Source organism: Ursus americanus, chromosome 3, assembly GCF_024610735.1.
Source record: "Ursus americanus isolate L20-20 chromosome 3, mUrsAme1.1.p, whole genome shotgun sequence".
Classification (NCBI taxonomy): Eukaryota; Metazoa; Chordata; class Mammalia; order Carnivora; family Ursidae; genus Ursus; species Ursus americanus.
The window spans coordinates 41241611-41351409 of NC_142129.1; the positions used below are offsets into that span (position 1 = coordinate 41241611).

At 35.8% G+C, this 109799-nt stretch overlaps 1 protein-coding gene across 1 annotated transcript; it reads left to right on the top strand.

Annotated features, from left to right (window-relative positions):
- Positions 1 to 15224: 15224 nt before the first annotated feature.
- Positions 15225 to 98478, top strand: DPY19L2 (dpy-19 like 2). The gene is made up of 22 exons (XM_045792876.2): positions 15225 to 15703; positions 19897 to 19921; positions 21271 to 21358; positions 23189 to 23326; positions 34753 to 34873; positions 37682 to 37775; positions 40923 to 40980; positions 42583 to 42674; positions 43866 to 43965; positions 50753 to 50830; positions 51598 to 51684; positions 57517 to 57576; positions 62642 to 62722; positions 64929 to 65030; positions 66319 to 66390; positions 68446 to 68492; positions 78253 to 78277; positions 84212 to 84331; positions 85288 to 85462; positions 88368 to 88467; positions 90384 to 90509; positions 96392 to 98478. The coding sequence occupies exons 1-22, from the start codon at positions 15328 to 15330 to the stop codon at positions 96540 to 96542; spliced, it is 2316 nt and encodes a 771-aa protein (XP_045648832.1). The 5' UTR covers positions 15225 to 15327; the 3' UTR covers positions 96543 to 98478.
- Positions 98479 to 109799: the final 11321 nt, after the last annotated feature.

The following is a 109799-nucleotide window of genomic DNA, read 5'->3' on the forward strand; positions in this document are numbered from 1 at the left end:
AACATACCAACCATAATGCATAATGACTAACTTAAGTCCATTTCTCCCTGTAGAAAATGAGAGCCGATAGAGAAATATTTGTAGTGCTGTAGCTTAAGCATGTTTCGTTTTCCTTCGTATTAGTTTGCTGGGGAAGGGCCTGAGATAATGCTGAAGCATCCTATTTTGTGGATGAATAGGCGGTAATGAATTTACAAAGTTCTTTTTGTAATACTGAGGGGCCAGTACCTGACAAGCTTTTTTCCAGTCTTGTCTTTCTTCCTAATTCTCTTTCTTGCAATTACTTGCCATTTATGTAGGAAAAATCTTCTATATACAATTCTGAAGTAAGAGGCTCTATGTGTTACATTTTACAATGTAAAAACTGAGGTTTTATTTTTCTGGTCTCCATCCTAAGTGCACTACTGACTTCTAAAGCCTCTACATGATGACCCGTGAGACTTTCTCTCAGTCTGCAATAACAGGACGGTTGCCGTTCTGAAGGGAATTCTCTGCCATGGGTACCAAAGGCCCCTTCATTTTTACTTCAGCTTTGGGAGACCTTTTGGATGGCAAAATGCACTGGGCCAAATTCTCATTTTTGGTAAATCTGCTTTGTTAATTAGATTAACTGTGACCACTGACTGACAGGGATTTGTCAGTGACCCTTCTGAATGCCCATATACCCACCATTTAACCTATGCTTACAAGGAATTATGTGTCCATATATCTGGTTTGTCCTACTTTCTTACTGTTCCATTCAGTGACTCTTTTACCATTTTTCTAGTCCATTATATGAAATCGTATGTCAACCCAACAACCCCCTGACTTAAACACTGGCAGCACTCGTAAATCAATCTAAAGCTTTTATCCTCTTTTTTTTTGCATTCTTAATGTCTTCTTAAGCCTTCCTTCAGTGTTTAGTAATTAATTATATTTTAACTATATGTAATCACTGTATTTGGGGAGCAACATATATCTAAGCATTTACAGTCAGGGTAGTATATTTGGCATTTTGCAACAGTTTGTTTACCTTCAACAGAAATTTAGTAAAGTTTATAGTCCTTCAACTTTAGATATAATACATTCTAGCTATGAGATATAACCTGTCTTCTTTAGAATGTTCCCTAAAACTCCATTTAACATAATTTAAATTTTGTATCTACTTTCTTCTGACTGTAAAAGTATTGAATCTGTTAAAAGAGATGGGAAATATCACTGCTGAGAGTAGAGGTGGAAGTAAATGCAATATACTTACCACATCAGACTGCATGGGATTTCATTTGGTTGTTCTATTAGGCTTTTCCATATCAAATGCTTTTCTGGGGGCATTTCTATTCTATAATGGTGTAGCCTATCTATGTGATGCCATTATTGTTGGACTTTGCAATTGATTTTCTCCACCATGTCCCGTAGTTTACTTATAGAGAAGCATGGACTGTGCTAACCAAGCATCTCAAAGTCCTACAGCAGACACCGTAGGCTAATTTCTAACTTCTTGCATGTTATGCTATAGTACCCACAGGTAGTTTGTTTTCAGAAACAGAATAAATAATGCGTTTCTTTAAAAAAGCAGCTATGAGTAATGTTTAAATATCCTTAGAGCTTAGGACAGGGATTTGACACTTAATAGCTGGCCTGTCGCCAGTGCTCCTTTTAATACACAGTACTGCCACTTACGGCAGGAATAACAAAACTAGATGCTGTTTAACATGATGCTACATGATACTCTGGTAAATTACTGGTCTGCTAAAATGAATCTGTATCTGAAATTTCTTTTTGGTGAGAATGAAAGGATCATTTTAATACTATTTAGACATTTTTCCCAATGACGTGTCTTAAAGTAGGTTTGTATGTTTTTGTTAAATACGGTTTTACCCCAGTATTTCCGGACTTCATAGCTTGATTTTGTAATTAAGCAATATAAGGCTAAAAATAAGTAGAGTGCTTAGAGAAAAGCAAAGACTAAGATACCAAAGCATGCTCTTCAGAAATAATATCTGAAATTCTAAATTGGATATATTCTTGAAGTATCTGGCATTAATTGAACCAGAAATAAAAAGCACAATGTACACGGAGCTTAACCTGATCAAAGTCACCCTAGCCATGAGAACCAAGGGTAGAAATTTATTACAACCTGGATCTTTCTAGGCTTTTCTGGTTGTTGATTCTTAATTCTTTGGGTATTTTAAGATTTTAAAGTCTAAAGTCTACCCTACCAAAAGTAATTGCAAGAACTAGATAGTTAGTGGGAAAGCCAATTGAGTCATTAAGAGCATGAGTTACAGTTTATTTGGAATAAATTCAGGGCTTCCCCCCAAAGTATATTACAGTATCAAAATGCATGGCTAACGTGCAGTGCTGCTAAGAGAGGCCCTTCCAGAACTGGTTTATCTTACCTGAAGGGATTGATTCATATCTTAGTAGTCTGCAGACCTGATTTGTTTTTAAAACAAATATATTATCAATAATGCTAAGTTCGGTTATTTCTTTTCCGGCTTTTTCAAATCTTCCCCTCCTCTGTCCGCTCTCAACAATATATAGTAAAGTATTTCCATCTTGTGTCTAATATGTCACAAATTATTAGATTATAAGTCTATATTAATGAATTTAGGTTACACTGCTGGTCCTTTTGAGTTTATAAAAAAAGTTTGTTGTTATTCCTAGCAGATGGGCACGAAATGGGAGGTATTAAAAAAATACTAAGAAAAACCCTGTGTAGAGCTATACTATAGGAGTTACGTTAACTTCTGGGATATTCCAGGATCTCCCCTCCCTCACTCTCATCCACGTCTCTGTTATTACACTTCTCCAGCCACAACATCCCCAGCCCCCCGTGCAAAAAAAGAAAAAGGACACCTTCCAAAAGCCCAAGAAAAAAGTATTTTTAGAAGAAAAGTATCCCCATTCCCATACTGCCTGTGAATTTTTTAGAGAGACGTTAAGATATTTAACCCATTTCTAAATTTCATGTTAGCTTTTCAGGCTGTCTTGTTAATATTTAAGCTGAATTATATTGACAAAAATGAGCTTCAAATAAAGTGGACAGAATGACTTTATCACCCCATTAAATATGCAGTCAAGCTCAGCCATGACTCAGCAACTAAAGTTCAAAAAATTCAGTTATGTAATGTGCCAGGGTCACATATTGCAAGAAAAACAATATTTTTACTCAGTCTTCCATTGAGTAAGTTAAGGAAACTATTTACATTATTAAACATGTATGGAATTGATAATTATTACAAACAAAACAGTATTATACCCAAATCTAGACTAGAAAGAAAGCAAGCACTGGACAGAAAAGATTTTCAGCTGGCTCCTTTAGACAGCTTGAGTGGAGGAATGGATTTTACATGTTTTTATATTATTTCAGAATGCAAGGATTTTATGTAAACAAGCAAAGGGAAGGATACAAATTCTTAAATCTTTAGAAAGCCATAAAATAATTTCTTCACTAATATTCCATGCCAGTATAAAATATTCTAATATTTATCTTTCTTCAGCATGCTTAAATATGCAAGGTTCATTTATAAATATTTGATAGGCAAATAATCCGTAAGTATTTTCTGGCCCTTCTTTCTCTGTCCCTTCCTCAATTCTAATCCCCTCCCCTGATAATAAGAAAATAAAAACATTGGTAAAATAACACATTTGGACAAAAAATACAATTTGTTGTATTTTACTTTTGATACATTAAAATGTGTATTCAGTTTTTTTTCCCTTATTTTCAAAAACCAAGAAGAACGTTTTTTATTTCCTAAAGGATAACATTGGATATAGCCTCTTTAGTAGACTCTATCACAGTTCTATCGTTTGCTGTGTTCATTTGCTTAATGAATTGCGTGAGAACAGTCACTGTAATGAAGTGTGTGTGTTGGGGGTGGGGGGAAGGGCATGGGAAATGTTTTATGAAAAAAGAAGTTATAAGCCTAATACTATGAAGTAACATCTAATGAAGTTCTTTTTAAGTGCAATATATTTATTTCTGCTAGAAATGTATTATCAACATTATGTAATATTTGAAGCATTACATGTTATTTGTAAACAGCTTAAAATTATATATTACCCAAAATTGTACAGAAGTACAAATGTGTGGATATTAATTTCTTTCATTAAAAATGGTGTGTTTTGATATATATGCACACATTTACACCTTTCATTATCTTACACACTTGCTTCCTGACTTTTGGTACCTGTTTGCTCACCTGGAAAAAAAAAAAGAAAGGATTAGGTAAGACTAGGGGTCATAGCTGGCCACTCCCAGGCCAGACACAGCCAATGGGATTACTATACAGAGTTTGTTTTTTGTTTTTAATTGTATTTGGAAGCCTATAGAGAAGACATTGCTCTCAAGTCCCCACTGGTTCCCATTTTCTTTCACCTAATCCCCTTCACTCATCTGCTCCACCTGATGAACTCTTAGAATCATGGGACTTTGCACCTCTCTGTACAGAATGATACTGAAGACTCCATAAAGCTTAAAGAACTACCTCTCATTCCAGCCATGAACTCTTGGTTGTGCTGTAATGCTTTTACACAAAGCAGGCTGATACAAAATAAGATCAGCCAAACTCAGAGCCTTAATTCTTCCACATGACAGTCTTTCAGAATATTTGACGTTATCATACCTTCTGCTTTCAGAAGTCAGCTCTATTATCCTTAATTTTTTGTGCATGCCAAACACCAACCTTTTAAAAATCTTTTATTTGGAATGATTCCAAGCTGAAAGAAAAGTCACAAGGATAGTATAAAGAAACACTGTATACTCTTTACCCAGATTCACCCATTGTGAACTTTTTTGCCCCATTTGATTGATCATATTTGCATTCACACCGAGGAGTAGTACATGTACCACTCCCCGACACACACGTAACATATACAAATTGTTTATCTCCATTTGAGAGTAAGCTTCACATATCATGCCTCACTATCCCTAAGTAATTCAAAGTGCACGTCCTAAAACCAAGATGATGCCATTAAATAGCCACAGGAAGTTAGCAATTTGGGGAAATTTAACAGTGATAAAATGCTGTGATCTACCATCTGTATTCCAATTTGTCAAATGACACAGTGATGTCCTTTGTGGCATATTCCTTCAATGCAGATCCAGTGAACGAGCTTGTCTTGCATGTACTTATCATGCTGCTCCAGTCATTTAAGTTGCTACAGTTCTTCGGCCTTTCTGTCTCAACCATGGCAAAAGAATTCCTGTTCTTCAATGTTTTATAATTTATTACCATTCTTAGTTATCTTAATGCTCAAATCACCCTGGATTTGGTCATCAGAAGCCCCTTAAGTTGGCTCCTGTATAATTGATTTTTTTTTTTTTTTGTACTTCAGTTTCTGGAATTAGACACTGAGGCTCATCTTGTACCTTTTCTGGAACTAGCCATTTCTCCAAGGAATCCAGATTCCTTTTAGTTGAGGAACTATATTAGAAACCAAAATCTGGGTGCCAGATGTGCTCATTGGGGCATGTTTGTGTCTAGGCCCTCTCAGCCAACAGAATTGGGAATATATATGTATATAAGCACACACACACACACACAAATGTGTGTGTGTGTGTGTGTGTGTGTGTGTGTGTGTGTGTGTACAGGGTGTATAAGACCTCCCGAGTTTATGCTGCTATCTCCAATTGCAGTGCACTCTCATAGGGGACTTTTTTCCCTTGCTTTGCCCCGTTCCATATCTGTACGTGTCTTTTTCCACAGTGAGAACCCTGGCTCCCAACATCAACATGTTTACTCAATTCGATCGTATACCCCATATAATTTCATACTGCTTCACTCACAAAACTGCAATAAACAAACCTTCTAAAAAGAGTTCAGATTCTGTTTGTAGTTATTTCCTGCTGTCCCACCCCCGACTAAGGGAATACAGTCAAATCATATGTTTAGTAGCTACTTAGATTAGTTTCTTTTTTCCTCCTGTACTGGTTTTTTTTTAAGATTTTATTTTTATTTATTTGACAGAGATAGAGACAGCCAGCAAGAGAGGGAACACAAGCAGGTGGAGTGGGAGAGGAAGAAGCAGGCTCCCAGCGGAGGAGCCTGATGTGGGGCTCGATCCCAGAACGCCGGGATCACGCCCTGAGCCGAAGGCAGACGCTTAACCGCTGTGCCACCCAGGTGCCCCCTTGTACTGGTTTTTTAACTCATTCACAATACAACTGGGTTCACTTGCTCAGTTTCTTACAGGCTTTGTCTTTGTTTTAGTTTTTTTAAAAAATAGTAAGTAAGTATAAGCTCTACACCCAACATGGGGCTTGAACTCATGGCCACAGGATTAAGAGTCACATGCTCTACCAACCAAGCCAGCCAGCTGCTTACAATTTTAAGGATTTTTTTTCCTTTTCATTCTTACTTATTTTTAAAAAAAACATAGAACATTAACATGCTTCCAACAAAAACCTCATAGAACTAATAAGAAATTATATCAAGGTTGTGGAATGCAAGATTAATATAAATAAGTAAATTGCTTTCCCATATATCAGCAATGAACAATTGAAATTTGAAATTAAAAACATAACAGCATTTATATCAGCACCCAAAAAGGGAAAAGAAAATCCTGAGTTATAAATATAATACGTACAAGAACTATATGAGGAAAACTATAAAACCGTTGAAAGAAATCAAAGAAGATCTAAATAAGTAGATACTCCATGTTTGTGGGTAGGTAGACTCAATATTGTCAAGATGTCAGTTCTTTTCCACTTGATCTATAGATTCAACATAATCCCAATCAAAATCCCAGCAACTTTTGTGGCTATCAACAAGCTGACTCTATATGGAAAGGCAAGAGACCCAGAATCACCAACAAAATACTGATGAAGAACAAAGTTGGAGGGTGACAATACCTGACTTCGGAGCCTACTATAAAGCTAAAGCAATAAGGGCAGCATGGTATTGGTGAAATAATAGACAAGTAGATTAACAAACAATAGAGAGTCCAGAAAATAAACATTGTGCCTTGGTGTTGGGAAAACGGTACACCGCTTTGGAAAACAGCCTGGCAGTTCATCAACAGGTTAAACGTAGAGTGACCATATGGCCAAGGAATTCCACTGCTAGGTATACACCTAGGAGAAATGAGAAGATATGTCCACACAGAAACTTGTACATGAATAGTCATGGCAGCATTTTTCATAATAGCCAAAAAGTGGAAACAACTCAAACATTCATCAACTGGTGAATGGATAACATTTGGCATATCTATACAATGAAATATTTAGGTAGAGAAAGACATGAAGTACTGATAAATATTACAACACGAATCTTCAAAACCTGGTAAAAGAAGCCAGACACAAAGAACCACGTATTGTATGATTCCATTTGTATGAAATATCTAGCATAGGTATAGTCATAGAGATAGAAGGCAGATTACTAGTTACCAGAGGCTGGAAGGAAGGAGGAATGAGAATTACTGCCAATGGATATGGGGGTCTCTTTTGGGGGTAGTGAAAACATGAAACTAGTAGTGATGGTTGCACAACCTTGTGAATATACTAAAGTCACTGAATTCTTTTTTTTTTTTTTAAAGATTTTATTTATTTATTGGACAGAGATAGACAGCCAGTGAGAGAGGGAACAGAAGCAGGCTCATAGCGGAGGAGCCCGATGTGGGACTCGATCCCGGTACGCTGGGATCACGCCCTGAGCCGAAGGCAGACGCTTTAACGACTGCGCTACCCAGGCGCCCCTAAAGTCACTGAATTCTATACTTTAAAAGAATGTCTTCTATGGTATGTGAATTATAGCTGTTATTTTAAAACATAAAAGAAAAAGCTATGAGCAAATCTTTTATTTCCATTTTTAGTGCCCAACTTGTCAATGTTGAGGATTTCCAGGGGAGTAAATCTTACATACTTGTGAGTTGAGTGGGCATTCTAGAATCTTCTCCCTGCCTCATTTATTTTTGTAATCGGTAAAAGGAAGATAATACTGCCTATTTTATAGCATTGTATGGCCTTGGGCCCTCCATTTATATTAATTTATTTTTATTCCCTCCTAGTTTTTTTCCTAGAAAGAATCGTAACTAGTTCTTTGGACTCCCTAGGGGGGAAAAAGATGATATAAATAATTCCCTCTCTACCCTGAGCCTTGATATGGCATTAATTGCTACCTTTTATAGAACATTTGCTATATCTATGCACTTTATATACATTATCTTATTTAATCTATGCAACAGCTCTCTGAGGTAGGAGCTAGTATTATTTCCATTTGAGTATGAAAAAGCTAAGGTGTAGAGAAAATTAGTGCTCAGAACCTAGATTGGTGAGATAGCCAGGATTCAAATCCTGCCTGTACTCCTAACTGAGATATTGTGCTAACCCCTGAAATATTTCTAAATTTTTAAGAGATTTTTTTGAAAGTCTACATTGCCTCTACTGAACCCATGTAAACAACCTTAATCAAGAAATATAAAAGCTGCATAACCCAACAAATTTTCTCTTAGTAGATTGTCACTGGTAAATGTCTCAAGAAGAGTTTTAGATTATGGCAAAGAACAGGAGGAAATTTATCTTTTGGGGATGGGTCAATATCTATGGGAAAGCAGGACTCTGCCGTCCAAAGCAAGAGTCTGGTGGTCTTGATGTAAACGCTTATTACTCATTTAGGGATATTTTTCCTTCTCCCTTATACTCTGGTTCCAACTTAGTTCTGCTAGAGCATAGAAGTAATTAGAAAATAGGAACAATGAAGCCGACTACACTAAAAGACTGGGCAGCAAGTAAAGTCAGGGAGGAACCAGAACAGAGACCAGGGATGGAGTGGAGGCCAGGCTGGAGAGAGACTTAGCTTAGCTCATCTGGATTGCCAGTGAAGTGTAGCAACTGGAGTACAGGATGGGGATAAACTGTGGGGTAGACTGCAGAGAGGAAGACCCTCAGGGTGGAATCCAAATGCAGCTGGTTGCAGATAAGGAGAGAAGGGAAGCAGTGGTAAGAAGGGAGTTGGGTACCGGGCACTGTATGACTCAAGAGGCATATTTTTCTTGCTACTTACGTATATGTACAAATACTAATCAGAATCAAATAAAAGGCTTGAATAAGGCCATGTAGTCCAAAGTCTTTATTCCATAGTCAGGGAAATAAAAGCTAGAGAAGTTAAATGCCCAAAATATACTGGGCCCAGTATAGTGATATTTCTAGACTACTATGTCATAATCAAAGCTAAATCTTAAATCAGTCTAAGATATTATGGGATGTAAAACAGCACACAGATGCCTTATGTATCATTGCTGTTTTGCTATGTTTTGCATTTAATCTGCCTACACATAGTCTACAATTCACTCTTTAATATATTCTAAGACTTTGTTTATTAATATTGAATGTAGTAATTCTTGTAATTGTTACTTTGGTGGTAAATAAAACTAATCTTGGTAATTTTGGGTTTGTACATGGAACTATCATCATTGGTTTCATGGAAAAATAGATTTTGGGGGTGTGGTATACGTATATATGTATGTGGTTGTGTATATATTGCTTTAAGTTGCTTAACGATTACTGAATACCTTTCTGCTCAAATTAGTGTGTATGTACTATGCAATTAGGCAGTCTCCCCGTGTGGTGTGGGAGGTGGGTGAAGGAATTTTCTCAATTAACTCGTGGATTATCCCCTTCCCTTTTTTTTTTTTTTTTTAAGATTTTATTTATTTATTTGACAGAGAGACAGCCAGCGAGAGAGGGAACACAACAGGAGAGTGGGAGAGGAAGAAGCAGGCTTCCAGTGGAGGAGCCCGATGTGGGACTGATCCCTGAACGGTGGGATCACGCCCTGAGCCGAAGGCAGATGCTTAATGACTGCGCCACCCAGGCTCCCCTATCTCCTTCCTTTGAATCAACTATGCCTACATAAAGCTATCAACGGCAAAAAGATCTCATTTCATCTAGTATAGGCTTGGGTAACAACTGACCAGAGTATGGGTGGCGGAAGGAGCTCCAATTTTAAAATAAGCTCTTTATGGACACAGAAAGTAGACCAGAACTCCTAGAAATTCCAGCTTACCATAGGTACCTTTCTTATGTGGATGAAAAGGCAGCCTCATGCAAAGCACTACATACAGGTGCATTTACGTTCAAGCTGTATGCTTCGCCACAACCTGGTGACTTTCCATTTTCTCCTATGAATAAGCACCTGCATCCAAATAGAATTAAAGCAGAATCTATAAAGTAATTCAATAGCAGCAAATATACTATTTAAAAATGAATCAATCCAAGGTGTGTAATGATTTTAGACTGAAGTATGTTTTATAAAATACACATGTGCAAAAACATTTCTTTTAGTGGAGGCAAGTTGCGGAAGAAGAATTTTAAAAGATCTTTTAACATATAGAAACAGACAATTAGAAAACACATAGTCACCAAGAAGCACATACCTAAAGTTATCCTATTTTTTGGAGACAAAAACAGAGATACATGATTAAATAAAAAAGTTTTTTCATCTTTGCAAATTTATAGGAAGTCCTACAAAAGTATTAAAAATGAGTCCCATTTGGTTCACCCTTTTAAAACTTCTTAATTGAAATGAAGAAAATCACGAAATAAAATGGTTCTAAAAGAATCTTGGATATGCAGTTCAATTACAGTTGACATAATTATGAGATCCTAAAAACTTTGCTACCATCTTTGGAACTATCTAACGGTGACAGGCTAGAGGTACACCCTGTGATGTCAATTCCAACTCCTTGTACCATCGAAGGGAAAAAAAGTACCTTAATGTATAAGAAACAGCACAGATAAAAAACCATCTTTTTATGCAGAAGAGTATCAATGAAAGTGAAATTAATATGTTAAGTTGTCAAATTATAGTGGAAAATTTAACCTTTTCAAAATGATGTTCACTGAACTACCTCTCTTTTCTGATCCACATAACCAAGCTAGATGTAGTTGTAACTTAATATATCCACTTCAATCTATATCTATTTGTGTAAAGTTAAAACATTTAAATTTAATAAAAAAATTACTTGAATCAATTTAAGCAGTTCTTATTTCGAAAACTGAATGTTGGCCAAGAGTATCTTAGTTACCTGATACGTGAAATATGCAACATGATTATTTTTATGTGGGATTAAACTTGGAGTTTCCCTACATGTCATATTTAGTAAACTGATTTATAACAAGAACAGTGATTTTTTTTCTTTTTAAAAATAAATTTTAAACTGCCTGAATGTTTGATTCTGATTTACAAGTCATTATTGCCATCTGCTGGTTATTTTGTTTTACTGCATTTTTTTGGGTAAAAATTACCAATTGCTTTACTAAGAGAAAGAGAAAACAGATCAGTTTTAGATCCAGACTGAATTAGAAATCTCTATGTAAGAGAAATAATTTGCTAAATCACGAGGCATATTCACTTTAAATAGGATACACTATGCAAGAATATATTATATCAAATTACAATGTATTATTTTAAATGTCAGTTCATTATAGAATAAGTATCAAGCATACTGGTTTAAGTTGTCATTAATAAGCATGTAGCTAAGATACAACTCAAATAACTGTTCAAAATAACTAAGTAAAATAAGTGACTGCTGTTGGAAGTTATAGAAAGATGAAAATGTGCCATGATTCTATTCAGCTGAATAAAACTAAGTTCCATGTTTTCCCTCACATGTACAAATCTATTCCTCTTCTTAGTAAGAAAATGCATAATTATTTATGCAACTATCTCTAGTTTTTTTAAGTTAACTAATGAACCTAGAACTCATATTATTGTCTAATAGTAGAACTATATAGAAATATAATTTAATGAAAAAATCCAGGTTAGCAAAATATTAATTGTAAGTAATACTGACCAATATACTTTTATATGGTCAATCTAGAGTGAGAGATAGGAACGTTTTTTTAAATTAAGCATGTATTTTTTTTTAGGTACTTTAGCATTTTTCAGATGAGAAATAGTAGAGTGGCAAGTTACTAGCTCAAGTTCACACCACAGTAATCTTCCATGTATGAGTCCATTATGTGAAAGGTTTAAAAGGGAACCTGGCATATAGTTAATTATGTGTTTACTATATGCCTGAATCATATACATCCTGCTTCATATACCTTAAATACTATACCATGAGTATTCTATATTATTAAATGTTCATTCAAATGACTTTAGTCAATTTAGGGATGCTTCACTGCATGAGTGTTCTATAATTTATTATTTGATGTTGAGATTATTTGCAGTTTTCACCAATAGAAATAATACAATGGGGGCGCCTGGGGTGGCACAGCAGTTAAAGCGTCTGCCTTCGGCTCAGGGTGTGATCCCGGCGTTATGGGATCGAGCCCCACATCAGGCTCCTCCGCTATGAGCCTGCTTCTTCCTCTCCCACTCCCCCTGCTTGTGTTCCCTCTCTCGCTGGCTGTCTCTATCTCTGTCAAATAAATAAATAAAATCTTAAAAAAAAAAGAAAGAATACAATGAACATTCTTATAAAAATTATTTTTTAAATGGAAAAAGTGACCAGATTAGCACTTTCAAGGGCTAAACCAAGGGTAAGAATATACTTTATTCTGTCAGTACATTGCGAGATTTAAGAGGTGACTGGAAATTCCAGGAAACAAACAAATTGACCAAAAACTGTAACATAGGAAATAGGCAAACTAAACTGAAGGGTAGGACACTAAAATCAGAAAGTTCAGTTCAGAACTGTACAGGAAAATGGCACTGAAAATGACGTCTGGTCAACATTTCAGTAGCAGCCACTCCTTCCTTCCCACAAAAATGCCCACCCCTCATGAAAAAAATATAAAGTGTATAAAATCACTTAAATGAATAATCTTATAATAAGGACCCTCAGATTATCTTAAAAATAGTCAACAACATACAGCTTAAAAGAAACACATCTATCAAAATCACAGAGAGCTGAAGGATAAACAGCTCCATCAGGCAATCATTATTTTTTTTTTAAAAAAGCACCCATAGCCATATTAATCTCAGGTAGAGTAGGGTGTAGAATTCAGCCAACTTGAGATGTCTATGGGAAAATATAATTTTCCCAAATTGACCCCAGAAGCGGTAAACAATGTAAATAGACCAATAATCATGAAGGAAACTAAAAGATTAAAGAAAAATAAAGGCTCCCAAACCGGATATTCTAATACAAAAAGGTGCAAATCTACCCAGTTCATTTTATGAATCTAATATAATTCTAATAAAAAATAATAGCATTCCACTTACTGTTCTCAAAATACCTTATTTTGAGTCTGCATATTTATTCAATAACATGTTTTTATCAACTACCCATAAATACCTTTCATTTTAAACTCACTATTGGACAATTTATTAGCTGTTAAAACTTGGGCAAATTACTATAGTCCTGATCCTCAGTTTTCTAATTTGTACAAAATTATTCTACGAATTAAATGAGAAAATATTTTAAGTACCAAACACAGTGCCAGGAATGTAGAAATGCTCCTTGAAAAAAACTGAAGAAACAACATGTTAATAACAATACTTACTGAATTTAAGTAAGTGACAAGATAAATAGGATGGTCAATAGTTAGACCTTTGGAGAAGGGGGAATTGAGGTAGACTGGGGCTTGGAAGGTGAAAGAATTCAGATGGGCAGGGAGAAATGAATGAAAAAGCTAGGGGACTAGGGAATAGTTTTCTGGTATGAGTAAAGGGATATAAGTTATGGAGTCTCACGCTCTGGACCTCACTCAAAATTACTGGAAGATCTCTGTTCAGAGAAGTGGAAAATCGACGTTGAAAAGGTAGATTGGGGCAGATTATTGAAGGCACTGATAAGCAAGCCAAGGAGTTTACATTTCATTTGTGGGCTATGGGACCATGAACATTTTTGAGGGATGTCGTATCAGGAAAATTAATCTGACCATAATGAGCCATGGATTATTAGATGGGGGAGGTGGGGATTAGGGAATTCAAAACAAATGGGAAGTGAACCAGTGTTTACTCCAGCGGTGCCAGAGGACATGGAAAATGTCAACGAACCCTGTCCGTCTTTGCCAGCTGCGATGGCGTCATGTTTGTCTATGTAGTGACTATGGGGCTGGGTAGGGTCTGGTTTAGGAAAGTGAGAGCACTGAGCACAATGATTCTATGCCCAAGGAGTTCTGTTTTCGCAACATTGTTGGGACACATACTTTCACTTGTGAAAACTAATAAAGGGAACATCATTTCAAATGGAGTCTATAGGCCAGAAGGGGGAGCTCCCTCACTGTACCGCTGGTCGTGAATTACAGACACCCCCCTCCCCCACGGAAGACTTCTCAACTACAAAGAACCATGAATTACCAGCCCTAACAGAAAAAGACGTACATTTTATCTTCCACAAGAACTTCGCTAAGCCAGCAACTCCGCCAATGAGAAATCCTCATCACCCTGCACTCCTAAAGTTCTCCAGTGGATTTTTGTTCAAAATAACCCCTCCCAAATGTCTGCTTCTCGTGTAAGTTCCTCTCCTTTGTTTGTTGTATTTGCCTATCGTTTTGCCCATAGCTTGCTTGTCCTGAATTGCATTTCTCTGCTATTCCTTAATAAACACATTTTTTTTCTGATAACATAACTTTCAATTTCAAGATGTTCCTCTTGCACCTTAAATAAAGCAAAATTGCATATACTTCAAGAATGGATTTATAAATGCCGCCCTCCCGGCGGAAAAAGGCGGTATCAGTCAACTCTAGTGCCAACCTGAGAGGCCTTGAGGTTAGACTCACCTGGCTCAGCCTGCTCTGCCACATGTTGCCTATGGCCTTGGGCCAATCCTCTATGTAGGAGACACTTAATGTCCAATGCAAGGTGTTCATAAGAGGGGCGAGAAATGCTCCCCAAGTGGGAGGCGCACCTTTCTTCCCTCGTTCTCTTTCTATGGTTCTTTCAACTAAGATCTCTTTCTCTTTTAATTACTTGCAGACACGTGCAATTTTGGGTAAAAATAACAAAACTAAGCCTGAACTCGAAAAAAAGAAGTAAATCAGAGAGAGTTCCTCGAACTTCCACGCCAGCCGGACCACGGAGCCCAACGGGGCACAATGCGGCGGGCGTGCGAGGAAGCGCGTGAGGTTTGCGTGGGGCAGTGCGCCGGCGCTGCGCGGGAGACGATGCGCCTGGGGGGATGCCCGTGATGCAGAGCGCTGGAGCGCTGCGCGTGGGCTGCACGCTGAGACGGTGCGCGGTGCGCGTGGAGGACGCACGAGCAGAGCAGGGCGGCCTGGACCTCACGCCCCGCCCTCCAGGTTTCCCGGTCGTCATGACGACCGGGCGGCTCGCAACGGCGGCGGGGACGAGTCGTTGAGGCTGTGAGCCGAGTTAGGCCCCTGCGGACCCCGCCCGACCGGGCTGGGCTGGCGCCAGAGAGACCCAGCTCCATTCGAACAGGGACTATGAGAAAATGGTCGGGCAAACGAGGAGTAAGCTCAAAGAAGCGGCTTCAGAGCCGGCGCACTCCTCCCGCTCCATGCCGTCCAGGCGGCGGCGCCGGGCCACCGGAGCCGGGGAGCCGGAGATGGAGGAGCCGCAGGCGGAGGTGGAAAAGCCGCAGCCTCCTTTGCCCGTAGGCGGGGGGAACCTGCCAGGGGGCGCCCGGGACTACTCGCCGCGGAGGACCCGAAATCTGAACGCGCAGAAATGCATGCAAATGGAGGTGGTCTCAAAGACCCTTCTTCTCGGCCGCTTCCAGTTCCTCAACTGTTTGCTGGAGCAGCTCCGCGACAAGGTGCAGCAGTTGCGGAGACGTCAGGTCAACAGCAGGACCTCCTTTGGCATAGGTGAGCAGAACAGCCCGGGAGAGCCCGAGGCAAGGCCGGAAGATGCGCTCTGAGCCTCGGGTTTCAAGTGGTTTGGGTGAGTTTTAAAGATCAGTTTAACAAATGAGCTTAGCAGTCCTAATGACAAGGTCCCGGCTCGGGAAAATCGCCAAGAGTGCCAGCCCCCTTCGTTCTTGTTTTAAAACATTTTCTAGGGTTTTGGGGCATAGTGATCACCCCTGTGTCAGCAAAAAAATGTCATTTTAATCAGGGCAGCCATTTATCGCAGGTTGTAAAAATGATAGGCTAGTTCTTCGGGGGCAGAGATGTTCCTCTTGCACCTTAAATAAAGCAAAAATAAAGTGTTGGTTTAATTAGTTGAGAATCTTTAATAGGGGAAATAAGATCAAATTAGACAATACATTGCTTCGTGTCAGTACTCATTTACTTTCATTTTGCTGTGGAACTTCACTGCCTTGATTTGGGGAATTTTCTTCTAACTTAAGCACTTGAAAGAGTTTTTCTTTATTTACGATCTTTGTTTTCTGTTGCTTAAGAGTTAATTTAAATGTTGTTGCTGTTTCGTTAGAATCGGATTTGAGCCTAGTCCTTGGTGGGACTGGTTGAAACGTAGAGAAATGTCTGCTAATGTAAGTTGTGATTTCTTTTCATCGCAAGTTGACTGCTGATGTTAAAGAATGAAGCTCCGCATTCGGGGTGTTACAAGTACTAGAGGATAATAGATGGGAATTCACATTTACATTTTATCAGATGTCTAATTGTGGCAACAGATAACATCCCACATCCAGAATCAGAATGGTCTTGAATACCGGGCGTTTTGCTGTCCCAAACACAAGCTCCTGAGCACCCATGTCTGGCACACCCAAGGCACTCAGTGAGTGCTGGGTGAAATAATGACTGAGTATATTAAGTGCTAAGAGAGTTCAGAAGAGCAAACTAATACTTCAGGATGGGAGGTGGGAAATGAAATCAGAGAAGACTTTTAGGAAAAGGTGGGATTAGAATTGTTGACATTATGGATAACATTTGGATGTGTGAGGCAGAGGAGAAGTATTAGAGGCCAGTAGAACGGTGTAATTGAAGTCAAAGAAGTGAGAAAACATGAAGGTAAAGTAAGGTGGAAAGGAAGGATACCTAAGGAAGAGGAAGTGGAAAGTAAGTTCAAAAGGTTGGTTGGGACCAGCAGTGGAGAGTCTAATTCAAAACTTGGTTTAAGGAATTTGAATTTCATTCTGTAGAAGGCACTGATTGATTCTTTAATAAAAAAAAATTTAAGGAGTTGAAATGCACATCATATAAAATTAACCATTTTAAAGTGAATAATTTTGTGGCATTTAGTACATTCACAATGTTAGCATTGAATAGTTTTTAAATCGAGTGACATCATTAACCAAACAGTGGTTTGTAAAATAGACTGGAGATGGATGGAAAAAAGAGGCAGAAAAAAATAATTGAATACCGGAATCTAGGCAATAGTGGTCTTAGTGAGGGTAGCAACAACAGGAATAGAGAAGAGAGGACAAAAGTGAGAGTCAATGGAAGCATCTCGTGAGGGTTGGGTAGGTGGTGAGGTGGAAGGACAGGGACAGAGAAAGTTTAGCAATGAGGACTGTAAATTTGGGAATTATCCATGTAGAAGTGAGTTGAAACTTGAAGATTGAGACTCGCAATGAGAGAAAAGTGGGCAAAGCAGAAATATTTTGGAACACCCCTTATACTTAGTTTTAAGAGATTAGCGGAAAAGGAAAAGCCAGAAAAAGCATATAAAAACAGGTCAGAAGCTTAGAAGAACTGGAAGTGTTGGTGTGATGAAAGATGAAGACATTCAAGAATCTGCTCAGATGCTAGAAAGGTTTGAAAACCATAAGAATTTAAAGAGGCTATTGATGTTGCTAACTAAGATGTTGGTCGTTTTTTTTGTTTGTTTGTTTTTTAAGTTATAGGAACTTAGAAGAAAGAAATTGGCTAAGAATCTTGTCAGCAAATGGGGTTATGGGTGAGGGGAGAGAATATGTCAAAGTTTGAAGGGCTTTTAGATCAGTGGAAATGTTTTAAGGCCGAGGAGAATTGAAGGCTGTAGAGAAAGATCTTGGGAAGAGGGTGAGATTCAGGTTCCAAGAGAGGAAATAGTTGATGGAGCAAAGTCTTGGAATATTTGAGAAGGGTGGAATTAGAGGCACAAATTTGAGAAGCTAACTGAAAAAGAGAAGAGATACTTCCTTTGCTGAGATGGTAGGGAATAGAAAAACGAGGATTAGTATGTAGAGAAATATTAAAGTGGATATAAGAGAAGTTGGGAGTGCTTGCATCAAATGATCTCTGTTTCAGTGAACTATGAGACTAGGTCACTTTCAGAGGTGAGATTGACAGGATACAGGGGTCCGGAGACATGCGTTTTAGTACATCTTTGGAAGAGGCTGTGATAAGCACTTTGTGCATTTAGAATATTGGAATCGTTACACTTTATCATTTTTTTCCGGCGTGGAGTGTGGGGTCGGGGAGTGAATGAAAGACACAAGAGTATTTTGAGGATTTTGGAAGGCTAGATGATTTAGTAGGATATTTAATCTTTTCCCTTTCCTTAAACATCATTTTTAAGAGTTTTTGCCAGTGCATGTAATTGTCTAGAGAGTAAGAAAGAGAGTAGAAATATGGTTGAAATAGGATAGCATATGTGTCTTAAAGCTAATGAAGCCTTATCAAAGGGGCATCTGTTTCAAGTTGAGAAAGAAGGTATAGGTTTAATTTCAAAGTGGTTCAGAGTATATTACATATTAGAAAGAGCTAACATATGTAGTGAGTATGTACTTTTTCTATAAACAGCCAGGTAGTAAATATTTTAGGCTTCACAGGACACATACGGTTTCTATTGTTTATTCTTCTTCTCCCATATTTGTACAACCCATTAAAAATGTGACAAGCATTTTTAGCTTGTGGACAGTACAGAAACGGGCCATGGGTGTAGTTTGCTGATCATGGTATAAAACAAGCAAATCTTCTGAGAAGTATTGAAGAGTGGTAGGAATGAGCCCAGGATGGTTAGAATATGGAGAACAAGAGCTGGAGAAGCATGATTGGGAATTTTTTTTTTTCAAAATTATAATTTATTATTAATTTCTTTATCGATTTACATTTATTTTGCTAGTCAAGGTAATTTCTTGAATTTTTAAGAGGCTAAAGTTGGTGGTTTGTTAAAATGACTTGCCAAGTATATTTGGGACAACCATAAGATGTACGTACGATTATAAAATCTTGGGGGGGGAGGCAGGACTTTAGGAATAGCTGAGTAAATTCACTCCTCTGTGATAGTGACAAAAATACTTGGAAAATTGTCAGAATCAACTTTTCAAAACTTTGTAAATTAACGAAACGTTTACAACACTCTAAAGAGCGTGTATTCAGAACACTACTGCAATTGTGTAAGAAGAGCAGGGTTTGTGGCGTTTTAATTTGGCCGCATCCTGTGCCCCTTCCCCAGTTTTACGGTATTTTTGTAAACAAGCAGCATCCCAGCCACCAGAGCAGACAGTGTTTGGAGCTCCTCAGAAAGACCCATACCCACAGTAGTGTTCCTGTTTGACCCGTCTCCACAACCTCTGATAAAGCCTCACGCATAGGGTGCAGACTGGGCGACTAGATGAATCTCCCAAGCCAGTAGTCTGGGAGCAATCAAAATTCCATAAATAGGGGCTTTCAGGTGTGCTGCTGAGGAAGCGATTTCCTGCATTTAATAGTTCCTGACGAGCACGGGGAAGGTGGTTTAGAGTGGCTCCTGCAGGCTAGAGTCACTTCTGAAAGGATTGAGCTGAGCACCGTGTATGTATGAGCCTGTTTTAAAAAAAATTACGTAAAGAAATAGAGAATAAGAGGGAGAAGAGAGAGTAAACTGAAAATCCCCAAAAAGGTCAAAGTCATTAATAATTTCATGACTTTTTTTGCAAGTTATGTAATCTTCCAAGCTTCCCTTTGCTCCTTGAACCCGTCCCCCCGCCCCTGCAGAGGTAAGTACTATTCACAATTTGTTTTATGTCCGTTTGTAAATTTTTCCTATTTTATATAGACAGAATTAGCTAGCCATCTTCCTTGTGTGTGCTCTCTCTTTAGGCATATAGGGGAATGCATTTGAAATGGTTGTTTTAAAGGTATGTTATAATAAAGCAGCTTTTAATGACTTTTTGTTTTTGTTTTTCCAGCTGCCTTTGTGGGAGTTTTGCACTGGTAAGATTTGTTTCAGTTTTAAATAAATAAAAACATTTGGATTAAAAGTTGACCTTGCTGTTTGGGTACAATAAAACAATAGCCACTCGCTGTATGTATAGAATGTGTGCGCCAGTTTGCACATACAATTTTTTAAAAAACCATATGTGAAGCAGAATTTACAAAATGGATGTGTTAGAGGAATAGTACTTAGGAATTCAAATATTTTTGTGTTACCAAAGGATTCACCACTTTATTTTGTAAATTGCTAGCTTTTCTAGTGTACTTTGCATGTTTATTTCATCTTAAACTCTTACTGTAATTGTGTGGTCTTAGTGACATAAGCTTAGAGATAAAGTTTTAGTAACACCTGTCAATTAGAAATCAGGTAGAAATGAAAATAAAGATTCTGCTGTAGTAATGCAGATTAAATGAACCTTTCAGTGTGTGTGTACACGTACCTTACTTTACACAAGTCCTTTATATGTAAAAATTATAAGTAAAATAATATTTTTCCTCTGATGTATTTTCATTTCTACCTGAGATCAGAAATTTTTACTTTTGGGAAGAGTGGGATGATATCCTTTTGGGACAGTGCTATTCTGGCCATTTAGTCTGCAGGAAGATTTTTATTTTAGAACTAAGGCTGTACTGGGAAGAAACATTTCCTATAGCTGTTGGTACCCTGACATGTATCTCACATGGGAATCGAGGTGTGTGGAAGACAAGGTTGATATTTGGAATTTTGCTTGCTAATTATTTGGAAAACATCTACTGTGTAAATTAAGGGTAGCATAATTGCTGACTAATTTTACTTAACACATATGCTCCCATTTTCACTGCCGACAGCTGTGTTCTTGAGTTGCACTAATCAGGTATCTTGAAATACAGTTCTGTGTTCTTTGGCACTCGCAAGCTGGTCCCTTATATGGTATTCTGTTATTTTTAAACTGCTTTAATTGGAAGTAATTTTATTTAAAATTATATTCCAAATGCTTTCAGCAGTCACAGAGGCATTTCTCCAACCTGTTAAAATAGAATCACTTGGGAAACTTAAACAGAAACTTGCCTCTGTTCTGATTTAGAGGCATGGAGAGGAAGGGGGCAGAGAAACCAACCACAGGAGTTTTAGATAAACAATTATGATTAAGAACCAAGGAGTTAAGGAATTTCAGCTGTGTACTACACTAAATTATAAGTGCCTAAAAATATACAAAGTACTAAGCAAATTATAAAATTATCTCATTTATTATAAAATTTATTCTTTTTCCTTTTATGGTTTTTGTACTTTAATACTTAGTTAACTATTTCAGTACCGGTTTTGAAATGTTCTTATTCTTAGAATATGGTGCTTCATTTTTTTTTTCTAGGATACATTTAGTAACACTTTTTGAAAATGATCGTCATTTTTCCCACCTATCATCTTTAGAACGGGAGATGACTTTTCGAACTGAAATGGTTAGTTTCTTATAATAAATTAATTTGTAGTTTAAGTATAGTAAGACTATAAGATAGACATTTATTAGAAACTGAAATGAATTTTTGTTCAACTGCACTGTTTCTCAAGCTATAACCTAGGTTTATTATGTAAATAGAAAATGTATTAGGAATCTTTTACTTACCTCATTACCCTACTTTTCTAATGCAGACTTCTTTTAAGTATAAAAAAGATCCATCAGAATAACTGGGGAAGAAGGAGAACAAATATAACATTTATATAGGGGCACCGAATGTTATCAGAAACTGCTTGTCCTCACCACCATTCATCTCCAGAACTTTTTTATTATCCCGAACAGAAACTATACCCATTAAACATCAACTCCCCATGCCACTCTCCCCAGCCCCTTGTAACCTCTGTTCTACTTTCTGTCTCTGCAGATTTGTCTAATGGAGGTACCTCACCCACTGCTTTTTAAATCTCACCCTAATATCCCACTTAATCCTTTGGAAAATTGGATACGTTAGCATTTGCATGACATTTAAATTTTTAGAATTTTGTAGGTATTATTTCCGAAGAAAGGATGTAAGATATTCTTAAATAAATTGTGTAGCTGTGGCAGAGTCTGGGCTTGGATGACAGACGACTGGATTCAGATAGCAGGTCTGTGCTTCCTCGTGTGATGGCTAGTCAGTTAACCTCTCTGATTCCCAGTAATCTCATCTGTGGCCTAGAAATAAGGCCAGCTTTACAGGATTTTATTGACTATGAAGGGAGGTAATGAATGAAGCACATTAACACAGTACCTGGCACAAAAACAGTAGATGCTATTAATAAAAAGAGTATTTGTGTAATTTCCTATTTTTCTAAATACAGACATACATACTCAATATCCTTTCACTGTAGTAGTGTCTTGTCCTTCTAAGCAGAAAGGAACAATCCTTATGTGAACTCATATTTTACCAATCAAAACTATGAGGAAATGCTGACATCAGACATCAGCTAAAGCAGAACTTCAGTGTAGTAGCCACTGGCGTTGCTTCATCTGTTAATAACGAAGTAGTTGTATAGGCATGCATGAGGGTAGAGTTGAAGATTATTTCTAATGTTTTTGGGAGCATGTATTAACAATGTGGCCCTTTATTTGCTTTTAGATTTTAGGAAGAAGAGCAGGAAATTGATGAAGAAAGTAATATGAAACAACAGGCTCTTGTTAATCTCTGAATTTTAACTAAACAGCACTTGTGATGGCCTAATGAAGTCATTATTTCCTGTGCTGGAATAATACACTAAGTTAATCCCTTTTTCAGGACTGCATCTGTGTCATGAACAATAGTAGTCAATTGACATTTATTTTGACATAACATTTGACATGTGCAGAGCTGTTAGATGGAGCTAGGGAGAAAGTTGCAAGTGTTAAGTTCTGTCTCATTTTTGCTTATGATCATTGCATGTTATTTCTTAAGAGGTGGAAAAAAAGTAATTATCTATTTGCAAAGTTGTACAAGGACATGAAGGCATCTCTGTTTATGCCAGAATCCATTAGATCTCAACTCTAGGCATTTTGTAATGTGGCAAAATCAGTCATGCTGGAATTAAAAATATATTGTATTCATCTGTTAAGCCATGGTCAGAAAAACTCCTTGAAACATTTAACCACCCCTCTCACGCTTTTTCAAATGTACAGAATATATGAAAGAATAGCGCAGTGATAACGTGAAAAGGCATGCCTTTTTTTGAGCCCAAGAATGCAGTAGCAAGTCTTATTATTGACCTTTTCCTTTTATTCAGAAGAAATTGTTCTAAAATTTTTCATATTTAATTACATCAACAATTTGTGCATTTTTAAGGGACTTTATTATTCCTACTTCAAGACCATTATCGAAGCACCTTCGTTTTTGGAAGGACTGTGGATGATAATGAATGACAGGCTCACTGAATATCCCCTTGTAATTAATACAGTGAAACGCTTCCATCTTTATCCAGAGGTGAGTACTATTTGGGGGAAAATATTTGTAGAATGATCCTTTTTTATCAGATAAAAAGAGTAAGTACAATGATGTTATAAAAAGGATGGAACCTTTAAGGCTTATCGATCGTATGTGTCCTTATAGTTGAGCAGAGTATCAAAAATTCCTCTCCTAAATTTTAAAGACCCCGGAAACTATACTTACATAAAGTCAAAGAAACGAATCTTAGTGTGGAAGTAATGACCAGCATAATTAGAGGAGCCAAATGGGAACAAGCAAGATGTGTTCTAAATGGAGATGGTCTGTTGGCTTTGGAGACCCTGTGAATGGGCACACTGGTCTCATGAAGGAACACTGAAAGTTATGAGCAGAACAGTGACCTTGGAGTTACATTAATAGAGCAAGATTTATTTAGTCACATACTCAGAGGTCTATGAATATCTACCAATGCTTAGCCTAAAAGAGTATGGATTTTATGGTAGTTTGCAGATTCTAGAAATTGGAACAATGACAACAAAAAAAATTAGTAAGTTCAATCTTTGAACTGTTAAGATGAATGCTAATTTGATGTCATGGTATGTACTAGTTTTGAGTTATCTCAGAATCCAGCACATTTGTTAAAAATTAGTGCTGCTTAGACATTTCTTCATATTTTATAGCTTTAAAAATTACCTTTTTTTTTGATTTTGAAATGTTGAAAATTACAAAAACTTAGAGAAAATAGGCAAAGGTGTGATCAACCACTTAGAATAAATAAATGCTACTCTTGTCATTTTTGCTTCAGGTATCTTAAAGCATCATATATACAGTCAGAGTCATCTTTGTTCTGCTTCCCAGTTGAATTTTCTCCTTTCCCATTCCCACAAGTATCATCATAATGAATGTAATGTGTTTCTATTGTTCCTTATTTTCAAGGATTGTTTTATGTGTTTTGGTAAATCCACATAAATGCTCCCATACTGAATAAAGCACCCCATAGCTTTTTCCTCAGCGTTACATTTTTGAACGCTGTGTATGTGTGTATTTTTTTCTTTAATTTAACCATTTTATGAATTCCAAGATTATTCATACATTACCCTCCTCGTGGATTTTGTTTCCAGTCTTTATAAATAGTTCCAAAATATATGTTCTTGTATGTGTTTTCTAATTGTATATATGTGCAAGATGTTTTGTAGGATATTCTAAAACTAGAATTTTTGTGTTATAGAGTATATATTTTGCTGACTTTATCAGATATTGCTAAATTGCTCTCTGAAGCAAATGTAGCCATTCACACTGCTGTGTAGGAGTGTTTACTTTTCCTCATAACCTTATTAGATTTCAGTTTATCAAAATTTCTGGTTTTGCTCTTCTAATGGGTGTGATTTACTATTTAGTTTAATTTGTACTTCCTTATTTGTGGAGCTAAGAATATTTTTATGTTTAATAGTCATTTGGATTTTTCTTCTATCAATAAACTGTATAAATCTTTATCACCACTTGGTAGTTGTTTTCTTATTGATTTGTTGGCAAAATGTATGTATTTTGTAGAGTAATCCTTAGTAATATGTGCTGAACATATCTTGTCTCTGGCTCCTTTTTGTTTATTTAATTTCTGTTGAGGTATAGCTTACATGCAATAAAATAGACCTGTTTTGAATGTACAGTTCTTTGAGTTTGACACATGTGTAAACCTGCATAACCACAACAATTGAGTTATACAACATTTTCATAATTCTGAGAAGTTTCCATGTGCTCCTTTGTGGTAACTAGCCTGTCCTCCATTGAGCTGTTTCATCACGGGTGTGGTGAGGTGGGATATCCTTGCTTTGTTCCTGATCTTAGTGGGAAAGCTTCAAGTTTCTCATCATTAAGTATGATTTTAGCTGCAAGTTTTTTGTAGATAGTCTTTATCAAGTTAAGGAAGTTCCCTGTGTTCATGGTTTAGTGAGAGTTTTTTTAAGATCTTGAATAGGTGTTAAATTTCGTCAATTGCTTTTTCTGCGTCTGTTGATATGATCTTGTAATTTTTCTTCTTTAGGCTGTTGATATGATGATTATATTAATTGATTTTCAAATTTTGAACCTGCTTTACATACCTGCAGTAAATCCCACTTGGTCAGGGTGTATAATTTTTATACGCTGTTGGATTTGATTCGCTAATTTTTTTGAAGATCTATGTTCATGAAAGATATTGTGTGTAGTTTTCTTAAAATATCTTTACCTTGTTCAGTATTAGCATAATGCTGGCCTCAACAAATGAGTTTGTAAGTGTTCCCTCTGCTGTATGTTCTGGAAAAGATTCTAGAGAACTGGTATACTTTCTTTGGTACAATTCCCTGGTGACCCCATCTGGGCCTGGTGCTTTCTGAATGGAAGGTTATTAATTATTGATTAAATTTATTTAATAGAGATAACCCTATTCAGATTGTTTCTTTTTATGTGAGTTTTGGCAAGAATGTGTCCTTCAAGGCATTGGGTCATCAAATTGTGAAATTTATGGACAAAGGGTTTTTCGTTATTCCCTTATTATCTGCTTAATGTCCATGGGATCTGTAGTGATGTCCTGTCTTTCATTTCTGGTATTAGTAATTCATGTCCTCTCTCTCTTTCCCTCAGGCTGGCTATAGAGATTTATCAATTTTATTGATGTTTTGTTGTTAGCTGCATGCATGCATATTAAGGATTATGTCATGTAGAATTGACCCCTTTATTATTATGTAATACCACTCTCTACTCTTGATAACTTTTCTTACTGTAAAGTCTGCTCTGTTTGGAATTAGTATAGCTGCTCCCACTTTCTTTTAATTAGTTTTAATATAGTATATCTTTCTCCATTCATTTACTTTTAATGTATATGTGTCTTTATTTTTAAAGTTGGTTTCTTTTAGATAACATGTGGTTGGGTCTTGTTTTCTGATCCACTCTAATGATTTCTGTCTGTTGATTGGTACATTCAGATCATTAACTTCCAAAGTGATAATTGATAAAGTTGGTTGATATCTACTATATTTGTTACTAATTTCTATTTGTTGCCTTTGTTCTTTTTACTATTTTGACTTCCATTCTTTCTATGCCTTTTGTGGTTTTAATTGAGCTTTTATATTATTGCATTTTCTTTCCTTTTTTAGGGTATCAATTATAATTCTTTTTTACACTTTGTGGTTGCCCTAGAGTTTACAATATACATTTATGACTAATCCAAAACCTCTTTCAAATAACATTAAACCGCTTCCTGGGTAGTGTCAGTACCTTATGATAACAAAATAATTGTAATTCCTCCATCCCAACCCCTGAATCCTTTTTGTTATTCATGTCACCTATACACAAGCATACACACATTCATAATTATACATACTTGAATACGTTGTTGCTATTACCGTTTTGAACAAAGCTTATATGTTAGATCAGTTAAGAATAATAAAAAGGGAAGTTTTTATTTTATCTTCGCTTTCCTTTTTTGATGCTCTTTTTTCTTTATGTAGATTCAAGCTTCTGATCTGTATCTTTTTTTATCCCCTCTAAAGAACTTTTTTACAAAGTCCCTCAATTTTTGTTTGAGAAAATCTTTATTAATCCTTCACTGTTAAAGGATAATTTCATGTGATACAGAATTCGAAGTTGGTTTTTTCTCTCAGCACTTTAAATATAGCAGCCCAGTTTCTTCCTCTTTGAATGGTTTCTGAGGAGAAGTCAGATGTAATTCTTATTTTTACTCCCATATAAGTAAGGTGTCTCTTTTTTTTCTGGCTTCTTTCAGAATTTTTTTTTTTTTTAATCTTTGATTTTCTGTAGTTTGACATGCTTTGGTGTTATTTTTTGGCGTTTATCATGCTTGGTGTTCTCTGAGCTTCCTGGATCTGCTGGATCTGTGTTGGGTATCTGACATCAATTTGAGGGACTCCTGAGTCCTTTCAAATATTTCTTCTGTCCCTTTCTTCCTTCTCCTTCTGGTATTCCCATTATGTGTATGGTACATCTTTAATTGTCCCATGGTTCTTGCATATTCTGGGGGTTTTTTGTTGTTATTGTTTATTTGTTTTTAAAGATTTTATTTATTTGTCTGAGAGAGAGAGCACGTGCATGAGCATGAGGTGGGGGAGGGGCAGAGGGCGAGGGTGAAGCTGACTCCCCGCTGAGCAGGGAGCCAAAACCCAGGCTTGATCCCAGGACCCTGGGATCATGACCTGAGCCAAAGGCAGATGTTTAACTGACTGAGCCACCCGGGCACCCCGTGTTATTGTTGTTTTTTTGTTTTGTCTTTTTTATTTTGGCTTTTTGGTTTTAGAGGTTTCTGTTGAAGTATACTCAGGCTCAGGGCTTTTTCTTCAGTTATGCCCGGTCTACTAATAAGTCCATCAAAGGCATTCTTGATTTCTGTTACAGTGTTTTTGATCTCTAGCAATTCTTTTTGGTACTTTTTAAGAATTTCTCTCTGCTTACGTTACCTCTCTGTTCTTACATGCTATTTACTTTATCCATTGCAATTTTTAACATATTAATCATAGTTGTTCTAAATTCCCAATTTGATAATTCCAACATCCCTGCCATGTCTGGGTTTTGATGCTTGTTCTATTTCTTCAACTGTGTTTTTGGCTTTTAGTATGTCTTGTAATTGTTTCATAATAGTTGGACCTCATGTCCTAAGTAATAAGATCTGCTATAAATAGGCTTTAGTAGTGTGGTGAGAAGAAGCATTCTATAATGCTCTTACTAGATTTCAGTCTTTTATGAACCTGTGCCTCTGGGCTGTGAACTTCACAATTCTTCTCAGGTTTCTTCTCCTGCTTAGGTGCAGCAGGATGGCTAGAAGGGGCTGGAATTGGGTATTTCCCTGCTTCGCTTTCTGTTAGGCTCTGATAAAACCTTAATAGGTTAGGCTCTAGTAAAATAATTTCCCCTGACACAGGCTTTATTAAGAAGAGAGTGCTCTGGTGTATTTCAAAATGGTCCTTTTTCTACTACCACCTGCCAAAAGCAGATTTTTCTCTGATACTCACTGTAAGACATGCTTGGTGAGCTCCTAGAAGTAAAACTCATAAATGTGCTGGCATTTCCTCTATTACTGGGTCTCCCTGGAATTTTTGACTCTCAGACTTGTCTACCCTCTGCCTCCAGCAACTTATCAATTATAGCTTAGCTTTTCCCCTACTCTCCAACTACTTCCCATGGAAGTTTTTGCTTATGGGTTTCTATTCCACTAAGTTGTGATTCTCTCAGTTTACCTGTCAATCTCCAATATGGGGAGCAGGAGTTTGCCCTGTGACCTCACTTTTCTTATGAATCTAAGAAGAGCTGATGATTTTTCAGGAACGCTTTTTACTTGTTAGGATGGAGTTGCAACTAATAAGCTTCTTAAGATGCTGGACTTGAAAACTTTGTATTTCATTTATATTCAATTTAGTGTATATATTTTTATTTCCCTTGAGATTTTCTATTTGATCTATGGATTTTTAAAAAACTTAAAAAAAAGTTTTTTTAAGTAATCTCTACACCCAATGTGGGGCTTGAACTCACAACCCCAAGATCAAGAGTCCCATGCTCTACCAACTGAGTCAGCTTGGTGCCTCTTGCTCCATGGATTTTTAAAAGTGGGTTTTTTAGTTTCCAAGTATTGGGAGATTTCCTTTTTATCTTTCTTTTTTTTAAATATTTTTTTTATTATGTTAGTCACCATACAGTACATCACTGGTTTTTGATGTAAAGTTCGATGATTCATTAGTTGCGTATAACACCCGGTGCACCATGCAATACGTGCCCTCCTTACTACCCATCACCAACCTATCCTATTCCCCCACCCCCCTCCCCTCTGAAGCCCTCACTTTGTTTCTCAGAGTCCATCTTTCTGTTACTAATTTATGGCTTAAATTCATTGTGTTTAGAGAACATACTTTGTATCATTTTGATTCTTTTAAATTTGTTGAGGTTTGTTTTATGGCCCATCTTGACATATTCTGTGAGCACTTGAAAAAACTATGTATTATGTTGTTATTGGGTAAAATATTTTATAAATGTTGATTCGATCCTGCACAATGATAGTGGTAGTGATATTTTCTCAATCCTGATTTTCTGTCTAGTTCATCCATCCATTGTTGAGAGAGGGATACTGAAGTCTCCAACTATAATTGTGGATTCATCTATTTCTCCTTTTAGGTCTGTCAGTTATTCTTCATATATTTTATAGCAGTGTGTTTAGTACATATGCATTTAGGATTGCTACATCCTCTTGTTGGATTTTTATCATTATATAATAACCCTACCCCCTTTGCTTATAATTTTGTTTTCCTTGAAGTCTTTTTTCTGATGTTAACATAGTTACTACTTTCTTTTGATTAATGTGTACATGATATATCTTTTTTATCCTTCTATTTTCAGCCTGCCTTTATCATTATATTTGATATATCATTATATTTGATATATTCATTATATTTGAAGTATGTTTCTTGTAGTTATGTTTTTTAATCTGTCTATATCACATTTTTAATTGTATTTTACCATTTACATTTAATGTAATAATCTGTTTCAGCTTGACTCTTCTATTTTTTCTGTTTGTCTTTCATTTTTCATTTCTCTCTTTTCTTTTCTCTGCCTTTCTGTGGGTTATTTGACGATTCTTAAATTCTATTTTATCTATACTTTTTGAATATGTCTCTTATTTAGCATTGCTTTGGTTGTTATAGCTATATATTATGTATATTACCTATACATAACTACAGTTTACTGCTGTTATCATTTTACTAGTTCAAATGAGGTGCAGAAACCTTACCTCTCTTTAGATCTCTTTACCCTTCTCTCTTTATAACATCATCACTTAAGTACTTCCTTTACATCTGTTTAAAACCGTATCAGACAGTATGATGATGTTTCTTTTAGCCTTCAAACTAATTTTGAAATAATTCGAGAAGTGAAGTTTATTTTATCCATTTTTTAAATTTCTTCCTTATGTTCTAAGATCCCTTCTTTTTCTGTTTAGAGAGTTTTCTCTAGCCATTCTTTTAGGGTAAGTATGCTAGCAACATACTTTACTAGATTTGTTTCATCCTTCATGTCAAATTTCCTTTAATTCTTGAAGGCTATTTTTTTTTTTGCTGGATATAGGATTCTAGGTTGACAGTTTTTTCTTTCAGCATTTGATAAAGGTGCTACTTCATTCTGGCCTTTCATGGTTTGAATTGTTTTTCTCCTTTAGGTAAGATTTTTTTTCTTCCTTGTTGCTCTTTATCTATTTATCTATCTTTTTTTTTTTTTTAATTTTCACAAGTGTTCAGAAGTATGATGTTTGAAAGTTTTCAAAAGTGTGATGTGTCTTGGTGTGGATTTCTTTTGTTTTATCCTATTTTTGTTTTGTTTATCTTTGGTTTCTTCTTTCTTTTCTCTTTCCAAGACTTCAGTGATAACAAATGTTAGATCTTATAGTCCTAGAGGTTCCCTAGGAAAAGTTCTTTTTTTTTTTTTTTAGATCTGTTTTTTCTCTGTTGCCCAGATTGAGCAATTTCTATTTCTTTGCGAGTTCATGGATTATTTTCCTCTATCCCTTCATTCAGCTGTTAAGCTCATCCATTGAGTTTTAGTTTTGGTTATTGTATTTTTCAGTTCTGAAGTTTTTGTTTGTTTCTTTCATAGCGTCTGTTTCTTTCCTGAGACTTTCTGGGTTTTTATTTGTTCCTAGCACATTCATAATTTCTCATTGGAGCAATTATTCTAATATTCTTGTCATCTCATTGTTGAAATCTCTTGTTTTTTTTCATTCAGTCTGAGATCCTTATGGTTCTTGATATGATGAGAGAGTTTCATCATATTGGACATCAGTGTCCATTAGTGGATGGACATTTGAACATTATTTTATGAAACTGGATCTTATTTAAACATTAATTTTAGCTGGCTTTCTTTCGCATCACTCCAGCAAAGGAATGAGGACATCTGCCATCTTATTATTGCCAGATGGGTGTCAAGTGCAGGTTTCTCTCCTGGCCTCTTTTGACCTCAAGGTAGAAGTATTCCTCATTACCTTTGAGTGGGATCAGAGTTCTGACCAGCTCTGATTTCTGCAGACACCATGGTGTGGCTAGCCTTGTTACCCCTGGGTGGCAGAGAAAGGCCTGACTCCTCACTAGGCCTCCTCTGACATTACCACACTGGGGAGGGGGAAGAATGACTTATTGCTGGTTGGGGTAGATGTCCAGGCTCTTCACATGGTCTATACTGACACCATGGGGAGAGAGAGCTTCCTACTTGGCTTTCTCTTACAACATCTTAGTGGGTGAGTTGAGATGACTTGTTAAAAGCTTAGGGAAGGTTGAAGTCTAGGTTCCCAATTTGACCTTTGTTGGTGGGGATGGGACCTATCTGTTTTTGTTGTTGCTGTTGTTTTCTGTGGTATTTGGGTGAGGAGAGAGATTATTGTTTATAAAATTTTTATGTTTTCCTAGGCTGCCACTTTCCTGACCCTTTAGCTAGAGAGAACAGGCTTTTAGTCTTTTTTTGTGTCTGCAGCCAATGGTGTTTCTGGTTGTCAGGCTTTTTAACTCCAAGTCTGAGAAAATGAGACAAAATGAAAGTCCAGGAAGTTCATCACCATGTTGTTCCTTGGGTCCTAAGATCCCTAGGTAGTTTGCCTTCTCTCTACCTTTCAGGGTCTTCTTATGTTTGATTTATATAATTCCCAGGAGAAATAGCAGAAAATACATCTACTCCATCTTCCCCAAAGCAGAAATTCATTTTATTTAACTATTTATATATTGTTTTTCATTTTTGTTCTGTTCGAGTTATTTTCTGATTTCCCACGTCATTTTTCTCTTTGATCTATTGGATATTTGGTATTCTGTTTAATTTCCAAGTAGTTGGGGGTTTCCCAGATGTTTTTTCCTTTTTTTTAGAGAGGGGAAAAAAGAGGTGGGGGGAAGAGGCGAGAGGGAGAGAGAACATCTTAAGCAGGCTCTGCGCCCAATGTGGAGCCTGATGCGGGGCTTGATCTCATGACCCTGAGTTCATGATCTGAGCCGAAATCAAGAGTCAGATGCATAAACGACTGAGCCACTGAGGTTCCCCCCCTTTTTTTATTTCTGTAAGTATTTTTCAATGTAATTTTCAGTAGTAATAATTGTATAGTATAGACCTAAGATCTAAGATGGAAGAAACTGTTTTCTGCATCCCAGCTTACATCCCAGCTTACTCTTCAGAAACACTCTTCTGTTCTTATTTCTTCTGATGATTATCTCTATGACTAGTGTAAGTGCAAAAATTAAAAGACAACAGATTTCTTGAATCTTCAATTTTAGTTAATGTTGACTTACTCTGTGCATATAAGATGAGGATTTAGCTTATTACACTAGTTTTAGGGTTATTTTTAGAACTTTAGTAAAATTACTGTTTCTTGTTCCATTAATTTCTAATAGTATGTTCTCTAAGACATTAGCTAATTTTTTCTTTTTACTTATTCAAAGATATTGAATAATCAGCAGTTTTCAGTCTCCTTGATGTTATGAAAAAGTAATCATGATAATGTAGATAGTATCATAAAGGATGAGGCAACAAGGAATCATTCAGTCTTATTTCACATTGCATAGATACAGTACGGAGAAGATCTAGATATGCTTGCAACCTTATATGGTACTTCAATGTTGAAATGAATGTCCATACCTTTTGTATTCATAAGAAGATTAATTTCTCACACAAAGCTAAAAATGTTAAGCTTGGAATAATATATTTTGAAAAGGCAAAGCATTTAATGCTTAACTATATGCCAGCATGTAAGCTCTAATTCCCCATCACTCCCGCAAGATGGTTATTATTAACATCATTTTAGAGATGAGATGGCCAAGGTTCAGAGGCTGAAGGATTTACTTCGGGATATCAAACCATAACTTGCAGAATCAGAATTTAAGTTCAATTCTGACTTTAAAGCAGTGCTTTCTTACTATATCAAGCTATCTCCCAGAAAGGAATATAATTCTAGATTTAGCACATACATTTAATATGGTAAGTTCTTGTACGTGGATGATAAATACACGAGAATATATATTACAATTTTTTTGTATAAGGTCAGGTTTATAAAGTAAGTGATAAAATAATAAAATAATTTATACTTTTTGTATATGGAAAGATGTTTATGATGTTTGGTGATGTGTATTACATTAACATCTTATATAATATTATAGAATACTGGATCTAGCTACATGTTTTTATATACCAAGGGGGAGACTAGAGGGATGATCACCAGAATATTTTTTTTTATTTTTTAAAAAATTTTTTATTATGTTAGTCACCATACAGTACATCATTAGTTTTTGATGTAGTGTTCCATGCTTCATTGTTTGTGTATAACACCCAGTGCTCCATGCAATATGTGCCCTCCTTAATACCCGTAACCGGCCTATCCCATTCCCCCACCCCACTCCCATCTGAAGCCTTCAGTTTGTTTCCCATAGTCCATAGTCTCTCGTGGTTCATTCCCCCTTCTGTTAGCCCCGCTTCATTCTTCCCTTCCTTCTCCTACCGATCTCCCTGCTATTTCTTATGTTCCATAAATGAGTGAAACCATATGATAATGATGACCAGAATATTAAAAATAGTTAGCTCTGGGTGGTTTTCACTTTCACTTTGAACTCTTTATCTTTTTATTCCTTTCCCAATGATCTTGCATTGTTTTTCCCAAATCTATAAATTATTTTTAAAAAAAAAATCTCCCAGGCATGAGCATTTTGTTTGTAGTTTTCTATGGTGGTTCTTTCCCCTTGTCTCTAAACTTCACAAATTGGGGCACCTGGGTGGCGCGGTCGTTAAGCGTCTGCCTTCAGCTCAGGGCATGATCCTGGCGTTATTGGATCGAGCCCCACATCAGGCTCCTCTGCTATGAGCCTGCTTCTTCCTCTCCCACTCCCCCTGCTGTGTTCCCTCTCTCGCTGGCTGTCTCTATCTCTGTTAAATAAATAAATAAAATCTTTTAAAAAAAATAAACTTCACAAATTGGTTGCAGAATGGGAAGAATTGGTTGATTAAACCTGCTTGGTCAAAGTTTTAATGAGCACAGGAGCTACTATTCCATATGCAGTTGGTTTTATATTTTTTAGGCTATGAAGCAAATAAATTCAGTAAATGAAATGTTATGAAATATTCCTGTAAATCATTGTATTTTCCAATTAATCACCATAGTATTTTATATGCTATTTACTTATTTTATTGCTACTGTTATTTATGTTGTAGAATTGATCTCAGGAACATATTACAGAGATGGTGATCATAACAAATTTTGTTATGTAGATGTTTGCTAATTAGTAATAGATAACTTTAGTTTATTGTGTATATATGTATAATTTTAAAATGACTGTTTTCCAAGTGAAATTATTTAAATTTATCAAAGTTTATAATGTCAAAGGAAACCATCATAAAATAGTATTTTGGAAAAATTATTATTATGAAAATAGGATATTTTCTTCCATCATCTCTTTTTGTTTTTGTCTTTGTAGGTGATTATAGCCTTCTGGTATCGCACATTTGTGGGAATAATGAATTTATTTGGGCTAGAAGCTAAGACCTGCTGGAACGTCACCAGAGTAGAACCTTTAAATGAAGTTCAAAGTTGTGAAGGCATGTTTCTTTCTAAAATGCTGCTGTGTTGTCATTAATTGTATATATGTGCATATAGGATATTCATTAAGTTGTCACGAAGTGATAGGTTAGTATTTGCTCTTGGGATCAAGATGACCCAGGTAGACACGAACCTCACTCTCACAGAGTTTACACATAAAAAGGGCATTAGTAGTTAACAATTGCGATGGATATTACAAATAAGAAAATGAGGTTGCTAAGGTTAAGAGTAAGGGAGAAGTGTTTCAAAAATAGGAACCAGAATATTCAGAAGTCCCAAGGCGAGAGAAAACTGAAAGCAGGCTAGACTTCTGTGTGCAGAGAGAGAAAGAGGGAAAAATGGTGTGAAACGATGCTAGGAATGTAAGCAAGAGTCAGAAAACAAAAGGCCACTTTCTGGCTAAGGATTTTATACTTTATTCATTGAAGAATTCTAGCAAGTTAGCATTTTAAGAACATTATTTTGCCAGTTATATGGAAAAAATATTAGTAAAGGACAAAAGTGGGTTCAGTGATGCCAGAGAAGAGACTTATGCTCTCAGCCCTTGATTGCAGGACAGATAACTGGGAAATGCAGATATTTGGGAGATTTTGGAAACAGAATTGACAAGATTTGGTAATCGATTGATGGGATAGGGGAAGGAGAGTGAAGTTATGTAACACTGGTTTCTGGCTTAAGTAATTGAGTTTCTTTGAATGGTAAATACATTTTAAAAGTATCAGGTTTGCATTGCTACAGTAGTTTGAAGTACCTCGGAGACCTCAAAGTGGAGATGTCAAGTGGCTACCTGCCTGGATACATATAGGAAGAAGAAAGTTCTGGTCTGAATATAAACTTGGAGTCATCTATATATAGATGATCATTGGAGCTTGGAAGTGTAAGAATTTTCTTAAGGATTCCTGTATGAGATCTAGCAGTTTTTGGGTGGAGTCTTTTGGGTTTTCCACATAAAGTACCGTGTCATCTGCAAAGAGAGAGAGTTTTACTTCTTCTTTGCTGATTCGGATCCCTTTTATTTCTTCTGTTGTCTGATTGCTGAGGCTAGGACTTCTAGTACTATATTGAACAGCAGTGGTGAGAGTGGACATCCCTATCGTGTTCCTGACCCTGGGGGAAAAGTTCTCAGTTTTTCCCCATTGAGAATGATATACACTGTGGGCTTTTCGTATATGGCTTTTATGGTATTGAGTTATGTTCCCGCTATCCCTACACTGTGGAGAGTGGTTAAAATTAACAAGTCAGGAAACAACAAATGTTGACGAGGATATGGAGAAAGGGGAACCCTCTTACGCTGCTCGTGGGAATGAAAACTGGTACCGCCACTCTGGAAGATAGTATGGATGTTCCTCAAGAAGTTAAAAATAGAGCTACCCTATGACCAGCAATTGCACTACTAAATATTTACCCAAAGGATACAAACGTCGTGATCCGAAGGGACACCTGCACCCCAATGTTTATAGCAGCAATGTCCACAATAGCCAAACTATGGAAAGAGCCCAGATGTCCATCAACAGATGAATGGATAAAGAAGATGTGGTATATATATATACATACATATATATGTGTATATATATACATACACACACATGTATGGTGGAATATTACTCAGCTATCAAAAGGATGAAATCTTCCATTTACATCAACATGGATGGAACTGGAGGGTATTATGCTGAGCGAAATAAGTCAATTGGAGAAAAACAATTATCGTATGTAGAATTTAAGAAACAAAACCTGATCTGAGGATCAGAGGGAAGGGAGGGAAAAATAAAATAAGACAAAATCAGAGAGGGAGACAAACCAAACATAAAAGACTCTTAAATACAGGAAACTAACTGAGGGTTTCTGGGGGAGGGATGGGGTACTTCGGTGATGGACGTTAGTGAAGGCGCATGATGTAATAAACACTGGGTGTTATATGCAACTGATGAATTACTGAACTCTACATCTGAAATTAATGACACACTATGTGTTAACTAATTGAATTTAAATAAATAAGTAAAAATATTAAAAGAAAGAATTTCCTTACGGAGAATATGCAGACTGAGAAAGGAAGAGGGCCTATGACAGAACCTAAGGTGATCCAACAGTGAAGAGGGGTGGTGTATAACGGAGGAAGTTATTACAACAGACTGAGAAGGAATGGTCATAGAAGTAGAAGGAATCAGAAAAGCCAGCCTTCAGATCTTGGCTCCATCAGTTATAGCTAAATAACTTTTGGCAAGCTATTTAAGTTTTCTATGTTCTGTTAGTAATGAGAGTATTTTCTTACTAATTTCATGGATCTGAGAATTATATGTGATGATTGTACAGCGCCTGATAGACTATATGTGTGCTTATATACACACACACACACACACACACACATTGTTTATATATGGGATATATTAAGAATTAAGGTTTTGTCTATACATAGTAATGGATCAAATAACTAGGTCATCTCGTATAAACTAAAGGTGCTGCTTGAAGTCAAGGGCCATGTCTTACTCATCCTAGAGCCTAGCAAAGGATAAAACCAATGCAGTGGTTTTTCTCCTGTAATGCATGCAGTGACTCCACAGAGAGTTCTAGATACTGAACAATAGCAGCATCACCTAAACAAAGTGAAGCACCAGCTAATCATTGCAGTATAATAATACCTCATGTAAGGGGAAAGTACTCACGTAACTATTAAATAGAGCAGCAATCTGAAGAGCAAATGTTTTCAGCAAGTTCAGGAGCCCTTGATTACAAAGCACTGAGATAATTATGCCCAATTGCTTTATAGTCGTTTATTCATTAAATACTGAATAATCTGTGTCTTTTTAAAGGATTGGGAGACCCTGCTTGCTTTTATGTTGCTGTGATTTTTATTTTAAATGGAGTAATGATGGGATTGTTCTTCATATATGGTGCATACCTGAGGTAAGATTACTGTATTAAAAGACCTTTCAGTGGGCTTATAAGGACTGGCTGACATTCTCTGATTAAATGAAAAGGATAAGTATGAGATTGATTAATAGGAAATTTTATAAGTTTATTTTTTTCAGAAACTTAGGTAGTATCACGCAACCAGCAACTAGAGCTGTCATTAAACTATCTTAAAGGACTCTCTTTTATCCTTGTGGGGATTTTTTAAAACTAATTGATTCCTTAACAAAGTTTTTAATGAGAATACTTCTAGATGATATGTAAAAGTATTATAATATTAGAGGGATCTTTGGTTGGCATTAGTGGCAGGGTATTTCTAATTTTAATGTCTGTACCTGTGAAATTAATAAAGGAGTAAAAGAAAATGTGTATCACTTAGCAGACACTCATATATGATAGCCTATTTTTCTTGTTAATAGTACCACAATTTGGGTTGGAGTAGCTGTTGTCCAGTCTCAGGTGATATGTTGAAGTTAATTATGACAATCATGTATTTTGTTTCCCGCTCTCCATTGCTTCTTGGGATAGCCATATGAGCTAGTTTCTCCGGTGAAATCAGTCTTTTTTACACCTAGAAAAGCATTTGTCTTTTTCACAGAAGGCTAGATTTCAACTGCCCCTTCTCTGTCTCCTGCTTTTAAACTTAAGTGTGATACCTGGAGCTGCTACAGTCATCTTGTGACAGGTGGTAGCTACACTTTTGAGCATAGCATAATGTATAGAGATGTTGAATCATTATATTGTATGCCTGAAATTAATGTAACATTGTGTGCCAGTTATACTATCTATCTATCTATATACATAAGCCTAAGAAACTTTGTACGTGTACACCAGGAAGTATATACAAGACTATAACAGTATTGTTTGTAATAGCTGAAAACTGAAAACAAAACAAATGTCTAACAACAGAGAAATGTACACATTACAGTTCATTAATACAGTGGAATACTATACAATATTGAGAATGAGCTATAGCTACACACATCAAAATGGACAATTCTTACAAATAATAGTGTTGAATGAATGAAGGTAAGCGCAAACTTAAAAGATGCAACTTCCATTTGTATAAAGTTTAAGAACAGATTAAATCATAGTATCAATGTGTGTATAGATGTGGTTATGTTAATAATCACAAAAGTCAGGATAGTGGCTGTCTGAAGGGGTGTTGAGTGGGGACTCAGGGTGTGATCAGCTTTCTACTCCAATGATACTATGCTTTTAGTTACAAGTATGTTCACTTTATAATTGTTCTAGGAACTAGAAAATTTTATATACTTTTTAATGTATGCTTTATAGGAAAATATATACTCATCAGTATTTTGAGGGAAAAGAATTACTTTTATGTTGGTAGGCTTTAAAATGTTCTATTTTTGGGGGGCGCCTGGGTAGCGCAGTCATTAGGCGTCTGCTTTCAGCTCAGGGCGTGATCCCGGCGTTCAGGGATCGAGTCCCACATGGGGCTCCTCTGCTGGGAGCCTACTTTTTCCTCTCCCACTCCCCCTGCTTGTGTTCCCTCTCTCACTGGCTGTCTATCTTTGTCAGATAAATAAATAAATCTTTAAAATAAAATGTTCTCTTTTTTGGGGACGCCTGGGTGGCTCAGTCCTTAAGCGTCTGCCTTTGGCTCAGGTCATGATCTCAGAGTTCTGGGATCGAGCCCTGTATTGGGCTCCCTGCTCTGCTGGGAGCCTGCTTCTGCCTCTCCCACTCCCCCTGACCTTTTCTCACTGGGTGTCTCTCTGTCAAATAAATAAAATCTTTAAAAAAATGTTCTGTTTTTGAAATTCGCTCATATTGTGCTTTTTTTAAATATGGAAAAGGTTACACAAGACTAAATTTTTTTTAAAATTAATGTTTTTCATTGGGAGAACTCAGGAGGAGATGGTCTTCTCTAAATTGGTTACACAGTTCTGTAATATCAAATACATTATTACACTCCAGTCTTTGAGAAGGATATGTAGATATAACAAATTTTGGCTGTAAAAGTGTCACCAAAACTGTGAGGAGATTGGAAGTGATGGCATATGATAAACAAAAGAAATGGGAATTGGGGGTGAATTATATATTTCTTACCTTGGCCACTCTCCCCTGTTGGCCCTAACTTGGAAGGAAGAATAGAAATTTTGCATTTCTATTCTTTTTGTGGTTAACAATAAATGGTAACATGCATATCTGACTTTATCAAGTCCAAAATTAATTGAGATTTTTCCTCTTCTGATCAATACAAAGAATTTTAGGACACTTTGCTTCAAAAACAGCCCCTCACATCTTATAATTATTATCATAGTTTCGTGCCTCTATTACCCGTCCACAGCAGGCACCCCGATTGGTGTTTATGTTGTCAAATCTTGCTTAGGTTTATAGCCACATGATCCTACCTTGTAGGCTGCAGTTTCTCTGCTGCTCACACCTCCCTGCTCGCAATTTCTTTCTTTTCAAAGGCATCCTTTGGATTTCCTTTAGTGAAAATTTATTAAGGGTAAATCACTCCCCATTAGCTTTGCTTGTTTTGAGCTCATTTCTTCTGTTCTTCCACCATTCATGTGGTATTTATTGTCTTCCAAATGTGAAGCTGTGGATACAGTGATGACAACATACAAAGAAAAGGCAACTTTAAGAAATTGTTCTTAATCTTTGATGATTATCTGCCATTCAGGATCTGAGTTTTGAATTCTGCATTGTTGTTTCTTTGGGACTCAACCAAAGAGTGTTTGCAGTAATTCAGACTGTTCAAAATCACTGCTAAGTGAAACTTCTGGGCTCTTGTCTTTGTCTCTCAGTCACTGAAATCCAATTTCAAAAACAAAAACTGGCCTCCAGAAAATTTGAAGAATGCAATATAGACTTTGAAATGCTGGCCTCCCTGTTAAAAATTTTTATGTTCACATCTTGTTTATTTTATTTAGAAAATATTTTAAATACAACAAATTATAAAATTCAGATTACTTCATAGGTATACTTTGTATACTTGTACATTCAAGATTAAAACATTCCATGCATACTTTTGAGATTTTTGCATTATTTTATATGGTTTAGTACGATAGCATTTTAAATATGTCTTTAAATTCTAAGATAATTTCATAAAAAAACCAGTATATTTTTATGAATTATTAATATATACTCTTTTTTTTTTTTTAACAGTGGGACTCAACTTGGAGGTCTAATTACAGTATTATGCTACTTTTTCAACCATGGAGAGGTTTGTTTTCTAGAAAATAATTTTTAAGATAGAAGGGGCTGTATAGGAACAAGGAAATATATTCATCAAAACAATATATAATTGCATGTTATTTAGGACTTTGCAATATTTTATATTAATATTTATATTTTAATCATGTTTATCCACATTTTTACATAATTATAATTTATGATGTGAAATATCTTGCCCGATTTTTAGTGTCCCTATATTTTGTAGAAAAACCAAATACTCTATTTTGTTGAGAAAGGAAATACTGTATTTGAGTTCAGGTACTTTATATAAACATTATCTCATTTACTCTTACCACACTTTTATGAAAAGCGGTTATTATCCTCATAGTAGAAGATACAATTGAAATTTATATTGGTTATGTTACTTATACAAGATTCCACGTTCAATACCTGGTGAAACTGGGCTTCCCATTTTCCGTCTGTCTGGCTCTAAAACCTTGCTTCCTTCTATTACATCATGCTGCCTTTTAATTACACAAAATGCTGAATTCAGAATAGAAATTGACTAACTCAGTCCAGTGGGATATAATCCACCTACAAAGAGCTCATAGAAACTTATTTAGAATATGTTAGATACATTCAGCAATATACTGAGTATGTAACTTGTGCTAGATTCTGTTTGTTGCTAAGATGTGACAGTGAAAAGTGGGAGAACATGACTGCTAGCTTTTGGAAACAAAATATGTAATATGTTGTGGCATGGGTTATGTAGGATTGAAGTTTTTATCCATTTCTACTAGGAAAGGTAAATAATTGGTGAATTTTAGAAAATCAGACAAGAATCATAAAAATTATACATAAATAAATACATAAATAAATGCGTTGTCATTTACCAATGTGTTCATGTAAAGACAGAACATTTTCTCTGAGTATTCCAGATGAATCGACTTTCTTGTACATACCATAATCCATCTTTTAAAGTTTAGTTTTGGTTTCTTGGAAGAGGAGTAATAAGAGTTAATAAGACTTTCGATTCTTTCTAGAATTTTAGAATTCTTGATATAAAACTTAAATATTCTCACTCATGTCTTAAAAATAGTTTTAAAGTCTATACAAAATGTCAGTACTTTCATTTATGAATCACATTAGTGATTTCCAAATACTTCCAGGTGTTTTTCAAAATTTACAGTTAACTCTTAAAGGTATATTTCACAAATTCAGAGACAATCTTAATTACTTGTAGTGTGTGTCTATACTCATTAAACTTGTTATGTATAAACTCTCTTGGTGTTTGTGAATGTCCTCCATGACACTTCGTTAGATTTTTTCTGGGCATGCATACATGCCAAAGCCCTGAGATGCCAGGGTCCTCACTATAGAGCTGGAATGTGGATCTGGTTTTTCAGTTTGTCCTTTAGGTTTTCTTATGTTTGGCATCTTATGTTTTACTTGCTTTCTGGATTTGCTAGTTAATGGCTCTCTAGTGCCTGTATGCCCGTTAAGAGAGCTCCAGAAACTTAGAAACTATCCCAGCCATTCAGAAATTAATGAGCCTAGTATTAGAATTATTAAAACCAGCCTATTCATGGTTTTTAGAGTTATATTTATTGTGATGGAACATAAAGCGAAGAAAGTATTTTATTGATTTCAGGCTACTCGTGTAATGTGGACACCACCTCTCCGGGAAAGTTTTTCGTATCCATTTCTTGTACTTCAGATGTGCATTTTGACTTTGATTCTCAGGTAATTTTTATCTATAAAATAAATCTGATTAAATTATAAGTCAAGTTTCTTAAAATATACTTCAACCTATTAAGTTATAATTATCAAATTTAGTTTTCCTTTTATTTTTAGTTACTTTAAAAATAGAGTATCCAGTTGAGAAAATAATCTAAAATTACTATGTAAAAAATTGCTTTCCACTTAAGAGTCTAGACTACAGGTTTTACGTAATCTAAATTCCTAGAAAGATGGTTTATTTTCCAATTTTTGGAAGTGATTTTAATCTGACCAGTCAGGGGTTTCATGGAATGAAATGTGTTAACTATGACATTTAGGGTTGTAGCTTTGAGTTCATATGCTGTATACTCTGTAGCTTAGCCAAAAGTCACCTTTGTTTGGTAAATATAAGGTAACTGAGAACTTAATATATTTTGTGATAATATTACTAAACGATACAAACATTTAAAATTTTGTTTTTGAAAATTTATATACCATAGTATAAGGATTTATCAAAATCAAATACAACTTTTATAAAAAAGAACAGCTACAGTTTTATTATTTACATAAAATGTTTACATTTCTTATTTCATATTTTAAAAGATAACTAAAACCATCTGTGGTAAAGGTGTTGGTTACTGACACATCTAATTGCAGACTGGACAGTTTAAACTTCAACATACAGTAGTTTATAACTGCATTTTAGAATTCTTTTTCAGTCATTGTTTTAATTTTTTTCTTTACAATATTCTCATAGTTGTTAACTTAATATTGCACCAACACTTACACTTATCTTCATTGCTTTTTGGAATCTAAAAGCAGTGGTACGTAAAACTGTTGCTGCTTGTATAGGCTACATATTTTGAGATATGCAGGGTCAATTCACACTCCATTTTCTAACCACATTGCTGGAGTATTAAATTTCTAGTATCATGCATAGTGAAAGGAAAATAAACTTTTATGTTTAAAGTATTTTATTTATCGATAAACTAGATATAATATTTAAAGCTCTAATTAAGATTGTTTTATGCTAAGCATTTTTATAACCCAGGTATTTTCACTTCTTTTTAATGGGCTTTTAAATTTAACTATATTTTGTTATCTTACATCAAAGGTAAGGAGTCATTAGATTTCATCATTTTTCAGTTAGCTTTTCTGTTTAGTGATAGGCTACTTTTATGGTAAAACTTATTGGTATCAATTCTCTCTGTTAAGGACCTCGAACAATAATAGAAGGCATTTTATTGCACTCTGTCTTTCCAATGTTGCTTTTATGCTTCCCTGGCAGTTTGCTCAGTTTATACTTTTTACACAGGTAAGATGATTTTAAACTAATTTAAGTTGAATGCAAGATGTACTTGGTTGTTTTTATAGAAGTTTTATAATGTCATTATGTTTCTGCCCTAATAGATTTTCAAAATGTGGAATAATTATAAAGTTTACATATATGTATGATTTTTGAAAAAATTATGTAAATCTATATTCTATTAATGTATTGGTTTAGTTAGGCAGATCTTAATGATCAACATGCAAAAGACTTTTTCCTATTATTTTAATTCACAGTTTTTCTTGTTTGTATTTGAGATGATGTCTATAAATTTGCCTGTAGATTTTCCTTTTATCTTAGGAATCATTTTGGATGCCAAGCTACACAACATGGTAAGGGCCAATCCTACTCTTCATGGTAAGGGGTATCTGCTTCTAATCTAGCTAACTGTTGGCTCTTTGTCTGAAGAGCAGAATCTTACCGGACACCATTTCTCAGAGCTTCAAGCATGACATTACTTGAGTGAATTTGAGGCCATATCCTGTTTCCCAAACAACTAAGTAACTAATGGCAAGAAACTGAGCTGGGGAAGTAGTAAAAGGTTGATTTTGATGAAATTTCATAATACCCAAATTTTACATTTGAACTCCTGTCCACATGACTAACCAACACTGATAATAATAATGTTCTCTATTGGCAGCGAGAAACTGTGCCAAGAAGGCTTGTGCTGCTAGTTATCTACAAAAATTAAATTATAACCTCAACTTAATAGGTGCTGCATGTTTAAAGTATTCTCTCTGGTTTACTTCCTTATAGTTGGCCCTTCCAGGTTGTAACACAGAAAGTCTGTGCTTTTGATTATTTGCACATGCCAACATGGATTTCTAATGTGCATCACTTCCTTGCAAGCACATTTATTAATTCGCTGGTGCTGATGAGACTGTTTCAAGCAGTTGTTTGGGTAATTTTGATATTGCTTTAATAATTTTCTCTCCATTCAAAACGTGCTAGACTTTTAGTTTGGTTTTTTTTTTTTTTTGTCTTTTTTCTTTCATTATTGAGATATAATTGATAAGTAACATTTTGTAAGTTTAAGGTATACAATATGTTGATTTGGTATAACATTATTATATTTCAATATGATTACCACCTTAGTGTTAAACATATCTATTATGTTTACATAATTATTATTTTTTTGTGGTGAGAGCATTTAAAATTTAGTCTCTAAGCAACTTTGACGGGTATAATACAGCATTGAATATAATCACTATGCTGTGTGTTAGATCTCTAGAACTTACCATGTTCTAGTTGCAAATTGTACCATCTGTCTGAGGTTTCTCTTATCCCTCCACCCCTTAGCCCCTCATCACCACAATTCTACTCTTCGTTTTTACAAGTTAGGCTTTTTTAGATTTCACGTGTAAATGATACCATAGTATCTGTCTTTCTCTGTCTGACTTACCTCACTTAACGTAATGCCTTCAGGGTCCATCTTACGTTAAATTTTACGTATAGGTAACAGAGAATTAAAAGCTTACAGAAGAGTTTTATGTTCCATTTCAATTTTATGTTTTCAGTGCAGAATGCACTCATCCTTGATTTCAGGAACAAAATTGGTCCAAGGCCTGAATTGATTCAAAACTCTTTTTTGTTTCCTGGAAAAAAAATTTTACCCATCCTCAGACCTACTCACCTTGAGGCTAGTATCTGCAGGATCATGATGAAACCTTCATCTGGAGGGAAGAAGAGAAATCCATTTTCTACAGTTTCACAGCAGAATGTTGACTCTGTTGCTTGTATCTAAATGAGAGGGTTCTCTCTTCAACCAGCAATTCAAATAACAACATTTCAGCAACTGAGCAGAATTTTCACCCATGAAGTTTTTCTCTCTGCCAAAGCTTATTTCTGATACTTAAGAAAGGTGGTCTAGACTTGGATATCCTAACAATATTGGTCTATGAGAGGAAAGAAAGGGAGACTAACATATGCTAGACTTTGGTATTAGAGTTTATTTCATTTAATCCTCAAGGAGTCCAGTCAGATGGATATTACAGATAAAGACACAGAGGCTCAAAGATTAAATTAAAATAAAGTCTGTCCAATTGCAGAGCTCCAGCACTTTCCAATTTATTTTTGTTGCATCTCTAAGGCCTTTGAACTCTTCTCTATTGAAGGTTATACACTTGGCTATATTATCTTATTTCCTTGCTAAAATGCTTTCAGCTTTCACGAAGCATTAATAAAAGAAATATCCATTTGAAGAATATTTCTGTACCTTTGTGAAACTATAATTAGTTGAGTGTACTCTGTTATCTAATTGCTTTCCTGCATAAGTACCTGTATAACACATTTTTCATAATTAGCGTCAAGATTAATTTTCCTCACAAGGTGGATTTATGAACCTCCTTTTAACAACTGTAACTATTCTATTAAATGAGCTGGACTCAACAGGAGACAAGCAGAAAGCAACTCCCATTTTTTTCCTCCTAATGCTTCTTAAAACCTGTGTTCTAGACTTGTTTCCCCCCACACCCCCCAAATATAGATTAAATCGCAGGAGGTTCCATACATATTCTTTTCCTTTTCATTTTGAAGAAAAGCTTCATTTCAGTAAAATTTTTTTTTGAGATCTTTGAAATTTTGTGTCTTTTGACCACAGAACGTGATATATATCTGTTTATTTAGTTCTTGTTTAATTTCCTTTAAAAATATTACATAGACTTTTAGAGATTTTACTGATGTTTCATTAGATTTGTTCCCTTATATAGGAAAGCAGTTGGATAATAGAGTACACTCAATTTTCTATTTTTGATACATTTTAAAAGATTGGGTATTTTATATTTTTAGGTATATAGTCCTACATGTGTTAATTAGGCAAAGTCCGTTAATTGTGCTATTCAAATTATTTAGATATCTACTATTTTTGTTTATTTCAGTTACTAGAAGAGGAATCTAGTTTTCCTAGATTACTCTGAAAATCTTCCACTTTAACATTTGATTTGTCTATGTCTACTTTCAGTTCTGCAAATTCTTTAAATATTTTGATGCAGTATTATGATGTGCACAATTGTTAAACATTCTTTCCATTTCTATGTAATGTGCCTTAAAAAATTTTAAGTGCATCTGTGTATGTGGTAAGAACACTTAACATGAGACATCCCCTCCTCAAAGACTTGTAAGTGCAGATAGAGTACAGTATTGTTATCTACAAGCACAGTGTTGTGCAGCTGACTGCCAGAGTTTATGGATATTGCATAACCGAAATTGTATATACATTGATTAGCAACTTCCCATTTCCTCCTATCCATCCAGCCACTGGCTATCACTATTCTATTCTTTGCTTCTATGTGTTTGACTATTCTAGATACCTCATAAAGTGGAATCGTGCGCTATTTGTCCTGTGATTACCTTATTTCACTTAGCATAATGTTTCATTCATATTGTTCCATGTTACAGGATTTCCCTCTTTTTTAAGGCTAATGATATGCCATTGTATGTGTACCACACACTTTTTAATCATTTATTCATTGGTTGTGATTTAGGTTATTTCCACACTTTAGTTTTTTTTTTTCCTGTTGTTTGACTTTATTTAACCATATGCAAATATTAATTTTTCAATTTAAAAAAGCTACCATAGAAACATTCCAAAGTAACATGGCTCCAACATAATTATTTCCTTTTTTTAATAATAATATTTTTTTATTATATTATGTTAGTCACCATACAGTACATCCCTAGTTTTTGATGTAAAGTTCCATGACTCATTACTTGCGTATAACACCCAGTGCACCATGCAATACGTGCCCTCCTTACTACCCATCATCAGCCTATCCCAGTCCCCCCCCCGCGAAGCCCTCAGTTTGTTTCCCAGAGTCCATAGTCTCTCGTGGTTCATTCCCCCTTCTGTTTACCCCCCCCCTTTCTTCTTCCCTTCCTTCTCCTACCGATCTTCCTACTTCTTATGTTCCATAAATGAGTGAAACCATATGATAATTTACTTTCTCTGCTTGACTTATTTCACTTAGCAGTATCTCCTCCAGTCCTGTCCATGTTGCAGCAAATGTTGAGAAATCATTCTTTTTGATGGCTGAGTAATATTCTATTGTATATATGGACCACATCTTCTTAATCCAGTCATCTGTTGAAGGGCATCTAGGCTCCTTCCATGATTTAGCTATTGTGGACAATGCTGCTATGAACATTGTCCACACTTTGGATACATGAATAGTGCTACAGTGAACATAAGAGTGCTTATCTCTCAAGATTCTATTTTCAATTCTTAAAATTAATAAAATCCCTTATTTAATTATTAATTAATTTATTAATTAAAATTAATTAATCCCTTATCAGAGACACAGATAAATAAGATTGCATCAAATTAAAAAGCTTCTGCAAAGGAAACAATCAACAGAGTAAAAAGGCAATGTATAGAACGGGAGAAAGTATTTGCAGACCACATATCTGATAAGAGGTTAATATCCAAAATATATATAAAGAACTCATAGTACTCTGGGAAAAGACAACTTTATTAAAAAATGGGCAAAGGACTTGAACAGGTATTTATCCAATGAAGATATGCATATAAGATTTTAACTTAATTGGGTAAATACCCGGGAGTGTGATTGGTGGATTGTATTGTAAGGCTATGTTTAATTTATAAGAAATTGACAATCTTATCAGGTTTTTGGATTTCAACGATTCTAATACGTATGTAGAAGTATGTCCTTGTTGCTTTAATTTACAGTTGCCTAATAGAATATTACATTTACCATCTTTACATGGTAAATAACATGTGGTTATTTGCTATCTGTATATATTCTTTGGGTAAGATATTTATTCAGATCTTTTGCCCATTTTTAAATTGGGTTATTTTCTTATTTCTGAGTTTTAAGAGTTCTTAGTATATTTTGCATACCAGACCTTTATCAGATACGAGTTTTGCAAAGATTTTCTCACAGTCTCTTCTTTGTCTTTTAATTTTCTTAATTGTGTTTTTTTGCAGAACTGAGGTCTTTAATTTTAAGAATGTCCAATTTATTAATTTTTTTTCATGGGTCATCTTCTGATTTTATATCTAAAAACTCATTATCAAATAAGGTCATCTAGGTTTTTTCCTTATGTTATCTCTTAGAAGTTTCATAGTCTACATTTTAAATTTAGGTCTAATATCCATTTTGAGTTACTTTTTTTGGAAAGGAGTAAGGTCTAGGTCTGGGTTCATCTTTTGTGGATGGAAGTCCAAGTCTTCCAGCCCATTTTTTGAAAAGACTGTCATTTCTCCATTGAATTACCTTTGTTCCTTTGTCAAAAGTTTATTTGCTTGTAATTGTGTGGATTTGCTTCTGGGCTTTCTGTTTTATTGCATTGTTTAATTTGTCTATTATTTTTCTAATACTATGCTGTCTTGATTACTGCAGCTCTTTGGTAAGTCTTAAAGTCAGCTAGTGTTCAGCTCTTTAGAGTTTTCTTTTTGTCTTTGATTGCGAGCCGTTTTTACCATGATATCCCTAAGTGTGGTCAGGTTTTTGTTTGTTTTAATTTATCTCTTGTTGGGGATTTGTAATATTTTATGAATCCGTGATTTCTTCTATAAATGTTGAGAACGTCTCAGATATACTCTCTTTAAATATAGCTTTTATTTCATCCCTTCATCCCTTTCTGAGATATACAGTATAATGTATTAGACCTTTACACTATGTGTTCTGTATTTAGTATGTTCTTTCATATGTTTTTCATCTCTTTATCATTTTATACTTTTTTCTAAATGTTTTCTTCTGACCTAACTTCCAATTTTTCACTTCTTTGGTTGTGTTTAACTTGCTTTTAAATCCATCTTTGACTTCTTAATAGTGATTATTGTAATATTTAGTTAAACGTTCCACTTTCTGTTATTCACTTTCTATTCCAATACTCTCCTGGAATTTTCAATATTATCTGTTATTTCCTTGCACATATCAAAAGGAAAGTCTATGTCTGATGATGCCAAACGTGTTTTTGAATAGTTTGCAAGCAAAGAGTGGTTTTTACATTTTTTTAAAGTATCGTTTAAAAAAATAGAAGAAGAATATACAACAGAAACTGTATGTGGCACACAGAGCATAACACATTTACTATCTGACTTTTTACATAAAATATCTACTGACCCATGAAGTAGATTCTTTATGGATCTGTTTCTAGTGATAATGTCTTATCTCCTGTATCTGGTTAGTTTTGATGTGGTGTTGGATATTGTACATGAACAATTACAGAGTTAATTTGGGACTACGTTGATATTAACTTCTTCCAGATAAGATTTGCTTCTGGTAGGCAAGTAAAGGCACTAACAATCTTGAATCACCCACATGCAATGAGAGAATGAGCTAATTCAAAGGTGGGCTTTAGTCTGTCTGAGGACTGCTTAATTTCTGGTTCTCTCATATTACAACCCAAACCAAAGCTTGGGGACTTAGCAGAGATCACATTCTTGGTGTGCCCTGAGTACAGAGTCTATCGAAATCTCCCAACTGCCTCTATTAGAATCTCCTTCTGTTGGAATTGGCAGATGCTTCTGGGATAAAAGCAACTTAAAATGTCACGTTCATCACTGTAGATTTTCATCTCTTCTCTGTTTTTAACTTCCTAATTCTTTTTTGCTTTGTTAGTAATCTGTGGCTTTCATATAGGTTTTGAAATATTTTTTCTATTTATTCTAGTTCTTAATGATAAGGTTGGTTCAAATTATTCTGACGGTCATTATTGGAAATAAATTTTACTCTTATATTTACTTTTCTTATGAATAGTGAGGTGTTTGTTTTTGACTTTTTTCATGTTTGCTTTTTTAATATTTTCATTTCAGATAGCTTCATTATTTCCCATGTATGTTGTGGGGTACATTGAGCCAAACAAATTTCAGAAGATCATTTATATGAACATGGTAACATTTTTAATATTATAAATCAAATATTAAAATAAGATTTCAGGATTTATAAAACAACTGACTCTATTTTATGGGGTACCTTCTTGCAAGTAGTATTTAATAAATATATATAATGTTGATATTATCTAGAAGGAAAGATTACATTATTATATATCTATATAATATTCAGATCTATGATATTCAGATGTTTTATGTTCTGTGAAACATAATTTTTTTTTAATTTTAGTGTTTTATTCATTATTGTCACTACTTTTGAAATTGCTTTTTCTCCCCAAGACCTGAGATTTTTAGCACTTTGCATTAATATGACACTGTAAATTTTATGTTTTTGCATTTTTTAAATCTTGGTTTCCAAACACAAACATATATTTAAGTAAGAAAATAAAGCTTTGATAGTGATGGAAATATTCAAGTAGTCCGACAAAAATAAGATTAGAAAATTAATACTTACAACTAAGTCTTTCTTATTGTATCACTCCATTATTGAATCAATAGAAGCAATAGTCTTTTTTTTCTGCTTTGTTTATATCAAGTACCAGAGAAATAAAATTAAATTTTGCTGTATATAATTTATGGTGTTGAAAAACTTAGACCCTATCTGAGTATTGAAATTCTATTATCATTTGGCCAGGATTTATCTATTTATTAATCTTATTTATGCATATGAGGTTTGTATTAGAAATTACTATGTATGTAGACAAAGTATGCATTATGCTATACATCTAATAACAATGAAACAGATGTTTCCTTTCTTCAATTTGCAGGCTTCAGTTCTCCTTTGTTTTGTGTTGATGTTTGGAAATCCAATGTATTTGTCTTCTTATTATTCTTCATCTTTGTTAATGACATTGGTAAGTGTTTGCTAAGCATATGAAGATTTTTTTTTTTTACCTGTCAAATAGTAGGTTTATGCATGTAATATAAGTTTAGGAGAATAAATAGTGCCCTTCACTGATTATTTCCCACGTGAAAAACTTTTTCCCAAATAGTGCTTTTTTCTCTCTCTCATTCTTGAAAACTGAATACAATACAAAGTTTATCTCTTTAATGTCCAGGTAAATATTTTAAAAAACCATCACAAGGTAATAAGCTTTACTTCAAAACTATGCCATAATTTATAATTAAAATTAGTTATTTCCTTCTATATCACTTCAGTACACTAGATAGTTATTGCAATGACATTACCATTTCCCAAAACATTTTTGGAACTCCTCTGAAATGTTTTCATATATTGTGGCACATTCTTTTGGATATCTTCACTAGTGGCAAATCTTCATCTTTCAAAGGTGGATTTAATTTTTGGAAATGACCAAAGTCTTGTGAACAAAGTGGGTGGTTAGATATTGGGTTATCTAGATCTTGATCAAAATACGGTGTGATAGGGGCGCCTGGGTGGCACAGTCGTTAGGCGTCTGCCTTCGGCTCGGGGCGTGATCCCGGCATTCTGGGATCGAGCCACACATCAGGCTCCTCAGCTGGGAGCCTGCTTCTTCCTCTCCCACTCCCCTGCTTGTGTTCCCTCTCTTGCTGGCTGTCTCTCTCTCTTCAAATAAATAAAAATAAAATCTTAAAAAAAAAATACGGTGTGACAATAATTAGACTGATTTTCTTGACCATAACTAAATTATCTCTGAAGGCAGTTTGGAAAGAGGGGTTTCAAACTGTTTCGAGCAATGGCAACATGATTAGAATAATGTATAGTCTCCTCATGTGACTTACTTTCATGGGATAACACTCATTTGGACATGTATTTAGAATGGTGGTTCAATAAAATTGTTTTGTTACTTTATAGTCACATTTCTGATATTCATGAGCCAGAACGTGGAGTGTTTTCCTGCACTGGAATGTTTCTGCGATATTCTCTTTCCATGATGTAAGAAATTATATGAACCACAGTAATACCAAAATATGGCACTTTTTCATGTGTGATGCATTGATTAACTCTTGAAATTATACCTATATTTTAACATTTTGCTCCCCAAGCTTTTTTTCCTTTGGCCTCATAGTAAGTAATCCCTCCTATTTCTTTTTCCCCAAAAACATTTTCAACATTTATCAAACTTTGATAGCATTACAAAGTAGAGGACTTGCAATCATCTACCTTTTTTTATGAAAACATTTTATTTTGAAATATAGCACACATATAGAAAACTGCATAAAACAAATGTTTTATATACTTAGTACTGACTAATACTAATAAGTACTGATAAATGTACTGTTTTTTGACAAACATTCTTAAACTACCATTAAATCAAAATTAGAACTTTTCTAACCATTCTAGAAGCCCTCTATGTGCCCTGCACCAATTATAACTCCCCTGCACTGGGCTAAAGCAGAAATAACTATCTAGACTCTGGTAATTTCTCCTAGCTTTCCTTTATAGTTTCATCACTTAAGTTTCTATTTTTATCTACAGTTTTTTCATGTATCTTCCTGGTGTTATTTCCAAGAAATTTATTTTTTAAGAATTCAGGTCATTGAACATCTGGAGGTTTCTGTGTTCTAGATTTTGCTCTTCGAATCCTCATGGTTTAGCTTTATGTCTTCCTTTGCCTTCTTTATTTATAATACAATTGATCTTTGAATAGTGCAGGGAGGGGGTTTAGGGACATTAAGCTCCCATGCAGTTGAAAATCCACTTATAATTTTTGATTCCCCTAAAACTTAACTACTGATAACATTGACAGAGGCCTTGCTGATAACACAAAAAATTGATTGCCATGTATTTTATATATTATGTGTACTATGTACTGTGTTCTTAAAGTAAGCTCTAGAGGAAAGAGAATGTTATTAAGGAAATCATAAGGAAGAGAAAATACATTTGCAGTACTGTACTTATTGAAAAAAATCCATGTATAAGTTGATCCATGCAGTTCAAGCCCATGTTGTTCAAGGGTCAACTGTATATTAATAATTGGACCTAAAACTTATACAGGTTTGATCCCTTTGGCGAGTCTATAGTATTGTTTTTTCATCAGGAGGCACATAATATCTGGTGCCTCTCTTTATATGGTGGCAGCCATCAGTGCTTAGTGCCAGATCCATTAACTCAATAGGGATAACAAAATGGTGATGTATCAATCCTTCACTTACAATTCATATAGGAAAATAAAGTACATGCCTAAATAAAGAAGTTGGGAGGAGGTAGAAAAATATTTGAAGAAATAATGACCAAAAATTTTCCAAATTTGATGAAAATTATTAACTGAGCAATGAGGAATTGTATTGAATCCCAGTACAAGAAACTGAGAGAAAGCTATAATAAGGCACGTGATGATCAAATTGCTCAAAATTTTTGATAAAGAGAAAATCCTAAGAACAGCCAGAGAAATAAGACATATTAAATATAGAACCAGAGGGTAAGGATGTCAGTAGATTTTTCATAAGAAAAAATGCAAGCAATAAGACAGTTAAGCAATATCTTTATAAAATACTTAAAAAATATGGTGAATCTACAATTCTATACCCAGCAAACATATCTTTCAAAAATTAAGGCAAAATAAAGATTTTTATGATGAGCAGATTTTCATTAAAATAAATGTTAAAGGAGGTCCTTCAGATGAAAGGAATAAAATATTAGATGTCAGTCTGGTTCTACACAAATGAAGGGCACTGAAAATGATAGCTAAAGGTAAACATGTAAGGTTTTCCTGACATTTTTAACAACATGGATGGACTTTGAGGGCATCATGCTATGTGAAATAAGAGAGAAAGACGAATACTATCTTTCCATTTGTGTCTTTAGTTTCTTTCAGCTGTATTTTGTAGTTCAATGTATTAAGTCTTTCACCTCTTTAGCTAAGTTTATTCTTAAAACTTTATTGTTTTTGAGGCTATTGTAAATGGGAGCATTTTCTTAATTTCCTTTTCAGAGTGTTGATTGTTAGTGTGTAGAAATACAACAAATTTTTGTATGTTGATTTTGTATCCTGCTACCTTACAGAATTTTTTAAATTAATTCTAACTGTGTATGTGTGTGATCTCTAGTGTTTTCTACATAGAAGATCACATCATCTGCAAACAAAGATAGCTTTACATCTTCCTTTACAATTTTTATGCCTTTTATTTCTTTTTCTTGCTTAATCGCTATAGCTAGGACTTCCAGTACTATATTGAATAGAAATCATGAAAGTTGGCATCCTTGCCTTGTTCTTCATCTGTAAAAGCTTACAGTTTTTCACCATTTAGTACGATGTTAGCTGTGGGATTTTCAAATATGACCCTTATTATGTTAAGGTAATTTCCCTCTATTCCTAATTTGTTGAGAGTTTTTATCATGATAGGATGTTGAATTTTGTCAAATGCTTTCCTGCATCTATTGAGATGATCTTGTGATTTTTAATCCCTCATTCTGTTAATGTAGCATGTTATATTAATTGATTTGCATATGTTGAACCATCCTAGTTGCAAGATAAATCTCAATAATGGTGTATGATCCTTTTAATGTGTGCTGTTAAATCTGGTTCGCTTGTGTTTTGTTAAGAATTTTTGTATTTATGTTCATCAGGGATATTAGTCTGTAGGTTAGTTTTCTTGTAGTGTCCTTGTCTGGCTTTGGTATCAGGGAAATGCTGGCCTCTTGAAATATGTTTGGAAATGTTCTCTCCTCCTAAGTTTTTTGTAACAGTCTGAGAAGGGTCAACATTAATTTTTCTTTAAATATCTGGTAGAGTTCACCAGCAAAGCCATCTGGTCCTTGTCTTCTCTTTGTTGGGAGTTTTTTGATTATTTGTTCAATCTCCTTACTAGTTATAGGTATGCTCAGAGTTTCTGTTTCTTTATGATTCTGTCTTGGTAGATTGTATGCTTCTAGGAATGTGTCTGTTTCTTCTGTATAACCCAATTTGTTAGCATCTAGTTGTTCATAGTAGTCTCTTATAATCTATTTTGTTTGGGTTTAGTTGTTTCAGATAGGAGGGTATGTATGGTTCCTGTTGTATCAACTTGACCAGAAGCAGAAGTTCCATCCTGATTGATTTTAATAATTTATTTTTGGGGTGAAATACCGTGTTTCTAAGAATAAGAAATATACAAATATACAAAAAGTTATATTCCCATTTCTTCTTACATCATTCTCCACCTTTCTTTTCACCTTGGTCCTACCTTTCTTGTAAGATATCTCATTGGTTTTCTGGTTTGCCCATTTAGTTGTGTTTTTTTCTTTTTTTGCACTAATAAATATTACATATTTTTAAAATTATATCTCCTCTTATTTACATGAGAGATAGCATACTATAGATTTCTGCACTTTGGCTTATCATCCTATTGTAGATATCATGTAACAACCTATCCTGGCTATTATTCCATATAATTTTATAGAGTTCTTCTTCATTCTTTTTATAGTTTCATAGTACAGCACTGTGCATGTTCCATAGATAATTCAACTACTGTCCAATGTCTGGGCATCAATGTTGTTTCTATATTTTGTTATTACAGTTGCTGTGTATAATCTGGTACATTTATATTTTCCTGTTGTTGGAAGTTCAGGAGTCCTGGTTCACTTTGAGCTAACCGGATGATGCAAAATTCCACTCAAAATCTAAGTAATACACAGGCCTAAGATTTCAGTTTCTCATAGGAAGGTTTTGTTTTTGTTTTTGTTTTTGTTTTACCCCAAACTTGAAAAAAACAAATACCTTATCGCCTGGTAGCAATGGTAGGAGGAGTATTCCTAGTCATTGTGTGTCTGTCAGTTTGGGCTGCTATGGTAAAAATACTGTAGACTGGATAGCTTACACAGAAATTTATTTTTCACAGTTCTAGAGGCTGGGAAATCCATGATCAGGGTGCCAGCCAATTTGGTTCTTGGTGAGGGCTCTTTTCTTGATTTGCAGACAAGTGCCTTCACTATATCTTTATGAAGTGGAGAGAGAGACATCTCTCCCATGTCTCTTCGTACAGTAGCACTAGTCCCCTTCATGAGGCTCCGCCCTCATGGCCTAATTACCTCCCAAAGGTTTCACGTTCCCATGTGTCACATTGAGGATTAGAGTTTCAACACGTGTTTGGTAGGGGACATAAACATTTAGTTGATAGCACTAAAGGGTAAAGGGTATGGTTTTGGAGGACCCCAGCTTTATGCATGTCTTAAGTCCACTTTCTTACCTTCCATAGTCCCAAGCCCTTTTCTACTTTTGATGCAAGCCCATAGTTAAAACTTTATTCTGCAGTCCTCCTTTAAGACTGCCCTAGATTTTCTCCTAATTGTTTCCGTTTTTTAAAGTCATCTGCCTTTCTCTGACACCTGGAAAATTCATTTTTTTCTTATAAGTTCACTTAGACATATTTTAAACATTTAAAAATATTTAGTAATTCAGAGAGGAAAGGTTTTCATGTTAATTTAGACCGCTGATTTTGCTGGGTGACTTACATATATACCCTTGCATGCACACACCTCCCACATACCATCTACACCCTCAGAGGAGTGGCCTGCACAAGACATCCCAAGTAACTCAGTGAGGGATTAACTTGATTGTAAAAGCAACTTTTTGGCACACAAAGCATTTAGCTGTCACTACAAGGAAATTTTTCAGGTCCAAATTTTGAAAAATCAACAGTTAAGAAGGAAAATGGGTGGCGATAGCCAAGGTGGAAGCAGGTGACTGTGTAATTTTTGAAATGTATCATTCGTATAAAGTGTCAATTTTATTTAATTGTTTCATTTTATATCATGTGCATTTTAGGTGATAATTCTAAAGAGAAATAAAATTCAAAGATTGGGAGTGTCTGAACTCAACTTTTGGGTAAGGTTCAACATTTTTAACCATTTCTTCAAACTCTTTATTTCTATAAACTGAATACAGACAATATACTTTAAAAATTGAATGATTTATGGTCAATAAATCTTATCAATACCTACTCACATAGGGCGAGAAATAGCCCTTAGTAACATCTACAAGTCATTATCAAGAAATGAGTTTAGTTATTTCAATGCTACGTTCATGCCTCTCTTTACTTTTCATCTTGGGGTACCGTTACTGCCTTGCTTTCTAAATTTCTATTTGTCTTGAGTTTCTCTCTTTAGATTTAATAACTTTCTCTTCAAAATAACTGAGTCTGTAGTCCTGACCCCACTTTCCCTTTTTGTTTTTCTACATCTGTCATCTGTCTGTTCTTCTGCTTCCCAATTTAGACTATTATTTTTGTTCCTCTACCATTTTCCCTACAGTCTCCCAGCCCCTTCTTATTTCAACTCAGCCACTACCTAATCTGTTTGACTTCTTCCCAAATATGCAAATGGATCGCCCATGTTACCGCTATATTTGTGTGTTTTGTTTCCAAGTAAAATAAGTATATTATTAGGTAGGCACTGCAATTACTAATTCTCATAATATTGGATAGATGACATTCCTTCTTTTTCTCTTGGTCTTTAATGAAGATGTATACCTATTAAAAATAAAACCTGTATTGAAGAACTATGTGATTACATATGATGTATTAATAGGGTAAAACTGGAGAAGTTTGGTAAGATCAGGTAGATTTCTATCCAGAATGCAAAAGAACAAAATGGACAGAGTTGCCAGTTACTCACTGCTGGAGGCTTTCTCCCATCCCTAATGATGAAGATGTAGGAATATTTGTGCACTTGAATTATTAGATGACATGGCCCTTCTAATATGTGATTTTTTTTTTACTTCAGAAAAATTAGCAGTTTTTAAAAGATTAAACCAAGAAATCAATGGGAAATTCAAAGATCTTCATTTAGTAACTGAACTCAAAGTCAAAATTTCCATTACAAACTACTGAAAAATGGCAACAAATAGAACAGTGTCCATGGACATTTAGGGAATTTTGTCAAAGCTGTACTAAGAAGAAAATTTACTGTCTTAAGTATTTATAGTTTAGACTGGAAAGAGTAAAAAAATTAAGCTTTCAACTCCAGAATTTCAAAGAAACGAAATCTAAGGAGAAAAAAGTTGAGATATAATTAATGTTCAGCTTAAATTTATATTTTGAAGTTGATATAATTGATATTGTCAGTCTTTTGCAAAAGGGAGAAACAAATCATGTTACTCATTTAGACAATGCAAAGGATATTTTGGCTTTTTATGCCTTTTTTTTTTTCATAAAAGACAGAAAGGAAAAGCAAAGATGTTTTGTGAACTAACACTTTTTTTTTTTACAAACCCCTCCCCCAAACCTTTTTACTCCCAGTAATTCTTTCATGCCTGTGGAATAAAAATTACATTGTGTATCTTACTCTGTATGGTATTTAGAAACCAAAGATCTGAGTGCTGAGTGTTTTCATTGCTACCACTGTGTCCTTGCTTCTAGACCCATACATATAGATACATATACACGCATACATCTAGATATTTGTATCATTGAAATTCCACAAGGAGAGGTGAAAGAGAGTGGGGCTGAAAAAATGTTGAATAAGCAATGGCTGAAGACTTCCCAAATTTGGTAAAAGACATGTATCTACAGAGTCAAGAAACTGAGTGAATCCCAAGTAGTATAAACCCAACAAAATCCATGCCAGGATATATCATAATTAAATTTTTGAAAACTAAAGACAAAAAAACCTTAAAATCAGGCAGAGAGAAATGATTTGTTACCTATAGGACAAAACTGATTTGGATTATGGTAACCTTCTCATCTGAAACTATGGAGCCTTAAGGAGATGGCATAACGTTTGTCAAATGCTGAAAGAATTGTCAACCACAAATTACATGTCCAGTGAAAGTGTCTTTTAGGAGTGTAGGGGAAATAAAAGACATTCTCAGATGAAAGAAAACTAAGAAAATTCGTTGCTAGCAGAGCAATCCTTAAAGAACAGTTAATGGAAATTCTTGAGGCAGAAGGTAAACGACCAGAAGAAATCTTAGAACATCAGAAAGAAATAAAAAACAAAAAAATGGATACATAAAGGAATAAACAGACTGTTCTTATTTCCTTTCATGTGTTTTCTCTCGGTTTATTTTGTTATACTTTAGCTAGATGTTTGAATCAAATTTTAATTTATTTTTTCTCTCATTTTTATTGATATGGGTTCTTGAGGCCATGGATTTTCTTCTGATCATTGTTTAAATGACTTTCTTCATTTCTAATATGTACTTCTCATCATATTTTAAAAAATTGTTTCTCTTTCACTTAAAACTTAATAGAAACTTTGCTAATTTCCAAGAGGAAGGGCCTTTTGGTTTTCTGACTTTGTTATTAATTTCTAGTTTTATTACCTCATGATGACAGAGGGTTGTTTGTAATATTTTTAGTTTATGGAACTCCTGGATGCTTTCTCTCTGACCTAATAGATGATCATTTTTTTTGTGAGTATTTTATATTTGCTTGAGATGAAGATCTATCCTTTATTAATAGGACATGTTTTGATAAATTTATTGACAAGATTTATTTTTTAATGTTTTGGTCTTTTATAGCTTTATGTATTATTTGCCCACAGACCTATCTTATATTGAAAAAGTATATTTAAGTCTTTAGGTATTAGTGTGTTTCTCTTCTTGTATGTCTAGTAACTTTATAAAGATGGTTGCAGTTCATAGATGTTCATATTTATTATATTTTCTTCATGAATTGTATCTTTTAATGTCAAAATATGTTTTATATCTAATGCTTGTTGATGTGAACCTTAGTGATTGACAGGATTGTAAATATGACTCCTTATTTGCTTTGGTCACCCTTGTCTTTGTCACCTTTTTGAATCTGTTTCAGTACCTCTTCTCTGTACAACACAGGACAGGTCTTGCTTTGTGAGAATTTGAAGATTTTTTATTAATGTCATAAATGTTACGTATATTTTCTATTTACTATTTCTCAGCATATTTCATTACATGATTCTCTTTTACTTTTAACTTTCTGTATTCAAGAAGGTTGTTTCCTCAATTATTGCATGCTTGAAACTGGTTTTCTATAATCTTTATACCTGAATGACAGATGGGCTAGATATAAAGTTCCAGGTTCCCACTTTCTTGAGTGTCTTGAAAATGCTTCCACACAGTTGACATGCTTTTATGTTTCTTTTAACATTTATGATGCAAACCAAATTCTCTTGCCCTTCTAAGTTATGTGACCTTTGTGTCTAGAAGTGTTAAGGGATTTTTCTTCATTTTTAAGTTTTACTAGGCTATAGCTTAAGGTGGTTTACCATACTGGTCAATTTCCTCAGCACATGGTGAGTCCTTTCCAAATGTAAATTCAGGTCCTTTATGTCTAGGAAGTCTTCTTGGATTGTAGTTTTTCTGTTTCAGTTACCCTAATTATAAATATGTTTCCTGTCTTCTGTTTCTACCACTTTCTCTGATTCTTCTACAACCTTCTTTAATCTCATTTTTATTCTTTTGGAGTTTTGTTGTTATTGTTTCTGTCTTCAGTGCTCTTTTTGAATTTTTATTTGAATCTCTCCTCCTTTAGTTAGCTTGAGATTGTCTTCATTTTTCAATGGTTTTCTCCTTTTCTTCTATTTTCTATATTTAATAAGCACTCTCATTTTTTTTCTGGTTTTGTCCTTTTCTTAGTTTAAAAAATATTTTTTAATAAAATTTTTTTTTATATCTCTATGCTTATTTGAGCTTACTTAATTCAACTTTTAATTCTGCATTGTAGGTTTTTTTCTGCTTTGTGAGATTTTTATTCATTAGAGCAGAGATCATCAGCTGAAATGTTTGACTCATTTTTTTTAAACTTCTTATAGAAGCTATGTGTTAGGTATTATAGACATCTTCCATCTAATTATTTTGTGGTTAGAGCAGATGTTTCCTAATCCAGGTGCAACCTCTTTTGCCAATGTAACAAAATGTGGTTTTATCAATTAATAATAACTTCCTTTGTTCATCTTTCAGTGACAGTAGTGATTTTGTTTGCTCCCCAGTTATTTTTCTGGATACTGAATTTTCCCTTCTTGTTTCCTTTTCCACACATTCTCCTAGAGGGCTTCTCTCTTTTTCTTTTCCCTTCCTCTCTTTCCAGAATTAACGCCTTTCTGGGATCAGTATTTTTTACACTGAACCCTTGAAGTCCCTGCTCCATAGCCCATCCTCCAGTCTCCTCACACATAAGGTGGACTTTCTTTTCCTAGAGTTATTTCAGCTCAGTCTGGGGCCCCTCATTTCCCTCTCCCCTCTTGCACATGGTTTTGAGACTCCCCTCATTCTCTACAAAGGCTTAGATCAGGACTTGAGACTTAACTTTGCTGTATGAATTGTTTCTATTTACAGGTAATTTGAAGTTTGTACTGTTACCTGTTTTTTATATTTGTGGTTGCATCGTTCTACCTGTTGGATAAGTGTGGAGAGATTTGGATTTAGGCCACTATAATTTTTCTCCAGGTTATCTAGAAGTCCACATTTGTGCTCTTTCTAATCAAAGTTAACCAAAAAACAAATAAAAAACAAACAGAAACCCCTATGTAAGTTTTAGTTTCTATTTCTCTCTTTAAAATATAGCTTAAATTTTCAAATATTCCTTTCTTGAAGAGGAACTTATATAATTTTATTTCCAAAAGAGCGGTAGAAGAATTTTTTATAATTTAATCCTATTTTTTGAGAAAAAGAGTTTTCAGCTAGGAAATAATATTTGGAAACAAGCATGTAGCTCCTTTCTTCACAGAAATTGAAAAGAAACAACTTAAAAAAATTCCTTTAGAATTTGTCGAACTCTAGTGTTGTTATGTATTTTATTACAGTGTCATCTCTTTCAGTTTTTTGCCTTTAAACAAAATTTTCTAAAGGAATATCCTTTGTTAGACCTCATCGTTAATATTCTTTACATGATTAAGATTTTCCTATACCATTTGTTGATATAATTGAATATTTTAACTGGGTAATTTTTAATTTTTATACTTTTATTTTCTAGCTGATTCAAGGCTGTGCTTGGTTGTGTGGAACAATTATTTTGAAATTTCTGACATCTAAAATCTTAGGTGTTTCAGATCATGTAAGTACCTTCTAGTTAAAGCATAAAAATTCCTGTAAATATGTAGCTAGATGAAAACTTTGAAACCATCTATTTTTACCTATTTATTTTATAGAGATTGAGTGTCTTGCTCAGAGTCCTAGGGGTAGTTATTGGCTGAGTCAGTAATAAAACTGTGCAGTTCAATGATCTTTTCAACGCACTAAGAAAAATCTATGAATGAATGCTGACTTAGCCATCCAGGAAAAATATTAATAATATCTTAAGTAGTTATGTGGTCGTATTTCAGTTAAAATACAAATAGGGGCATTTGGCTGGCTCAGTCTGTAGAGTGTGTGACTCTTGTTGGGGTCATGGGTTCGAACCCCATGTTGGGTGTATAAATTACTTTAAAATCTTAAAAAAATCATCCGTTTAAAATAATAAGGTATTCATTTATTGCGAATGTTAACATATGAGCAGTCTGTACTCAGCTTTGAAATATAAAACTCTCACAATCTCAATGTAGTTTTATACACATATAATTACAGACTAAACTTAAGATGTGATTTGATATTTTTAAAACTTTTCTTGTAATGGAAAAGGAAAATGGGATATGTTAAAAGTTATCTACCTTTTCATCTTCTGGAAAATATATAGACCTGTCCCTCATGTGTGGTGTGTGTTTGTTTTAAAGCCAATGTCTTACAGAATAGCCGTTGTCAAAGCAGAAGTCCCTATTCAGCTCATCAGTTCCGGGGAACAGAAAACAGTGCAGGCATTTATTTTTGATTCTTGACACTTAGTGTTTGGATATGAGTGTACATGAGTGTATCATACAATAATCTACTCTGAAATGTACTTCATCTCATACTATCCAATTAGGACCCCGTCTACTGCTGAAATTTCTTCACCTTTAACAAGAGATTATGACACTTATTCTCTGAAAGTTCAAGTGCTATCACTCTCCAGGAGAATTGAGCTTACATACATGTTGAGGATAAATAAAATTTCAAAATGTAAGGATATATTCACCATTATTGCTAGCTCTGCATGATGATTCATTAGGTTTATTTGTTGCTGCTGTTCTCTGGTATGTCTGACACATTTTCCTTTTTTCTTTCCTTTTTGTTCTTAACTTTTCATTCTGTAGGGGCTGTACATTTTACATTAAACTTTATTGAAGCCTCCGAAGTCATTTATTTATCTGTTAAATTGGTCTGTGGTTTTCTTTTCTGCCTTGCTCCACATTGTCACCCAGCTGATTGCAAATCTTACACACACACACACACACACACACACACACAAACATACACACATGCCCTCGGTACCCTTGAGTGACTTCCTGTATGTGACAGCTGTGAGAAAGACTTGAAATGAAAGTGGTTTATTTATATTATTATCAATCATCCGGACTAGTCCAAATTAGAAAAATAAAGTCTAAATTAACCTTGCCTACTGGTAGATAAGGGGAACCATAAATAAATGAAAACCACAGACAATTGTTACATTTGATATAAAATAATTTTTGTTCCTGTAAAATAATTTGAATTAAGGTTTACATACCAAATTTTTTTTTTTTGGGCCTTCTGAGAATGCAATGGAAAAATAATTGTCTCACTGACAGTAGGTAATAAATAATCAGTAGAAAATAGGAGTTCTACGTTGAGTTTGGTAGGTGGTGTTTATTTCAAAGGCCTTGGAGATCAAGTAACTGAATTATATGTAGTTGTAGTTCTTATGATGAATAGCTCTTATGTTTAATGGCTTGAATGTATGTCTGAAAAATTCAACAAGTACGAAAAGTTGTAATCAGTGTATGAGGCTTTGCGACAATGACAACACATAGAAAATTGATTCATGATTTGCAGTGTGTAGTGAAAGGGTTAACGTGAGATGGTTTCCTTCTTAGTAAATGGTGATTATAAAATCTCATGATTAACTGCATGGTGGTTTCTGCCCAGTGAGCGTCGATCTTAGCTCACTCTTTATATTATCATCTCTGTTTATTTTTTCTGACCTCTTTCTTCTTTTCATTTCTTTCGGTATTTCTCTTTGTTTTCAGTTTTCTTCATAATACAGTGCATAGCAGTGTATAGTTCACTGAATTTTTAAAAAATTTTCTTTGAGGGGCATCTATGTACCGTGGATTATCTTCTTTGTAGACTTTACTAATAAAACAAATCAATTATTATTGACCATAATTCTTAGTGTAATTTTAATTTGTTTTACTTTATTTTCTTCACAGATTCGCCTGAGTGACCTAATAGCAGCCAGAATCCTAAGGTATACAGATTTTGATACCTTAATTTACACCTGTGCTCCTGAATTTGACTTCATGGAAAAAGCGGTATGAATGTTTTTTGATTTTTTCCTTCTCTACAGGTATGATGGTTTTTTGGCTCTTGAGTTTTCCTTTTAATCTGAAACTCACAATTTTTATTCAGAGACATCCAACTTTACCTTTTTTTTTTACTTTAACTTTTACTAGTCATACAGCATTCCTCACCTGTTTTTTTTTTTTGTATGTAAAATCAACAAACAATGACCTCTCTCTTAAAGAGTTATTGGTGATGATTAAATGGGATAATCCAGGCACAGTGCTAAACATACTATTTGATCCACAGTGAATTATTATTATTACAGTTCAATTACTTTTATTTATTTTTTTAAAGATTTTTTATTTATTCATTTGGGAGAAGAGAGCTAACCAGAGCACGAGCAGGGGGGCTTGATCCCAGGACTCTGGGATCATGACTGGAGCCGAAGGCAGATGCTTAACCAACTGAGTCACCCAGGTGCCCCATGTAGTTCAATTATTTTAATAATCTAGGTCACTTAGAGGTATGGGACTGCTCAGGAAAAACAAATCCAAATTCTTGTTTTGGTTTTCAGAAACTAGTTTTATTTCACTTAACATTCCAAATATTGTAAACATTTTTAACAAGATGCTGCCAAGAAAGGTATACTACTAATCATACATTATTCTCTTATCTATCCAACCAGTCATACATTCACTCAAAAACTATTATGACTACTATTTATTTATCTGCGAGGCAGTTTGCTGTAGGACTGACTACAAAGAGGAAAATGTCTTGGTTCCTGCCTTCAAGAATTATTTAATTTAGTGACATGGTGAATCACTCCAACCATAATAATCGTTCATGAGAATTATTTAGCTGCTAATGTTGTTTTATTGCTTACTCATATTTACAGTAATTACGTAGACTGGCTTTCTTCCTTATTTGCTCTAGTTTCACCAATGAAAATGTTGGAACTTCACGTCTCAGGAAATGATAATGTAGGGTCTGGGGATCAGTAAACATAAAATTTAAGAATTGATATTATGTAAATAAAAGAAGGATAAAACCAAAAGAAAGGATAGAATAATAGACATAACTTATTTTTGATTTAATGATTTTTGCTGTTAAAATCTTTGGTACATTGTGTAACTTCTTATAATTTTTATTCTTGTATTAGAAGATAAAGGTTGTTAAATAAATATAATATTCATTATATATAATTTATATAAATATATATAAATTTAAATTTCATCATGATACTCAATTTGACAGATTTTTACTCACTTAATGTAAATTTTAATAAATGACTATTTTGAATAATTTGCTTTATTTCAGACTCCACTGAGATACACAAAGACATTATTGCTTCCAGTTGTTATGATGATTACTTATTTTATCTTTAAAAAGGTATTTTAAAAAAATTTTATCATTTGCTTTTGGGTTCAAGATAAGGACTATAATGGATTAATGCTAATAGCTCAGAATTCCATTTTATTTTTAGGATGAACCCATCCCCCCCTTAAACAAATTTCTTATTCAGCTCTCTCTTGATTTAGTATTCTATGGGTTTTTTAGAAACCTCATCAGAGAGGATATTCTTATTCTTTCAAAAGAAATTTATCCCGGTTACCCACTATGTACCATGAACTACATTCACAGTGTCAGTCCACTAGGGCAAATAAGAGAGGCCTGCTCCTGTCTTGGAATTTACAGACTCGGTGGGTGGGTGGGGGCATCAAGCAAATTATCACACAAATGACTAAAGAGTTACAACTGTCATAGGTGCTGTGAAAGGAAGATAACAGTTCGGTATCTTCTAAAGCACATTCAAGGAAGTCTTGATCCATTTTAAGACATGCACAGGAGAAATTTGTACAGATGTTCTTTAAAACATTGTCTATGTGTTCACTGTTTTCCCAACAAAAGAAAATATTATTGTGATAGAAGAAAAAATGTTCTAAAATACCTCTGGCAGATTTTCTTGGTCTGGAAGTGTATCTGAAAGCCTAGCTAAAGACACTGGGTCTTAGTTTTTAGCATTTTTGAACCATCTTTATATTGTTTACAAGTTGTCTTAAGTCAGTATGTATTTTATACCTTCAAGTAGGTAGGAATAACATTTCTCTACTACTATGCCAGGTGTGATCCTGTTGAAACAAGTTTTCTTTATTTAAAGTCAAATTGCATATCTTCTCTGTATAGTTCCAGCGCCCACATTTCTCATTCCTGTGTTTTCACGTAAAACGTGAATAATTTATGAGTGAGAAAGGCATCTGCCTTTACTTCTCTGTGGTTTCCCCCTGGATCCAATTCCCTAGGGACCACTTGGAAAGAGGATAGAGGTTGTAGGAAGGAATGGGTAAACTACACAGTGTCCCCTTGGCTGCACCTAGCTCTCCACTAGCCTGTTTCTAGTCCATCATGGCTAACGGTGCTATTCTTTAAGGCTCCACTTAGAGGGGCTAGTGCAGGAATCAACTATCCAGTAGGGAGATAGCTTAACATGGGAGAAGATGATAGCTAGATCTACCATTACTATTTTTTTGTTAAATTAAGATCCACAGTTCATAAACATAGTACTGTCTCCCAAACACACCACAGCTCAAACCATGCATATGCATTAACAGGCCTATTTGTTTATTTGCTGCGTGTGCACACACTCATGTGCACACAGACATGTCCCCATCCTCGCAGCCAATAAAGCTTAACACCTTTCTGTCTATATCTATATAAACCCCTCCTCATTGTGGCTTATTTTTTACCTCAAGAATACTTCTGATGTTCATTAACTTTTTTAATTGTGTGAAATCGCTTCTGGAACGAAAGAAGGAAAGCATACATCATATGATTTTTCTTTGAAACTACTGAATCTTAAACTCTTATAAGCCCATATATTCTATTAACTAAACCCCTGAATAGGCTTTTTGCTTGCCTAAGTGACCAGAATCTCATTTGTAAAAAATGGTCTTGAACGAATGAGGTAAGTTAAAAATTCTAAACTTAGATTTCATCTTCGAATTCAAATTTCACTATGTATTTTTTCATTTTATCTCTAAATTATAAACTACATATTATGCACAGTGTAAAACTTGAAGTTCCTTGTAAATTTTTTACTGTACCTTTAAGTTGCCTAGGATTGCAGCTAAAGACTCTTTGGCCCAGTTAAGCCCCCACATTCCCCTTCACTCCTCCCTCCTTCCCTCCCTTTCTTCCTTCCCTCCCTCCCTCTCCCCTTCCTTCCTTCCTTCCTTCCTTCCTTCCTTCCTTCCTTCCTTCCTTCAATAAAAGAGGCATTTAGAACTTCAAGAAAATATTTGCCTGAGGCAGAGATGAGATTAAAGTGTTCCTGAGCACTCTAACAATAAAAACACTTCTTTCTAGTGAGGGTGTTTATGTTAATGAATCAGAGCATTTTAAATGTCACACAATTCCTTAGAAAAGCTTAATTTATTCTATTCACAGGCTTATCGTGATACTTTATGTGTCTTATCTACAAACACTTATCTAAGGTAATTATAATTGTTCTTAAATCATACTATATTCAGTTATTAAATAACTTGTGATATCAAATGGATGTAATTGTTTTAAAGTCATACTATATTCAGTTATTAAATAATTATTATAATATCAAATGAATGTATATTAAACCACCATTTTGATTAAGAAGGGAGACATGAACCAATCTTAGATGTTCTCTTAAAAAGGACTGAATGTGCTGTACTTAGACATCTCTTTTGTGTGTTTGGACTTGTTTTGGAGATATTTCTATTTGAATTAACTCAAACTTTAAATCAATTTAGATTAATTTTAATATATGACTAGAATTTAAAGTCCATGAACAGAAGTAAGCTAACGTTTTGTTTTGGCAATCCTTTTTTTTTTTTAACTGTCAGAGAAAACATAATTATTTGTTTTTCTGTGTATTCATGAAATAGTTTTTCTGCATTTATTGTTAAAACCATTTGCTGTATCACATTTTTTTTGATGGTTTAAAGACGTCACTAACTTCACTGGCATAAACATGTGAGAAAAACGTAACTCAACTCACACATTGCAACAGGACATGAGAAGTAGATTGTGAAGAAAACTTCCTTATGAGGAAAATCTTAAATTACATTTTCTACTTGTTGATATATGATTAAATTTGATGTATTAATGAGATTTATTTTTTAGGACAGTTTCAAATTTACAGAATAATTGTGAAGATAGTACAGAGAGTTTCCATGAGTCCCGTACCCCATGCTTATATTTTCAGTAAACAGTTTCATATGGTTGTTAGAAGGGCTTAATAGAACTTTATGGTTGAAATGGTTAAATACTATTTGTTGAAATCCAAATCAAAGGGCTTAATAGACCCACTTTTTACTTTGTTCTGGTCAAATGAAGCCCAGAGGAATATGCCTTGAGATTGTAAAAAGAGTGTTTTTAGAGGTCTGAGAACTATTCACATAAGGAGTGCGTGAAGGCACCTGGGATATTTCATAGAATAATAAAAGATTGAGAAGTACATGACAGCTGTCTTCAAATATTTGAGAGTGCAGTGTAGGAGAGGACAGACTCAAAGGGACCAAAGGGTGGAAGATATTTAGCTCAAAATAAGGAGGTGATTACATTCCTGAAAGTGACAGCCTTGTGTGTGTGTGTGTGTGTGTGTGTGTGCGCGTGCGCGCATGGGCAGAGCAATTTAAGTTACAAAATAATACATGCATATAGTAATACATACAGATGAAATAATATTTCAAGAAAAAGGCAGTGTTTCTCTCCCTCAGATCTACTCCTTTTTGGTGTTAATGTAAATGGTTTTGTATGTATCATTCTACAAAACATTTCCAAAAACAGTATTTTTATAAAAAATAGAATCAGTATTATTATTATTATGTAACTTTTTATTTTTATTTAATAACATATCTTGGGTGTCTGCCTAGATCTTCTTCACATGCTGTAGTGGTCTCCACACTTTATTGTTCATCATCACAAGTGATTGTGATTACCAAGTCCTTAGCCATTCCCACATCAGTGGGCGTTAAGGTTATATTTATCTTTTTGTCATATCCACCAATGCTAAGAGTAATGAACATATCTGTACATATTTCTTTGCATACTTATTTTAGTATTTAGAATATTTTATATGGGACTGCTAGACCATAATGTATGAATATTTATAATCTGATAAATACTGAGAACTTATGCTGAGAGTGTCCATTTTCTTGCATCTCCATGAACACCAGTATTATCAAACACTTAACACTTTCTGACAGACTAAAAAAAAAGGAACTAATTTTATCAGTCTTTACCAGTGAAGTTGTACATCTTTCAAATGTGTGTGACATATTTATATTTCTTGAACATTTGAAAATTGATGTGTGGGATATTTTATATTATAGACAGTAACCTTTTGCCTATTACATGTATGTAACATTTCTAATAGGTTGTCAGTTTATAGTTTATTAATGGTTTTTGCTTATAGAAGCTTTAAATTTCTATACAGTCACAACTATACATTTCCTGTGTTAATTTGTTGCTTAGAAACACCCACATCAAAATGATTAAATTATTTCCAAATATTTTCTTTCATGGTTTTCATTTTTTGCCAAATAAATAACGATATATTTAAAGCACCCAACACAGTGATTTGGTACAGCTACATATGAAATGATTACCACCATCAGGTTAATGAACACATCTAACACACCCGTCCCCTCACAGTTACCTTTCTGTGTGTGAGAACGCTTATAGCCACACTCTTAGCAAACTTTATATAACACGGTATTATTAACTGTAGTCACTATGCCGTTCATTAGTTCCTCTGAACTTCTTCATCTTAAAATTAAAGGTTTGTACCCTTTGATGAACATCCCCATTGGCCCCCATTACAGAACCCTAGCAACCACCATTCTATTCTGTTTCTGAGTTTGACTTTTTTCTCTTTGTTAGATTCCACGTATAAGTGATACTAAAAGTATTTTTCTTTGGCCTATTTCACATAGCATGATGCTGTCCAGGTTCATCCATGTTACCACAAATGGCAGGATTTCCTTCTTTTTATATGACTGAATAATATATATGCAATGGAGTATTATTATACACACACGCACACACCACATATTCTTTACCCATTTGTCCGACAGACACTTATGTTGTTTCTATATCTTGACTATTGTGAATAATGCTTCAGTGAACATGGAAGTGCAGATATCACTTCAAAATATGGATTTTGATTCTTTTGGATATATTCCCAAGAATAGGATAGCTGGATCATATGGTAGTTCTATTTTTAATTTTTTGAGTACCTCTATACTGTTTTCCATAACACTGTACCAATTTACATTCCCACCAACTATGCATGAGTTTCCTTCTCTCTACATCCTCACCAACATTTGTCTTTTGTCTTTTTGATAATAGCCATTGTAATAGGAGCAAGGTGATGTCTCATTGTGGTTTTGAATTGCATTTCCTTATTAGTGATATTGAGCACATTTGCATTTTTTCTGTTCTTTGGAAAAATCTCTCTTCAGGTCCTTTGCCCATTTTTAAATCAGATTATTTATTTATTTTTTGCCATTGAGTTGCCATTGAGTTCCTTACTTACTTTAGATATTAACCCCTTAACAGATACACAGTTTGCAAATATTTTTTTCCATTCCATAGGTTGTCTTTTCATATTGTTGATTGTTTTCTTTGCTGTGCAGAAACTTTTTAGGTGATGTTCTCCTGCTTGTTTATTTTTGCTTTTGTTGCTGTTGCTTTTGGTGTCAAATTCAAAAAATCATTGCTAAGACCCCTGTCAAAGCTTTTCCCCTGTTCTTTTTCTCATAGGAGCTTTATGGTTTGAGGTATTAAATTTAAGCCTTTCATCCACTTCAACTTAATCTTTGTGACTGGTGTAAGACAGGAGTTTAATTTCATGGTTTTGCATGTGAATATCCAGTTTTCCAGCCATCATTTATTGAAAACACTATCCTTTCCCCATTATGTGTTGCTGCCCTTATCAAAGATGAATTGACCTTATTAGCATGGGTTTATTGTTGGGCTCTCTCTTCTGTTCCATTGATCCATGTGTCCGTTTTTATTCCTGTACCATACTGTTTTGACTACTATAACTTTGTGATATAGTTTGAAATCAGGAAGTGTAATACCTGTAGCTTCATTCTGCTTCCCTAAGATCATCTTGGAAATTCAGGGTCTTCTGTGGTTCCATATGAATTTCAGGATTGTTCTTTTTATATCTGAAAAATCTCATTGGAATTTTGATAGGGATTGCATTGAATCTGTAGATTGCTTTGGCTAGTATGGATATTTTAACATATATCTTTCAAACCAAGAACATAGGATATCTTTCTATTTATTTGTGTTGTCTTCGGTTTCTTTCATCGGTGTCTTACAGTTTTGGTGTAGAGGTCTATCTTCTTCTTGATGAAATGTATTCCTAAGTGCTTTATTGTTTTTGGTGCTATTAAAAATGAGATTGCTTTCTAAATTATCTGTTCAGATAGTTCATTGTGATTGCATAGAAATGCAACTGATTTTTGTGTATTGATTTTGTATTCCACAACTTTATTCATTTATTAGTTTTAACAGTTTTTTGGTGGAGTCTTTAGGGTTTTCTGCATATAAGATCATGTCATCTGCAAACATAGATAGTTTTACTTCTACTTTTATTGTTATTTTTTATTTCTTTTTCTTGCCTAATTGCCTTGATTAGGACTTTCCAGTAAAATGCTGGACAGAAATAGTAGGAGTGGGCATCCTTGTCTTTTTCCTGAACCAAGAAGAAAAGCTTTGAGATTTTTCAACACTGAGTGTGAGGTTAGCTTTGGGCTTGTCATATATTATATGCCATTATTATGTTGAGGTACATCTTTTATACCTAATTTGTTAAGAGTTCTTATCATGGAGGGGTTTTGAATTTTGTCAAATGCTTTTTCTGTGTCTACTGAGATGATCATATGGTTTTTATCTTTCATTCTTTTAATGCAGCATATCCCATTTATTGATTTGTATGTATTGAAAGCATTGCAAAGATAAAAATTCCACCTGCTCATGTTACATAATCCTTTTAATATGATGTTGAATTTGGTTTCTAGTATTTGTTGAGGCTTTTCCATCTATGTTCATCAGGAATATTGGCCTACAATATTCTTTTCTTTTATCATCCTCATCTTCAATATAAGAGTAATGTTAGCCTTGTAAAATGAGGTTAAACATGTCCTTTCCTCTTAAATCTGTTGGAAAAATTTGAGAAAGATTAGCATTAATTCTTGTTTAAATGTTTGGTAGAATTCTCTAGTGAAGTCATCTGGTCCTCCACTTTTTTGTTGTTGTTGAGAGATTTTTGATTACTGATTCAATCTCCTTACTAGTTGTGTTTTTTTTTTTCCTTAAGATTTTATTTATTTATTTTTGAGAAAGAGAGTAGCAGCAGGGGGCGGGGAGGAGCAGAGGGAGAAGGATAAGCAGACTGTGCTGAGTGCAGAGCCTGATGCAGGGCTCAGTTCCACGGACCTGAGATCTTGAGATGAGCCAAAATCAAGAGTTAAATGCTTGATCCACTGAGCCACCAGATGCTCCTCCTTACTAGTTTTAAGTCTACTTGTATTTTCTATTTCTCCGTGATTCAGTCTTGGTAGGGTGTACATTTTTGGGAATATGTCCTTTCTTCAGGGTATCCACTTGTTGGTGTATAATTATTCATAATAGTCTCTGATGACCCTTTGTATTTTTGTGATATCAGTTGTAACATTCCCTCTTTCATTTATGATTTTATTTATTTAAATCTTTTTTTCTCAGTCCAACTAAAGGCTTATCATTTTTGTTTATCTTTTCAAAAAACTAGCTCTTAGTTTCATTGATGTTTTCTATGGTTGCTTGTCTGTTTCATTTATTTCTCTTATGATCTCTGTTTCTTCTTTCCTTGTACTAACGTTGGGCTTAGTTTTTTCTTCTTCCAGTTCCTTGAAGTGTATAGTTGTTTATTTGAAATCTTTTTTTCTTAATGTAAGCATTTATCACCTAAAATCCCCTCTTAGAATTTTGCACCATCCTATAAGTTTTGTTATGGTGTGTTTTTATTTTCATTTGTTTCAAGATATTTTTTATTTCCTTTTGATTTCTTCTTTGACTCATCAGTTGTTTAGGATTAGATTGTTTAATTTCCATGTATTGAATGAATAACTTTTTTCATCCCTTCACTTTCCCCTTAATGTGTCCTTAAAGCTAAAATGAGTTTCTTGTAGGCAGCACATAATTGTCTTGTTTTTTTATTCATTTAGCCATCTCCGTCTTTTGGTGGGAGAATTAAATCCATTTATACTTAAGATAGTTACTGATAGTTAAGGGCTTGTTTTGCCACCTAGGTGTTCCCTGTTTCATAGTTCCTTTCTTCCTCTCATGCTGTCTTCCTTTTCTATGGTGATGCACTTTGTTTCCTTTCTCTTAATCTTTTGTGTATCTAGTTTTTTGCTTTGTGGTTATGCTGAGGCTTACATAATACATCTTGTAACAGTCTATTTTCAGCTGATAAAAACTTCAATCACAAAAAAAAATTCTGCCTTTTACTTACTACCCCCTCCATTTCTATGTTTTTGATGTTACGATTTATATCTTTTTATATCGGCATCCTTTAACAAATTATTGTGCTATATTTGTTTTAAAATACTTTTTTTTTTACTTTTATATTAGATTTCAGTGATTTACACATCACTAGTATGACATTAGAGTATTTCTAATTTGACTGTATAGTTAACTTTATGGTGAGTTTTATACATTCATCTGTGTTTAGGTTACTGATTAGCATTCTTTCATTTTAGCATGAATAACTCCCTTTAGCATTTCTTGTAAGGCAACTAGTGGTAATGAATTCCCTCAGCTTTTTTTGTTTGAGAAAGTTATTCTTTCATTTCATCTGAAGGACAGCTTTGCTGGGTGAAGTATTCGTAATTGGAAGATCTTTTAATTTGAGCATTTTTTTGAATATATCATCCCATCCTCTCTTGACCTTCAAGGTTTCTACTGAGAAGTGTGTTAATAGCCTTACAGGGGTTCCCTTATATGAGATAATTTGCTGCTTTGACAGATCATTCTTTGTCTTTGGTTTTGACAGTTTCATTATAATGTGTAGTGAATTTTGGGGGATTAAATTTGTCTTGGTACCTATGAGGCTCATGTACTTGGATATCCATACCTGTCTCCAGATTTGGCAGATTTTCAGCTGATCTTAAATAAGATTTCTGCCCTTTTCCTCTCTCTTCCCCTTCTTAGATGGCCATAATGTAAATATTGTTTCTCCTGATGGTGTTTCGTAATTCACCTAAGCTTTTTTCACTCCTTTTCGTTCTTTTTCCTTTTCTCTTCTCACTGGATAATTTCAAATTATCAGTCTTCAAGTCCCCAGATTCTTTCTTCTGCTTGATCAGGTCTGCTGTTGATGCCGTATTTGCATTTTTCATTTTCATTCATTGTATTCTTTACCTCTAGAATTTGTCTGGTTCTTTTTTTATAACTTCTAGCTCATTATTAAACTTATTTTGCTCGTAGATTGTTTTCCTGATTTTATTGTGTTGTCTACATTCTCTGTGGTTCACTGATCTTTCCTAAAACAATTATTTTGAATTGCTTGGCAATTCACAGATCTCTATTTCTGTGGGGTCAGTTACTGGAAAATGATTATGTTCCTTTGGTTGTGTCATGCTTCCTTGATTTTTTGTTTCTTGTAACCTTTCATTGATGTCTTCACATTTAATGGAGCAATCACCTCTTTCCGACTTTAGGAACTGGTTTTGTTGAGGAAAGACATTCACCTGCAGGTGGGTGTATGGAGCCAGCTGGGTAAGGTGTGCTGTTTCCATTCCTGGGGAAAGGCTCAGCAGTGTAGTATCTGTGCAACTTTATCAGCTGAGGTTAGCATCAATGAAGATTGCAGGGGTCCTCAACGACCAAGGCTGTGGGTATCAGTAATGGTGGTGACCTGTTAGGATCTGCAGTGGTGAAGCTGCTGGGGACCACCCAAACTTCTTTCCCCCATGGAGCATGTCACGGTCAATGGGATCCCCCTTGGCACTGGGTTCATCTTATGGATGCCCTTGTGATAGTGGTGACAGTGTTTTTTGATACTTGGGTACCCACGGAACAACCGTGGGGATTGGAATTCGTGTGCTAGCAGAGCCGTGGCAGCTCTGGGGCCCGACAGCTCTGGGGTCCAGGAGCACCGGCTAGCCCATGGCAGTGCTGGGTCTGGGTCCTGAGACCTCAGCGTCCATGGAGCAGGCACAGAGGCAGGGACGGCAGCACAGGCACTCGTGGAACAGCAGTGGCTTCAGGGTGTGGGGCACTGGCTGGCCCACAGGCAGACAGTGTGGGGACATGGGTATGCGTCAAGTGGCCACAAAGCTGGAGTCTGGGGTGCCGGCAGTCATAGTAACAGTGGGTTTGGGGTTCCAGCTAGCCTGCAGTGGCATTGGTGTCTGTGGAGCAGCTGCAACGGTTAGAAATGCCAGCATATGCAGAGCAGCCCTGTCTCTCCATCTGACGTGCAGGGGCCTGTGTGTGGGGTTGTTGGGGACTGGCAGCCCTGGTTCCAGGGTGGTGCCCCTGCAGCTCCAACTTGGGGGTAGTGTCCCCATGTCTTCTTCCCGAGGGTTGCTGGGTGCTTTTGTATTTGAAAAACACCTTTTGCCTTCATGTTAAGTTAATGGTTTGGTTAATAGGTATTTCTGGGGGGTTTTCAGCATTTTATAGATAATTATTATTATCTAGCATTGAGCATTACAAATGAGAAATTTTATATAAAGTTTTGCTCTCTGGAAATGTATGGAGTTTGAGATATGCATGTGCCTATGTATGCATGAGTGTGTGTATTTTCTATGTTTGTTAATTCATGGGACATTTTAATCTGAACATTCACATCTTCCTTTACCTCAGAGAATTGTTGGTTCTCTTAATCTTTTGCTTTAGCCTCTCTTTTTCGAACGTCTATTATTGCTCTTTATCAGTTTATTTCATTTGTGTATTTGCAGATTTGGTTGTGCATTTACATTTTAAATTAGCTACTAGATTTATTTGCATCTGCAGTTATTGTCAGGGCCTGTCCTCCCTCACACACAGCAGCTCACCACAGAATCCTGTGGTGACCAGTACATTTCAAGACAGGTGGGAACCCCCCACCCCCACCCCCGCCCCAGCCCACCTTCCCTCTGCTGCGCAACTCAGGGCCAAGCTGCAATGGAGACAGGGTAAGTTGGTGATTGTACTGCTTTCCTGACAGGCCCTCCCCTGATCAGGCTTTTTTTTTTTTTTTTTTTTAAAGATTTTATTTATTTATTTGACAGAGATAGAGACAGCCAGCAAGAGAGGGAACACAAGCAGGGGGAGTGGGAGAGGAAGAAGCAGGCTCCTAGCAGAGGAGCCCGATGTGGGGCTCGATCCCACAACACTGGGATCATGCCCTGAGCCGAAGGCAGATGCTTAACCACTGTGCCACCCAGGCGCCCCCCTGATCAGGCTTTTAAAAAAAAAAATCTCTGGATATATGTGTGCCCTTGAACTTCCTTACCTCTTAGTGTCTTACTTGAACTGTGTTACTTTTCTCTCTAACCCCAAAATGCATATTAGAAGAAAGCCTCTGCATGTAAAACCAAAGTCTTCCATCTTCTCAATGGAACAATGAAACAGGCAGTCCATACCTCTTGTACGAGTCTAGCATGCAGGCTAAGAGGAGAAGAACAACATTGACACTATTCAGGCTGTGTTCACTGCACAGTGCCTAGAGCTCAGTAGGCCCATAAACTTTTGTAGAACGAAAAATACTTATATGCTTTACCCATCACTTTTCTTCTAGAAATGTATCCTTGAGAAATGCTCAAGGATGCTCAGAGTTTTGCGTACAAGGATGTTTGTGGTACTTAGAGTCTTAAAAAATGAAAGCAACTTACAAGTCTAGCAGTACTTATCTAAAGCTGTGTATATACTGTACATGGTTGAATATTTAATAGAAAGTATTTTTCTTTAAATCCTTCTAGAGGTACAATCTCCAGCAATCAGTAAAACCTGTTTCATCTTAATCGAAGCCTGGCTTTTTTATATACTTCACATAGGATGACTGTAAATTATGCTTTTCAAATTGCTATAATTTTTAGTGATATTATCTGATATTTTTTATTGTACTGAGTAGTTTAGAGAGAATCAAAATTTTTAAACCTAAGAACAAATAAATGAAGTTTATGTATATGTGATCGTAATGGACATTCAGTAAATAGAGAATGTTTTTTATTCCAGAAAACAGCTCCTTGAACATGGTGAGGTAAAGCTTTCATTTTAATCTCTGCTGTATTTGTGTATTCTAGTTCAAAGATAATTCATAAAGGTACCGCCTTGCTGCTTATGCACTGTCAGTAGTGGTTCAGCTTTGGTAATAAATGCTGATCCTTCCCATGTTTTCATCTGCTTTTTTGAATAGCAGTAAGGGTTTCTGAAAAACAGAAGGTTCATTTATGACCACGGAGCATAATTAAATTACTTTCATTTATTCATTCATTCTTTTATTCGTTCAACAATAAAAGCATTAATTCCTAGCCCACTGAGGCAGTCAGCTTCAGCCCATCAGGGCAGACATCCGTGGCCCTGTGACTGGTGGTCTTCGGCCACACCCAGACTTGATGGTCAATCAATTACAATCTTAGAGTGTTATAGGATACAGAAGATGGTATAGCAGTGTTCTGCCCTCAGATAATTTTTCAACAGAGACAAGAAACAAATAAGATAACATTTTATATGGTGCTAAATTATTTTGTGGCATATGAAGAGAAAGCTCAGCAGGGGCTGGAAATATGACTTCCTAAGTAATAGCACTTTGAGTCTTAAGGATCAAATTTATAGGAGAGGGCAACTGAATTTGGACCTAATAAAAACAGCCTATAATGATAAATATTTTTTAATAGTTACTATGTGCCATGTACTGTGCTGTTTTAATTCTATTATGATTCCCATTTTGCAAATAAGAAAATTATGTTAATTAGATGAAAGTAGCTGTCAACAGAGACAAACACTGACTTAACTCAGTTAAGGTTGATTCTTTGCTCACATAAAGTTAAAACCAGGAGTTCCTGGTTAGTGAGTGGTCCTCCCAACAAACTGATTGAGGAACCCAGACTCCTTCCATTTATAGCTCAGCCATCTGCAGATTGTAGCTTCTGAGGTCCATGTGCTTATCTGCATCAAGGCAGCAAAGGAGAGCGAACAGGGGAGATCACGCACCGGAGCTTCTGTAAGGGCCAGGCCTGGAGATGGAAATGTGACCTTCCAGTCCTCAGCCGGGGCTCAGGCACACGGCCACACCTGACTGCAGGGACCTGGGAAATGCAGTCTAGCTACATGTCTAAGAAGAAAAGCAAAGCGGTCTTGACCACGGAATAGAGACCCACAGAAATGGAAGCGTTTTCCTCAGGTCTGCCACGAATTTCTAGTAAAGCTTGCCTTTGACGCTAGCAGGCCACTTCCAGCGCCTTCAAAGCAGTAGTCAGCACTTACTGCTTCCTGTGTGCAGGGCATTTGGGGAAGGGATGTACATACAGTTATAATTTCATTCGCACAACAACCCGTTGAGGTAAGTACGGTTATTTTGTAAATTTTACAGATGAAAGAAAACCGTGGCACGGAGAAGTCGAGTTACATAGGGTGACAAAGCTGAAGGGACCTTAGCTCTGTGGAACCAAGGCCTATGAACCTAGGCCATGTAGCTGCAGAGTCCATGCTGTGAATCATTCACCACATGCTGCCACCTAACGGAACTGCACTTGTGCAAATCAGTCCTGTCACAATGCCCAGTTTTACTTAGCAGTGCACATTCATACTTTATATTTTATCATATGGTATTTAAAACCCACTGCTTTTTATTTATTTATTTTAAACCCACTGCTTTTTAGAAACACAGTATTCCTTCATTTTCTGCCCTCTTTTCTCACATTAACTTTGCTTTCTTATTGTCTTTTATTTCTCCATTTATCCTTATTTTGCCTGTTTTAGTTTTTTTCTATTCTGTATACTAATCAGTTCAATCTTTATTATGTGCCTGTTGTACACCAGGTCCCTGCTTTTGTGGAATTTAATGTGTAGTGGAGGAAGACAAGCAACATTAACAGATACTTATATGTGCCTTGACAAAGGAAGTAGGTAGAAAAGTGCAGAAAAAGTGATTACATCTGTGTGAAGGAGATGGGGTAGTTAAGGACACATTTTTTTAAAAATGACCTTAGAGGAGGAGTTTAACAAAGTCAAAGCGTGTGCATATACAAAGAAGGTAATACATTATGTTCAGAGCTACAGGCAAATCAGGATTCCTGATGCATTGAAAAGGCAAGAAGTAGCAGAAAATGACACAGGTTCAGACTATGGTGACTTCATATGGAAAGAAGCTGGACTCTATCCTGGGCTTTGTTGTTAAGCAAGGGATGGCATAATCAGATCTGGGTTGTAGATATTTTTGTCCTGTTGGCAGTAAAGAGGATGGCTTTTTAAAAGGTAGTCAGAGTTTGGGGGAATTACTTCTTTTGAAAAATGGATTAAGTAATATATGTCGGGGGTCTGTACACTTCCACATTCTCAGACTGATAGAACCATGTGGTTGAATAGTTTATTGTCTGGAAGGGAAGCGTAGTGTAGTGGTTAAAGACACAGACTCGGGAGCTGGCTGGCCCCAGATCCCTGCTCTTCCACTTACTGGCTGTATGATCGTAGGCAAGTTACATTACATCTTTTTGGGAACAACCAAAACAACAGGAACAACAATACGTGTCTCATATGGTAGTGATGGGACTAAATGAGTTATATATAAGATACATACAATAATGCCTAGTATTAAGTCAAACACTGTGTAAATGCCCACTTTTTAAAAATTTATTAAATTTTTTAATAATTTTTTATTATGTTAGTCACCATACAGTATATCCTTAGTTTTTGATGTAGTGTTCTATGATTCATTATTTGCATATGACACCCAGTGCACCATGCAATATGTGCCCTCCTTAATACCTATCAACAGTTCCCCACCCCTCTGAAGCCCTCAGTTTTTTTCCCAGAGTCCATAGTCTCTCATGGTTCATTCCCCCTTCTGTTTACCCCCCCTTCATTCTTCCCTTCCTTCTCCTACCGATCTTCCTGCTATTTCTTATGTTCTATAAATGAGTGAAACCATATGATAATTGTCTTTCTCTGCTTGACTTATTTCACTTAACATAATCTCCTCTGGTCCCGCCCATGTTGCTGCAAATGTTGTGTAATCGTTCTTTCTGATGAAATGCCCACTTTTAAATTTGTGTGCCTTCTGGACCAAGACCTCAGGGGCTCCAGTTGATACTGTGCCTTCTGTGAACCATGCCAGTGAAGGGTATCTCCACCATATTCTCAAGATGTCTTCACCACTGTTGTGGGAGGTGGTTTTGACAGGGACAGTCTGCCATTTGGACTGGTTTTCTGCACTTAGTCTTTGTTTTCTTTATGCTTGAGAGCTGCTACCTTACAGTCTACCCAGTTGGACTCACTTATTCCAGGGGGGAGTAGTGAACAGTTTCCTGAGCTGCTCTTCTTTCCTTGCTTCCAGCCTCTAAAAGACGTTGTGAGGATTGTCCTAGTAATTTTTATGTGGAAAGAGGTACTAACAAATGGACAGGAGGGTACATATGGTACACAACTTTGGACTGTGCTTTTGGACTGTAGCCTTCTGTCTCCTACTTGGTAGTTAAAAAGAAAACTACTTGATAGAAGAGAAGATAAATAACTATGGCAAGAGAGCTCCATGGAAAGTCAGTGGCCTGTGAGTGGAAGAGTAGTCAGAGCATGTGGATAACAATAGCAAACAAACTGAAGCGGTGCCATTGGGAGTGGTCGTTCCGTGTCATTCCCCCACAAAAACGTTATGCAGGGAAGATAAGAAAATGGGGGGCATCTCTCAGTCTCCATATGAAAACAGAGTCCTTTCAGCCATTAGATGATAGGGGAAAGTCAAGAAGAATTATTACTTTGGATTTCATTCTTGTTATATGAGAAGTTGGTGCTAACGTAGAAGAGATGGGGGAAAAAAGGTAGAGTACAAGTAATGGGATTCCGGAGAGACGATGATAGTCTCATCTTGTGGCTCAGAATAACCAAAGGAAGGCATATTAGGAAAAGTCAGATGTACACTTGTATGAATTCGACCACGTCTATGGTAGTCTGTTTTTAGAGGCCACGTTTTAACAAAACATGGGCAATCTGTACCATGTCCAGAGCAAGGCAACCAGAATTATGACACCACAGAACTAATGATCCAAGCTTCTGAATATTTAGCTTAAAAACAGAAAGTTTTCTAAGGGTGAAGGTGGGATTAGTGCAAAGTCATGATTACAGTACTTGGCTAATAGAGAACTTTCATGTGCAATTGGGTTAGACTAATTTTGTGAGTTGCAGAAGTGTAGAAATTATGGGGAGACATTGGTTCAGTTTTAGAAAAGATTGTCTAACATTTACAGCTTATCCATAATTATAACAGGCACTCCTATGGCATATTCCTTTTCAGGAATTAGTGAATAGCCAGTTCATAGATTTACAGACAAGATCCCTGTTTTGGATAGATGGTTAAAGAAGATGGCCCATGAAATCTACCAATGTGTAATGGTCCTAAACAAAAAGACCTATTTGGGTGTGAAGCATGTTGATGCCTTTTGTTTCCTCCACAACATGTCCCCAACTTTGTCCAAAGAGGAGTTTGACTAAAGAAAAACGAAGGACTGATTTTGAAATAAATCTTCCACATTCCAGCTTTGGATTCAAGAATTGTGAAAAAATTAACAAATTCCATTTTTAAGCATCTTAAAAGGAAAAAACACAGCTTTGCATTCTGTTTTAAACATAAATTATGTATTTCTGATTCTAAAATAGCACATTTAAAAAGTGTTAGAAAATTCAGAAAAATCACCATTTGGAAGTAACCTCTGTTAACTTTTTAGGTACGTATTTTTGTAGCCTTCTCCACCCCCCCACCCCACCCATGCATGTATATATACACATAGACGATTTCACAAAATTAATATTTTGTATGTACATAATTATACACATTGAAAGCTTTCCATGCCATTAAATTATCTGCTAACATGTAATCTTTTAATGGCTGTATACATGTGGGAAATGTGGTAATTTACTTATTCCTCTATGTTGGTCATATAGGTTGTTTCTATTTTTGCTGATAAAAATTCACTTCAGTGATCATCTTTGTACAAGCATTTCTTGGTTTCAATTATTCCCTTAAATTAGAATGGAAATTTAAGTCAAAGGGGTTGGCTCTTTTGTAGCACCTTGAGAAATAATGCTAAATTACAGAAATGTACCAATTATTTCATTGTATGTTTCAAGGCATCTTCTTTAACACCCAGTATTAATTTAATATTTATCCATTTTATAGATGAAATATCTTATTATATTTAATGTTTAATTTGTTTGAATATCAGTGAGTTAGAACATAAATATTTATTTAGTTGCCACTTAATTTTGGTTGTATTAATTCCTTGTCTATTTTATTTTTCTAGCGAAGAATTGGTTGATAGTTTATGAATATGTCTGTTAGAAAAGTTTTGTCTGAAAACTTTGCTCAGTGGAACCCCATCTTAATAAAAATGGGTATCCTACTAATCAGTACAAATATTTATATATATAATTTCATTACTTTAAAAATAATCTAGATTATGTTTTCTACGATTTTTGTTGCATTCCGTATTTATATGTCTCTGTGGCTCCCTTCCTCACCTTGTGTGGGTCCTGTTCAAATGCCACCTCTTCAGTGAGGCCCTTCCTGATTGTCCTCCTTGCGATTGCAATGGCTCTCGCCTGTGGCCTCACACCACACCCTGCACTCCCAGTCTCCTTTCCCTGTTCCACTTCCTTCAGTTTCTAAGAGACTATATAATGGATTCATTTGCCTGACATGACATTTTTGTGTCTCTTTTCTAAATGTTCTAAAATGTAAGCCTCACAAGGGCAGAAATTGCTCACTGTTGTTACGTTCACTGTTGTATCCAAAGCCCCCAGAACAGTACATGGTCTATAGCACACATTTGCTAAATCTTTGTTGAATGAATGAATGAATAAATATTACCAGACTTATTACTAAATTAAATGATCCTTGTCCTAATAGTAGTTTTAATATACATTATATTTATTAACTTAAAAATATATAAAGTGAAAATATCATTTTGTTTTGTTTTTACAGTTGATTTTTCACACCTTACAACTGTTAGCATTCACTGTCCTTGCCATTTTAATCATGAGGCTGAAGTTGTTTTTAACACCTCACATGTGTGTTATGGCTTCCTTGATATGCTCTCGACGGGTAGGTATTCACTTTTGTGTCACTACACTATAGTAACTAGAACAGCAGCACTGTAGTTACCATGGCTTTGCTGAGTAATCCAAAATATAAAAACACTTGGTTTAAATGATTTAAAAGGTTATTTCATGATTAACCATGAATAAGAAGAACAATTTCAAGTAGCTTTGAAGATTATTCCTTGATTTTAACTGATGTTGTATGACTCACTTGCGACTTTCCCCTGTGTTGGTATTCTATCCACAGACATAGGTCTTTGGAGTTCAGGTCTGTGCAAGAGTTTCTTGGCCCATCAAAACGATGCTCAAGTGTTCTTCTAATGCTAGAATAGACGCAGGGTGATCGCTCTAGTATTGTTCTGCTTGGATCAGAGAACCCCTTAGAAAAGTGGTCAGTTCTGGGGTTCTCTTACCGTTATATACACAAGAGCCAGACAAAGAAGATAGAATTTTGGGACTTACAGAAACGTCTTACTTAGTTTTGACGATGAGTCTTGTGTTAGACTATCATAATGCTTGTTTTCCTGAGAGGAATATATGTGTTAAAGCTAGTGGGATAAAAAATTATTATTAAAAAAATAATAAAATAAATCTAGTGGGGTTTCCATAATTACTTTAGATGTCCATTAAAACCAGATATAATAGGAGTTAATTCTAGGTTAACATTTTTTTGATTTGCTAATCTTAATCCTTGGTAGTAAATCAGTTACTAGAAGGATGAGGTGTGTTTCTTCCTTTATTCTTTTGAGGAGAAAGAAAGTTCCATTTTTAGTAGGCCCTATAATTCTAAAATATGTCTATTTTTAAACAATAGGTGACCATAGTTCTGTATATTATTTAGTGCATTGACAGTATCAAATGATAATCCACCTTGGTTTAAGTAGCAAGGTGAGAGTTTATTATTGGCCCTATAGCACTCTTCATATAAGAATTAAAAATAAATGGTTTCTTTCATTTCAGCTCTTTGGCTGGCTTTTTTGCAGAGTTCGCTTTGAGAATGTTATCTTTGGCATTTTAACAGTGATGTCAATACAAGGTTGTGCAAACCTCCATAATCAGTGGAACATAATAGGAGAATTTAATAATTTGCCCCAGGAAGAACTGATACAATGGATCAAATATAATACCAGACCAGGTATGTGGCCCTTTCGTTCTATGTATAGCTGGTTATATACAGACATGTAGAAACAGACACACACAGAGTCGTTTATTCACTCACAGATTTTGAGCATGCTACTTGCAGTGTCCACCAGGTCGAAACTTTTCAAAAAGCAATTTTGTGCCCTCTTTAGATGCCGCTTAGATAACTCAAGATTTTTAATTAGCATGAAGAATTAATGATTGTTCATAGTTATGTACTATAACACTGAGATCATTATTGTGTTTTAACCCTAACAATGACAAAAATAAAAATTTCAATAATATTTCATAGCTTGTGAACAGACCACTGGAGAAGATACTTTTGACCATGGGGAGGTCAACACTGCTTCTATCACTTCAGTCAGTGCTCACTGTCTCATCCAACTCTGTAAAACCATTTGCACACAGAAGGGTTAAGACCTCAGATACTCTGTTTTCTTCACTAAATCATTTCAAAGAGATGAGTATAAATCCTACTTGTAAATACTCTAAAATATCATTTTTAGCTTACCTTTTTTCCTTCCTATCTTTTTCTAAAACCACCTCAAGCAGAGATATTGATTTCATTTTTAAAAAATCTTTCCAGAGAATGAGTATATTCCACACTATTTTCTTTAAGTAATCCATAATCTTGTCTAAGATTGTTTTTGAAATTTAGTAATTTTCTGTGACACAAGTTCTTCATTGTGGCTTATTTAAATTGATCCTGTGACTCCTTCGGGCGATTTTCTCGTTTATTTGATAGTCACCATTTTATTAATTAGCCATTGTTAAGGTAAAGTTTCATAAGCTTCAACTCAGGCATCAGGTTTTCAGAGGTGACAGTACCTCATCACTTGCAGCTGCCAGACCGGTTTAATCAGAATTTTAAAATTAATCCTCTAGTGAATTTTTCCTTATAGGAATATAAGGTGTAGGTACTCCTTTTACTCTCCCTTACCCCTTGCCAGTTAGTTATTTTCCCCAAACTTTATGAGATACCAACTTTTAAAATATTTTCTTGGGTCTGTCTTTGTTCTAGAGTGTTTGTCTTGGGTTCCTGACAGAGAGGGCCTGCATTTGGCAGCTTATCCTAAGACGACTCCCATGAACTCCTACCTCAGTTTTAGCCACCTCTTCTTTGATTTTCATATAAATCTTTTTCATCCTTTTATTATGAGTTTTCTCATGGTTACCACATGTTTATTAAAAGCAGCATGATGGAGGCGGCTGGGTGGCTCGGTTGGTTAAGCATTTGCCTTTGGCTCAGGTCATGATCCCAGGGTCCTGGAATCAAGCCCCACATCAGGCTCCCTGCTCAGTGGGGAGGCCGCTCCCCTTGCTTGTGCTCTCTCACTCATTCTCTCAAATAAAGAAAATCTTTTTTAAAAAAGTATATAAAAATAGACACATAGATCAATGGAACAGAACAGAAAACCCAGAAATGGACCCACAGCTATATGGTCAACTAATCTTCGACAAAGCAGGAAAGAATATTCAATGGAAAAAAGACAGTCTCTTCAAAAAATGGTATATGGAAAACTGGACAGCAACATGCAAAAGAATGAAATCCAGCCCATGGTCTACTTACCAAGTCATGTATTAGTGAGACTTTTGTCAAGTCAGAAGGGATACTTTTTTCTAATTCATATAGTAGAGTGTATGTGGAGACTTCAGTGAACATAAAGGAAAGTATCCCAGCCTTTCCCCATCTTGTTCATATTTACCTCCCCATCAAAAGTGAAGACTGTGCAGAGTATTTCTCCTCCTTTCTCTGCCATAGATGATTTGTCTTCAGAGATTCCAGCTCTTGCTGGACAGACCCACCTGCTTTCTTCCCGATAACTGTGGCCCTGGGCTTCGGGTCCCTCTAGCCTACATTTTCTCAGCCTTGGCACTATTGACATTAGGGGTTGGCCTGTGCATTGAAGAATATTTAGCAGCATTCCTTCCCTCTCCCCACAGGTTGCCAGTAGCACCTCTCTCCCCCACAGTGTGCCAATCAAACATGTCTCCCGAAATTGACCATATCTATCCCTAGGAAATAAAATCATGTCTGGTTGAGAACCACTGCTCTAGCCTAAGAGCTTTCCATCATTAATTTTTGAATCTTGTGATAATAAATATACATTTCTACATTGATTGACATATTTTTGAATTTAAGTCATGTAGAGATTTTCATTTAAAGTTACATTTAGAATACTTAGTTATATTTGCAAGTAAACATTCAGTTATCTGCAGTAGCTCTGAATGACACGCCTTGTTCTTATTAGTGATTTTATTATGCTGATTAAAAATGATAATAACCTTCAAAACTATATAATAATTTATTATACAGAAGCGCCAGGAGGTAAGTAAATATTTTTGTCTTCCAAGAAACTACAGTTCACAGTTTCGCCTTAAAAGATGTAGTGTGAGACTTGTCCTTTGTAACAGTCTCTCAGTTCTTGGCATTTTAAATTATCAGAACAAGATATAAAGTTTTATAATTCTTTCTGGTCCTGTGTGTTTTTGTAGTATTGTCTTTTACATTGTGCTTGAACGTGGCAAGAAGTTGTAGTGAAGTGGCTGAGGGAGGGCTCTGGTGCCACCTAGGCGTGTAGTCTTGGGCAAGTCGCTTACCTTTGTTGGCTCTCAGTTTCCTTATTTACAAATTAGAATAACACAGAACCCACTTCATGACGTTGTGCAAATTGAATTGTTTAATCCTAGTAAACTTATTTAACACAGTTCCTGGCACAGCGATAACAAAGTCGGCTGTTATCATAGTAGACAATATTGAGCAAAGAAAAAAGAATAATGCCGGTGGTTATCATTTAAATGTGTTTCATCTTTCTTAATTTGAGTTCAGATATTACAGCTAAGTAATGATCTTTGGTTTTGTTTAAACTGTCATTAAGGAATAAATCCTTGTTTTTCAGATGCTGTTTTTGCAGGTGCCATGCCTACGATGGCCAGTGTCAAGCTGTCTACCCTTCACCCCATTGTGAATCACCCACATTACGAGGATGCAGACTTGAGGTTGGCAACTGAAAGTTTCAACCAGACATGCTTACAACTCATATTTGACTCTTAGGAATAGGGAAAATTTTACATATGCACACACACACACACTCATCTTCATATTCATGCTGGAAGTTTAAAAATGTATAATAACCTTCCAGAAATTATAATATGTACCTGTTGACTCTAAAGGAAGCTTAATAAACCTCTGAAAAATGAAAAAAAAATTTTTTTCAAAGTGAAAATGTCATGTATTCATGACTAACCTGTGTGTGTCTGTTTGTTCCATAGAACTGCTAAGAACCAGTACTAGGAGGTGGGCTGGATCTGGCCTATGGCCAGAGTTTGCCAGCCCCTGCTCTGAACCCCACAAGCCCCTCTGCCTGATTTAAGAAACCATCCTCCATCTTACCGGTGGCCTATAACCTTTTCTTTTTCTTTTATTTTTTTTAATTTTAATGTTTTTTTATTATGTTAGTCACCATACAGTACATCCCTGGTTTCCGATGTAAAGTTCGATGATTCATTAGTTGCGTATAACACCCAGTGCACCATGCAATACGTGCCTTCCTTACTACCCATCACCAGTCTATCCCATTCCCCCACCTCCCTCCCCTCTGAGGCCCTCAGTTTGTTTCTCATAGTCCATAGTCTCTCATGCTTCATTCCCCCTTCTGATTACCCCCCTTTCTTTATCCCTTTCTTCCCCTACCGATCTTCCTAGTTCTTATGTTCCATAGATGAGAGAAATCATATGATGATTGTCTTTCTCTGCTTGACTTATTTCACTTAGCATTATCTCCTCCAGTGCCATCCATGTTGCAGCAAATGGCCTATAGCCTTTTCTAACAGATAAAAAAAGTGTATGAAATTTGCTATATTACATGCTTTTATGAAAATTTAGGGTGTTTTTTTGCTAGCTAGGTATGAGAACTCTGGTTTTCATTAAGGTGTGAGAGTTTTGTTTTCCTTAAATAACTAACTTCAAAAATTATTTTGATCATTTTAGTAATTGTCAGGGTAACCTTTTCCTGTTAATGCATCTTTGACCTATTATTAGAGGCAAAATTTTAAATCATTTAAAGTTTTATGTCTGGTTGTGGACACTGCACATCCTATATGCTTGAAATTTTGAGAAATGTCCAATGCTGGTCGGAGGATGGGTAACGGGGTGACGGGCATTAAGGAGGGCACATGATGTACTGAGCGCTGAGTGTTTTATGCAATGGATGAATAACCGAAATCTACATCTGAAACTGATGATACACTATATGTTAACTAACTGAATTTTAAGTAAAATAAGTTTAAAGAAATATACAGTTCATAAATGGTAATTATTCAGGATTTCATAAAAACTCCTCTATTTAGGGCCAGATTGTCTGTTGTACCATATTTTGGTGACTCATCCTGTTTGTCAAGCTTCCTGACTGCTACACGAGAAGCCCTCTGTCTGAATGTATGATTTACTACATTTCAACTTCAATTCGTATGCTTTTCGGATAATTTCAGTAGGTGAAATTATCTATCCAAAATCTGTTCTCACTCTGTTCCCCTCTCTCTGAATATGTTCCATGAGCAGATTAATTATTTTATGCATATGCAAAGCAAATTTATATCCTGAACTATTATCCTGCTACCCAGGTCTAGAGTCTAAACCAGTTTATGTCTGTCTTTTCCGGTAAACGCTAACACGCAGTACCTACAAAATTCAGACCACTGTAAGTTTTAGCACATGCAAAATGTAAGTAGGAATGTGGACGCTGTTATCCAAAAATAATCTATGCCATCCCCAAAACAATTCATGCTGCTTGAGGTCATATATATGGGTGCTCCAGCCAGTGACTGTTGGGATTTTAGCTTGCTAGCAAAATTTCTTTAGTCCATTCTATTATAACTTATTAAAAATTTTTTTAACTTGTGTTTTGCATGTAAAGGGCCCGGACAAAAATAGTTTATTCCACATACAGTCGAAAATCTGCAAAAGAAGTGAGAGATAAATTGTTGGAGTTACATGTGAATTATTACGTTTTAGAAGAGGCATGGTGCGTCGTGAGAACTAAGTGAGTATGAGCCCTGTGCTATATGATATGGGATATCTTTACGCAACAATCATTTTACTTTATTACAGTGGTTGTGATTCTTTAGGAATTTTTATTCTAAATAAATTCCATTAAAATATTATCGTGGTATTTTATTTAAAATTATTTCATGTAGGAAAGTAAGTATCATTTAAGTAGAATCTAATTTCAAGAAATTATAGTGTGTATTAACTTCCAGATTTTTTCATTTTAATTTAACATCTTAAATGTTGCTTTCCTTCATAATTTTTCAAATTTTTATGAGAATTTTTATTAGATGTATGAAATACAGGTTTGAATTTACAGCAGTGTGAGACATTAGCATTATTTTACTGTAACTGGAAAATACTGAATTAATACGACGAGAAAAGTTTTAGATAAGAAGACATAGTAAAACTAATTCCTAAGTATAATTTTGAATTTCTGAATTTTGAATTTCTAAAAATCACAGAATTCTAAAATGGTTAATGGATATCTTGAGGCCCTTTTTAAGACTCCTTGACTTAAGAGGTTCTTAGTAGTATTAAGTGTAACATTAAGAATTTTCATTTCTCACATGGATAATTAAGAGTTAGACCATAGAACATTTTGGGAAAGTGAGGTACATAAGTTTTAGTGGCTTATTTTAATATCTAATTTTAATACCTAATATATCTAGGAAGAAATGGGATCTTGTAAAAGAAGAAACAGGAACATCATAATGTTGATGTCTGTGCACATCACATTAATTTAAAATTTAATAAGACAAAGTAGACTTCAACACAAGGCATATTACCACAAATAAAGATGGACATTTTATAATGACAAAAGGATTAATTCATTAAAATATATAACAGTTCTAAAATGTGTATCTCTAAACAGAGCTTCAAAGTGCACAAAGTAAAAATGTGGAGAATATAAAGAAAAAATAAGCAAATTTTCAATGTTAGTTGAAAATTTTAACTTTCCTTTCACTACTGAGAAAATTAGGCTAAAAGAGTTTAAGGATTAAAAGATAGAAACATCAAACAGTATCAAGTAACCTGACCTAATTACTCTTACAGAACAGTACCGGAAAATACATTGTGCAGAGTACACAATCTTTTAAAGGACACATGGAATTTTCACCAAGGGAAAGCACGCTGGACCATAAAAATGGCTTCAGTATGTTTAAAAGATTTGAAATCATACAGAATTAAATTAAAAATTAAATATTATAAATCTACTAAATATAGATATCTGGTAAATCCATCCGTATTTGGAAATTAGGCAGTAAACTTATAGATAACTTATGGGTCAAAGAAAAAAACCAAAAAGGAAATTAAAAAATGATTTTTTTTTACTTGAATGCAAAAAGAGGTGTTTCCAACAATGTTGCTGATCTAAAAACTGATGAATCACAGAAACATGCTGAATGAGAGAAGCGAAACACACAAGAGTACATTCTATGTGATTCAGTTCTGTGAAGTTCAAAATATGCAAGACTGATGGGAACAGAAATCAGAATAGTGATTGGCTATGGTGGAGCAGGGGTAGAGGTGGTGGTGGAAAGATCACCTGGAAAGAGATTCAAGAACTTTTTTCTTTTTCTTAGAATAATGACAGTGTTCATTATCTTGACTGACATGTTTTTTATATAAGTGTATGCATTTATCAAAACTCATGGAACTGTACACTAAGATCTGTGTGTGTTTACTTCTGTAATTGTACCCTAATAAAGTAAATATTTATGCAGAGAAGACGTCTTCTAAAATATTAGGAGTTAGAAAAATATTGTACAGCTATCACTGATAGCCTTCAGAGACATCAGGAATAAGTTCTAAAGAAGGAATAGCAAATTTTCTCTCATGACAATTCTTTTTGTAAAATTGGCCACTTCTGTTTTTCTTCACAACTCTATTCTATTAAGTATTACATACTCCTTACCTAAAGGCCCAAGCTTATGTGACATTAAGAGAAAATAATGAAAAGTGCTAATTGGATTTTATAGCTTGGAAAAACTGAATTTAGGAGTTATTGGTCTGTTGCAGGCCCATACAAATTGAACATAGGACCCATAAGAAACAGTTTTGGAGGGAGTTCAGTTACTATTGGCAAGAAGGGGTTGATTTGTTGCTCCCAGAGATTACAGTTACAAGAACTGGGTGAAAACGCAGGCACTCTTCACTTTGCATGGTACTATATTAGCTGAAACTTGAGCATGTCAAAAGGATGTTTTGCTTTGCATGGTTCCATGGAGCTCAGTGTCATGTTAATTGAGACTCATGTGAATTAGAACCGTGTCTTAAGAGTTACCATGGCACTACTTAAAGCAAGGACATAGTCCCAATATGCATATACTTCAATTAACAGGATGCATCCAAAGTTAGGTTTAATGGTATTAAAAACAACTGCATGAAGTCTCTGGGAAATCACACAAAAGCAGGGAGAAACTTGAGAAACATTTGCTCTTGAAACTCCTCTGAATTTGTGACCTTCTTGCCTGAGAGCACTTCCTAAACCATCCCCTCCCTGCTTTTAATATAGCAGAAAATCACAGCATTCTGGTTTTAGGGGACAAATGGTGACAGATGAGCTGTGAGTAGCAAAGCAGCTGGATATTTGAAGGGGATGTTTTAGAAGCAAGAGCACTATAGAAAAACCAAAATCTAAAATCTGAATATAAATTCTGCCTAAAACCTATTCTATACAAGCCTGTGGGAAAGCCCTGGGAACTTGGGAAAAGGGCAGGTGAAAACTAGAACAAGATGTCTATCCTTTTTATTTATTTTTATTTTTTTAAAGATTTTATTTATTTTAGAGAGAGCATGAGCAAGGGTAGGGGCAGAGGGGGAACGAGAGAGGAGAGGGAGAGAATCTCAAGCAGACTCTGCCCTGAACGCAGAGCCCGACATGGGGTTTGAACTCATGACCCTGCGATCATGACCTGAGCTTAAACCAAGAGTTGGGTGCTTAAACAACTAAGCCACTCAAGGTGTCTATCCTTGAAAGAGAACTCCTGGTGAGATTTGCAAATTCCCTGTGCCTTTGACCATGTACATTTCCCAACCTGCACACACCCTAGGAAGCAGAAAGCAGAATCATCACTGGTTCAAGGTGTCAGGTCAGAAATAAGGGATAACAAAGCAACTATAAATTCTGGGGAAACCCCCAAAGCAAGGGAAATATGGAAAAGATGGGTTTCCAAATATAACTCTGCCCAAATCCTTGGCTGATAAAAACACAAAACCCCAGGGCTAAAAGAAAGAAGTAGCTGGAATCTCAAAAAACTGAGCAGAGATAGCAGCTGCACAATACAGGAGATCCAGACAAGTTAATTATCTACCAGAACAGAAACAATGAAATAAGTCATCAGAAGAACAAAACAGATTTCAGACCACTGCTGCCAGGTATTTTCTCCAGTGTTCAGTTTCCAACCCAAAATTACCAGACCTGTAAAAAAAATGGGACAGTCTGACCAATACTCCGAAAAAAAGTTAGAGAAACTGATTCAAATAGGTTGAGATGTTGGATTGAGAAATGAAAGACTGCAAAGCTGCTGTTATGATTATACTCAAGGAATTACGGAAAATACATTCAAAGAATTAAAGGAAGACATGATATCAACAAAGGACAAGATATGATTCTCAACAGTGACGTAAAAGCACCCTCCCTGGAAAAATGGAAATTTTAGAACTGAAAAGTACAATCAATGAATGAAAATTCTTTAAAAGTTCTAAAGAGATTTGATAGGACAACAGAAAAAAAATCAATGACTTGAAGGTAAATCAAGAAAAAGTAGCCAATCGAAAGAATAGGGATCAAAAAGATTGAAGAAGAATAAAAAGCCACAGAGACCTGAGTGTTATTAAATAGTTCAACCCATGTATAATAGAGTACCAGAAGAATGAAAGAAAAGAAAAATGGCAGAAAAAAAATACCTGAAGAAATGTTGGCCAAAAGTTTCTTGTTCACTTAAAGCCATTCACTGAAATATCCAATTAATCTTAACAAATGCAGTGAGGATAAACCCAAGGAAATCCACACCACAGTACATCATAGTCAAACTGGTGAGAAACAAGGAGAAAAGAGAAGACCTTGAAAGAAGCAAGAGAAGAATGATGTGATAAACATCTGGCTTCTTTTCATAAATAATAGAAGTCAACTGACATTCAGATGATAATTCAAAATTCAGATATACAGGATATATTAAAATGCACTGGAAGTGGTAAAAATGTGGATAAATATTAATCACTATATATTTTTTTATTATCTGAAAATCTTTTAAAACCCTATGACTAGTTAAAGCAAAGATAGTACCATTATATTTTTGCGTTTATAATGTAAGTCATATATATATGTCAGCAATAGCACAAGCAAGGGGAGTAAATGAAAATATATGATTTTCTGGAAATAATCCAAGTTTAATGTTAAATAAATTGTGATACATTGAAGATGCCTGTTTTAATATCTAGAGCAACCAAAAAAAAAAAGGCAAAAAAAAAAAAAAAGAATGCATAAGCCAGTAAGTAAAATTGATGACATAGTAAAACTTTTTGCTTGACATAAGTCAAGAAAGAGAAACAGACTATCAAAAAAGAGATGAAACAAATAGAAAAAAAAAAAAGGCTAAATCAAATAATATCAGTAATCACAAATGTGAATGGGGACAAAACACTCCAATCAAAAGGTAAAGATTGGTAGACAGAATACAAAAGCAAAATCTATGTGTCGCCTGTAAGACATACATTTTAAATACATATATAAGTTGAAGGAAAGGGATGATACTGTTATCATGTGAGTAACATATGAAAACTGTAGTGAATATAAATATCTGGAATATTCTAGATAAGGCAAAACTGTATTGCAGAAAGAAGATCAGTATTTGCCTGGGCTAAGCTTGAGCGAGGGGACTGACTGCAAATGGGTTCAAGGGAACTTGTTTCAGTGTCGGGAATTTTCTGTATTATGGTTATGATGGTGTTCACACACCTATACACAGTTGCCCATATTTATCAAACGTTACTAATAAATGGGTGCATTTTATTGTACATAAATGACTCCTCAATATAGCTGTTAAAAAGTAATAGCCAATTTTGCCTGTCTTCTCCCCTTAACTGCCTCTCATGCAAGGTTATTCTCTAGTGAGAACTAGTATCCCAGTCAGTCCAATCATAGAGCCACCCAAAGTAGGAAAGGTAGAGGAGAACAATCTGGCAAACCAGAGCTTTCCTTCCTTGCTTTGGACTATATGTTTTCATGCTAATCTAAGTTCGGTGAAGCCCAAAAATATGAAATTGATCAGGAATTAGATTAGCTTTCCTTTAATTTGTCTCCTACTATTCATGGGCCTTACGTTTGGATGGTGATACCCCCTAGAAAATGTATTTATTTATATTTCATTTTGAAAATAAATTTTTAAATATGTATTTCTGAATGTATATTGAACCTTTACTGTTAAGTTTAATAATATGTTGGTTATTTGGGTAAGTGGAAAATGAAAATGCAACATACTTAACTTCATTTTTATCCTTCAATATTAAACTTAACATTTTTTGAAATGATACTTAAAATCTTAATTAAATTAATTAGTCTCAGGGCACCTGGGTGGCTCAATCAAGCATCTCCCTTCAGCTCAGTTCATGATCCCAGGGTCCTGGGATTGAGCCCCACATCAGGCTCCTTGCTCATCAAGGAGTCTGCTTCTCCCTCTCCTCCCCACTCATGCTCTCTCTTGCTGTCTATGTCTCTCTCTCTCTCAAATAAATAAATCTTTAAAAAAAATAGTCTCTAAAAATCTAGAGCTACTTTATAATGTATATATTTTCCCTGTGTATATGAATGCATTTTTAATATGGATATATATGTGTCTTTTTTTTTTTTTTTTTTTTTTTTTTTTTTTTTAGGCCTGGTTGCAGTATGCTGGAAATTTGGGATGTGGAAGACCCTTCTAATACAGCTAATCCTCCCTTATGTAGCGTCTTGCTCAAGGACGGGAGGCCTTACTTCACCACAGTATTTCAGAATAGTATGTACAGAGTGTTAAAGGTTAACTGAGAACAAGACAGCCCATCACAAGTGTGGGGTTGCAAACAAGTGTGTAGAAAACAGTCACTTTGCCTTATTTACATGAATAAAAATCACAAGCTTTAATAAGGGACCCTTAAAAAGAAGGTCAAAATGATTTCGAGTTATTCCGATTATTTAAAGGTAAATTATTTCATTGTTTTCCATTGAATGTGACCCTTATTAAGCTTGTTATTTAAATGATTAAATCATTTTATTCTGCATAAATGAATGTCCATCTTAAAATTCTAAAGAAAAAATATCTGTAAAAGAACAATGAAATTCAATAAACAAAAGGTATATATAAGTCCTTTTGTATCCAACTAGGTGCTTCAGATTTTTTCGAGTACCAGCGTGTACGAGCTCAAACTCTTTAGACCACTTAGAATAGAGTAATGCAGTTTCTGAAATGACACTTCCTTAAAATCCTGATACTAATCACAACTTCTTTACCTCTGTGAGGAAATTTGTGTGTAACCATGTGTCTTTTGAGGTTGTTTTTGCTTTTATTAGCCCTTGGGAAAGATCTTTAATAGCTTTTAATATTTTTTTTTTTTATCATTTCAAGTTAAATGTTTTTTAAAAACAACTTATTTTGTAATGTTTTGAATCTCTTGAAATGTATTTACCCAACCAGATAATATCTGTATTTTCTATTGATTAGTTCCTAACCAAAGTTCAACAGGTTATTAATCTGTCTTTATAATCCAGTGGATTTTCTTTTAACATTCAGGTCAAATAAAATTTGCTATGGTACATGACCGAATTTGGGGGTTAAAACATAATCAGAAAAGAAAATCCAGCTAAATTTATCATAAGAGATTTTAAGATCCTAGATCCTGAATGAAGCAAAGGCATTTTTCATCTTGACAGCCCTGTAGCTCACTGGACATCTTTCTTTCTGATTACCATCTTTCTGATCACCATCTTTTATAATAACATATTTTTAAATCCTCATTTATTTTTGGTTTTGGATGAGGAAACTGATGTTTTATAAATCTCCTCCAATATAAAACCTATGCAACAACAATGCTTTGAAGGTGGGAAATAGTTACCTTGAAGATGTTACCAGATGCAAAGATAAATGCTCTTTCTCTGCTTGAGAGATAGTGAGTATGCCACATCTGTAGTATTTTAATATCTATCTACTTTAAATTAATCATCTTGGAGGTTTTGTAATTCCCTTATGTTCTTGGCCCTCTACATTTGGGATAACAAAATAATTCTATAGGTTAGTTCATGTATAGTAGGTAGGAGATTATATTCAAGAAAACCAATAAAATTATTTTTTAACTTGTATAATTATAAAATATTTTAATACAGGATACAAAACATCTAAGAAAGCATGCCCCATTTTATCAGTATTTTCAAATAATTTGTTTGGGCCTAGGTATGGGGCAAAGAAGGAAAGGAGACTTAACATCTAACATTATAAAAATTAAAATACATTTTGAATGATATTTTCGTAGGAAATATTTTAAAGAAGTTGGTAGAATTTTTTTTTAAAAGAAGAGCTGTATTAGCTAATAAAACATTTTATAAGTGTGCTTATGTGGATTTATATATAGGAAAGCCAATAAAATTATTTTCAACTTTAATAGTTGTAAAATATTGTAACACAGGATGCAAAGCAGCTAAGAAAGCGTGCACGTTTTACTTATTTTAGCATTTTCACCTAATTTGTTTTGGTGTGTGGGGCAAAGGAGGAAAAAAGATGTAAAACCTAGCATTCATAAAATTAAAGTGACACATTTTCGATGGAGTTGTCATAAAAAATATTTTTTGAAGAAGTTGGTAGAATTCAACAACAAAAGGAAGAATAGTATTAACTAGTTAAATGTTCCATACAGATATAATGTATTAATATGGCTTGTGTTACTTTCCTGTACTGTGTATATTTGAAAATTAAAAAAACCCTTGAAGATCTTCTCTGTGTTTTCTATCTTTTCTCATCCTTTACCAAGCATTGAAGTAATTCTGATATGAAGGTAGGAAATCACAAGCCCCTGAATTAATTAATTAATTAATTAATTTAAGATTTTATTTATTTGTCAGAGAGAGAGAGAGCACAAGCAGGGGAGCAGCAGGCAGAGGGAGAGGGAGAAGCCGGCTCCCTGCTGAGCAAGGAGCCCGATGTGGGACTTGATCCCAGGACCCTGGGGTCATGACCTGAGCCAAAGGCAGACACTTAACCAACTGAGCCACCCAGGCATCCCAAGGCCCCTGAATTTATTAACCGTGTTTACATTGACAATGATCTTTCTTAGCCATTTAAAAACAGTTCTGCGTCATCTCACGCAGAAGGCAGTGTACCGTGATGGAAATAGTGTGGGCTTTGTAACCAGATGGGTCTAATTTTCAATCCTGGCACTTCTATTTACTGGGTGTATTACCTACCATCCATTCAAAGATATTATTGAGTACTTACTGTATGCCAGGCATTGTGCTAATTAAGCTTGGTCATGTTACATGAGTGTGAGCTGGTTTCTTCACCTGGAAATTAGAACTCACACTACCTACTGGCAGTGTCACGCTGAGGATTAGTAGGATAGCGTGTTAAAGCGTTTGGCACATGTAGATGTCCACTCAACAGACGTTAATTCCATATGCTCGTTCTCCCTGCCTGCTAAATAACCAGTTTAGTGATACCAAGTGACATGGTCGGTTATTTCATCTCAGAACTTCCAACAGTTCTACCTTTATTCTGTGTCAATAAATAGGAATACTGGGCTACAGCTTGCTTTTGTACAAATAATGCTATTGGTTTCTTCCCTGCATATATATTATTATTTTTTTGAATTGTGAAGACTGTGCGTGAACACTGTGGGTTGAGTGATGATGGGCAGATTTTCCTCAGTTCAGTTTAGTGTTTTCCTTAGTTTCCTAATATCCCATTTATGCACATCTGTTTGAAACTGGCGAGAAGTGAGTTGCTCACAAGCTACAACAATCCCCCCATCTTCTGCTTGACCGCTCACGTGCAGCTTCAGTGACTGATGCGTGTTTTCTACTCTTTTGCTGCTAATAGACACCACATCAAAAAACATTGAGTACTTTTCATGTAAATTTTAATTTTTTAAACAAATTGTACTGAGAGAGAACATGAGCGGGTGGAAGGGAGGGGCACAGAGGGAGAGGGAGAAGCAGACTCCACACTAGTCAGGGAGCCTAATGCAGGGCTCGATCCCAGGACCCTGAGATCATGCCCTGAGCTGAAGGCAGACATTTAACTGACTGAGCCACCCAGGCACCTCTCATGTTGATTTTAATAATAAAATTATATTTCATTTGATATGTGTCAATTATACAAGCAATACAAACTCGTGGGATTTTTGTTTTGAAAAAAATTTTGAAACAAGCACAATTACTGTCTTACTGATTTCTTCCAACTTGTAGGTATATTTTGCTTGTTTTAACATAATTTAAACAGTTTCAGGTTTTGTTCTTTATACAGACAGCAGGTATTGAAATGTTTTACAGAGACCATTTTTAATGGGTACCTAACATCCCATCATGTGTGTGTGTCTGCGGAGAGGAATGATGTATCGAAACACGTGTCTAAACCATTACTGAGCTATTTCCATTTCTGCTGATATGTGTGTGTAGAAGAGCACTATAAGGAATACCTTCATGAAGTAAGATTTTTTAATCTTCAGATTATTTCCTTAGGGTAGATTCCATAAAGTTAAATTTCATTTAAAAAATGTGGATACCCGTAGAGCCTACAATGCAGTTTGCCTCAAATTACCTTTGCAAAAGGATTATATACACCACCCGAAGTCAACGTATGACAATGCTCATTTCACAACACCCTCATTAACACTGGTCAGGCTTATTAATATTATTTCTTGCCCATTTGTGACACTCCAAGTTATTCATTATTATTTTAATTTACATTTGTTCCATGGCTTCTGAGGTTGGGTACCCATTCATGTCTGTCAAATAGCTGCATTTCCTTTTATGTATTGCCTTTTTACGTGAATCCACATTTACGTGTGTCTAGCCTAGCACTGAGGTTGTCTGTGTTACAGATACTGATTTTTAGTGAGTCTGTCTTGTCATTGAGTGTTTAGTAATGTTGATGAAGATGCCATGTGAGTTAGTATATTCTTACTACTCTGTAGGCTGAAGATTATACTTTAGCTGCCTAAAATAGTTTATAATTTGTACCATATTCAATATGTCATATTTAATATTAAATACCAAGTTTTAAAATCTCAGCGCCTCAGTGTTTAAATAAAGATTCAGTGATTATAATTTCATGGTTGGATACTGTCAACTCTGTAAGTTATGTTTATGTATGAAATTTCTTAAACCATTATTATTCTAACTTGGTTTGCTTTTTATAGGCTATAGAAAGAAGGATTAGTAAATTTTCAACAGTGTTTGGCCTCATGTGAACTAGTGGAGTTTTATGTCCAGTAAAAATTCCCTATATTCTTTTTTTTTTAATGTTTTTTTATTATGTTAGTCACCATACAGTACATCCCTGGTTTCCGATGTAAAGTTCGATGATTCATTAGCTGCGTATAATACCCAGTGCACCGTGCAATACGTGCCCTCCTTACTACCCATCACCGGTCTATCCCATTCCCCCACCCCCCTCCCCTCTGAAGCCCTCAGTTTGTTTCTCAGAGTCCATAGTCTCTCATGTTTGATTCCCCCTTCTGATTACCCCCCCCTTCTTTATCCCTTTCTTCCCCTACCGATCTTCCTAGTTCTTATGTTCCATAGATGAGAGAAATCATATAATTGTCTTTCTCTGCTTGACTTATTTCACTTAGCATTATCTCCTCCAGTGCCGTCCATGTTGCAGCAAAAATTCCCTATATTCTTAATCTTCAGAAGGTATATTCTCTGTAGTTCTGTTCATATTCTTTGATAAATCCATTGAGTCTTCTCAAATGAGGTGGGGTTAGAGATAACAGGAAGAAAAATCTCTTTTCGAAAATTCTTTTTTAACCATGAGAAACAAAAGGAAAATTTGAAAAGAATAGGCAAGTGTATACCTTCATGCATAAAAATAAAATTTAGGTGGGTCAAGAACTTAGAAAGGCAGAACTTTAAAACTTTTAGAAGAAAATGGGGAAATGCAAATTAAAACCACATGACAAAAGGTACAAGTCTAATAGTAATTGGTGAGAACAGGGAGCAATAAGAACTCTCGTGAAATTGTAGTAGGAGGATAAAGAATAGCTGTCTTGGAAAATAATTTATTATTACCTAATTTTAAAAGTATGTAGTCCCTGCTACCAACAATTTTACCCTAAAGAAATGCTTGTACAAATTTGCAAGGGAAAACAATTACAAGAATATTTATGGAAATGGATCGCCTGGGTGGCTCAGTTGGTTAAGCGTCCAACTCTTGATTTCAGCCCTGGCCATGATCTCCAGGTCGTGGCATCAAGCTCTGTCTGGGGCTCCATGCTCAGCAGGGAGTCTGCTTGTCCCTCTCCCTCTGCACCTCCCCACCATTCATGCTCCATCTCTCCATCACTTCCTCTCTCAAATAAGTAAATTTTTTAAATCTTTAAAAAGGAATATTTATGGAAGTATTATTTGTACCTTGGGAGACAAAAAGCTGTAAACAGCCTAAAGGGCCACCAATAGACCAAATAAAATGGAATATTGTACAGGAGGGAAAATGATGTATTCACGCATCAGGAGGACTGAATCCCAAATACAAGGTTAAGAATAAAAAACTAAGTTATCAAGGGTGGGGCATGTGTGTAAATATATATGCCACTTGTATATAGCCTAAAAGCAAAGAACGCAATATTGTTAGGAGACGGATGTGTGGCAAAACAATAAAAACACAGGCATGATTACGGCAGAGCATAGGCTTGTGATCACTTGTAGGAGAGAAGGCAATCCAGGAGGGACCCCGGGCGCCTCATCGGTCCTGTTCGAGTTCTTGACCGGGTGTTCAGCACGTAAGTGTTCATTTTCTAATTCTTTAAGATCTATATGTACTTTATAATGTTTAATATATTTTACGCCCTTCAAAGTAGGACTTTGATACCGCACCAGTGGTTCTTAAACCTAGATTCTCTTTCAGTAGCCCTAGTGTGCTTAAACCAGCAGCAGGACTTGCTCTGATGACAGGTCCAGCTGGCCAAACGCATCGTCAGACTGTCGATTTTACTGAGCTTCCCCTCGTGTGCTTTCGTAGTTTCTTGAAATGGCAGATAATGTGACAGTGCTTTTATTGAACAGCACAAACTTAACAGAAGTTTGATTATTTTAAAATTTTTTCTATGAAAGTAATTCACGTGCGTTAAGGGAAAGTTGGAAAATCCTGAATAGTAGTGAAAAGAAAACCTATGATTTTCTAGTACAGCGTTTTTAAAATTGCCATATCATGGTTCATTGGACTTTGAAGAAAGCCATCATTCATACAAATCGTATTACAATTTATAATTCTTTTTTGTTGTCAAGATGAGCAATATAATGGCTTGATCATGGCCTTAAAATAGCATCCATAGGGTGAGAACTCTGTTTTTGCAACCCAACACAGTATATTTGATGGCCTATGTCTGTTAAACATCCATGGTCTATAATACATAGGAAAATTACAAATTGAATTTGTTTTTTTTTTTTAAAGGTCAAGATTTTTATTATCCAGCTTTAAGTAGTACACTGATTAGGACTTCAAATTAAGCTCCCCGTGTCTCTTGAATTGTGTTAAATTATTTTTTCATCTCTTCTGGTGGTTAACTACCAAAATTAGAAAAAATACAAAATGTACCTACTTAATAACACATCCATAACGAGATGTTTCTTTCCGAAAGAGAAAAATTTCTAAGCTGGGTTTCTGTAATATTGAACAGGAGACATTGCTTTTCTTTGAAAGGAGGTCAAATCAAGTATTCAGTTTCGATACTCAAGACTCCTCGAATGCCCTGCAGCGCTCAGAGTCCTTCCGGTTTTTCTATTCCAAAACCATCCTGCCTGCCGTGCGGATGCGGTGTGCGAGTCTGTCCACAGGCGCTGTAAAGGCTTTCTCTAAGAGCTTAGACGCTAGTGGGTGATAACCACCTGTGACCAGCGCCCTGGCACGACAGAAGGGACGCGTGAGCAGACCACGTCACTTCACAGAAGACTACCCGTGCAGGTGCTGCTTGAGCTGGATCTTAAAGCGAAGGTAGGAAGTAACCAACAAAATGGACTAGGGGACCAGGGAAGGCAGCTTTGCAGGTCGGGGGAGCAGCATGTGCAACAGCCCAGAACCCCTGAGGCCGGTGGCTCAGTCCAGGACGTGCCCTTGGTGCGGTGAAAGCACGGGCATGTTGAGGAAGCTCCTGTAAACTGGGGAGAAAGACAAGCAGGTCAGGCAAGTAACAGGGGTCAAAGGAAGATACGCCCCTGCCGTGGGAAGACGGTACCCACGCCCTTGCTCTCCAGGCTGGCACCTCGGGGGCTCCATTTCTCTGTAAATTGTTTATAATACCTTCCTCACAGAATCGTGAGGATCCAGCAAGGTGCTCCACGTGGAAGTGCATGATTATTATACATGTGATCCATTTTTCTACTCCTAAACACACCGAGTCAGCTTCGAATCAGAAGTTCACAAAAGGAAGCTCTGAAAGGTATTAGTGGTCCAAAAGAGCAAATAACAGGTCATTTTTATTTGGCTTTGAATTATGTTAGAGGAACTTCTGCAGACACTGACTTTCTTCTTATGCTTGGCTGAGATTAAAATTCATTTGTATCCTTTGAACACGTATAGACAATGGCCTTTATTTTAAAAATTCCACAGAACAGCTACAGCTAACTCATTGACATATCGAGATTACTCAAATGAAGCTGCAAAGCCCCTTCACAGTTCATGAATTGAACCATGACCCAAGGATGTCGGAACTGACATCTATACAAAAATAGCCCCTCCGCTATTGGGGAGGGGGTGTTCACACAGCGTCATCAGAGAGTCCTAAGGAATACAAAGGAGATCTTAACAATAACTTTTTTAAAACTAGTATTGTGTGGCAGCCACAAAGGCACACCACCCTAGCTAGGACGTTCCTCCAGGGAAGAACTTACCGTTCAGCTGCAGGAGTAGAGTTCACTGATGGCCTCCAATCCGAGCGCCTGCAGCTTCTGGCCTGGCAGTCAAGCAGAGGCCCCACTCTTCTGGGCAGTCCCCGGCCCCTGACATCATGGTGGGTATGAGGGCCTGGCCATTTCTGCCCAGTGCTGGGTTCCCCGAACAGGCAACCTTTTCTTCGAAGCTCTTCACTGAGTCAGCCAAGCCATGGTCAGGCCTCCCTTGCTCCTCCTTTCCTGGGTCTGGGATGGGCCTGCAGCCCACAGGTTTCCCCACCCAGGCCACTTCCTCTCACGGCCATAACCCCTTCCATCAAGCCTCTTGCCCTCCTTTCTCCGTCTCAGCTTCTGTTTCCTGGAGAACCTGGGCTAATCTAGGCAGATCGCCAGCCCAAATCCTGGGCAGAGCAAGTTCAGACTTGTGTTTCAGTCTGGAGGGGCGGCTGAGAGATCCTGCCCTTCCCTGTGTGTGTGGGGGGGCTTACAAACACAGAGAACTTTCCTGACTGCAGAAAGCCTACTTGCAGTCCTTCACCCATGCTCGTTTCCCACGAATTTTCCTGACCACTCAGAGATGGTGCCACTAAGGAAACACCTCTCTTTTTAGAACATTACGGGGGTCCCCAGGATCATCCCTAGGAGCCTATCACACAGCAGCCATTGTCCAGAGAGGGGACTGTATGCCTATGCGATGCTTGTCTTCTCTCAGTTCTGGACCCTCATCAAATTCCAGGGTTCCCCAGATGGAGAAGAGTCTTCTGAGAAAGGGAGAGCCAGGCATTCAAACCATTAAGGCACAGTACGTTCACACTGCGCAGTTATATGAAGAGTTAAATGCTGAAATTTGGTCAGAAAAGTAATCTAGCCAAGTCCAGTTATTTTAAATGAAGAGTGGGGCTTCGTTGGACTCTTTTTACAACATTGTGAAAAGCAAAACTATCTTAACCTGAAATATAGACTTGTTTATTCCCCATACTTATCAAAATAGTTTACTGTATTATAAAAACTGGATTAATTTTTCTTAATAAATAGGAAAGACCCACTAAAAAATTAGTGTGCAGAATGTTCATTTTCTATATACTCAGTGCCATCTGCTGGCCATGATGTATCATAACGTGTCATGAGATAACTACAAAAATTGTAAAGGAGCTAGTTTGCATTTGTTTTAACAGAAAATGGGAGAAATTCAGGGAGAAACAATTCACAGACATGAACTACACTTATAGTTGTGATTATGTCAGCAGACAGTAAAAGGACAGTCGCTCCTGGCTCTTCTTTGCCTTACCCTCTTGTCTGTACTATGTTTTCCATCTATCTCTCTCCTCGTCCTGTGTCTCTGGAGCTTGTCTTCACTGTGACCTTTGCCTCCCTGTCCAAAATCACGGGCGCTGCCAACGTCACACGTTTCACTCAGCGATAATGAACTGCTGGAAATCTCCAGCATCTCTTTGTCCCACCTGGGCTCACATCATCCCTTCGATCTAGTAAGTTCTCACCTGTCCTCTCCCTTCCTCTTGCTGTTCATCCTTCACATCTCTGCCCAGAAGTCCCCTCCTCTTGGAAGCCGGTCTTGCCCAGCGCCCCTGTGGTCTGCTAATATCATTCCATTTGCCACGTCATTTGATTGCTTAAACATTATCTGTTTGCCTTCAGAAGTCTCTTACTGAACTACGCACCACTTAAATACAGGAGCTGTGTCTTACCTACTGCTGGGTCCCACCAGCACAGTACCAGGCACACACCTGACGCTCAGTAAGTGCTGCATGAGTGCATAATGTGCAAAATGGTTAGGCTACAGGGAAGAGAGGGAGGTAGGGTGGTTGGTGATGCCCTTCGGTTATTTTGTTTGTTTGTTTTCTCTTTGTACTACGTGGCTCAATTATCCAAAAATGGATCAGTATATTCTTTATTTCTTAGGTAGCCAGCACCATATTGGATGCTCTGAGGATCAAATACAAAATATGAGGATGTGGATTAAGACTGGTTTTGAATCCCTGTTCTATCACTTACTAGCTGGGCAATTCATTTAACGTTTACAATTTTCCTCACAGGCACAATGGAGGTATTAAGCGGTATCCCTCAAAATGATCTTTTGAAGTAATAAATGAGTAATACACGTAAGACATATAAAATAGAGGAAGTGCCCGGCAGGTTGCTCGCTGAGGTTCTTTTTGTCATTGTTCTTGCTAAAGTCAGATCAGCACAGAGTACCTGCTGGCTGGTTTGGGTTTCTATTCTCCACTCAATACTTTGCTTACTCTTCAGGGACCGTCTGTCCCCTCTAAAGTCTACTATCAACACTTCACTATGCCAATTTGGGAAGCTTTACTATGGTGGTGTTTCTCTGATGAGGGCTAACTTACATCTTTAATTTTAAGAAGCCATTATGCTAGACACAGAAAATGCACACAGCCTAAACGTATGACTATAGCTTATCCGGCAGAATAGCAGATGGCTATAGTATAGTGGTATTTTAAGTTTTAAAATAACTTTGATTTTACTCAGGTGGTCTTTCCCTCCAAGTATATAATAAGAAACACAATAACACGACCTTTGGAGTTTGGCTCTGACAAACTCCTCCCCAGTAAAGGCAAAACAAATTGAAAAAAGATAAATAACTGCTTCTCAATTGGAAACGAATCTAAATACCACCAAGGGAGTTGAGGTGCTGGGCACAAATTTACCTAATGTCACAGCCTAGTTGAGTGGAGGTTGAGGGAAGGTGGCTGTTTCTGTTTACTCTTAGAAGGACTTTGTAAACGCTTCTCTAAATTTCTACTTTTACAGCAGATGATTTTACCTTGACTGAATCAGAAAACGAAAAGGCAAACAGAGGCAAAGGTTCGTGGCTTGGTTCTTTAATAAGTGGTTCTATTGTTTTTTTTTTTTTTCTACCTCCTACTCCGGCTGCCTGAAACAAGGTGAGAAGAGGAGGATTGGTGAAGAGAGAAGATGTGGAGGGAAAAGGAAGGAAGCGTTGGTTCACAGTCAGGTGTCTGGGTTGCGCCATGTTGGAACAGTTTCCCAGAACCTCTTATTGGGTAGAACCATGACATGGACATTTCCAGTGGGAAACGTGGGGTTTAAGATCAAACTCTCGGATCATCCACATAGGTTGGAGAGTCAGTCTAGCCTTCCTCAGATTTTCCACATTTTGCTCTCTGGATTGACCATGGCTTTTACTTACCATAACCGGTGAAAATCTCCAGGCATTATTTCCCCACTACTACCACCACCCGAGAAAAAACAAATTTTAATTTCAATTTCAGAATATTTTAGCTAATGCCACTGTGTCATATTAGGTGGTTTATAATTATGGAGTCACATACACTCCTATGAAATAAAATATTCTATGTCAAATACCTTCATACTTTTAAATCTTTTGACACACATGCAAAAGCCCATACTTCTATTCAGTAGGTCCACAGTATGCCAGAAGCAGGGCCATAGAGAAGTAGAAAGTAGAAAGAGACCCTCCACGAAGAGACTTTTTGTCAACACCACTCCCTCCTGCAAAAAAAATTAATATAGTCACCATAGTAAAGGCAAGAAGTTTGGTGTTATAACAAAAGTTTCTCAACTGAGTCTCTGGATATTTCGGACATTAGAAAATAAATACGAGATTATAGCAAAAGTATACAGAGACTCTCTACAAAGTCCCCTATTTTGTTCTCCAGATCAAAAAAAATAGGCAGGAAGGAAATTTCTGCTTCCTGTTTTAGGTGCCCTCTATGCTGATAGACTCCCGCTGCAGAGTCTAGAGCTCTTTGGTGCCTTTACTCTCTACCTACTTTCATTTTCCTTGAGGGTACAAAGCATGCCTTAATAGGAAAGCAATTTCTTTGCATGCCCGAGACTGAGTTCAATGCCTGGCTTCTCACAAGTACTTGGTAAATGTTTTCAGAATAAATTTATATATATACAAACATCCCACATGCATGGTTCCCATGGAGAACCAGAACAGGGCAAATAAGGGAAATCAACGGGGGTCTTGAAATTAAAAGAAAAAAGTAGCCGAGCGTCTCAGTGTTGCTCTGATGGAGTCCACTCTTCGAGGATGCATAACTGTCTTTTTTGTTTGCAGCTGCTTCTCTCCTGCCTGACCAGCGGAACACCTCTCTTGCAGGCAACTCACTCTAGTTTAGATGATTTTTAAGGGCCTTTGGGCTCTAAAAAAGCCCATGCTCTGTGTAGGACTCATTGGCACCGATGCTTTTCCTTCAGGGGGAGGGGAGAGAAAGGAGAAGCAGCTAAAAACATACAAAAATGTCAAAATGACCGAAGCCTTTGGATTGGGGTGGGAAATATGTGAGCCTTGGAGTTCTGGAGAGGTCTATTGCCCCAAGAAATTCGAGGACATAGATGAAATAATGAAAATACTTATGGTTGAAAAACACAAGCAAAAATGGGTAGCTAAGAGACTGGAGAGCAGCGGAGGCATCAGTTGAAAAGTAGGGAAGTTTCCATTCAGTGTTTTTTCAAGGTAGCTCCAGTAGCTGAAGTGGGTGATTTCTTAACAGCACAGTCGGACCCCGAATTCAGTCCAGTTTAACTCTGGGAAGTACTTTGTAAGTGCCTCTCGCACGGCCAGTGACAGAAGGAGCAGCGGTAAAGACAGGGTATTAACCACGGTTTTTATTTTCTATATTTTGATGCTTTGACATCTGGGCACCTGCTGACCAGGAGGGACGGCCTCTCTCGGGGTGAGCTAATTCCTGGAGATGACAGGCAGCTACAAGGGCGCCTTCACGCACACACTTACCAATCCCTAGCCCCTTCCCCCAACTGCCTGTTTTATATGCTCCCACATTCTAGGTGGTCACCCACCTGCCCGAACCCCCAGAGCCAAGGACCCGGCAACTAGGGGCAGCCCCTATGCCCCAGAATCTGCTGGGATTACTGAAACTAAGCAATTCCAAACTTATCTACATTTGCTTGCCCATTCCTTCCCATAGAGACCACAGGAAAGCCCTTTAGCCACAATTCCCACCACTTTCCTCCGCCTCCTGATTGGCCTCGGTACTTCCCATGCAGCGTGGCATGGGGTGCCCCTCCTCTGGGGAGCCATGAGCTTTCTTCGTGAACGTCATTGCCATGGCCGTGTGTCTTGCCATGCATGATTAAAACGAATTCCGAAGGCCCAGATCTGGGACACTGACCACCACTGAGAACACAGGCACTGGCACTCGGGCGAGCGAAAACGAT

What these genes read in the sequence shown, in the direction of transcription:
- DPY19L2 (XM_045792876.2), top strand. Translation starts at nt 15,328, where the DNA reads ATGGTCGGGCAAACGAGGAGTAAGCTCAAAGAAGCGGCTTCAGAGCCG. An exon ending in TGTCTGAACTCAACTTTTGG is followed by an intron (nt 57,577 to 62,641) that starts GTAAGGTTCAAC and finishes TTTATTTTCTAG; the next exon opens with CTGATTCAAGGCTGTGCTTG. An exon ending in CCTTGATATGCTCTCGACGG is followed by an intron (nt 84,332 to 85,287) that starts GTAGGTATTCAC and finishes CTTTCATTTCAG; the next exon opens with CTCTTTGGCTGGCTTTTTTG.